The sequence below is a fragment of the Drosophila elegans genome, unplaced genomic scaffold, assembly GCF_018152505.1.
Source record: "Drosophila elegans isolate 14027-0461.03 unplaced genomic scaffold, ASM1815250v1 contig_433, whole genome shotgun sequence".
In the NCBI taxonomy this organism is placed as follows: Eukaryota; Metazoa; Arthropoda; class Insecta; order Diptera; family Drosophilidae; genus Drosophila; species Drosophila elegans.
Window position 1 is genome coordinate 677644 of NW_024545820.1, and position 144179 is coordinate 821822.

The 144179-nt window shown below is 34.8% G+C and overlaps 2 protein-coding genes and 2 long non-coding RNA genes across 10 annotated transcripts; 2 read left to right on the top strand and 2 right to left on the bottom strand.

Annotated features, from left to right (window-relative positions):
• Positions 1-6585: 6585 nt before the first annotated feature.
• On the bottom strand, positions 6586-47164 carry LOC108140348 (guanine nucleotide-binding protein subunit alpha homolog). Of its 2 annotated transcripts, none has more exons than XM_041708914.1 (6): positions 46346-47164; positions 8186-8324; positions 7922-8127; positions 7727-7858; positions 7532-7635; positions 6586-7475 (listed from the first exon to the last, which is right to left on the bottom strand). In XM_041708914.1, exons 1-6 carry the CDS (start codon positions 46718-46720, stop codon positions 7115-7117), a joined length of 1317 nt encoding a protein of 438 aa, XP_041564848.1. In that variant the 5' UTR covers positions 46721-47164; the 3' UTR covers positions 6586-7114. The 2 variants fall into 2 exon arrangements, with proteins under 2 accessions (XP_041564848.1, XP_041564847.1); XM_041708913.1 differs by having other exon boundaries at positions 7532-7671; positions 46346-47162.
• Positions 47165-48359: 1195 nt separating this feature from the next.
• LOC121467499 lies at positions 48360-56829 on the bottom strand. Of its 4 annotated transcripts, XR_005977553.1 has the most exons (4): positions 56716-56829; positions 55059-55293; positions 52422-52479; positions 50820-51045 (listed from the first exon to the last, which is right to left on the bottom strand). It is a non-coding gene; the product is annotated as an uncharacterized LOC121467499 (long non-coding RNA). The 4 variants fall into 4 exon arrangements; XR_005977555.1 differs by lacking the exons at positions 50820-51045; positions 52422-52479 and adding an exon at positions 48360-48745; XR_005977554.1 differs by lacking the exon at positions 52422-52479 and having other exon boundaries at positions 50822-51045; positions 56716-56828.
• A 124-nt stretch (positions 56830-56953) lies between these two features.
• Positions 56954-57347, top strand: LOC108150692. The gene is made up of 2 exons (XR_001774683.2): positions 56954-57039; positions 57120-57347. It is a non-coding gene; the product is annotated as an uncharacterized LOC108150692 (long non-coding RNA).
• A 255-nt stretch (positions 57348-57602) lies between these two features.
• Positions 57603-90268, top strand: LOC108140323 (protein FAM210B, mitochondrial). 3 transcript variants are annotated; one of them, XM_041708915.1, is made up of 4 exons: positions 57607-57784; positions 74060-74530; positions 89610-89838; positions 89943-90268. In XM_041708915.1, the coding sequence occupies exons 1-4, from the start codon at positions 57703-57705 to the stop codon at positions 90154-90156; spliced, it is 996 nt and encodes a 331-aa protein (XP_041564849.1). In that variant the 5' UTR covers positions 57607-57702; the 3' UTR covers positions 90157-90268. The 3 variants fall into 3 exon arrangements, with proteins under 3 accessions (XP_041564850.1, XP_041564849.1, XP_041564851.1); XM_041708916.1 differs by lacking the exons at positions 89610-89838; positions 89943-90268 and adding an exon at positions 74588-74866 and having other exon boundaries at positions 57603-57784; XM_041708917.1 differs by lacking the exon at positions 74060-74530.
• Positions 90269-144179: the final 53911 nt, after the last annotated feature.

Sequence of the window (144179 nt, forward strand, 5' to 3'; positions counted from 1 at the left end):
GCATGTGGGAGATTTAAGGCCGAGCGCCGCTTCCTTGAAGCATTAAGATCCGTTTCTAATTCTGAACAAAGGGAAATATCGGTATGTTCAACTCACAACCACCTAACGTATACGTGGCATAATTTGGGATGACCCATTAAAATCTTATTACTTTGCATTTAGTGCTATTTAAGTCCAATAGACTTATAGAACAACATGTTTGAAAAGCATTAGGGTTCGTTTGTTAATCTGAACAGAGGGAAATAACGCTATGTTCCAGGCATAACTTGACGTCATCTGCGTACATAAGGACACGCGACTTTGTCAAAACTAGAGGCAGATCGTTAACTAATAGTGTAAAAAGAAGCGGGTCCAGGTGACTCCCTTGTGGGACGTCTGAAGTAATGGGTTTTTTACGGATAAATAAACCAAATTCCTTGTAAAACAGATTTCGGGAAAAGTCAAGATAAGTTAGGATGTGTAGTGGAAAAAAAGCTATAGCTTAAAAAAAATGGGAGTAAATTTATGTATTCACGAATAATTTACGGTTAAAAAACAGCAAATTCAGAGTTAAACAAATTTTGGAAATATATATAACTGCACATCACAGGATCTGGAATTATATATGGTCGCGGCTCCATGCAAGCGGATCTGTGCGCTGGGTTGCTACATCCGAACTCCCCACCCCCGCAAACAAAGAATCTGGTCCCCAACACGGACGGGGTAGGAGGCGAATCCTCCGCGTTGAAGAGAGATAGGGACACGCCTAGCCCGATTAAACGGACCCATCCCTCCTAAGAAGGCCAAATCGCCGCACCGCGATGTCACGAAACTGGGGGAAATTCTGGACGACATACTTGGGAAAGTTATAGACCAGAAAGTTCAGAGCATCAACCAGGCGATGAAGAACGCGATCATCCAACAGCTCGGCGGAAAGGCCTTAGCTGTTTACAAGGAGGGACGGATGCAAGTTTTCAAACCGTGCCGGGCCACAAACCTAAAATAGGTTCAGAACTGCCCCAACGACAGAGCCTTCACATTGCAAGGTCCTTTGTATCATTAGCCGCAACAGGGATGAGAATGTGGAGAAAGTCAGGAGAACGGCCTAATGCTAGAGCTCAAAGAGTCACGCCCCAGACCATTTTCGTAATTCACGACCTGGTCGAACTGGTAACGCGGAAAAAGCTAACTGACGCGCTTGTCGACCAGGCAGCGCTGCCCGCGGTATCCAAGTAGCAATATGCTCGCTTAGAAGCAAGACCTACAGAAGCAAAGAGTGCTTCAGATGCGGCGAAGAACGCCATAAAATAAAACGCCGCCGAATGCGGAGCGGAGTAACATCAACCAAAAAGGCATGTAAGTGATTCAGCTGAATTTGAATCACTGCACGACAGCGCAAGACCTGCCGTCCCAAATATTGTAGGAGCGCGGCGTGGACATCGCTGTACTTAGCGATTAGCCGCCGACCGCACGCGGCACCCAGATGACCGATATACTTGCTGGAGACTGTTTCGTGAGAGCTTATACTGGAGGCTGGTGGGTGTACAGCGTTTACCTCGCCCCGAGCTTGTCGCTTTCCACATTTAATGACACTGTCGATCTCCTCGCCACTGATGCCAGAGGTAAATTTCCCTCGTTGATCGCAGACTACTTTAACGCTTGGGCCGTAGACTGGGGCAGTGAAAGAACTATCGCCAGAGGCAGGGCTTGGCGGTTTGCAGCAGACGCGCCCGTCGTCTCGTCCCGCGCAGACTCGAAGAAGCTGGATGTGCAAGCTTTCGCGGAGCATATGGAACAGCTACAGCCCAACGGATGAGCCGACCAGAGCGCAGACGCTTCTATGCAGCAAATCCAAGCCTCTTGCGTTAGATGCATGCCTTCCGAGAAGCAGCTTACTGGTGGAACGGTTCTACAGTTGAGGCCAGAACGCTCAAGGCTCAACGCCTCTACCAACGCTCGCGCGAAACTTCTTGGAAAGACGGATCACGTATCAGTCCTGCCCAAAAATCCTAACGATGGCTATACAAGAAAAGTTGTTTCCTGGAATTGTGCGATTCTGCTGACCCGACCCATGGGGTAACGCCTACAAATAAGCCGCTCTCGCTATGGAACGTGATGTATGTATTTCTTTTCGCTCTGCCAGGGAGGACCGAGGTAGTGGGCTTTGCGGATGACATTGCCGTGATCGTGGAAAAGAAGCTCGAACAGGCCGGTGACCGGAGAATTGAGGTAATCAGCGCATAGCTAGCCAACGCTGGGCTGGTCTAAAAGTCTAGAATCCACCCATAGACTAGCCGCCCTGCGCATCTGCATTACTTTTAGAACGCTGTCGGATTAGACTGCCAATGAAACCGCTGGGATCCCACCCTTGAAGCTCTTGGCCGCTAAACAGGCTGCGATCAGTGGGCTTCTTCATAGCCAGAACCGCAATGCCTTGGAGAAGGAGGATTGGCCTCGTGGCAGTCACAGTGAGACCCCAAAACTGTCTGGGTGGAAAGAAAGCACAGGCAAATCAACTTCCTCCTCACGCAACTTCTTAGCAGACATAGGTTCGACTATGAAAGCAGTGGCGACTGCACATAGTGCGGAACATGCAGTCTTCGCATGTGGGAGATTTAAGGCCGAGCGCCGCTTCCTTGAAGCATTAAGATCCGTTTCTAATTCTGAACAAAGGGAAATATCGGTATGTTCAACTCACAACCACCTAACGTATACGTGGCATAATTTGGGATGACCCATTAAAATCTTATTACTTTGCATTTAGTGCTATTTAAGTCCAATAGACTTATAGAACAACATGTTTGAAAAGCATTAGGGTTCGTTTGTTAATCTGAACAGAGGGAAATAACGCTATGTTCCAGGCATAACTTGACGTCATCTGCGTACATAAGGACACGCGACTTTGTCAAAACTAGAGGCAGATCGTTAACTAAGAGTGTAAAAAGAAGCGGGTCCAGGTGACTCCCTTGTGGGACGTCTGAAGTAACTTGGATTATTTTAGAGATGGGGCTTTTAAAGAGATTTCGTTGTGTCCTACCACTTAGATTACACAAAATCCATGTTAGAAGATCATTTCAAAGCCCTAATAAGTCTAACATCCATACACGAAGAGAGTGATTTACACAATCAAACGCTTTACTAAAGTCAGAGTAAGAAACGTCAGTCTGAAGGATATTTCTGAAACCATTTATAGCGAAAGACGTTAGTTCCAAGAGACAAAAGACTGCGCTGGGAGTGGCTCTTTAACGGTATTTCCCATTTCCGTTGCACTATTCTTTTTTTCTAAGATCGTACTCTTTCACAAATATACCCTCGGCCGGAAACTGGCTTAGCACAGGGTTGGAAAATGCGCACAAGGAATACCACTCGTACAAGATGATACATTCCTGGCATGAGAAAATGTAAACTGTTCGGCCTTTAAATTATTAACTTTGACTTTGTTACGGATATAAACCATAATTCCTAGTGATGAAAATTCTGGGGCATGAAATAAAAATGTATTTTAATTCTGGTACCTGAACACACGTAACCTTTTTTGGTACCACACATGTGACAGTTTACCAGAGTCGCACTGTAATCCGGACGTTAAGTCAACATGAGGTGTTGGGGTCACTAATTTATTTTTTGGGACAAAGCGGATGTCCCTGGCGAAAGGGTATTTCTATGGTAAATCGTTTTCTGTAAAACAGATTTCGGGAAAAGTCAAGATAAGTTAGGATGTGTAGTGGAAAAAAAGCTATAGCTTAAAAAAAATGGGAGTAAATTTATGTATTCACCAATAATTTACGGTTAAAAAGCAGCAAATTCAGAGTTAAACAAATTTTGGAAAATTCAAGTTTAGTAGGGTGTTCGGCTAACTTGAAGTCAACTTATCAAAACAACTTGTTTTTCTAAAATAAAACTTAAATTAAGAGCGAAAAAGTAACGGCAAATTCCCAGTTAAAAACACTTTAGAAAAGTTAAAGTTTAGTAGGGTGTTCTTGTTATCAAATTAGCAGAACATCTTAAAACTAAAAAAAAAATTGAGCGGGAAATTTTTTTTCAATAAAATTAAAAAAAAGTTTTAATTTTGAAAGTTGTTTTGCTAGCTAGCAAAGTTTACACCGATCGCAGTGGATAAGTGCAAAATCCAGCTGACTCCTGCCGCAGATCACTGGACGAAAGAGTGAGAGAGCCAGAATCGGCGACTCACATTCTGCTGGCAATGCGGCAAGATAGGAGTCAGAACGGAGCAGTGCTGTTTGGGAAGCACCCAACGACCCCAGCATCCGAGGGGCGGCCTGGGATCGTAAGGTGCTGCCTCTCGAAAAGCATATGTGTGCCTTGAGATACCCCAACGGTTGGTGCTCGTTGATATGTGCTAGGCGTTGGTTAAGCCGAGCTAAGGAGTCCTTGCATGGAGTCTGCGATAAAGGTGGCTAGGCGATAAGGCAGAGCTTAGTTCTACCTGCTAGGCGATAAACCTTGCCGACCAAATCCAGACCGAAGTTTGCGAGCCTGCGATAAAGGTGGCTGGGCGATAAGTCAGAACTTAGTTCTACCTACTAGGCGATACACCTTGCCGGCCCCAACAAAAATTTTCGCATAACATCCAAAGTTTCGGTGTGCCATCACGATCTCGGACACCAGCAGCCAGTCAAAGAGGTTCAACGCCGCAGAAGACAACGACGAGGAGCAGCAGGAGCAGTATATTTAAGGAGACAAAAAAAAACACCACGAACCCAAAAACCCTTGCGTATTCTTTGGGTTGAAGGCAATAGCATAATGTAAATTTGGTGAAAAGAACCCACAATCTCTCTGAGCTAGCCGCACGTACCGAGTCAAATATATAAAATCAGGTCGTTACAATATCGCAATTTATAAATACACATATATAGACAAAAATATTTTGGTATGGTGAAAGAATAATGCTAGCAATTTATCATAAAAAGTTTCTGTGCTTACCCGTATCTGTGCTTACCCGTAAATGGATACGATTCTGTAAATCGTGTTATGAAAAGCATAATTTTTTTTTTTTACATAATATACAAGCTTTCGATTTAAAATTTGAACTCAGCTTTTCAACCAACTATTTGAATCTACGAAAAAGCTCTGAATATTAAAAAAAAATATTAAATAAATATATCATATCTGTTTATACATTTTTTTTAATATTCTTCGGGATATAGCAATAGTTTATACGGACCATTATATAATATAGCTCCCATAAGAACAATCTGAAGAATATATTTAACTAAATTGAATAAACTATTAAATTTAATTATCTGATAGTTTAAACGCATATTGTGTTATAAACTTGTATTTAAAGACTAAGTTTTAGAAATCTAATCTCCGGGAGCTCCTTTTAAAAAATGCGTTTTGCTGTGACCTCATATCTTTGGACTGGATCCTCCGAAATTAAAAAATTAAAGAGATGTCGTTAAAGTATTGTCTAATCAAGTCATTAATCGAAGGAGTAAGAAAAATAAAGTTTTTTGAAAAAATGGCGATTTTTCAAACAAAAAAATTGATTTTTGAGCCAAATTTCGGTCTTAAAATAAAATAAAGAAAAAATATTTTTTTTTAAATTTCTAACTATATATAACCCCTTTAGAGCGATGTAACTGGACCATAAAAGGGCCCCACCTTCCCAAGGGAAGCAGTATTAGGAGATCTAATGTTGAAGAGCGCGATGCACGAAGAGCGACCACAGTTCCAATATGCTGGCAGTGAAACAAATTCCGCGCAAAGGCGTTACTTTTTGTTGTAGTGACAGATGTAAGGAACTGCTGATTTCAAATGCCCAGCAGCGCCATGGCGAGAGGGGGAGGGGAAGAGCGGTTGTGAGTCTACTTCGCCAGCATTAAAGCGTATGCCGCACAAAAGGGAAATCGAAGTCATCTGTGGACGTTGTTGCTGCAATTTCATATACCGAAGAGCCAGCTCCAGCTGTAATCCAACTTCGGCAGTAGTATGCTAAGAACACTACAGTCAAGTTTTGTTGTTGTGCTGTAGTTTGAAGAAGAGCCGTTCGCAGATGCTGGGACTCAAGAAGAAGAAGATTGGTTAGGCTTGGACTTTGTGAAGGCCCAGCTAAATCCGACAGAATTATATCTGCGTTTGCCTTTTTTTAATGCACAAACCTTTTGACCTTCACTGAAAACGACCAAAAAACATTTTGGAAAACAAATTTGAAGTTCACGTACTTTAAATATTCAACACCCTTTGGATGGCGAGGATAAAAGTTAATATTTTTATTTGGCTGAGCAAAATCCTTTTGTTGGGGGAACGCCTCCAGACATTTGGAATTAAGGCTATGATATGAGCGCTTCAGATTTTCCATTTTGGCATCCATTTCATCAATTTTGGAATGCGAATCATTCGCTACCACACAACTGTCGCAATGCCACAAAATATTCGGCGAGTTTATAAGAAGTTTAACCGCCTCTGCCTGTACGTCAACACAAGCGATATGAAAGGCGCGATGGCAAAACGAGAATCAGCGCCAGATCAGCGAAGCGACATTGAAAGCTAGATGACGACTGACTTTTTCCAAAGCTTCAAGGGTATATAAACGTCGGCAGGTTTGATCTGCATACCATGTCATATCAGTTTAAAGTCAATGTATTTGATTGCATGTTTAAAAACCCAAACGTTTTTTTGGGTTAGTTTATATAAGCATATGGCGGCAAAGTCTGTTTCCTTACAGAGTCCGAAAGCTTAATTTATTTATGTATATACAGTTGTGATATATTACTAGTGGCATACTAAATCTTAATTTTAAAAGTAACAATATTATTTAATACAAACTGAGTTACTGAGTAATCAAACCATTTTAAAGAGTTAACAACAATTAGCGCCTTCATCTAAAATAAAGGCTCCTGCATCTGGCACTATCATTTCTTTAGTGGATATGTATATTACAGAAATCATATATTACATGTTAAGAGATTGAAAATTAAGCATTAAAATTACGTTGCTGAATTCATCGCTTCGCCTTAAAAAATTATGTGCGGATTGCCTTGGAGCTGTGGATAGTACCAGTCTCAGGACTGCTGTATTTATTGTTTGAAGGCTATATCTGGCACTTTCACTTTTTAAATGGGTTTATATAAAACCAGGAATCATATATCCTATAAAGTTTTTGGAGGGGATTCTACTGCAACATAAGAGCGTTCAAATTACGCTGCAGTATAGTGTCCTTTACCGAATTAAACACGACATTGATGTTGCGCGTATCAATGGCAGTGGTAAAATGGTGGTAGATCCTACTGGAGTTGTTACTGCGACGAACATTCATAAACATTTGTAGTATGAAGTTCTGGACATCTAAAACTGAGTGTGGATTTCCAATAAATTGCGGAAAGTACCAGCGAATGTCAGTCTCAGGATTGCAAACTTTCTGTTCAAGCAAGTCGGTTTTGTTTAGAAATAAAATAATTGATATTCCTTTGAACGTGTTGTTGTTGACAATGGTGTCGAAAATATTTTTTGATTCTTCCAGACGATTGGTTTTCCTGCAACGGTAACTTTTTTACTTAACCTTTTTGTCAAGTATTGGTAATTAATTTACCTGTCTTCCGCAAGCACTTGATCAAACTCCGAACTAGATACTAGAAATATAATTGACGTAACGGAGCTATCAAAACATCTTGTCCATTTTTGTCGCTGAGTCCTCTGTCCACCCACATCAACGAATACAAATGGAATGTTCTATAAGTCACCGAGCTTTAATTGATAATATCATGGTTTTATTTAATTTGCTCACCTGTACTTTTACGCAAAACTCATATACCCCTTTGGTTGCCTTTCTGCATAGCAATATATCCTTATGTGTGGGCTCATAATCTGGTTTAGCCAGCCGTTCAATTTCGTCCAAAAAATAGCTAACAGAATCGCTCTGATAAACAAAATAGTCCAAAATTAAAACATAATGCCACTTTGCGCACTAGGGCTAGCTTACAATTTGAAATTCACGTCTTCTCTCAAAAGCTCTCCTAATACCGCGATCCTGCCACAGGCGGCGTATTTGTGGTGCATATTCCATAAACCTATGGGACTCAATTGCATTGCTTTCCATTAGTTTAGCATCGTTGGCATCGAGTTCTCGTCCGTCACTTCCCCACGAAATATCCAGCTTTTCACGAGCGTCCAACAAAACTTGCATACCTTTAACGTTAGTTTAATAAGACAAAATAATAAAGGTACATGAAAAATGGCGACTTACCTCTTATCACATTTTGATATATTATATCCTGATACTCGCGGACCAGATCATATTCAAAACTTACGCCATGAATGATTCGCATTTGTTTGAGGAAAGTTGACTTGCCAGATTCCCCAGCGCCTAGGAGCAGTAGTTTCACCTAAAATCAAAAAGCCCGTTGGAACCAAAGATACATTTTTATTATTGTACAATGAAAGGAAAGCCATGAATAGCTACACATTTTCTGTGCCCTTCTAGAATGCGGGTAGCGCAAAAGGATTTGTTTATAGGCTTTTTTTTCGTCACCATGACATGCTAAAATAAACTTTGGCAAGATTAAATTTACTTTCGGCTCTTGAAAAAGCGGAAAAGTTAAGTGTTGAGTTTGTGTTTTGATAACATCTAGGCCAAGGTAATTGCGTGCCTAAAACCAGATAGCCAAAATGCCAAAATAAAAATTAACCGCATTTGAACTCCTGCTACCCCAAAGAGAAATATCCATCCTCCGGTGTCGAAGGAACTTTCTGCCACAAAATGCTGCAGTCCTTATCGAGCTCAAAAGAAGAGTAAGAAGAGAGTACACTAAACACACTAAACAACACATAAAAAAGTTTTCAAATCGCCGCAGCAAGGTTTTTCCGAAAAACAAGCAAGATCCTTTTGACCAAATTTGACCACAGGCGCAAATGCATTGACCAACTCCCAATGGAAGCTTACGAATCCTTAAAAAAAAACATATCATCCCAAAGGCAGAAATCCGACGGAAGGATGGGGTGGCTCTAGTCAGCAGAAGGCAGATATTTTTGCTGATAACCCAGGACAGGCTCAAGCCGTTAAGCATCACTATTAAAGCAGTGTTATTTATAGTGCTGCTGTTTAATAGCTTTATAGCAAGCATTTGACAGCGTTTGGCATGATGGTCTACTCAGCAAGCTACAAATCCTTTTGACGCTGCATTTATTTATCCTAGTACAAAGCTTTTTATCCAATAAAAAATTCAGTGTAGTTTTAAATAAACAAAAATAGTCAAAACGTACGTATTGTACTCAGTGTTATGCTTAAATATTATTTCAAAGAGCTGCTGCAATAGGATCGTAAGCAGAGGAGAAATAATAATAATTGCCGAAAGGGAGAAAAGTTTAGGAATATCACACGATCGCCGCTGACGTACCCCAAGGCAGTGTGCTTGCCCCGACTCTGTATTCGCTACATACTTTTGATATGCCGGACTCCTAGAGCTGTTCAAAAGTAGACGACGTATGCTGACGACACTGCAGTAGTGGTAAGAAGTACAAGCATAGATATCGCAACCATAGGTCTACAGGAGTACGTGACGCTTTGAGAAGTGGATTAAAGAATGGAACATTGGAATCAACGGTAGAAAGTATGCTTGTGTCACATTCGCCACAAGACCAATGAACTGCATAGGAATATCTCTGCAATAAGACATGAAGCATTCTAGTAATACATGGGGGTTATCCTAGGCAGCAAGCTCACTTTACAGAGTCACACCAATACGCTTAAACATTCAATGCTTCCAAAGGCTGCAAAAATGTCTTGGTTTCCTTCGTCAAAAAACAATCTCTCAATCGCCAATAAAGTTCGCATTTACAAGTCCATTTTAAGCCTTATTTAGAGTGATGCGTTACAAGTCTACGGCATTAAGGCTAAGACTAATTTCAACAAAATTAGAGTAGCACAAATTAAGATAGTAAAAAAACTGTGTATTGTTCCGTGGTGTGTACATGAAAACAAAATATTTAGAAAGAGACCTTAAAATCCCTTAGATTTTCGATGTTTGTCGGACGCATGCAGTTACATCAAGCGTATTGGCACTCGCCCTAATATCCTGACAAAAAGACTGACCTTTAAATAAAAAATGTTGCAACTAAAACTGGGTATTAATTATATTTTACACAATTAAGTTAAGGCACAACAAAATTATCCTAGAAAGACGCTAATGCAAGCCACACGCAATGGGTAAGTACAAACAAAAAAGAAAAGGCGCCAGTTACATTTTGATTACCTCTTTTCAGTCAAATGTATTAACCTGCAACGAAGGTAATGATGTAAAGGTTAATATTAAGGTAAAGGACCTGATCATTATCACTTTACCACCACTTTGGGGTCTGAAGAGTCGGGGGTGACCACTCTTTCCCCGACTACCGATGAATAGAATTCACGATAGATACACTGACAAATAACCAATCTAGGGAAAATCATTTGGGTGTATTACAGACGACGGGTATAAGCTGAACAAACAAACAGGAGGCGAAATATATTCCCCTGAGTTAGACATCAGATCCTCCTTTTGTCTGCTAGACCATTGTAGTGTACTACAGGCGAGGTCATGGCAACACAGGTCGCCAAAAATCTGGATCCAACACTATTTCAAAACTACCTTAATAACAATCTCTGAGTGCCGCAAATCTCTTAACGAGATGGTCAATCATCTCAGAAGTCACCGGTCACCGCGACATTGTAGTCAATTGCGTAGTTGACGAACTGGCAAGACAAGGCACGACCGCTGATATCCTTTTCGAGAAGGCTTTCTGTTAGCAGATGGCATTCAATCCCCTCCTGCAAGCCAATAAAGTTAACTTCAAATGAACAAGGGCACTCATATAGTGCACCAGGAGGGACATTCCATCCTAATCGGCGCAATCATAGGGGCACAGGCAATCATGCGCGAAGCCTATTTTATGTTTAAAGAACATTATTGCTGAATGTGGTTAATAATTACGTATTTGACTTTTAACAAATTATTTTGAATCGATCGATTCTAGCATTCAGAATCTTTGCAAATTCACCGTCTCTATTGTGGTTTACGAACGAATTTAAGGGGGTGTTCTGGTCTAGAAGGCAGAATTTTAGGCATTTTTTAGAGTAAGATAAAAAAGGAATCAAAAACATTTTTAATATACAGTTTTTTATATGATTTTTTTTATAAAGCTGGCCATATGGGAGCAGCTTATATTGAATGATTTCCTTCCAATCCCACCAAACACACAGCAAAACGTTTCTGACCGTCAATCCCGGGTTGGCCACTGTTTGGGACGACTCACCGGCCTTCAACCGGAAGGTGAGGGTGTTGCACGCACTTAGCTTCTGGTATTGACTATGTAGTTCGACAGATGGCGCCACCTAAACTTCGATTGTTTTGTAAGTGGAATACTTAGCTTAAAGTTTGTTGGCTAAGTAACGGGTATCTTATAGTCGGGGAACTCGACTATAGTGCTTTTTCTTGTTATACCTTTGCAGAAATTATTAAATTTATTAAAGTATATGTCGTAACATCGAGTTCCTCAATGATTTCTGGGGCGTTGCGAGCCGTGCGCTTTCTCGGCTGTGACATTTAGTAACCTTTCAGTACCGCACCTCGATCGTGACTGCCTGATCTATCAATCAGAGCTCCCTTTTATACACCAAATTGGTCAACATACTCTTGTTCACATACTTTGCCAAATACCATATGGCCATCTATTTTACTCGTACCACGTCACACCGAGACTGCACATAACAGAAATCCGTTAGACTCAACGCAACACTTACACACAGAAACTCATATAAAGAAAGGAATGCGAAGGGAAGAATAAAAAAGCAACGAGTGGCATTCATAACAAATTCTAAGTAAAAGTGAATTTCCAAGTAAGTCATCATTTCATGTTAATTCTTATTTTAATAGCGTAATACCACGAAAACAAAACTAAAGATCCGACATATACATATCCTTGGTCAGCGTCACCAGGAGAGTCGATCTAGCCATGTCCGTCTGTCCGTCCGTTTATACGCAAACTGTATGTTTAAATCGGTCATATCTGTCGGTAAACACACAAATTTTAAAAATCGAACCTTAATTTTAGAAGTTATTGGAATTTTTTTTTGGTTTTGACGTCGCTGTATATTTGAAAAACGGCGTTTGAAATCAAAATCTTAATTTTTTACTTACGAACAAGCTTAATTGGCAAGTTTAGTATCACCGTGCAACAGTCTTAATAATTGGTGCGACTAAAAAGTTCTAATAAATCTCGGTGTGCTGAACCGATTTCGAGATAAATGATCTCAAAGAGCCAAAATTTACGATTTTACGGGTACTTTGATTCTGGATACTTTTTTCTTTACTGCCTGAACCTATAATCATTTTGCTATACTACAACTATTTGGCTAGGATCCTCATACCCAAAACAGTCGACATATTTTTTTAAAATTTTATATTTGACAAAGAATGCAAACACATTAAATGACGCGTTTAATTTTTCAAGTGACAATAAAAGTTTGGAGTAAGCGCACGACTTTCCGAAGCTGTTTAACCAGAACTATAACTCGGCTCCAATTAAAATGTTAGCACAATATTCTAGAGTATGTATAGACTCAAATAAGACAACAAAAAAACTAACTAAAAAAAATTAAAGCTGATTACGGACCATTATTCAGGCTACAGTATGGGGTTCCAAAAAAAAAAAAACACAATTTTCAGTCAATTATTATTTTACCCAAAGCGAAGTCACGCGGTTGACTATCGAAAACAATCAATAGCTTAAGAAATATGTAGGGTACTACAAGTTCGATTTTGTTTATTATTACGGGAATTACAAAGTTTTGTGAGGAGTTGAATAACTCCCCACAAGTTAAGAAGCAAGCAGAGTAAGCGCATGCAAGCAGTGGCCTACCAGTTACCAGTTACGCGGCGAATTCGCCCGTAGTAACGGTAGTGCGGCGAGAGAGAGTGGTGCACTGAGCACCAGACAAGGACAAGGAGAGTCCGAGAGGGACAGCAATAGAAGAGAGCGGCGGAGGGCCGTGGGCAGAAGGAAGTAACGGGGCGGCACCGGACTTTGGACCCAGATGTTGGTGCCGTGCGCAGAGGGCGAAAGGTCGAACGGTAAAAACGTGGACTTTGGACCAGGAGGCAAGGAGACGCCGATAACTAGCGGTAAATGGAGGCCTATATAAACCGGCCGAGCGCAGGAAGCTGGATCAGACGATTTCTGCAAATTCAACAAGTAACAGTTATCAAGTGAACCAGTAACCAGTGCGGAGTCATCAAGCTAAAGTCTCCGAATTGAGACACAGGTAGCTGAGGTCCTTACGGCATCACACGGCTAAGTCCAGGCGCTTTGTCACAACTTCTGTCGCGATTTGAGCTTGGCATCCCACCCGGCGTGTCCGACAAAGTGAACAAATAGTGTTCTTCGACGAAGAACCGTGGGCTCTGAAGGAAAGCTGTCTAGAACTAGCTACCTGTCTACAAGGACTGCATTGGCGAACTCCGGCGTATGCCTGATCGTCCTGCAGGAACTGTACAAGGTCCTGGTGCGACTAGCCCGGAAGGACGCGGGTTTGTTCAGCTGGTGTCTCGAAAGGCGTATGCGTTGAGAGCCCAGCGGTTAACCGCTAGAGTCCCACAACGGCAGCTTACCGAGTCGCCAACAAGGAGCGGAGCCGGTCGAGATACCTGGAGGCAGAACAAGGACAGCAAGGACCCCAGGACGACGTACAACGAGCGTCGCGCGAGCAGCATATACTTCGAATTTTTAAGCCTGCGGCAGAGAGGGTAGGGTGCCTGTTCACCATAGTCTGGGAACGGTGACGCATCCCTAATTCCTGTGACCCCGCCGAGCCAAGGGCAGCAGAAGACATCGCAAGCGAAACCGGCGAGGGAGACACCACTTCCGGCGATGGAGACACCGCTTCGCAGCCAGCACGATCTAGAGAGACGTTCGACGTGGGAAGGAGACGACGGCAGAACATAGTTCTACATTATCAATACACCACCCCGGCCGAGGGTCAAGTCGGCGAATAAAAGATCACTGTGTACTCCCAATCTTTCTGTGCGTTTTCACTGATCAACAGGGCGGTCACGTATATATAAATTTGGTGGGACGAACACTTACATCTTTTGAGCTAGCCGCACGACATTCGTAGCGAGCGGATAAACAAAAAAAATCAGTTCGTTACATCTGGGGCCCAACGTGATTGTCCTGACAGTAAAAATACAGCATTAAACAGAAATGGGGAAAAATTGGATCTATCTCCTCAAGAAAGAGGATTTCCCAAAGGTGGCAGCCAAGCTTGGCAGCATCCTGGATGGCAGGTCGGACGACATGCGAAAAACCTTTTCAGAGTATGTTACGAAAACACAAAACGACCCAGGAATGGCGGAAATTTGGGCTGAGCTGGAGGAAATATACGACAAACCAGTCTCAAGCAGCAAGTTGCAAGTCCCAGACGCTGAACAGCTCATAGCTATCATGGGCGTGGAGAGCATGAATCCCTTTAACCCCTTGCAAAATTAAAAGCTGATTACGGACCATTATTCAGGCTAAAGTATGAGGTTCAAAAAAAAAAAACCCAATTTTCAGTCAATTATTATTTTACCTAAAGCAAAATCACGCGGTTGACTATCGATAACAATCAATAGCTTAAGAAATATGTAGGGTACTACAAGTTCGATTTTGTTCATTATTACGGGAATTACAAAGTTTCAAATTAAACAGAACAAATATTTGGGTTTTACGACATTTGCATTACTTCGTCATTCGACCTTCTTTGTCAATCACTCGGCATCAACTGAACTTGGTGCGATATCTTGGCGTGGAAATTAGGTAGAAGAGAGTGATGGATATATAGATCATATTGATGGAGAAGGATGGAGAGTGGTTTCTGATGATGATGAAATTATTCCCTTCGTTGTGAAATCGAATCGTTCAATATATCCCCATCCCTCAATTGGCCATCCTGAATCTTCATTCGCCCCTGAATGAACTCCATTGTGGTTATTTTCGGTCCCTCCTGGTTGCCTTCTTTCTGTACCTCATAACGCCCATAATTAAGATTTTTGTTTATTTTATACGGACATAAAAATTCGGTGTCCTTTTAATAGCATAGTTGCTATTCTCCTACAGCATAATCAGTTTCAACCTTTCTTTTCTCAATAAAGTTCTTTCGGTTCTCTTGCTGCACTTTCTCAATATTTTCCTGAGCTTTGTCAAATATTTCTTCTCGCTCATTAAAAGTTCTCGCTCTTCAAAAAGTTTTCTTAAATCAGTGTTTTTCTTTCGTATTTCTAATCCAGTCAAGATTTTAAACGAACTATACTTGTTAGTTTGAGGTGCAGTGCTCTTTATTTTCTGTTGAATTTACTGGGTTTTTTTTGGCACATTTTGCTCAACATCGGTATAACAATTTTGTTGCATCTAGGCATGTCTGTAATGATGTGAAGTAGTAGTTCCTTCGCGGCAGCAATTCTACTTGAATGCAGTTACCCTGTTAATAGAAACTATTCGGCGAGACTTACCAAAGATGCTGCTTGCTTCTCCAGCTTTTCTAGAACTTCTTCGAATCCCGTCGATTTCGATAAAGTTGGATAAAGCCATACAAATTTGGAAAATCAATCCACGACCGTCAGAATGGTTTTGTATTTCTTCTGCGTATCGGTCAGAGTTCCAACGCGGTCCATATGATAGGTTCCAAGAGGTTCTAGAGCCTTGTCTATGGGACTGGAGCCTTGACTTGGCTTGGACTCAATGATCAGATGTTCATCAGTTCGTAAACTGCGTCTTTGTAAAGGATAGTATTCTTCAAAAAGAAGTCTTCTTATATGTCATTGCTGATCAATACAGATTTTACAATCTTAATCCAGTTGTCATTGTTTTGTGCCTCTTATAATCGTGACTTTGTGGAATCTGCGATCAAAAGCATGACAATCGGGTTAGTGCATCCACGTGCCTCATCTTGGAAGAGCAGGAAGAGCAGGTAGACTCCACTTTTTCAACGCGTTTACGATCGCTAGAACCTCTAGTTCGTAAGAACTGTATTTTTCTTCTCATACTTGCTTGCATCTTTATGCACTTCAGTTTTTGCCGGCCAATCGAACACTTTGAGTACTGGTGCTGATGCTAGCAGTTGCTTCAGATAGTTGAAGGAAACTAAACCTTCCTCAGCCAACGTTAAATTCCTGTCCCTTCCCTTTTTTATTAGTTTTCTCTCAGAAAATCGGTCAATCGGCATAATCTTTGATAAATGTATGACGTCAGACACAAGTACGATAACACTTCAAAGCTTTTTTGCTTTGGGGAATTGGATATTTTAATTTTCTAGTTAGTTGGTGCTATGATTCCGTTCTCAATGGTGTAACCTAGGAAATCGATTTTGCTCATCAAAACTTGTGTTTTTTTTCTATTGATGCGTAGTTCTGCCTTCGACACTACTTTTAAAACTTTTTCAACGTCTGCAGTCCCTCAGTTTCGTCCTTACTTGGCACGATTATATCGTCCATATAAACTACGATCATTTGACTTTAAATGAAATCCCTCAACGTAGCGGTAAGATATCGGCAGAATACAGCAGGAGAGTTTAAGATGCCAAATGGTACATGCGTAAATTCGTACTGTCCGTTATGCGTCACGAATGCTGTAAACTTCCTGGATTATTCGTCAATCGGTACATAATGCTTTTGTGCAACAAGTACAGCTGGTGATGCGTACTCTGAAGAGCTTGGTACAATAATTCCCTCTGCCAGCCATTCTTGCACTTATTTCTCAATAAAACATTTGTTCTCATAAGAGGTTCGTCTTGGGCGTTAATAAACTAAAATGTCGTCTTCCAATAAAATTTTCATATTCACTGGTCTGTCAATTGATTTTTCTGGCTTATAGCCTGAAACAAGCTGCTCTATCTTTAGCTTTTGATTCTTGTCCATGTGAGACAAGTAAGCTTCCCAAAAAGAAGTTTCTTCGACGATTTTTTGACACACATACGCTTAATTATCCGTTCTCATCAAACACAAATCGCATCTTGAGTCAATCATGGCAACAAACGCCACGTCAATAACTTTCGGCATCTTGTAAATTAAACCTTTCGCAGCTTTAGCTTCTAGCAGATTAGCAGACTCGTTCCTAGCAGAATATTTTGTGTTCTTCTCATCACTGTGCTTCGAAATGGGTCCTTTCTTGTTGCAGTTATAGCAAACTAGTTCGCCTTTGCAATCTTTTTCGATGTGGCCCTTACTATTACATTTGAATGACTTTCTTTAAAAATTACCTGTCGGCCAGCTATTTCCTTATTAAAACTTTCTTTATATATTCTTTACCCTACATCTTCTCGTAAACATAAATTTCGTGCTAGAGTTCCCTAACGGATACAGTCATGCCTTATCTACTTTGCTGTCTGCCTTATCTACTGACATCTTCAAAATATGAAACTAAACTTTTCTTAAGCGTAATCTGCTTGCTTATCTCCATTAAACTATAGAGAAATTCAATGCATGTCACTTTTAGCTGCTTCTGCCTCTGCCGCAAAATCTTATAAACTTATAAACTATAGAGAAATTCAATGCATGTCACTTTAAGCTGCTTCTGCCTCTGCCGCAAAATCTTATATACTTCCGTCGAACAAAACTATTTCCCAAAATCTTGCTTCAATGCTTGGTCCTACCCCTAACTCCTGTAAGGCTTGGCTGCTTTAATCAGAAGCTGTTTAGCATTAATAAATGTCTGCAAGTTATCCCAGCGCACCGTAACAGCAACATCCTCGAATTCAGACAGCCACTGATTGACGTCCTCTTTTTTGGAGCCCCAAAACGAAGAAACACTGTCTTGATAATCGCTTAAAGTTAGTTAGGTGCATTCGTTTCTTGGTAGTTTGATGAACAACTGACGCTTACAGAACTTTCATCCGCACCGCCACCCACATCCAGCCCAGAATAATCGAACAGCCGATCCTGTAAAACACTCTATTTTCCATACTTTTCCAATCGTCGTCGTTTATTTTACAAACTCCTGACTCTGGCTGCCAAAATTGCCAGATCAAGATCAATCCTACGCCTTCGTTGCAAGGATCACTTCGCTTCGTCCTCTCACAGGTAATTGCTTAATTCGTTTTCACCTGAGATTACCTCATCAGAAAAATTTCACAAGCTCTGCAATAAATCGTCGTCGAAATTTTTGTCGGTTTGCTTTTTTTCTCTATTTAGTTTGTTGATTTCATCATCTTTTTGTGGTTGCGTTGCATGTCAATTTCGGCAAACGCACACTCTCAAATACATATTATGGTTTTAATTACGCGTCCAACGAACCTCGGTCATCTAAATCCCATACTCCGTTTAAAAAATATTCAATAAACATGAGTTTCACAGCATTTATGAAATAAAAACTTTTGCCCTTCTCTTGGTTTGTTTGTATGTGAGTTTGTTTGCGAGTATTAATATTAGGTTGTCAAAAAAGTCTTGCGGTATTTTTATTGAATTTTCAATTGTTCATAAAATTGGTTACAATAATGCGATTCAAGTCAAATATGTTCGATGACGCGTTCCCAACGAGATGCCAACTTCATAATGCCCCTCTCATAGCTCGCTTCCCTATTGGCAAAAAACTCGGAGAGTCAATTTTCCCAGGACCAGGCCAACTTCAGACTACCAAGCGCGTTCGCCATGGACAGAAACAATTAGTGCGAGATCCGGACTATACGGTGGATGCAAAAGAACCTCCCATCCGAGCTCCCGGAGCTTCTGGCGCGTCGCTAAAGATGTGTGTGGCCTCCGTCTGGGTCGTTTCACCGTTTTTCGACCACGACCGTTTGCGCCTTACGTTATCGTAAGTGACCCACTTTTAATCGCCAGACACCATACGCTTCAAAATCGGGTCGATTTTTTTGCGATTTACGCTCAAAGATGTTTTTTTGCGTCAATTCGTGTGGCACCCATACATCGAGCTTCTTAGTGACTTCAAGCTTCTTCCAATTGTTTATAACAGTTTAATGACTCATGCCCAGCTCTTGACCGATGCTACGGCTGCTACTATGCCGGTCTCTTTCGACCAATTCAGCGATTTTATCCCAATTTTCGACGACAGGCCTTCCGGAGCGTGGCGCATCTTCGACCACCTCTACACAACACCGAAATCTTCGAAACCATCGTAGTGCGGTGGAAATGGAAACTGTATCGTGCCCATAAACTGCACAAATTTTATTGGCGGCTTGAAATGCCTTTTTGCCTTTATCGTAGTAGTACTGTAGAATATGGCGTATTTTCTCTTTATTTTGCTCCATGATTGCCACGCTATAACTCACGAACGACTTAAAAGAAAAGACAATCAATCACACACTTGTTAGCGCGTGAGCTTTCCAAAAAGGTATAGTATGACCTGATGCGACGAATAAAACAAGAACTACGCGCTTTCAGCGCCAACTAGCGAAAATACCGCAAGTAAAGTTATGATGACTTTCAGATTAATTAAAGCAGTTATACGATATCGTTCATTTGATTTTAATAAAATTAAAAGAGTCATTCTGAATTAATAAACTGTCCGAAAGAATTTAAAAAAAATTATAAAAAAAGGGAGAAACTAACAATTTTTTCTGTACTTCTTTTTAATATTGTGGTTGTTTCCTTTGCAGCTATATTATATAGTCGTCCGATTTTAATCAAATTTAAACAGTAATTCTAAAACAATAAACCAGTAATTTATATTGGAGAACTAAACAGTCTCAGTCTCTCAGCTTTCATTGCGAGAAGACGCGTTTTTCATTTCATTATGACCTCATTTACGTGCTCTGAGTGCAATGTTGCAGTTACGCATGCGCAACTTCGCGGTTTTAAGGCGGTTCGATGTTCATCGCTTTGTCATCGCATTTTCCACTTTCTTGTGTTAATGTGCCTGAAGAGGCAATAAAATTGCTAACTATTATGCCGAATCTGTTATGGCAATGTGATAGCTGCGTAGTGAGCAATGATTCGCACTCAAAAACAGACTAAATCATTGAAGAACTTCGTGAACTTAAAAGCCTATACTTGCACTTAAATACAAAGTTTCAAATCGCTTTTCCTGAATCTGTGGATGCCCCGGCTAATGTTAACACCAACAAGCGGAAGAAGGAAAAAGTTGCCAAAAAAATAAAAACAATCGTAACAACAAGAAACATATTATTGGTTCGGCGCTCGCTTGTGATCAACTTGCAGTATCGCCCAGCAAAAGATTTTTGCATATTGGCAAATTCGCTGTAAACACAAAGCCAGAGGCGCTGTGCAAGTTTGTTTCTGACAAGTTAAAAGTAAATTCTGACAGCATAAGCTTGGAGTCCCGGAGCAGTATTATCAGACTGTCTTCAGCGGTGATTTCTGCCCACAATCAGTTAAGGTGAGCTGATTCATCCACAGGGAGTGAGAGCGCTTGGAATTTACTGTGATGGATACATTGGATGGAGAACCATTGCGTACATCTACCCCTGCTAAGCTTCCATCAAAAAACCCCCAGTAATCGACGTCACTGGCTCTGACCTCATTATTGGTTCACTTTCGTGCATCATTTATAACTGCAGTTCTCAACTTCATCACCAACAATAAATGCATAAGCTGGTGCTTAGGCCGCTCGCCCTCTACATCGTTCTTTCGAATCAAGGCGCGCAGCCGCATCTGTTTTTAGATCAACAACAATACGGCGCTCTCTTCGGAGTTTCTCAACATCATGCAGCTTCATACACTCAGTCGCTCTTGACGGCTGTTTTTTCTGATGTACCCAATGCATATGATATAAGCGCGCTCCTCATATTGGCGCTCTATCCATCTCCTGCTGCCTCGCTGCTTGGCTTTACTCGTGGATGGCTGAGCGATTGCGTTGAATTATCACTCTCTTCGCACCCATATTTGCAACAACAACAAAATCGGATGACTTTGCCCTTTTTTTTTGCAGCTCCTTACTTAAAAAGAGTCCGCTTCTATACAGCGCTCTCTTCCAAGTTGCACTCCCTTCACCTCCCGCTGCATCGCCGCTTCGGCCGACGTTTGGATGGCTAACTGCTGTTTTTGGAGTTCTGCTCATTTCCTCATGGTTGCCAACGGGGGATTTTAAAATCTTATGATGAGCTTTCTGCATTGCGCTCCCAAGGGCACTCATCGACTCTGGAAGTATCTGCAAGTTGGTGTTCTACGATTGTGCGAATGGATAGCAACTATAACCTTCGTAATGATAATCTTCCACTACCAACACGTATCCGGATTGGAATATTGCGTACGGCTCTGAATGGCTTTTTTTGACTTGCGAGGCAAAGGCCGCATGTGGATTTTACGATACCATTTCATGACTTCCGTTATGAAACTATGGCAACAGTTTCTGAGAATTCATCAGTCAAAAGAATTGGAACTAATTGCCTTAAAATTTATTTTCAAAACTTATCTGGAATGAGACCTAAAACTCAGTCCGTCTTCATGAGCACTTTCAACAGTGGTTATGACATAATAATATTGGTTGAAACCTGGCTGAACCCCAACTTCAACTCCAATGAGTTCTTCGATACTAATTTATTCCATGTCTATCGTAAGGATAGAGACTTCAGCAGAATGAAGTGCGAGAGAGGTGGAGGCGTCATCGTGGCTGTCCGCCGTACCTTCTCGTGCTGCGCAGCTGTACTTTCAAACGAGGACTCTCTTCATGACCAGTTGGCTGTTGAGGTATCTGGATTGTCTGGGAAGACTGTAATAGTTGCTTCTTATATTCCCTCTGGAAGTGACTTCACGCTTTATCAGGCGCACATGAATAACATTGCCAGCCTACATGCCAGCATAGATGACTCTGTTGGTCTCGTTGTGACAGAAGATTTTAATTTGGTCATGTGATCCGCAATCCCATGCTATGGTGCCTGGCAATGTACACCAGCCACATGATATTATTGTTTTCGATGATTGTTATAGTATGGGCCTCACCCAAATAAATTATGTCTTTAATGATTTGCATAGGCTACTAGATTTAATATTCATCAATTCTATTGTTCATTCCTCGGTAAGCCTTGCTGAATTTAGTATTTCCAGTTGTGATGTTCATCATAAGCCCTTATGCTTTAATATTGAATTTTATAATTTCTTACCAGTTGTTAACTTTATTCCTATGTCTAATTTTGATCATGCCAGCTTGGTTGCCGTAAGTGATTGCCTCACGTCTATGGATTGGGTTTCCTTGCTATCAAATGCTTGCATTGAGACCAATTACAATATCTTTCTTGTCGCTTTAAAAAATATTCTTGACAGCACTTGTTCAACCAAGGTACGGGATTCCTATAGGCTTCCTTGGTATACAAAAGGTATACAGAAATATAAAAATCTAAGAAATAAGTTCTACAAACGGTTCATTAGATGGGGTAATCCTTTGGCTCGTGATAGATATACACAACATAAGCGGGAATTTGAGTTTCTTAATAAATTTCTATATAATCAATACATTTCCGACATTAAAAATAGCTTAAAATCAAATCCAAATGTTCTGGCGTTTTATTAATTCAAAGAAATCTTACTCTTCCATGCCGTCAACTGTGTCATACAACAATATTACCGCTAATTCTGGGACAAATATTGCAAACTTATTTGCTTCCTTTTTTCGGCCAATTTTGAGCCTGCTTGTGACTGAAATGACCAACAAATTCTAAATAACATTCCAGAAATTTGTAATATTGGTTCCCTTCAAATTAATGATGAGTACATTTCTGAAGCTATTTCGCAATTTGACGACTCCATTAAGCATGATATTGATTGAGTTTCTTCATTTTTTCTTAAAAAATTTTATCACAGTCTTCTTTAACCCCTTAAGATGATCTACTCGTCTTCACTACTTCAGGGTAAATTTATTTCTAGGTGGAAAATTGCCAAAATTCTACCGGTTCATAAAGGCAGAAGCAAGTCTGAGGTTTCTAATTACAGGCCGATTGCTAAAATAAGCAATATTGCAAAGCTATTCGAGAGAATTATAGTTAAAAATTATCCTTCCTGATACGTATATAATGACCCTTATCAGCGCGGGTTCTTGCCTGGTAGTTCTACTACATCGAATTTAGCTATTTTCGCGGAACATTGCATACAAGCCTTTGAGTAACATCCCCAAGTCGACACAGTTTTTGATAAGGTTTCTCACTCTGCCTTGCAAGCCAAACTTTTTAAGCTTGGTATTCACGGCTCTTTTCTAAATTGGATCTCTTCTTATTTGGCAAACCGATCCTATCATGTTGAAGTCAGCGAGTTTGTTTCTAACCTCTTTGAAGCTACCTCTGGTGTTCCTCAAGGCAGTTTTCTTGGTCCTTTGCTTTTCGTTATTTTCATTAATGATATTTGTTTCTGCATTCAATCTTCATGCCAGTGAAATCCTTAAATGACAGTTATTTGCTACAATCGGACTTGAACAAAATCATTTTATGGTGTATTCAGAACAATTTACCTCTCAACCTAAATAAATGTTATGTTGTTCGCTATAGTAAATGTATCTTAAATATTCTTTCAGTATATTTTGTTCATATCAATAGAATTGAGAGGCTGCAGAAAAAGTACATAAAATTTGCACTTCAGCCGTTAAGCTTTTCGGAACCTTTGCCAGCTTACTCTAGCCAATGTTGCCTACTGCATACCTGCAGTCTAGAAGATCGCCGTTCGATAGCGAGCTTGCTCTTTATCAATGATGTTATAATTGGTAATATAGATAGTCCATTCATATTAAGCTCAATTAAATTCAATATCCCTGCCAGGAGTCTCCGTACCATCATCCCATTTTTTGAAAGTGCTGCGAGGACTAACTATGCGCGTAATGAGCCAATCTTAAGAACTTTAAGACTTTTTAACTCTTTGCCATTAAGTATTCGATTGGTTTGGGGATCCAAGAAGGATGTGCTTAGGCAATTACTTAGGGAATATTTTTTAATTAATACTTAGTTTTAAGTTAAGTTAGCTGATAGCCAGAAAAGGATTTATCCATTGGCGAATAAATTAATAAATATTTATAAATATTTATAAACAATATTAAAGCTATATGGGAGATATTTGATATAGTCGTCCAATCCGGCTCGTTCCGACTTATATACGACCAGTAATAGAAAGACAACTTTTAGATTTGAGACTGAGAGACAAGTTTGCGTAGAAATGGACAGAAGAATGGACAGTCGGATAGACAGATAAATAGACGGGCATGGCTAGATCGACTCTTCTATTGATACAAATTAAGAATATATATACCTTATACGGTAGAAATTGTGCAAAATTCAAGTTCAAGCAGAAGCTTAAAAACTGACTGCAGAAATAGTCAGAAATTAGAACTATCTAGCTAATGACAAAAGTGAACTGCTTTGTAAATTAACACACTGCTTTAGGTAATTATAATACTTAAGCCCACCAAAAAAAAGCGCAACACCGCGTTTAAATCGAATCAAAGTTTTCTTTGTATATTCTGACGAGAATAAATAACTTGTCAAAATAACCAGCTAAATTGGTGCCCACGACAATCTTAAAGACTTTAAACTTGATTTTGTAATCTTTTTCACATAAACGATAAAAATCAAGAAAATCCGAGCACTTCATTACGACTTACGAAACTTATAAATAAGACGCCTTCTTTTCCAAGAGGACGAGCCTTCAGGTTCGCCCAACGCTATGCCGGACACCGATCCAGATGTAGCAGCCCAGACCCAAGATCTTTAGCAGCAACTTGAAGCACTTAGGGCAAGCGCGCCTGCAAACAGAGATGAGACGCCGTCGAGCACACACACACGTAGAAGCATACATTTGCCAAAATTGGCTGGATCTTGTGATCTTTCACCTGGAGGAGGACGGACCCCGGAGCGAGAAAATTTTCTTTACTATGTTTCTGGCCGAGAAACTATTTGTCCTCTTCTCACAGTATGGGAAGAAACAGATTTGGACAAGCTTGCCAAAATTGCAGATAGTATGCTGGAGGCAGTAATCACAAACGCTACTTTTGCTATCGACATGCCCATGTATCCGAAAAATTTCGTTCTCTTTCGCAAAAAGCTAACATATTGCAAAAGGAAGTAAAACGCCTTCAGTTTCAAGGGCATTCAAGCAACTCATCGCGTGGAAAGTTTCAGACTAATAACTCTGATCAGATTTCTGGACCGCAAGAGGTTCTCTGTTATAATCACCGGTAATTTGACGATAGAGCTCGAAAGTGTTTCTTACCATGTGCCCTCTCCTCGTCGTTAAAATAAAAAAGCGGTCCCCCAAAACGCTGGTCAGCGGCAGCCAGAATGTTACTAGCGAGACCATTCAGATAGTTCTTTCGGAGCAGTGCATGCACGTAATCGATCGCACATCCCACATCTTTACTTGGCCGTTTATATCGCCGACGTGCACACTGTCATTATTGGGGCAGCCTTTTTATCCAAGTTTCATCTTCTCATCGATCTAAAGAACCAACGATTAATCGACTCGGTCACTGGCCTCTCTACACCCACATGCCTGGCACAGACGAAGCAAATATCCGTTTCCGCAGTTCAAGTTAATGAATGTGACAAGGCCAACCATTAAGGCAACCAGACAACACAATATCGAAACACACGGAACACCAGCTGCGGATAGGCCACGAAGGAAATTAATTTGCTTATCGAACAAGGCATATCCGACCTTTAGGAAGTCATTGGTCCACTGCCAAAAAATAATGTCCGAAATGACGTCGGCTTGCGTGCATGCGGAGATAACCGTAAGCTAAATTCAGTTAAGGTACCAGATCGCTATCCCATCTCTCATATTAATGATTTTACTGAGCAACTGCATGGGAAGAATGTTTTTTTAACACTCGATTCGGTAAAAGCTTACTACAAAAATTCCTATGGCTGAAAGCGACATTATAACAAGAAAGGAAGCAAGCTTCAGCAAACCGAAGTGTATGATATATATCCTAGCAGCAATTGCAAAAACTAAATATTCTTGAAAACAATTAAATTATGCTTTACTTGCGTATATATTTAAAAACATTGAAGCTATGCTGATTTGCAGCTCAATTATTCGATAGTTCCAATGGCAGCTATATGATATCGTTTTCCGATTTCAATAAAATTAAAAGCGAAATTCTAAAGTGTCAAATTATTAATAAGTCAAAAAGAATTAAAAAAAAAAAAAATTAGAATATAAAAAAGTTACATAAACAAGAAAGGAAGCAAACTTCGGCAAGCCGAAGTTCATATTCCCTTGCAGCTATTGCAAGAATTAAATATTTTTTAAAACATTAAAATTATGACTTACTTGCGTTTATGTCTAAAAACATTGAAGCTATTATTAGATATTTATTTTATATATTTTATTGTTTCTATGGGAGCTATAAGATATAGTCGTCCGATTTTGATGAAATTTAAACCGTAATTCTGAAATATTTAAACATTACTATTTGTCGAAGAACTAAAAGAAAAATTAAGAAACAGCAAAATTATAATTTTATTTTATTTATTTTTCCGATTGTTCCTATGGGAGCTATATGATATAGTTGTCCGATTTCGATAAAATTTAAACCGTAATTCTGAAATATTAGTCTTAGTCTTGCGGTATTTTATTTAGTTGGCGCTGAAAGCGCGTAGTTCTTGTTTTATTCGTCACATCAGTTCATACTATACCTTTTTGGAAAGCTCATTTCACGCGCTTTGATGATTGATTGTCTTTTCTTTTAAGTCGTTTGTGAGTTATAGCGTCGCAATAAAATAAAGAGAAAATATGGCATATTCTAAAGTACTACGACGATAAAGGCAAAAATGCATCTAAAGCCGCCAATTAACTTTGTGCAGTTTATGGGCCCGATACAGTTTTCATTTCCTCCGCACAACGATGTTTTCAAAGTTCAACGCTCCGGAAGGCCTGTCATCGAAAATTGCGATAAAACTGCTGAATTGGTCGAAAGAGACCGGCATAGTAGCAGCCGTAGCATCGGTCAAGAGCTGGGCATGAGTCATCAAACCGTTATAAACCATTTGAAGAAGCTTGGAATCACTAAGAAGCTCGATGTATGGGTGCCACACGAATTGACGCAAAAAAACCTCTTTGTCCGTATCGACACGTTTTTGAAACGTATGGTGACTGGCGATGGAAAGTGGGTCACTTACGATAATAAGTGGAATAATCCACTATGAGCTGCTCCCCTATGGCCAGGCCAGACACATCTTTAGTGACGCGCCAGAAGCTCCAAGAGCTCGGATGGGAGGTTCTTTTGCATCCACCGTATAGTCCGGATTTCGCACCAAGTGATTACCACCTGTTTCTGTCCATGGAGAACTCGCTTGGTAGTCTGTAGATGCCCACAAGAGAGTCCTGTGAAAATTGGCTCTCCGAGTTTTTTGCCAATAGGGAAGCGAGCTTCTATGAGAGGGTCATTAAGAAGTTGGGATCTCGTTATTATTGTAAACAATTTTATGAACAATTGAAAATTCAATAAAAATACCGCAAAACTTTTTTGACAACCTAATATTTAACCATTGCTATATGGCGAAGAACTAAACAAAAAATGTAAAAACAGCAAAGTTATAAATTTTTAAAATTTTTTTTTTTCGATTGTTCCTATGGGAGCTATATGCTATAGTCGGCGGATCCGCCTCGTTCCGACTTATATACTACCTGCAATAGGAAGACAACTTTTGGGAAAGTTTCATGCAGATAGCTTTAAACTGAGAGACTAGTTTGCGTAGAAATGGACGGACAGACGGACATGGCTAGATCGACTCTCCTAGTGATGCTGATCAAGAATATATATACTTTATAGGGTCGGAGATGTCTCCTTCACTGCGTTGCAAACTTCTGACTGAAATTATAATACCCTCTGCAAGGGTATAAAAAAAGCTGTTCGGACTCATTGATCGAATTAAAAAAAAAAACCCAAACATTCCAGAGTTTCATGGACAACCTATTCCGTATCATGGGTTTTTTTAATTATAATATCGAAATGACCTTACATAATCGTAAGTACTTTTTCTCAGCTACACTATCAACACACATGGCATTAAACCACCGTCCAAACGTTTAGATGTCAACCTCAATTATGCACGTCCTGATACTATCAACCAACTGGGTCGTTTTTTAGGCTTCATAAATTACTATCGAAGATGTTGAGCCCGATCATCACACGTACAAGCATCAACGTAAAATAAATGGAGCTCATTACAGCATTTTAAACTTGCAAAAAAAAAGTGTAGCAGATGCTGCGCTTTTGTCTTTTCCTGCACCAAAATCGGAACTTCAGTTGGTTTGTGACGCTTCGGAAGTTCAATAGCACTGAAAAAATGACTCTAAATACGATCGAGTACTGCTTGCCATATTCGACGATGGAAGAATCTTTGTTATTAAAACTGATCATAAACCGCTTGTTTACGCAATTCAGCAGCGACGAGAAAAATAATCTTCCCGTCAAATACGTATATTCACAGTTTGTCTCATCCGATTGACCGATTCACGCAATGGCCAGAAGCGGTACCGCTATCAAACATTACCGCTGAAACAATAGCCAGTGCGTTCTGGACTCAATGGGCTTTTCGGTTTGGATCTCTCAAAAAGATTACCACAGATCAAGGTATGCAATTTGAATCTGCAGTTTTTAAGCAACTTGCAAATCTCATTGGATGTAACCACATACACAATACGGCCTACCATCCACAGTCAAACGGACTCATAGAAAAGTGGATCAGATCTTTTAAATCATCCTTAATGTGTAACATTGGAACTCATTGGCCACAGTTACTACCAACCGAGCTGCTTGGACTTCGCACTTGCTTCAAGGAGGACAAAAAAGCATCCAACACTCATTCGACTTCTAAACGAATTTGGTGCTGAATCAACGGAAAAGAATTTTCAGTATCAGTTAACTCCCTCAAGCGTTTGCATTTTTGCAAAAGATGACCAGCATTTGCATGGATGAAACCCTGATACATCACTAAACTCCAGAATCCTGTCGCCTGTCTTTTGAGTGGGTGGAAACCGGTGAAAGCCGGCCGAAGCGTCCGAAAGCACAAATATCAGCGGTTAAGGCGTCCGTATTTTGGGATGCGTATAGACATGAAAAGAAATTATAATTTTGCTGTTTTCTAATTTTTTTTTAGTTTTATTTTAGTAATGGTTAAATATTTCAGAATTACGGTTAAAATTTCATTAAATCGGACGACTATAACTTATAGAATTTAATTATGATGGCATTCTAGGAAAAATCACATTAAATGATACAGTGAGTATAACTTAACATTACTTTTAATTGACAACTAATTTCTAACTTTTTCCTAGAGATGCAATGAAAGAAGATGGACTTTGTAGCCGACGCTACATAACGTTGGTGCGAGCAGCTTTTAAAGCCAACAAAGATCGAATCGCTAAAAAAAAAAAAGTTAGACGAAAAACCTAAACAATGAAAAATAAAAATGCTTTCCGCCGTTGATGATTTAAACAAAGAAAATAATAATTTAAATAATGATATAGATACTAATAAATAATAATGTAAATAATTACAGACATAGTAATGGAAGAACTTTTAGATAACACTTTGAAAAAACTAGGACAGAAACCTAAACTCCTAACAAAGTACGTTAATGATTTATTCGCAGTAGTAAAATAAGTTGAAATACAAATCATATTAAACGCTTTTAATTCTTTTAATAAAAATATAATATGATAAATAAATTCACACTGGAACAGTAAGACGATTTGAAGCTAGCATATTTGGACTCGATGCTTCACAGACATGGTAACATTTTAAAACTAAAGCGGTATGAAAAGACAACAGCATCAGGACAAATAATTAATTTAAATTCAAGACACCATAAAACAATAATCATCAATACAGCAGTTAGTTGTATACAACGGATGCTAACCATCTCTGCCCAATATTTCATAAAGAAACCAAAGAAGAGATAAGACTGATGATGTCACAGTAACATTAAAGAAAAACAAAAATGTTCGGAACCCACGAAATTTATGTCTATATCATATATACCAAGATTATCGGAACGCCTAAGAATTATGAATTTTACAACAAGGAAAAGGTAAAATTAGCCCATAAACCTAACACCCTACGACAAATGTTCAACAAAACGAAATCCAAAATTCAAATGTAAGACAAAAACAATGTGATATATAAAATTCCGTGCAATGGAGACAAAAATGACAAATGTGAAAGCATATATGTAGGGACAACCAAATCTAAACTTAAAACTAGATTATCACAACACAAATTGGATTTAAAAAATTTTTAATCAGCACACAAAAAACAGCATTTATGGCCCACTATGAGACCAGCGGCCAGTCGCCAAATTTCAATGCAACAAAAATTTTGGAACAAGAAAGACATTTCAATAAGCGCTTTTCCATAGAAATGTTACATATAATCACTAACCATACAACATATAGACTGGTCATTTCATACAACGCATTTGGACACAAAAACTTTTTATCGGGAGGCCCCCGGTGCTCTAAACAGCAGGCCCCTGCACTTCCTGCGCATTCGGGTTTTTTGCTCTCTCATTCTTATTCTCATTTTTATGCTCGCGTACTCATGCACGAGTTCAGTCGTTCAGTCGCAGAGAGGCGCTTTTTGAAGAAGGCTGCTCTACGCTTGAATTCGTTTTTGTATGTATGCGTGATCATGCATTCTTATACACGAGAGCATGTGTGCGTTTCATTTCGGCGCATCAAGAATATTTTGTCTTTTGTCACTTTTCAAACTTGGTACCCTAGGAATATGGGCGTATTTACTATTGGGTTATGATAAAAATATGAAAATTATATGTTATAACATATTTTTTTAATATTTCAGCATACATTTTATTTATGTTTACAAATGCAGTAAACATACCAGATCAGTGGTAGCCGTAAAATGTTTTACATATATGTATGTATTCGAATTTATAGAAATCAGTCCACTGAGTAGGAACAGGGCATATCGCAGTCGTGTCACTTGAAACACCGACTGCTCTTCAGTGGTTGAGAAAACTTCAAACTAAATCAGCTCTCGTCGATGTTTTGCGAGCGGTTGCTACCTGCATTCCCTACCGACGATTGCTTTTAAGGGGGGCGGGCTTTTAGGACACTTGTTTTAAATGTTATGTTTAGTGATGTTTCGTTGATTTATTTTTTAATGATTCGCAGTGTTATTTTAATTGTCTTTAAACAAGTAATAAAAAATAAAATCCTTTTTACATTTTTTTAAAGGTAAATGGAACAAATATAAAAATCCAAATTTTTTAATGATAATAATTTGTTTTAATGATAATAATTTTAGATTTTAATTGTACCAATATCTTGGATTATAACGAATTGTCTTGGCGGTATCAGTAAGTTTGGTAACTTTTTGTTTCAATTTTTTAATGATAATAATTTGTTTTAATGATAATATTTTTAGATTTTAATTGTACCAATATCTTGGATTATAACGAATTGTCTTGGCACCCTACCCTCTCTGCCGCAGGCTTAAAAATTCGAAGTATATGCTGCTCGCGCGACGCTTGTTGTTCGTCGTCCTGGGTGTCCTCGTTGTCCTTGCTCTGCCTCCGGATGTCTCGACTGGCCCCGCTCCTTGTTGGCGTCACCGTTCCCAGACTAGGGTGAACAGGCACTGTGCTCTCAAGGCGTACGCCTTTCGCAACCGCAGCCTCCTGTCCCTTGCTCTGCCCCGGCCGGTCGAACCGGACGTCGGCTCAGTTGCTACTTGACGGTTCAGGCGTACGCCGGAAGCCGCCAACGCAGTCCCTGGGTCAAACGCCAGGTTCTAGACGAACGCTTCCACCCTACCCTCTCTGCCGCAGGTTTAAGAATTTGAAGTATGGGCTGCTCGCTCGACGCTCGTTTTCGTCGTCCTGGGGTACTCGTTGTCCTTGTTCTGCCTCCAGCTATCTCGACCAGCTCCGCTCCTTGTTGGCGACTCGGTAAGCTGCCGTTCTGGGACTCTAGTGGTGAACTGCTGTGCTCTTAACGCATACGCCTTTCGAGACACTAGCTGAACAACACGCGTCCTTCCGGGCTAGTCGCACCAGGACCTTGTACAGTTCTTCATTTAGTTGCCAAGTAATTTGGTCCCCTGTGAACCCGGTTTTCAATTATATCTTTCATTTCATATTGCCGGCTCAGCATTTTATGTGTGTAATTTTATTTTTTTTTTATTTTTATTTTGTGGCCTTTTGTGTATTTTTTGTATTTATTATAAAATTTGATCCTAACGCTACAAGTTTGGAACTTACAAGTTAATGCGCTAGTCACTAAGAGTTGCAAATATTTTAATGTTACATGATACTTAAAACTAATTAAAAAAAAAAAAACAAACCTAAGTTTGTTTACGACCTATGTACATACGTAGTATTATTTTTGAGGTGTGTGAATAATTTAATCTTGAATTGCGTGGCACTGCTAATATTTTTAAGATGGCAAGGGAGCTGATTCCATGGTCGAATAGCATTATTTAAAAATTGTCTTTCGGATGTCAGTGATCTAGGTCTTTATACAACATATAGTTTTAACTTGACACAAAAAAAAGGGGAAGGCCCCAGTTTTTTTTTTTTTTTTTTTTATGTATTAATTAAAGGGAGGTGAGGTGGGGATTTATGAATTTTTATTTTAGGGTAAAAAATATTTTTTTTTTTTTTTATTTTTAAAAAAAAATTATAATTTTAAAAAAAAGTTTTATATTTCAGTATTTTATTTTTGTTTACAAATTTATGACTATTTACTAAAGGATGTAAGATGCAGTTTTTCGAAAAAATACCAAGGTTCTTTTTGGAATATAATTTTTTTTTGCAGAAAAATTAAGATTCGCTTCTTTATGCATTCATTTAGTAAGATAGCAAATATTTTCTGTGAAGGTTGAATATATACCTGGCTATGCAATTAAATAATACTTTAATTTTGTTTTTACTGATAGTGTCACAGGTTGAAAAAACTTCTATACCATAAAATTGCGCTGGAACAATGCACGTTTTGGCTATTAGTAAACTGTGGGCATATGATCATTCCAGGTAGGTGTGAAACCTAAGCTGTTTCAACGTACTCAAGTGGCGTGATATTTATACTCAGGGGCTGCAAATTATTAAAAACTTTATTTCTTTTATTTATGGGAAGACATTTTGATATCGGTGGGTTGAGCCCAAGTCCATTTACACGAGCAAGTTCTCTGTTGCAAACATCTATACACTGATTTATTCTGTTTAATGGATGACTCACTTACATTTGGACATCATCAGCATACAAGTGTACATTACATTCAGATAACGCATTGGGTAGGTCATTAACATTAAAGGTAAACAATAAGGGACCAAGCACAGACCCTTGAGGTACACCACGATTAACATTTTCATATGAGGACGAAACGCTAGACAGTACAACAGATTGACGACGATTTTGTAGGTACGAAGACAGAAGTTTGACAGAAGTTTTAGAAAACATAAACATATTACGTAGTTTTGCACAAAGGACAGTATGGTTTACTGTATCGAAGGCCTTACTATAGTCCAGTAAAACTAAGAGTGTAACATTGTTTTCGTCTATTTGTTCCCTTATGTCGTCTGCAATTTTTAAAATAGCTGAGGTACAGCTTCTGTTTTTCCTAAAACCAGACTGATTATTAGTAAGCATTGCATTGTCGGACATAAATTTATTAATTTGATCGGTCATGAGATGCACAAATACCTTTGATAGGTCTGGTAAAATGGAGATGGGTCTGTACTCATTATTTGATTTAGGAATCGGAATTATTTTTGCCGCTTTCCAACAGTCCGGATAAGTAGATTTTGTCAGTACAGTATTAAAGGTATCGGTTATGTATGGCAGGATATTGGCAGCAGAAATTTGGGGTTTATGTTGTCAGACCTAGTGGCGTCACTCTTAATTCTTAGTATACTTTGAAGGACATCACACTGATTAACACACAAAAACCTAAATCTCATATCACAGACAGTTTCAGGTACAAATAGTGGGTTCAGATATTTATTTTCAGTGATTTCAGGTACTGTGCAGCTTAAGAACTTTTTATTAAGTTCATTTACATTTATGTCTTGTTCAAGTCTTGGTATAACTTTGCATATTCCCATTTTAATTATTTTACATGTCTGAGCAGTGGAAGATGCGTTGTTGAATTTATGGGAATAGAAATTTGTCTTGGCGGTGTCAGTAAGTTTGGTCACTTTTTTTCTCAATGACTTGAACACCGCGTAAGCTTGAGGTGTCCTGTACCTTCTCCATTTATTGTACGCCCCGTCACGCTGTAATAATGCGACTTTTATGTTTTGATCGAACGTTGTTCTCTTATTTCGGTCTAATTTATCGTCACGTAATTGCACTGGAATTACTATTGCTGTATAATTATACTCTTATGTCCAAAAAACTTAAAAAAACATTGTGTAGTGTAATTTCTTAAAAAAAAATATATTTTTCGGTCATTTTTTTGTAAATGAATATGTAAAAACGGCCCTAAAGCTACTGTCTCGTGATATATGTTATTGAAAACCAATCACCCCTCCTTACCGTTTTTTTAAAACTACAGTTAGTTTTTTGACAACATTGCGCGAGGTTGTGAAATTTCAGATAGTAGAATAATCTTTATTTATTCTAATTATACAGGATTATATTCGTTAATAAATGAAATGATGTGAAGAAACTGGTACCCATTGGTGCTCCTGAGTAAAAGTCCCATTCAAATGTTCCGTCAGCAAAGGGTTCCGTGATATAGCTAAGAATAAGAAAAACCTATATATTTGAAGTAACCTAATTTTTTTTGCTATTAATTTTTTAATGTTCAATTTGCGTCTCGAGGACAAACTTTAAAAATCACTGACCTTAACCCAGATGGGAGCAGCGAATCCCCCGTGGCCTTATGACTCGCTGCTGACCTAAAGCTGGTGGGAGAGCGGGTCGCGAGAGTGGAAGCTGAGGTGGCCGTGATACGATCCGAAAGGAACTAGATGAAGAAGAATAGGGGAGATAGAAGCCAAACTTTCATCTCAGCAAATGGCAACTCAGGCCTGCGAATTACGCATGCACGGAAGTCCATTCCTAGAGGGTAAAAATCTAAAGATCCTCTACAACAAACTCTGTTTTTCGATGCAGCTCACTCCGCCGCCCAAATTTACCGAAATTTTCCGGGCCAGAAAAACACAAATTGCTCCTGTGGACCCGGTGGTCATTATAAGCATGGAAAACTTCAACAAAAAAATTACACCATTACGTTGCATCGGAGCTTACCGGTGCACTGCTAAACAACAACCTAGCGTACAGCGGATGGGGTTTGATTCCAAAGCTGTTTCTATATTAATGAGCAGCTTTTAAGAGAGAACTATATAATATTTAAAAAGGCCATGAAGCTTAAAAAGCAAAAAACAGTCTTTACTCGCAGAGGCCATGTGCATGTCCGCTGCAGTGATAATATGATTTATCGCATCGAGCGCATGGATGAGCTTTCAGCGCTGTCTTGTGATCTGGGCGTACAAACACAAACCGCTTTTCCCCTCTCTTCATAATCTACAGCGCCTACAGCATCTGCTGCTTCATCTGAATCGCATAATAAGGCTGTGCTCTTAATAGTGAGAGCTTTCGCCCCTAAAATGATATTTTTATAATTTTTATATTGTCCTTAGTTTTAAAGGTTGTTAATTGTCAAAAGTTTGAAACTTTCTCTTTGTCTCTTGAAGTCCTCATTTTTAATAAAGCGCGCTTCCCAGTAAGTCCTCAATATGTTCGACCAGACTGAAATAGATAGTTCCATAGCTGCGAGTTTAATTAGAATCCTAGTTAAGCACAAAATGGTATTAAGATCGTCCATATTAATGCACAGAGCCTTATGACGGAAATTGATGAATTTAGATACTTGTTTGTTCAGTCTAACGTTAATGTTATTTGCGTGTCCGGAACTTGGTTCTTGTCCGATTTTTGTGATCTGTTTATTGTGTGTGATGGTTATGTTGTTTATCGTGCAGATCGGTTTAGTCATGCTGGTGGTGTCGCTATTTATGTAAACAAAAAATTGAATTGGACCCAATAGATAGCGAAATTGAATATTTACAACCTTCTGGTAAAGATCTTTCTTCGAAAGCATTGTATGCATATATGCATTGGATGCATCTACCGGCCGAATCGTAACATTGACTATGCACCCTTCATAAATGTTTTGTCTGAAATATCTGTTGACTATACGGACGTTTTTATTACTGGGAACCTGAATAGCAATATCTTAAGAGAAAGACATCTGCTCAATAGTTTCGAATCAATTGGCTTGTCCTCAGTTAATTTACAAACTCCGGCATATTTTACCAATACCTTACACTTCTTGACCTTTTCTTTGGTTATGTCCCAAGTAAGATTTTATTCTATGACCAAGACTCTGTTCTCTTAGCATGACCTTATCTTTCTGACGTATGCATATTACAATAAGTGGAAGCAATATAAAACAAAATTTAGACAAAAATTATAATGTCCGAAAGATCATTAGATCTGCAAAGTGTGATTTTTATGGTTCCAAATTTCAAAATCTAGGAATTAAAAAAACGTGGCGTGAACTTAATAATATTAGAATTGTTAAAAGCAAGCGGTTTTCCCAACACCTAGTTTACGTCAATGATCTGAACAGGAAGTTTGTGCAATTTGATGTACCTGAAGTGATAATAGATTTAGTTTTATGTACATTAGCCAACGATATGTCCTTGAATGATTTCTTAAGGTAAAGTCAAACGCTGAAGGCCTGGACGCATCAGCACAAAATTAATTAAATTGTTGTTTCCTTTAGTTCTTACCCATGTTACACACACTATGAATATAGCAATAACCACATCCACCTTACCCTCCGCATGAAAGTACGCGAAAATTGTCCATATACCGTCAAAGTTAGTTCAAACTTATATCCTTCTTTTTTTATCGAATTATTTTAAAAATATTCTGGCGGCACAGATACAACCTTTTATGGGCACCAACTTCATGCTTAGTGATAAGTATAGGCATAGTATTTTATGCACCAAGCTAAGAAACCTTTTCAATTTATCGGTCTCTGCAGTCATGCTCTTGAGGTCGTATCTGACAGGTAGACAACAAGCAGTCGCGTCTGGGTCGTTTACTGCTAGCTTTATTTCGGTGTCCAGAGGTGTTCCCCAGGGATCTGTGTTAGGGCCTTTATTGTTATCCATCTATGTTAATGACTTACCTAATGTTCTGTCCCCTTGTGATGTCCATTTATACGCTGATGATGTGCAGTTCTATGTTAGTAAGCCTCTTTGTCAAGTTAACGATTTTATTAGTAAATAATAACTGGGCCATTGAAAACGGACTATGCCTAAGCCCAAAACGCAACTCCTTAATTTATTAATTGGCAATAGCCCAATCAAATAAGTTGATATATGTTGCCATGTAAACTGGGTATAACCTTTAATAACACCTTAACATGCAGCAAAAATATTTCCAAAGCAGCTGGTCGAACATATGGTCTTCTGAGACAGCTTTTAACTTCTTAGTCGTTCTTGCTAACTCAACTACGAATTATCTTTTGCTTGTAATTCAATTGTCCGTTACGTTTTTAATCTCATACTGACCACACTTCCCATCTAATCAAAAATTTTCTTAACCTTAGCCTTAGACAGTGGATTGACCTTAATTTATTTTCAAAAAATTGTGTGCACCCGTGAACCGTCTTACTTGTTTCAGAAACTTCTTCCAGCTCATTGGCAAAGAACATAAAACTTTATCATCCCTAGTCATAAAACCTTGTGATCGAGGAGGCAATTTTTGATCATTAGCCTAAGGAACGATCTACCTCACGCTCTTAAAACAGTCGGAGCGCGTCTTTGTTTATTTCTAAAATCAAAGAATTTTTGCAGGCTTAAAGATAGTTGCAACTTAACTTATATTATTTTTTTTTTCTCCTAATCTTAAAAATACTATATTATTCAATTTTGTTAATATTTAAGTAGTACATATAAATTATTTATTTTACTTAAAATTTTACTCAAACCGTTGTCATTATTGGCTATTATCTTTTGGCTATTGGCTATTATCTTTTTCATTTTCCAACAAGGAACAACACTATAGATGATTTTAACGACTATTAGATACTATTAGATCTCGACGTTCATACAGACGGACAAAAAAACTGGCTAGATTCAGCTTTTGATCCTGATCAAGAATATAAATACTTTGTATGGTCGGAAACGCTTCCTTCTACACTTACATACTTTTCAACGAATTCAATTACAAATATGTTCAGAGACACAGTAATATGTATCTATTAAAGAATTTCGGTTTTAATTTATAAAAAACAAGAAAGGAAGCAAACTTTGGCAAGCCGAAGTTCATATACCCTTGCAGCTATTGCAAGAATTAAATATTTTGCGTATATGTTTAAAAACATTGAAGCTATGATGATTTGCAGCTCAATTATTAGACAGTTATTTTATATATTTTTATTATTTCTATGGGAGCTATATTATATAGTCGTCCGATTTTGATGAAATTCATACCGTAATTCTGAAATATTTAACCATTACTATATGTCGAAAAACTAATAGAAAAATTGAAAAACGGCAAAGTTATAATTTTTTTTGTATTTTTTTTTCAGTTGTTCCTATGGGAGCTATATGATATAGTCGTCTGATTTTGGTGAAATTTAATCCGTAATTCTGAAATATTTAACCATTACTATATGTCGAAGAAATAAAAAAAAAATTAAAAAACGGCAAAGTTATAATTTTTTTTTATTAATTTTTTTGATTGTTCCTATGGGAGCTATATGCTATAGTCGTCCGATCCGGCTCGTTCCGACTTATATACTACCTGCAATAGAAAGACAACTTTTGGGAAAGTTTCATGCAGATAGCTTTAAAACTGAGAGACTAGTTTTCGTAGAAACGGACGGACAGACGGACGGACAGACGGACACAGCTAGATCGACTCTGCCAGTGATCCTGATCAAGAATATATATACTTTATAGGGTCGGAGATGTCTCCTTTACTGCGTTGCAAACTTCTGACTGAAATTATAATACGCATCCATTAGAATTATCAACAATTTTTTTTTTTAGTTGAACAAATTTATTAAAGTTTTAAAACAATTATTTAATTCTTTTTTTATTTGTGTGATTTAGTAGACCGATACACAACATGGCTAGTCTCCTAGTGATGCTGGTGAAGAATATATGTACATTGTCTGTGCCAAAGTAAACATGACTTTTCCAATAGTCAAATTCCTGGTCCATCTTCATGTGAGTAGATTCGTTGGAATGGTAAAACGTTTCACTGAAAGAGGAGTTGTTGCGCCAAAAGTTTGCCGTCGTTGTTGAAGAAATGGAAAAGAGCCAAATGGAAACGCATCAATTGGCGCAACAAGTTTATAGAGATGATTGTCTATCCCGTGGAAGAATTAATGTGTAGTATACGCGTTTTAAAATTGGTTAATATTCACACAGTAATGACGATCCACGTATCAGTCTGGAGAAATTCGTGATTACGCCATAGGGCACTGAAGAAGTGCTTGAATTTCCGAAAATTCAAAAAAAATCATTGTTGCGTTTAATGAAAATGAGAATGTCGTTTTACTCGATCCACCGCATTAGAACGTCCATTTGCTACATCGAAAAGTGTGTGCTCACTTTGAGCCGCACAAACTGACTGGCTGACGACCAAAAATTATTTAGAATTCAACATTGTAGGAAAGGATAAAAACGTCTTGTACAACATTGTTACTAGTAATGATTTCCAAGTTTAAAACAAAACCTAATATTAGTTCTTTTGTACCGACGACGAAAACATACAATCACTTTTGCCGCAATAACTTCGCTTCCAGTGAACCATTCCAACGATTTACCATTCCAACGAATCTTTCACCTCAAGGAGTTTCCCTGTTAGAAATACACTGTTTACTTTGGGACAGCCAGTGTATATACTTTATAGAGTCGGGGATATTTCCTTTACTTCACGTTGCATCCTTAAGACCTAAATTATAACACCTTCTGCAAGGGTATAATGACCACATGAAGTTCCTTGTCTCTCGAAAATAATACAAATATTAAATTGTAATATTATCTTATATTCAAATGATACAAAATGCAAACTTTTTTTATGTAATATATGTACAAAACCCTGCACAAATCAGCTTATTAGTAAGCACTTATACATTTAATAGAAATGTTTACTTTAATTATAAATAAAGCAATCAGAGTGTTTAAATTTTCAAGTCCTAGGGAATTAAGTCAAACTATAATCGAAAAAAAATGGGAGTGAATGAAAGCACTCATACCGAAAATCGTAAGAAAAGCATTTTATTTACTTATTAGACGTGAGTTTCTTCATGAAAATTAGACTTTTTCAAAGAACTGATAGAAAATACGTGGAACTCGATGAACACATAACGATAACAGCGAAGCACATATCCGAAAACGGCAAAATATTTGCGAAACCAAAGGACGTCACATTAAAGTAGAAATACAGTCATATACAAACATCTATAAAAGTTACATTAACAAAGGATCAAAAAAAACTCCTCTTGACAATGTTATAACAAAGGGACGATCGCACCTTCAACTCTAAAAACTTTAGAAAACAAATTTTGTGACATTATTATATTTATTTAAAAAAAAAGAACTTTTATTTATTTATTCAAAATCGAGCCATTATTTTAGCAATTTTAGTGATGTGCATAAAGTTAGCAGTACAACTTTCAAAATCTAAACTTTTTTTTTTACCATAATTTGCCGTTAATTATCCGTAAATTATTCGTGAAAGAAAAAAATTTGCCGCTCAATTTTTTTAAAAGTTATCCAATGTTCTGCTAACGTGATATCAAGTTAGCAGTACACAAAATTAAACTTTAACTTTTCGAAAAATTTCTTTTGCAGGAATTTGCCGTTAATTATCCGTAAATTATTCGTGAAAGAATAAAATTTGCCGCTCGTGTTTTACTATTTTTTTTTTTAAAACAAACCCTGTGTTCTGCTAACTTGATATCAAGTTAACAGTACACAAAACTAAACTTTAACTTTTCGAAAAATTTCTTTTGCAGGAATTTGCCGTTAATTATCCGTAAATTATTCGTGAAAGAATAAAATTTGCCGCTCGTGTTTTAATATTTTTTAAAGCAATAACAAACAAAATTTAACACATGCATACAAATACATATAAAAAACGCGGCCGCCGACATGGCTCTGCCAACGTCGTCGCCCAAGGCGCAGAATTCTAAACACTGTTTAGAGTGGGGGAACGCAGTTTTTTTTACATATATGGACATTAGTAAACTAACTATTTAATTAATCAATTAATTAAAAACCATCAATATTAAAATATGCTCCCATCCACTGTAGACAATGTTTTTCTAAGCTGCAGATTTCGACGTGAGCAGAGCTCTGTCGGCGTCGACGTTTTAAATGAGCGGTCAAACACACACTCATTGACCTGTTCGCACGTCTTTGTGCTAGTAATTTGCACGGCGAAACTTGTCAATATGTGTGTGTATTATCTTTCCGACTGAGCAGATGCAGCGCAGCGGCAGAGGTCGACACGTACATTGTTAACCCGCAGCATGTTATTGAGTGTGTGGCGACCATTGTGTCGTGTTCTGCCGCCGCGCTGATTTAAAACGTCGACGCCGACAGAGCTCTGCTCACGTCGACGTCAAAACGCAAAACTCCCGCGAAATCTGCAGCTTAGAAAAACATTGTCTACAGTGGATGGGAGCATATTTTAATATTGATGGTTTTTAATTAATTGATTAATTAAATAGTTAGTTTACTAATGTCCATATATGTAAAAAAAACTGCGTTCCCCCACTCTAAACAGTGTTTAGAATTCTGCGCCTTGGGCGACGACGTTGGCAGAGCCATGTCGGCGGCCGCGTGTTTTATATGTATTTGTATGCATGTGTTAAATTTTGTTTGTTATTGCTTTAAAAAATATTAAAAAACGAGCGGCAAATTTTATTCTTTCACGAATAATTTACGGATAATTAACGGCAAATTCCTGCAAAAGAAATTTTTCGAAAAGTTAAAGTTTAGTTTTGTGTACTGTTAACTTGATATCAAGTTAGCAGAACACAGGGTTTGTTTTAAAAAAAAAATAGTAAAACACGAGCGGCAAATTTTATTCTTTCACTAATAATTTACGGATAATTAACGGCAAATTCCTGCAAAAGAAATTTTTCGAAAAGTTAAAGTTTAGTTTTGTGTACTGTTAACTTGATATCAAGTTAGCAGAACACAGGGTTTGTTTTAAAAAAAAATAGTAAAACACGAGCGGCAAATTTTATTCTTTCACGAATAATTTACGGATAATTAACGGCAAAGTCCTGCAAAAGAAATTTTTCGAAAAGTTAAAGTTTAATTTTGTGTACTGCTAACTTGATATCACGTTAGCAGAACATTGGATAACTTTTAAAAAAATTGAGCGGCAAATTTTTTTCTTTCACGAATAATTTACGGATAATTAACGGCAAATTATGGTAAAAAAAAAAGTTTAGATTTTGAAAGTTGTACTGCTAACTTTATGCACATATTTTAGTGGTTTTAAGTCCTCTACAGCCGCTCTGCCGCTTGGCAGCTGCTCCGGCGATAATCGCTAGTATAGATAGGACGAACGAACTGTTAGTGGGGGAGGAGTGCTGCAGATTCTCAGTTTCTAGTGTTGGGTATGCAATCCGACAGAATACTTAGTTTGACAACTCTATCAGGCCTGTTCCATTTTTCATTCGGAAGTGAGTTCGGATTTCCCTTTAATATTATCAAAGTTCCCTTGCTTGTTAGCAAATTTCCTAGGAAAATTACTATTTGGGGGGAAAAAACAACTGACTGCCGGTACTGCTCTTAACAAAAGCCTATGATTTGCCTAAGTTTTCCAGGCAAATCTCTGATCATCATTGGTAGCCAAAAATAACAAATTCTACTGACCGGCAAAAGTGTTGAACAACTCGTGTGGAGATCAGCTGTGTTGCCCGAAAAATTTTAAAGATTGTTGGTTTGATTTTAACAATTGCTATTTTTGGCGAATAACGAGTTTAGAAGACAACAGATTTTTGCAATTTTACCGGATTGAATTGGACCCGACCTAGGGCATACCTGGATTGCCCATGTTACCCAGCTTGCGGCAGCTCTTGTATTTTAAATTTTGTGCGTGAATCAGCTGCTTGGCACCAGTGTGGGAACTTTTGACAAGTAGTGTTCGGGACCAAAGTTGCCAAAGATGATGAAATATAATAATGCACAATAAGTACATTAAATTGATTACCCATCAAAACAAAAACACTTTAAAGCTTAACCTTGATAATTTACACTTCTAACAATATAAATACAAACCGAAAAGCGCTTTCTAAAAATAAGTCTCAAGAAAATAATAAATTTTTTTTCGTACCAAGACAACCTCGCTTTGATTCTATCAAATTCGTTCGGAAACCAGAACGGATTTGAAAAAATCCAGTAGATTAGAATAGAAGCGATTCTGAGGTGCCATCACAAAATAATTTTTAAAATGTCAAATATCTTACAATTAACAAATCTAGCTTGTTCTGCTCGTTTCCTTCGACTAACAATTTTTAATTGATTTATTCGATCGGTTTTTTCCCTTGAAAATTTGATTTTTGCATGTGTTTTAAAGTGTAACAGCCAAATATTAATTATTAAACGTTGAAAAAAAAATGAAGAAAGGGAGATTACAAAATAATGAACAACCGTCGACGCATCACAGTTTGAGTCACTTTTGGATTGGTACATGATGACAAAGGTGGTACATCAAGAATGTAGTTGCTTTTCGAGTTTGCTTGGCGTTGTTCAAGTCTAGAACTGCACTTATAATCTAGGCCGACATAAGTACCATGTTGCAACTACAAAACGTCTATCATTTCAAACGAAAGGGAAGCAACAGTTAATTAGGAACCAAAGAGAATAATACTTTAGATGGCAACGGAGTAGTCTATCAAATATTTTCGTTCTCTTAACACAGTTCAAAATACTGGGCTTGAGAAATTACTTTCCGAATTTTTATACCAACTAAATTATATCCAATCTAACAACGCTATCGCGTATTATTTCCCAGATTTACAATTTAAAAAGCCAAGAAATTATTGCTGAATTATCAATGACTCGCCCTACCGGATAAGCATCTGTCTCGGTCAAAGTGCATTACATTTGAAATGGAAACTTAATCTGTCGACTTGTAGCAGTTAAATCAATGGATGCACCTGCGACTGGTAGATAAGAATATATTTACCTTTCCTTACTAGTTTTAAAATATACCTTATATCTAGAAGAAATTTTAGGGTAGCATTCTTAAGCCAATGCATAACGTAATAAATTCGACTCAAATGACTCGAAGCGGCAAATTTTTTTCTTTCACGAATAATTTACGGATAAATAACGGCAAATTGTCGATAAGAAAAAAGTTTAAATTTCAAAAGTTGTTCTGTTAACTTTATGCACATGAACTCTATTCAATTTTTTTATCACTTTCACTCTATAACTCGTTTGTTTCTTAAGTTGATATAATCATTTTTAAGCACTTACTTGTTTGTCATTTAAAAGTGAGTAAGCTCGAACTCTAATTTCAACAAATTACTTGTTTGTTAATTCAAGTGCACTCACTTAGTGTGACACACAAAAAAAAAACAACTAAACTAAACAACTAAACTTTTGGACACATTTGAAGACAGGCCAAAGTTGCTAAGTGACCATTTTAGTGTGACCGAATTTTTGCGAGATCACTTAGTCTAAGTAATATTGTATACGTATATCTGCTCCATATTCTTCCCGGCTCTTACAAAATAAGCAAGAAAATAGATCGAGAAAGTTTTGTCGTCTGCACTAAATTCTTAAAATTCCCCTTTTTTTTTGATTTGAGAAACACTGCTCTGAAAACTTCAACTTTAAAAGATGATTCTCAAAGCTGGGTTGACTTAAATCGAATTTTTGAAATTTGAATTTTGGCCCATTTTGTTCATTTGCCGACGTTAAAAATAGTTATTTCGAAAAAATAAAAAATTCTAATGTTTTTCCATCTCTTTAAATTAAAGAATCTAAAACAAAATCGTTTGCTCACCTTTTAAAAGAAATTAATTGATTTAAACACTTTGCAATAAGTTAAAGTGAAGATGATATTTTTCCTTATTCTTTAATGGTTTAAGAACATTACTGCTTTACAAATTTGGTTTATAAAAACATATTTGACCTTTTACTAATTATTTTGTGATTGTGTCTCAGAATCGATTCGATTCTAGACTTCGGCATTTTAGCAATTCCGCCGCCCCTGTTGTAGTATCTAGTAGGAAAAAAAAACAAGTATTTTCTTGGGATCTATGGTAATATAGGCATTTAATCAAAGTAAAATTTAAAATTCTTTTTCTTATTAACGCTTAATTAAATGTTTTATTTGTGCAAAACGTATCTCGTTGGGACCTTTATCATCGCCTTTGGCAACTCTGGTTTTTAAAACTACTTGTGAAAAGTTCACAGCATTGAAACCAGCATTTTCTAGCACTGGCTTAATACGGCATACAAAAATTTTAAAATTTGTATTTGTGGCCGCCAATGCCAGTTCCTCCGATTTTAAGCCCTAAACTAATATACCATTAATTCCATTAGCTGAGGGACACCAGCGGGCAAAAATTTAATTAGCCCTGAGGCAGCGAAACTTTGTCAAGTCAAACGCCTTTGTGTATAGGAGACACCTGCCAGTCAGCAGATTATACTTGGGAACAAAAAGGACTAAAAAAAGGGAAAATTTCCTTTGTAAAAGGAAATTCGAAAATATTATCAAATTCACTTCCGAGTGAAAACCGGAACAGGCCTGTCTGTATTTTTATTTTTTCAAAACTGTAAAATGTGGGGAAACGTGGGCAATCAATTGTCGCTCGAAAAAATATGAAAAGAGTCAACTTTAAGATTTTCAAAACATGTTTGAAGTTTTCATATTTTTAAAACTTGAGGTTTTTAAAAAACTTACAAAAAATTAAAAAAAAATTTTAAAGTTCGATTTCGGTCGATACATCAGGTATTTCAACTTTGACGTCATATTCCAAAGACATGGAAAATTAATCAATGGAATCACTGAAGATATATTTTAGGAGGCTTTTTAAGATTGGAGAAATTGTGAAAAAGCAGAGATTTTAACTTTGACGTCATATTCCAAAGGCCTTAATAATGGTTCAAGCCGGAAACTTTTCTAATGCGGTGGTGTATTAAGAAAGTTTGTCAAAAAAAAAAATAAGGTAACTTTACTTATGTGGGATAGATAATTGAATTTGTCGGCAAACACCTCCGCGAAACCCTTAGCTGATGGAACTATTACTCAGGAGTACTCAATTATGAAGGAAAATTACAAATGGTTCGCGGAATTTTTTTGTCTGTGGACCTGTGTAATTGGCAAGTAAAACGATCGATGATGCCAGGATAAGGCTACATTTCGTAGTTTCAACTGTAACAGGGTCACTGTAATAGGTTGATGTCGCTCCATTGGCTTACCTGCCGTCGAAATGTGTGCCTATCCTTCTCCAGACATTTATCAATCTCCTTGGACTTATAGCGTTGTTCCAATTCCTCAGGCGTGCTACGCAGCCTGATCAGATAGGTGAGAAAGTTTCCGCAGCACTGAAAGCAAGCAAGCCGCGAGGTCTGAAGACGACTGCCCTGGCGACGTAATCGCTCCGCTCCATCCGATATTAGCCCGTCTGTAGCCTTAATTGCTACTTCTGTTCCAGCTACCGATCCCACCCGCGTATGATGTTCTTCCATAAGATGAATAAGGGTGCCACTTAGGGACTCGCTGTTCTCGACGCCGTTTATGGTGTTGATGTTTGTGATGCTGATTCTTCCGTGCGTTAATGTGGTTCCGGACATCGCTGGCTAGCCAACGCGTGAAGATCGCTCTTTCTATACACACACACCGACGCGTGATATTCTCTCTTAACTGATGCACTTTGTTGTTATTTGTTTCAGTGTGTTTGGCCGTAATTGATATATTCGAATCACGGTGCAATCGCTAAAATGAATTTCGACAAGTCGTGAGGGTTTTATTGTTTTGATGCCAACGTCGCTATCTTCAAGAGCCGGAGGGTTTTTATCACTTATTGCGTCTTCTTTCTGCATGGCAACATCTTATAATCGCGAAAGTGCTCTACTTAGCCATTAATATTTTATATTAACTACCGCTAGTGCGAAGATAAGTAAACGTGAACAATGTAAAAATACAATCATTTAAATCACATTTTTAGGTGACAAATACGTTTGTAAATAAATGCCTACACAAACGACTGGGTTGATTTAAAACTAATGGCAGACTTTCGATGTTATCTTAGCCGGTATATGGCGGTTGCAATTGTCTGTCTTTAAAGGCATTCCCTTTAATACCCTTAATATTTGAAAGAATGAAATTAGTGTTCTCATTGCAAGCATCCACAGTCATGGACTAGATGTACTTACGCGAGTTTTCTATCGTTATCGAAATTAACATAGTAGCGCAATACTGCCTGGCTCACCTACCAAACTTGAGTTTATGCGATTAGCGGTTATTAAATGATTTCCCAATGAAAAGTAAAAAAATTGGGATGTCAAAAGTAAAGCTTCCGGAGTATAACTGTAAAGCTTATAATAAATGTATTTATTTATTTAGCACATATGCAGATGTTGTCGAATAGAAAAGGAATTATATAAACTTTTCGCAGATAAAAATTATTGTACAAAACGGATTTACCTGTGAGTTTATAAATAATAGCTTGTTAGCTTTGTCAATGTTCTAGCCTGATTCCATTGCCGCATTAGTGGACCTTATAAATGTGCCTGATTCCATTTGCAAATCAGCATTTAGCTAATGCTACTCCGACAGGTGAATGGAAAGAACAGCTGATCTGGGTTTGTTTACTTTTGAATCGTGGTAAAACCAAAAGAAATGAAGTAAAAATAATAAATATGAGTAAGTTTACGGAACTCCTTAATGCTCAGCAGGACATCCATAATGCGACCGAGGCATTTGCCAACTTGGACGACAAGGAAGGGGAGCTGATAGAGTTGAATAACATTACAATTATGAACACTACCTTTACTATGTCTACCGTTTACCGTGTATCGTCAATAACAATGCATATATGTATGTAAGTTTGCCGTCCCAAATTTTCCAAAATATTCCACCGTCAACTTCTGCTGTTCTTATCTTGTGCTGTTTTACCCAGTATGTATATTTAGTTTATTTTTATTCCATCACTAGATACATACCTGCCATTTCAAATTAATCATTACAAAAATTTTTTTTTTTTTCGGGAACATTGAGAAGAATTTTTCAAAACATTTCACCGTCAACTTCTGCTGTTCTTATCTTGTGCTGTTTGCCCAGTATATTAAGTTTATTTTTTTCCATCACTAAACAACTGTAATTTTAAATTAAAAATCACAAAATTTTTTATTGGGAAACAATGAGAAGACATGAAAATGTGAAACTCAAATTCACACTGCCACAGCCTACCGTCATTGCCTTCTTCTTCCGAGTTGTCAAAACTAAGTGAAATTTAACCACAAATTATTAATATATGGAAAATGAATTGGATGTGGCTATTATTTATTTAAACATTAGTAAAAAATGAAAAATTTAATTTAATTTTGAATGCGGCGCTTCCTTTCCCTCTCCATTCACCATATAAGCAAAAAATAACTATAACGAACAGAAAATAGTACCAAAAATAAAGCATTGTTTTAAAATTACTACATTTTGGTACGCTACTGAATATAAATAATAATAATAATAATAATATAATCCGTTGAAGATATGGTCCATAAGGTTTTGCCGCTCCATAAATTTCCCAGTTAGTTCGCCGCTTACGTTTTGGCGAACCACAGCTGTTCATATCAGCTGAAATCCGAAGGTGGATGTGTCTGTGGAAATCAGAGTTTCACATTTGTTGAAAATTCCAACCGTTTTAAAGGGATGGACTGTGTGGAAAGAAGGCATAAGTCGCTTTCATTACAATCCGAAGGTGTTTTCCCTCACCATATGTGCAAAAAAACCATAACATAGTCTCTTTGCTACTGAAATTACGTCAGCTGTTCGTCAGCTGTTCAATACAAATTCAACTGGTTGAAATTTCCGCATTTCAGCCACCAAGAGACTGCTTAAAATTTTGTTGAATTGCTGAAAAGCTACTTTCCTTCTATAATAAAGATGGTAGTACTGGTTCCAACATGAAAGTAATCACCCAACTTATGCAAATAAAGAAGATAAGACAACCCATAGCGTGTTAATAAATCCAATAATTCGTCTTTCTGCTTGCCCTGGGCATTTTCCACGAATTCAAACCAAAGCTAAGACAAACAAAGTGACGACAATTTGCAAACAGTAGCTTTAAATGAAAAAGCAATTTTAACGGAAAACATTTTGGCTCGTTACCTCAATTGCTAAAAATTTCTGCTGAATTTTAGTCTTTTCTTGAAGTCCCAGAACACCAAAACTTAAAAACTTTTTGGGAAACATCTACCAAAAACTATTGCTACTGAATGTGAAAAATATACAACGAAATAATAACAATAAAACCATATGCAAAAAAAAACTAAAAATAAAAAATCTCAGAAAACATTACGATAAATTGAATAAACAAAACTATGAGGATATTCGAGTGTAAAACTATTTTATATCAGAGCAAAGTAAAATTTTATTAACCTTAGAGATTATTAATTATTCGATTGTTTTGTAAAATGTCGATATAAGATTGGTAATGCCACCTCGATTCAATTAATTGAGCGCTCATTTTAATATTACGGTTTGAAGACTAAAGTTTTCTTAATGTTTCTCATAAACTATCAGCTTTACGCAAAAAAGTCCTTAAACTTGAAATGTGTATATCAACTAGATCTCCTTTTATTGGTTTTACTTTATTTTCTAAGAAATCGGGCTTCTCCTTTTGATTTATTTCTTCCTAAACTGTACCCAAAAATACATGGATTCTGAAAACTGGAAAATGATCGGGAGTTGGGTCTTTTTGGAAATGTTTTCTTAATGTTTAAGTATTACAATTTGTATAAATGGATTTTGGAAATGATTTCTAGCAAGTGCGGCAGATAAAATGCGGTCAATATCATATTGTCGTTCCTCACGTTAGACAGCTAATTTATTGGTGACATGCGTAATTTGCTCGGAAACTCGTTCGAAACACCGATCGCATACAAAAATCACAAAAACCAATTTTAGAAAACATTCGAAAACAAGCGAAACTAATTATTTGATCTCAAACAATCATATATAACATTTTTTTCGCTCACAAACAACCACGCCTGTCGTTGAGAACATATTTGATAAGCTTTGATCTAGAGCTGGGAAACTATCGATGGTGGCCCCATTTGATAATTTCGATGTTTTGGGAGCGAAAATTTGATAATATCGATAATATAGTTTTTTGTACGGTTCTTTATACAAATTAAATTTATAAACAATCTCGAATGCATATTTCATATATTATATATTTTTGGCAATATTACTTAAAACTGCCACTAGCACCACCTCCAATTTTAATTAATCTATTTTGCATTTTTATTAGAATAGCTTAATATTTTATTTATTGCATATTTCCTACCCAAAATTCTGCAACCAAGCCTCTTGCTAAGTGATGTAAAATAATATTCAGCACCATCGATAGCGACAAAACAGCTACCGATGGTGGCTCAGAGCGGTAAAAATTCGGTACTACGATCGTGGCATCGATAGTTTCCCAGCTCTACTTTGATCGGTTGATGCCAAAGAAATGTTCGCTTACAACATTCGCTCACCGATCATACTTTTTGGGTTAAACAAAGAGACTGAATCAAATAGCCTATTAAAACAGGCGACCTTACTGCTTCAGCGACCAAATTCTCTTCAGCATTTTATTTCCTTAAGGGGTGCATGTGGTAGAAAGAGGCAAAACAAATAGCTACAGTTCGCTGTGGCGAGTAATAGGCTTTAAATTCGGTTTTGATTTAGTATATTTTAAGTATTTAAAAGCATTTTTACTTGCTGTTTTGGAATTTTTTGGAGATAGAGATGCATTTTGGCCAAATTATTACCAGATAAGATCAATGATCGGATAAACCAGAAATTGCATGACTTATTGCAGATCTCTGATGCTGACTTATAGCCTATTTAGACGGGCTTCAGCGACCGAATTCCGCTTCAGCGGCTTTTTCTTCCATTACAGATCATTGTGCTAGAAAGAGCCAAAAAAAGTTGCTTCAAGTAGTTGTTGCAAGTAGTAGGTTATAAATTCGGTAGTAGTTCAGTTTTTAAGTAGTTAGATGCCAAGTAACCATGGCTATCTTGGTATTTTTTGGAGATGAATTTTGGCCTAGTCTGCGGTTTTAAGGTAAATATCTTTGAATGTAATTAAATGAAAACATACTTCAGTTTTTTCTAATTGTATTGTATTGTTTTTGTATTATATTAATGTTTGCACATCACCTCAATCGCTTCAGCTCTCTGGGTCTAGCAGATGAACGTCTATAACTTCTCTTATACCCGGATTGCATTTGCGCATTAAAACGCATTTAGCCTAATGCGCATTTATTAATACAGGGAATCCCATAGGCTAAATGCGGTTAAAATTCATTCGTCCCGGACGTTTTTAGAAAAAATACTGGAAAATACCGATATTTAACGATTTCCGTTTGTCCCACCACTACAACAGCTGGTTTTTATATGCAAGGTTGGCGCAATTTTTGATTTCTTTCAGGGATAATATCTATTTAGCATGAAAATAAAAGCAAGCGCAGCAAATCTCGGTAGCAGTACCACAATGCATTACTGCTGGATCTCTGGCAGGAAAAACTCCTACCTATACTTGGATCCCTGATAACATAATGGATGTCCTGCTGAGCATTAAAGATTACCTCAAATTAGCTCATATTCATTACTTTTAAATAATTTCGATTTGATTTGCGACTATTCAAAAGTTAACAAACTTAGATCAGCTGTTCGTGCAAGTCACATGTCAGAATATAATTAGCTAAATGTGCCAGTGGAATCAGGCACATTTAAAAAGTCCACTAATGGGACAATGGGATCTGGCTATAAAACTCTTGATCAGAAGCTTTTGCAATTATGGAGTTGCCATATATTGTATCATCCATCATTAGCAGAAGAAAAACTTTCCACCAATGCACTATGGAATCTGGCTATAAGATTCTTGATCAGAAGCTTTTGCAATTATGGAGTTGCCATATTTTATATCATCCATCAAATGCCAACATCCACTGGATAAATCACTTAGTAAAAACTTTGCACTTGCGAATGTCAAAATTGAAATTCGTTTTGCGTTAATATTAATTTTTTGGCGGGAAAATTGAATTTCTCTTCTGCTTTTGCATCAGCGGGGATCTGTGTGAATGCGTCGTTTCAACTCTTTTAAGCGGTTGTATGCAGACGCTATTTTCATGTCTTGAACAAAGTCGACCCAGTTAACCAAAGAATAATTACTAATAGAGACGCCTTTTGCTATGCCGCTCCCTTTATTGGCTTATCCAGTGACGGCATATATGTATATATAGCATATATCGCGCAATTTGTTTAAAAAAATGTTTGCCTTACTTTTCCATCGTCCATTTCTTCTCCAACCCCTCCTGACTTTCCTCGCCATCCACCGAATCTGTAAAAAAAAAACATAACAAACAGAAAATAAAACCCAACAACTAAACATTCCCTAACAATAATCGTCTGCAGAGCTCTTATTTACTCCTACCTATGAAAAACGTATGCAACTGAATAGAAATACTATGCAACAAAAAAAAAATTGATGATAAAAACTATAAAAAAAATAAAACCAAAACTTAATTTCAAATACCAAAACGTTAATTCACTTCAAATCAAAAAAGAAAGCAAACTTCGGCAAGCCGAAGTTCATATACCCTTGCAGTTATTGCAAGAACTAAATACTTTTGAAAACATTAAAATTGTAATTTACTTGCGTATATGTATGTTGAAAAACAGTGAAGCTATGATGATTTGCAGCTCTATTATTAGATAGTTATTTTATATATTTTTATTATTTCTATGGGAGCTATGTGATATAGTCGTCCGATTTTGATGAAATTTAAACCGTAATTCTGAAATAATTACCCAATAATATATGTCGAAGAACTAAGAAAAAAATTAAAAAACAGCTAAGTTATAATTTTTTTTCATTTTTCTTTTCCGATTATTCCTATGGGAGGTATATGATTAGTCGTGCGATTTTGATGAAATTTAAACCGTAATTCTGAAATATTTAACCATTTCTATATGTCGAAGAACTAAAAATAATATTAAAAAACAGCACTTATATTTTTTTAAATTTATTTTTCCGATTGTTCCTATGGGAGCTGTATGATATAGTCGTCCGATCCGGCTTATATTATACCTGCAATAGGAATACAACTTTTGGGAAAGTTTCATGCAGATAGCTTTAAAACTGACTAGTTTGAGTAGAAACGGACGGACAGACGGACGGACAGACGGACATGGCTAGATCGACTCGCCTAGTGATGCTGATCAAGAATTTATATACTTTATAGGGTTAGAAATGTCTCCTTCACTGCGTTACAAACTTCTGACTGAAATTATAATACCCTCTGCAAGGGTATAAAAAACAAACTAACTAATAGTAAATATAGAAAATAGTTATTAAAAAAGATGTCTGAAGACAGATTTGAGGCCGCGCCATCCTGCTTAATATACGTTTACTATTACCACAACACCACGATCCCACTTAAGAGGGGGTCGACAAGACATGATGTTGGCTTAGATTTGCAGCATCGTGTTCAAAAAACAGTAACACAAACAAAGCGTCAAACAGAGACAACGCACACTATGAAAATCGTTGGTCCACGTCGAAAATCCACGCTGAAAATTTTGCTTGACACTCCGTTGTATAAGCGTTACGCATCTTAGTGTTTGGTAAAGTATTTGGAAAGGGGGGCATGGCTAGATTGACTCTCCTAGTGTTGCTGATCAAGAAAATATATACCTAACAGTTAATATACTTCATACCCTCTGCAAGGGTATAAAAAGGCTACTGTTGGCAATCATTTTGAAAACAATACATCTTTATGCATTGTAATACACGAAACGTTTGCGTATATTCTTGTTCGTGGAAAAACCTGCATTAAATATAAGTTCTTTTTTGGATCGTGTTATCAAATTTTTGACTGGGTGCAGCTGGGTATCTCTGCGTACAGGTCAAAAAATGTTGAAAGTGTCAATTAATACGTATAGCCCAATTAATCCTTAAAAAGTACACACAAAACGCATTTGCGCCAAACTAATTCTTTTTTCCCTTATCGCAAATATGCAAAACTTAGGATTTTAGAGGGGAGGGGTTTAAGGAAAAAAAACGCATATATTTATGATTTTTTTGCGGCGAAATCTATAATGTTATTTTTAAATTGAATTACATATTATTATACCAATTTTTAAGAATGTAGGAAACAATTTTCAAAGAAAAAAAATGAAAAAAAAAAACCGCTGACCGAAAATGTTCGCCTTGAAAAAAAGTTGGCTTGCGGCAAACATCATAACTCGTGACCGGATTATCTGTGTTAATCTATATGCATTTCAAAGCTGATGATTTTTTTTAGGTACCACGGTTATTTTGTTTTCTTTTTTTTTTTGACCACTTTGAAGTGTACAACGCACCTGCAGAACAGCGGACGATCAGTGGCTAAGCAGCGGCAGAGTGGCGGCAGAGAACTTCATAAGTCCCATAACTCCTAAAATAATAGCTCGATTTTGAAAATTTTTGGGTCTACCGATAGATATGACCGAAACGCTCACACAACAATCAACCACCCCAACCTTACATGTCTCAGAGTGACAGTTTATGCTTTCACGATTTGTGGACGTTACAGTGGGCGTGACTCCTTTTTGAAATAGACTTGCCCTGCTTAGGAACTACTAGAATTTTCATACAGACGGTCAGACGAACAGATGGACATGGCTAGATCGACTCGACTATTGATCCTGATCAAGAATATAAATACTTTATATAGTCGGAAACGCTTCCTTCTACCTGTTACATACTTTTCAACAAATGCAATATAGTCTTTTATACTCTTCGTGATATCCTGCTGATTTATGTGAAGAAGTTACGTTCAAATTTTCAAAAGGATCGGTTCAGTAGATTTTGAGTTTTGAAGTTCACGAACTTCAAAAAATACTTTTTTGGAAAAATCGATTTAAAGTTTTTTATACCTGAACATTCTGGTAGCACGGCCTCTCCTTTGAAACGCTGTTCCTCCGTTAGTTTTACTTGGATTGATTTAAAACTTGTTGATCGCCAATAACTGGGAAGCGTTCACCTTCCAAATGCAATTCAGGGATGATTTGTGATGCTTATATTTGTTTCCTTTTGACTTCCTTGATTAAAAGTGCTTTGTCATATCAACAGGGCCGCAGCGAGATAATCAATTAAATCAGCTATATCCAGCTGTGATGTAATAATTTTTAATTTATGGATTTAAATATACTAATAGTTTATATTATTATTATTTTGATTGAAAACAGTCAAAATCATCATTAAAACAAGAAAGGAAGCAAACTTTGACAAGCCGAAGTTCATACACCCTTGCAGCTATTTCAAAAACTAAATATTCTTGAAAACATTATAATTATGATTTACTTGCATATATGTTTAAAAACTTTGAAGCTATGATAATTTGCAGCTTAAATAATCAATAATTTCTATGGCAGCTATATAATATGGTTTTCCGATTTCAATAAAATTAAAAGCTTTATTCTAAACTATCAAATTATTACAAAGTCAAAAAGAATTAAAAAAAAATTACAAAATAGAAAAGTTTAATTTAAAAAAAATGTTTATATATATTATTGTTTGTATGGGAGCTATATGGTATAGACTGTAATTCTGAAATATTTAACCATTACTATATGTCGAAGAACTAAAAAACAAATTAAGAAACAGCAAAGGTATAATTTTTTTTCCTTAATTTTTCCGATTGTTCCTATGGGAACTATATGCTATAGTTGTCCGATCCGGCTCGTTCCGACTTATATACTACTTGCAATAGAAAGGCAACTTTTGGGAAAGTTTCATGCAGATAGCTTTTAAACTGAGAGACTAGTTTGCGTAGAAACGGACGGACAGACGGACATGGCTAGTTCGATAGGGTCGGAAACGTCTCCTTCACTGCGTTGCAAACTTCTGACTGAAATTATAATACCCTCTGCAAGGGTACAAAAAATAATGATGATTTTCCAGTAAGCTGATTTTATCGATACAAGTTTTGTGATGCCACCCCCGTCCAACTAATTGAGCGATTATTTAATATTACATTTTGAAGGCAACAGTTTTCTGCATTTTTCTTGTAAACGGTCAGCTTTACGAAAAAATTTCTCTAAACATGTTATGTGTATTTCAACTTGAGCTTTTATAAGAATTTGGCATAGAGTAATTCCTTATAGAGGCACCATTGCTCTGTCGCTTAGTTCGATTCGAACTTGTTATTTGGCCCCGCGGTGAGTTTCTACAGCTGAACTGCTCGTTCTTATCGTTAAGGGCTGGTGCGGGCAGTGCAGTATGGAATTCACCGCGGGACCGAATTGCAAGTTCGAACCAAAAACTGAAAAGTGGTGTGGAAAATCAAATTTGACCTCGAACATGGCTCTCAGCAGAACTTGGGCAGAGTTCTTACTCTTTGAAATCGGTCTTATCGACCAAAAAATACATGGATACTGAGAATTTGATAATGATTAGGCTTTAAGAATTTTCGGAAGTCCTTTTCAATTGGCCACTGACGGTTCTCGTATTAACGACTGTAAATTAATTTTGCATTGCTGGCGCTTCGGCGTCTTCCATTTTTCCATTATTCAATGTTGTTCTAATTTTCACCTTCATCGCCTTAGTATCGCAAAAGTCCGTCAAAATCCGTCAAATTTGGATGCTGAATTAACTGGCAATTTTCGAAACGACAAGCCTTCGTTAAAGGAGAGAAAAAACTAAAATAAAATATAAAGAGCCTCCGTGTTCCAATTTCCACTATGCCGCAATCGCTGCTAGTTCACTGACGCTATTTTGTCGCACCCTTATTATACCCTTGCAGAGAGTATTATAATTTTAGTGAGAAGTTTGCAACGCAGTGAAGGGGACGTTTCCGACCCTATAGAGGATATATTCTTGATCAGCATCTCGAGAAGAGTTGATCTAGCTATGTCCGTACGTTTTTACGAAAACTGGTCTCTCAGTTTTTAAGCTATCTGCATTAAACTTTTCTAAAAGTTGTTTCTCTCTTGCAGGTATTACATGAGTCGGAACGAGTCGGATCGGACGACATAGCTCCATATGAAAAACCGGGGGAAAAATTATAACTCTTATTTTGTTGTATAGTTCTTAAGGATATAGTTATATGACATAATTATTTTAGAACAACGGTTTAAATTTTATTAAACTCGTACGACTATATCATTTAGCTCTCATGGGAAAAATCGGAATACAAAAAAAAAAATAAATGAACAAAAATTTAACTTTTCTATTTGTTTCTTTGTTTTTATTTCTGTTTACTAATGGTTTAATATTTCAGAATTAAACTTTTATTTTTAAATCTGAAAACGATATATATATATATTCATACATAGCTGCCATCGAAACGGTGTTTTCAATGTTTTTGAACATAATACGCATATAAATGGAAATCTAAAACTTTTAGAGAATATTTAATTTGTGCAATAGCTGCAAGAGTATATAAACTTCGGCTGGCCTTTCTTGTTTCTAAAGTACATTTTGTTGCTTTTTTTGTGGTCACATTGGAGACAGCAGTGGCATTGTGTAAAATTTTTAGCTCATTATCTTGAATATACATATTTGTGCTGATTCATAAAAATGTTTAGCACATTGGGAAAGGCGCCAGCTGTGCTGCAAGGACACTCACCTATTAAATTGTTAAGCCTCAGAAGATGGGCAGGTAAGGCCGACTTTGAACTGAAGGTCACATTTACAGAGAGTATTACGCTTATATCAGCAATTGAAGAATTAATCATAATCACTCAGCGTCATATGTATCTTGCGTACAAGGCAAAAACCTGAACTGAACACATTATGCTTATACCAACGATTTTAATATCACGGGCTTTCCAGGCCCGCCGTTTTCAGTCGGGCGACAAAAACCTTCATTATACCCTTGCAGAGGGTATTATACATAATTAGTCAGAAGTTTCCAACGTAGTGAAGGAGACACTTCCGACCCTATAAGGTATATATATTCTTGATCAGTATCACTAGGAGAGTCGATCTAGCCATGTCCGTCTGTCCGTTCGTCTGTCCGTCCGTTTCTACGCAAACTAGTCTCTCAGTTTAAAAGCTATCTGCATGAAACTTTCCCAAAAGTTGCCTTTCTATTGCAAGTAGTATATAAGTCGGAACGAGCCGGATCGGACAACTAAAGCATATAGTTCCCATAGGAACAATCGGAAAAATGAAGGAAAAAAAATTATACCTTTTTAAGTCCTTCGACATATAGTAATGGTTAAATATTTCAGAATTACAGTCTATACCATATAGCTCCCATAGAAACAATAATATATAAAAACAATTTTTTTTAATTCTTTTTGACTTTGTAATAATTTGATAGTTTAGAATAAAGCTTTTAATTTTATTGAAATCGGAAAACCATATTATATAGCTGCCATAGAAATTATTGATTATTTAAGCTGCAAATTATCATAGCTTCAAAGTTTTTAAACATATATGCAAGTAAATCATAATTATAATGTTTTCAAGAATATTTAGTTTTTGAAATAGCTGCAAGGGTGTATGAACTTCGGCTTGTCAAAGTTTGCTTCCTTTCTTGTTTTAATGATGATTTTGACTGTTTTCAATCAAAATAATAATAATATAAACTATTAGTATATTTAAATCCATAAATTAAAAATTATTACATCACAGCTGGATATAGCTGATTTATTTGATTATCTCGCTGCGGCCCTGTTGATATGACAAAGCACTTTTAATCAAGGAAGTCGAAAGGAAACAAATCACAAATCATCCTTGAATTGCATTTGGAAGGTGAACGCTTCCCAGTTATTGGCGAAATCGTAGGTTTTTATTTTTTTCTGAATCAACAAGTTTTAAATCAATCCAAGTAAAACTAACGGAGGTACAGCGTTTCAAAGGAGAGGCCGTGCTACCAGAATGTTCAGGTATAAAAAACTTTAAATCGATTTTCCCAAAAAAGTATTTTTTGAAGTTCGTGAACTTCAAAACTCAAAATCTACTGAACCGATCCATTTGAAAATTTTAACGTAACTTCTTCACATAAATCAGCAGGATATCACGAAGAGTATAAAAGACTATATTGCATTTGTTGAAAAGTATGTAACAGGTAGAAGGAAGCGTTTCCGACTATATAAAGTATTTATATTCTTGATCAGGATCAATAGTCGAGTCGATCTAGCCATGTCCATCTGTTCGTCTGACCGTCTGTATGAAAATTCTAGTAGTTCCTAAGCAGGGCAAGTCTATTTCAAAAAGGAGCCACGCCCACTGTAACGCCCACAAATCGTGAAAGCATAAACTGTCACTCTGAGACATGTAAGGTTGGGGTGGTTGATTGTTGTGTGAGCGTTTCGGTCATATCTATCGGTAGACCCAAAAATTTTCAAAATCGAGCTATTATTTTAGGAGTTATGGGACTTATGAAGTTCTCTGCCGCCACTCTGCCGCTGCTTAGCCACTGATCGTCCGCTGTTCTGCAGGTGCGTTGTACACTTCAAAGTGGTCAAAAAAAAAAGAAAACAAAATAACCGTGGTACCTAAAAAAAAATCATCAGCTTTGAAATGCATATAGATTAACACAGATAATCCGGTCACGAGTTATGATGTTTGCCGCAAGCCAACTTTTTTTCAAGGCGAACATTTTCGGTCACCGGTTTTTTTTTTCATTTTTTTTCTTTGAAAATTGTTTCCTACATTCTTAAAAATTGGTATAATAATATGTAATTCAATTTAAAAATAACATTATAGATTTCGCCGCAAAAAAATCATAAATATATGCGTTTTTTTTCCTTAAACCCCTCCCCTCCAAAATCCTAAGTTTTGCATATTTGCGATAAGGGAAAAAAGAATTAGTTTGGCGCAAATGCGTTTTGTGTGTACTTTTTAAGGATTAATTGGGCTATACGTATTAATTCACACTTTCAACATTTTTTGACCTGTACGCAGAGATACCCAGCTGCACCCAGTCAAAAATTTGATAACAAGATCCAAAAAAGAACTTATATTTAATGCAGGTTTTTCCACGAACAAGAATATACGCAAACGTTTCGTATGTTACAATGCATAAAGATGTATTATTTTCGAAATGCTTGCCAAAAGTAGTCTTTTTATACCCATACCCTCTGTATGAAGTATATTAACTGTTAGGTATATATTTTCTTGATCAGCAACACTAGGTGGGTCAATCTAGCCATGTCCGCCTGTCCAAAGACTCTACCAAACACTAAGATGCGTAACGCTTATACAACCGAGTGACAAGCAAAATTTTCAGCGTGGATTTTCGTCGTGGACCAACGATTTTCATAGTGTGCGTTGTCTCTGTTTGACGCTTTGTTTGTGTTACTGTTTTTTGAACACGATCCTGCAAATCTAAGCCAACATCATGTCTTGTCGACCCCCTCTTAAGTGGGATCGTGGTGTTGTGGTAATAGTACACGTATATTAAGCAGGATGGCGCGGCCTCAAATCTGTCTTCAGACATCTTTTTTAATAACTATTTTCAATATTTACTAATAGTTAGTTTGTTTTTTATACCCTTGCAGAGGGTATTATAATTTCAGTCAGAAGTTTGCAACGCAGTGAAGGAAACATTTCTGACCCTATAAAGTATATAAATTCTTGTTCAGCATCACTAGGCGAGTCGATCTAGCCATGTCCGTCTGTCCTTCCGTCTGTCCGTCCGTTTCTACGCAAACTAGTCTCTCAATTTTAAAGCTATCTGCATGAAACTTTCCCAAAAGATGTCTTCCTATTGCAAACAGTATTCAGTATTCAGAATTACGGTTTAAATTTCATCAAAATCGGACGACTATATCATATAGCTCCCATAGGAGCAATCGAAAAAATAATTTAAAAAAAAATATAATTTTTCTGTTTTTATACCCTTGCAGAGGGTATTATAATTTCAGGCAGAAGTTTGCAACGCAGTGAAGGAGACATCTCCGACCCTATAAAGTATATATATTCTTGATCAGCATCACTAGTAGAGTCGATCTAGCCATGTCCGTCTGTCCGTCTGTCCGTCTGTCAGTCTGTCCGTCTGTCCGTCCGTTTATATGCAAACTAGTCTCTCAGTTTTAAAGCTTTCTGCATGAAACTTTCCCAAAAGTTGTCTTTCTATTGCAGGTAGTATATAAGTCGGAACGAGCCGGATCGGACGACTATAGCATATAGCTCCCATAGGAACAATCGGAAAAATAAATGAAAAAAAATTATAACTTTGCTGTTTTTTAATTTTTTGTTTAGTTCTTCGACGTTTAGTAATGGTTAAATATTTCCGATTTACGGTTTAAATTTCATCAAAATCGGACGACTATAGCATATAGCTCCCATAGGAACAATCGGAAAAATAAATGAAAAATATTATAACTTTGCTGTTTTTTAATTTTTTTTTAGTCCTTCGACATTTAGAAATGGTTAAATATTTCCGATTTACGGTTTAAATTTCATCAAAATCGGACGACTATAGCATATAGCTCCCATAGGAACAATCGGAAAAATAATTGAAAAAAATTATAACTTTGCTGTTTTTTAATTTTTTTTTTAGTTCTTCGACATATAGCAATGGTTAAATATTTCAGAATTATGGTTTAAATTTCATCAAAATCGGACGACTATATCATATAGCTCCCATACAAATAATAAAAATATATAAAAGAACAATCAAATAATTAAGCTGCAAATCGTCATAGCTTCAATGTTTTTAAACATATACGCAAGTAAATCATAATTTTAATGTTTTCAAAAATATTTAATTCTTGCGATAGCTGCAAGGGTATATGAACTTCGGCTTGCCGAAGTTTGCTTTCTTTCTTGTTTAATATTATTTTTAGTTCTTCGAAATATAGTAATGGTTAAATATTTCAGAATTACGGTTTAAATTTCATCAAAATCGGACGACTATATCATATAGCTCCCATAGAAATAATAAAAATATATAAAATAACTATGTAATAATTGAGCTGCAAATCATCATAGCTTTAAGTTTTTAAACATATACGCAAGTAAATCATAATTTTATTGTTTTTAAAAATATTTAATTCTTGCAATAGCTGCAAGGGTATATGAACTTCGGCTGGCCGAAGTTTGCTTTCTTTCTTGTTTTTTAATTTTGTTTGCCCTTGTGATTTTTTATTTGTTCTTAAAAATTGTATTGCATTTTTTTGGTTGTTTTTTTTATGCTTTTATTTTTATGATTTTATTGTTTTGTTTTTCTTTAAAGATTTTTTTTTTTCAATTTTATGTTTTTTTGTTTGTTTAATTTTAAAGTTTTTTTTGTTTGTTATACCCTTGCAGAGGGTATTATAATTTCAGTCAGAAGTTTGCAACGCAGTGAAGGAGACATCTCCGACCCTATAAAGTATATATATTCTTGATCAGCATCACTAGGCGAGTCGATCTAGCCATGTCCGTCTGTCCGTCTGTCTGTCCGTCTGTCCGTCTGTCCGTCCGTTTATATGCAAACTAGTCTCTCAGTTTTAAAGCTATCTGCATGAAACTTTCCCAAAAGTTGTCTTTCTATTGCAGGTAGTATATAAGTCGGAACGAGCCGGATCGGACGACTATAGCATATAGCTCCCATAGGAACAATCGGAGAAATAAATGAAAAAAATTATAACTTTTCTGTTTTTTAATTTTTTGTTTAGTTCTTCCACATATAGCAATGATTATATATTTCAGAATTATGGTTTAAATTTCATCAAAATCGGACGACTATAGCATATAGCCCCCATAGGAACAATCGGAAAAATAATTGAAAAAAAATTATAACTTTGCTGTTTTTTAATTTTTTGTTTAGTTCTTCGACATTTAGTAATGGTTAAATATTTTCGATTTACGGTTTAAATTTCATCAAAATCGGACGACTATATCATATAGCTCCCATACAAACAATAAAAATATATAAAAGAACAATCAAATAATTAAGCTGCAAATCGTCATAGCTTCAATGTTTTTAAACATATACGCAAGTAAATCATAATTTTAATGTTTTCAAAAATATTTAATTCTTGCGATAGCTGCAAGGGTATATGAACTTCGGCTTGCCGAAGTTTGCGTTCTTTCTTGTTTTTATTTTAATTTATTTTTATTTTTTTTTTACATATTGGAATTTTTACTGAGTTGCTCTTTGTACATTTCAATACTTGTACGAATAAAATGCGGAAAAAAGTTAAATAACAACGTTTTTAGTTTTTAAAGTAGTCTTAACTTTTTCACTTCACTAGCTCTATAACGTGTTAAAAGATTTTTTTTTTTTTAATTTTTTGTAATAAAGAAATTTGTAAATAACCTTCACTGTCGCTCGGGACCAAAAACGGAAGTGGTTTTTTGCGGCAAACCGTTTAATCACCGATTTCAGCGAATTCAAAAGTCAAAATTTTATTACAACTTGTTTAGAATGTTGTATAATAATTTCGCCTCATTCATTGACGGATTGATTGAATCTCAGGGACAGAGACAACTATATGGATACTCCTTGAGACTTTTTTGGTAATTAGTTCACGGCCTTTTTAACGTTAATTTCAAACTTTATTGTTTTGAATGAGCAAAATTTTACTTTTTAAATACAATTTTGGTCATTGATGTATCGGCCCCGGTGGCATATCATCGAATGTTATTTTTTTTACCCAATTCCGTCTAGTATTTTACTATCGGGTACCGGGTTCTGTAAATTTTCTTCATTCATTAATTTTTGGAATCGTCATTCGTTTGCCTTATAGTTAAAAAAAATGAATGAGCCCAACAATGTTGTGTCATAAGCCCATTAGGAATTGTTTGTTTTTGAATTTTTTTAGTCTATGTCAATCGGGACATTTTTTCTTATCTTAAAATATAAAATTTTTTTGTTTTTCTGGTTGTGTAATTTTATAAAAGAATGGCTTTCTTAATATGTTTTCAATAAACAGAAATGTTCAACGTATTTATTTTTAAAAATATGTAACAAAAACAATCTTCAGAATAATATACATGTATTGGAATATTTATTTACAATTATTTAAATAAATTTTTTTATGAATAGGCAGTCGTTGCTTCTTTTAATTCGTGGATTTTGGAAAACTGCCCCTACTCACTCAACTGCTTCATTTCCATGGGAGCCTGCGAAAAAAATTCCATTCAATTGATGCGCATTTCAAGTGACTTACAAAATCAAAAAGGCTGGGTACTATCCATTTACTTTTAAACTGAGACCAGCACCCATCTGCAAACAAATACATTTTAGAAAAGCCTCCACCTGATTCTCTTATCTAATTTAAGAGATTCATCAAAAAATATAAACATCTTATTTATTATGTGTTAGCTTGTCGCTTAGAACAGCAAACGATTTTATAGCTCCTGCATACCAAGCTACACAAGTAAAAATAGGTACTTGGTTATAGCTAAAATGAGCGATCTGGATCTTATTTTGGTTTGACAACCTTTAATTTTCAGCAATTTTCCTTGCTATCAAATGCTTGCATTGAGACCAATTACAATAACTTTCTTGTCGCTTTAAAAAATATTCTTGACAGCACTTGTTCAACCAAGGTACGGGATTCCTATAGGCTTCCTTGGTATACAAAAGGTATCCAGAAATATAAAAATCTAAGAAATAAGTTCTACAAACGGTTCATTAGATGGGATAATCCATTGGCTCGTGATAGATATACACAACATAAGCGGGAATTTGAGTTTCTTAATAAATTTATATATAATCAATACATTTCCGACATTAAAAATAGCTTAAAATCAAATCCAAATGTTCTGGCGTTTTATTAATTCAAAGAAATCTTACTCTTCCATGCCGTCAACTGTGTCATACAACAATATTAACTCTAATTCTGGGACAAATATTGCAAACTTATTTGCTTCCTTTTTTCGGCCAATTTTGAGCCTGCTTGTGACTGAAATGACCAGCAAATTCTAAATAACATTCCAGAAATTTGTAATATTGGTTCCCTTCAAATTAATGATGAGGACATTTCTGAAGCTATTTCGCAATTTGGCGACTCCATTAAGCCTGATATTGATGGAGTTTCTTAATTTTTTCTTAAAAAATTTTATCACAGTCTTCTTTAACCCCTTAAGATGATCTACTCGTCTTCACTACTTCAGGGTAAATTTATTTCTAGGTGGAAAATTGCCAAAATTCTACCGGTTCATAAAGGCAGAAGCAAGTCTGAGGTTTCTAATTACAGGCCGATTGCTAAAATTGCTCGATTGCAAAGCTATTCGAGAGAATTGTAGTCAAAAAATTATCCTTCCTGATACGTATATAATGACCCTAATCAGCGCGGGTTCTTGCCTGGTCGTTCTACTACATCGAATTTAGCAATTTTCGCGGAACATTGCATACAAGCCTTTGAGTAACATCCCCAAGTAGACACAGTTTTTGATAAGGTTTCTCACTCTGCCTTGCAAGCCAAACTTTTTAAGCTTGGTATTCACGGCTCTTTTCTAAATTGGATCTCTTCTTATTTGGCAAACCGATCCTATCATGTTGAAGTCAGCGAGTTTGTTTCTAACCTCTTTGAAGCTACCTCTGGTCTTCCTCAAGGCAGTTTTCTTGGTCCTTTGCTTTTCGTTATTTTCATTAATGATATTTGTTTCTGCATTCAATCTTCATGCCAGTGAAATCCTTAAATGACAGTTATTTGCTACAATCGGACTTGAACAAAATCATTTTATGGTGTATTCAGAACAATTTACCTCTCAACCTATATAAATGTTATGTTGTTCGCTATAGTAAATGTATCTTAAATATTCTTTCAGTATATTTTGTTCATATCAATAGAATTGAGAGGCTGCAGAAAAAGTACATAAAATTTGCACTTCAGCCGTTAAGCTTTTCGGAACCTTTGCCAGCTTACTCTAGCCAATGTTGCCTACTGCATACCTGCAGTCTAAAAGATCGCCGTTCGATAGCGAGCTTGCTCTTTATCAATGATGTTATAATTGGTAATATAGATAGTCCATTCATATTAAGCTCAATTAAATTCAATTTCCCTGCCAGGAGTCTCCGTACCATCATCCCATTTTTTGAAAGTGCTGCGAGGACTAACTATGCGCGTAATAAGCCAATCTTATGAACTTTAAGACTTTTAACTCTTTGCCATTAAGTATTCGATTGATTTGGGGATCCAAGAAGGATGTGCTTAGGCAATTACTTAGGGAATATTTTTTAATTAATACTAAGTTTTAAGTGAAGTTAGCTGATAATCAGATAAGGATTTATCCATTGGCGAATAAATGAATAAATAAATATTTATAAATATTTATAAACAATATTAAAGCTATATGGGAGATATTTGATATAGTCGTCCAATCCGGCTCGTTCCGACTTATATACGACCAGTAATAGAAAGACAACTTTTAGATTTGAGACTAAGAGACAAGTTTGCGTAGAAATGGACAGAAGAATGGACAGACGGATAGACAGATAAATAGACGGGCATGGCTAGATCGACTCTTCTAGTGATACAAATTAGGAATATATATACTTTATACGGTAGAAATTGTGCAAAATTCAAGTTCAAGCAGAAGCTTAAAAACTGACTGCAGAAATAGTCAGAAATTATAACTATCTAGCTAATGACAAAAGTAAACTGCTTTGTAAATTAACACACTGCTTTAGTTAATTATAATACTTAAGCCCACCAAAAAAAAAGCGCAACACCGCGTATAAATCGAATCAAAGATTTCTTTGTATATTCTGACGAGAATAAATGACTTGTCAAAATAACCAGCTAAATTGGTGCCCACGACAATCTTAAAAACTTTAAACTTCGAACCAGCTCCAAAATCAAGAAAATCCGCGCACTTCATTACGACTTACGAAACTTAGAAATAAGACGCCTTATTTTCCAAGAGGACAACGAGCCTTCAGGTTCGCCCAACGCCATGCCGGCCACCGATCCAGATGTAGCAGCCCAGACCCAAGATATTTAGCAGCAACTTGAAGCACTTAGGGCAAGCGCGCCTGCAAACAGAGATGAGACGCCATCAAACACACACACACGTAGAACCATACATTTGCCAAAATTGGCTGGCAGCAGACCACCGGCGACACCGACATGTTCGATCTTGTGATCTTTCACCTGGAGGAGGAGTGGTTACTCGACCATCGACCAAAAAAAAACTACTACGTTTGCAGAAACTTTGGAATCGAAATTCCATCAACTACTACACGGTAGAGGTGCCACCGGTTTAAAGCCTTTTGAAATCCCCCCCCGGAGCGAGAAAATTTTCCTTAATATGTTTCTGCCGAGAAACTATTCGTTCTCTTCTAACAGTCTGGGAAGAAACAGATTTGGACAAGCTTGCCAAAATTGCAGATAGTATGCTGGAGGCAGTAATCACAAACGCTACTTTTGCAATCGACATGCCCATGTATCCGAAAAATTTCGTTCTCTTTCGCAAAAAGCTAACATATTGCAAAAGGAAGTAAAACGCCTTCAGTTTCAAGGGCATTCAAGCAACTCATCGCGTGGAAAGTTTCAGACTAATAACTCTGATCAGATTTCTGGACCGCAAGAGGTTCTCTGTTATAATCACCGGTAATTTGACGATAGAGCTCGAAAGTGTTTCTTACCATGTGCCCTCTCCTCGTCGTTAAAATAAAAAAGCTGTCCCCCAAAACGCTGGTCAGCGGCAGCCAGAGTTACTAGCGAGACCATTCAGATAGTTGTTTCGGAGCAGTGCATGCACTTAATTGATCGCACATCCCACATCTTTACTTGGCCGTTTATATCGCCGACGTGCACACTGTCATTATTGGGGCAGCCTTTTTATCCAAGTTCCATCTTCTCATCGATCTAAAGAACCAACGATTAATCGACTCGGTCACTGGCCTCTCCACACCCACATGCCTGGCACAGACGAAGCAAATATCCGTTTCCACAGTACACAGTACATTCATTAATGTGACAAGGCCAATCATTAATCCATGTGCACACTGTTCGGACTCATTGATCGAATTAAAAAAAAACCCTAGCACTCCAGCGTTTCATGGACAACATATTCCCTGTCATGGGTTTAGTGTAATGCTACATGAACGATATCTTTATAATGTCGAAATGGCCTTGCATAATCGTAAGTAAATTTTCTCAGCTACACTATCAACAAACATGGCATTAACCACCGTCCAAACGTTTATATGTCATCCACAATTATGCACGTCCTGATACTATCAACCAACTGGGTCGTTTTTTAGGCTTCATAAATTACTATCGAAGATGTTCAACCCGATCATCACACGTCTTTTCCTGCATCAAAATCGGAACTTTAGTTGGTTTGTGACGCTTTCGAAGTTCAATAGCACTGAAAAAATGACTCTAAATACGATCGAGTACTGCTTGCCATATTCGAGGTCATATACTTCAAACACCTCGTCGATGGAAGAATCGTTGTTATTAAAACTGATCATAAACCGCTTGTTTACGCAATTCAGCAGCGACCAGAAAACAAATCTTCCCATCAAATACACATTCACAGTTTGTCTCATCCGATTGACCGATTCACGCAATGACCAGAAGCGGTACCGCTATCAAACATTACCGCTGAAACAATAGCCAGTGCGTTCTGGACTCAATGGGCTTTTCGGTTTGGATCTCTCAAAAAGATTACCACAGATCAAGATACGCAATTTGAAACTGCAGTTTTCAAGCAACTTGCAAATCTCATTGGAAGTAACTACATACACACTACGGCCAACCATCCACAGTCAAACGGACTCATACAAAAGTGGCTCAGATCTTTTAAATCATTCCTATTATTCCTATTGGCCATAAGACATATGAAAGGCGAAAACGTGTACAATTTGTAAATCGAGGTTCGATTGGAAGAGTAGTACCGTGGTAGCCCCTAATATCTGGCAACATGACCTACGTGAGAAAGGAGTTGACAACTGTTTTGGTACTTTATCTTCGGGCACACCAATCAACAATGAACCATCAAAGACTGGTTTTATGAGTTTAATTGATGTAGTATGCATACTACACACATTGTGTTTACAATTTTGCAGCAACATATGGATATGAGAAAGCTCTGCTCGAAGTGGGTGCCGCTATTGCTCACACTGGACCAAAAGCAAGAACGCGTCGATGCTTCCGCGAAGTGTTTACGCTTGTTAAAGCGTAATGCAGTAGGACGGGTTTTTTTTCGCCGTTACGTAACCAAGGATGAAACACGGATACATCACTATACTCCAGAATCCTGTCGCCTGTCTTCTGAGTGGTAACCGGTAAAAGCGGACCGAAGCTTCCAAAAGCACAAATATCGGCGGTTAAGGCGTCCGTATTTTGGGATGCGTATGGAATTTTGAACATAGACTACTTAGAGAAAGGTAAAACGATCAACAGCAAATATTATCTAACATTGCTGGATCCACTAGACCGTGCCATCAAGGAAAAATGCCAGCATGTATGGAAAAAAAAATTTACTGTATTCAAAAAATTTTTTTTTTAATTTTATTGAGATTGTTAGCTTGACTTATGTTTTGCCTAACTTGATATTGTCTTTTTACGCGTTTTCTATAAATGATTTTTAGTTTTATTATTAATAATATAATGGCGACAAAAGTCAAGATTTATTACAACGCTAAGGAGCTTTACTAGTGTAACTGTTTTTTTAAATCAACTTTTTGCCTAATTAGCTTACATTTTAGTTTAAAATTTCAAAAATATCCATAAAATATAATATTAAGGCCGAAAAAAACGCATATTTTTAAGATTTTTTTGCCGGTTTTGTTTGATTTTCAAGATAAATTTATTTTTTTTTCATTTTATTGCTTAGTACTCTAATGGCATATGTATGATATAGCTGCGCCTGTTTTATAAATATATATTTCAATGAGTATTAATGCAAATTTGAGTAGAAACATCGATGCAAAGCTCTTTGATGTTCTCAAAATGAAACATCTATGTTGGGTTGATACTTGGAATAGAAAATTTGATAAATAGATGAATGTCCGATGTTTTAACATATTTTCACGGACCGAACACAAGCTCTATTCAAATATTGTATTGAACCATTTATTTGTAGATACCCTATAACAGTGTACCTTACCTTACCTAGGTAAAGATTTTTATTTATCTTATAAATTTGCTATAATGTGTATTTGGGTACTGAAATATTTTTATTCAATTTTGTTTTCAAATTACCTTGATACCTTAATTTCGTATTGTTGAATAAAAAGTAAATAATTACAATGAAAATTAACGAAATTTAATTCCACCGCACATGCTAGATAAAAGATGTTTCTTGTCACATGTGTCTGCTACAACATATACACAAAATCCCAATTCGTGAAGAACAAAACGATTAAATTAAAAAAAAAATGGTTTTAAAAAAAGGTTTTTATCTTTTTTGTACCTTTTACCTTACCTAGATACATAACAAATTTTTTTTTCTTTAGCTTACCTAAGTACTTATTTTCACAAATACCTTGTACCTTACCTAGATCCAAAAAACAAGTACCTTTCCCAACACTTATCGCTTATAACAGCAAACGACTTTGTAGCTCCTGGCAACCAAGGAAAAATAGTTACTTAGCGATAACTAAATTGAGCACTCTGGATTTCATTTTGGTTTGTCAACCTAATATATTCAGCAGAATCTATCTGAATGGCTAATTCAACAGTTTTTAAGTTTGCTTTGATTTTCTCACAATACTCTAGTTGAGTTCTTTTCACAAAAAAATATTTTATAAAGGAAGTCAATTTTGTTTCCAAAATCTGTAACAAATTAAAAAAAGTTGAATTGGTATTGGTCAAAGTTAATTGTTTATCAATTTTCCGCCAATGCTGCCAGTTTACTTCGTCTTCCATATTTTTCCAATATGCTAAAAGAATATACTCATTTTTTAAGTCTTTTATGCACTTGTTCCAATTTCTTGTCATGCAATTTTCAATATAAATATTGCAGCAAACAGATTTTAGGAAATTAAGGTATAATTTCAGCGCAGCTTTCCAATAAATATCCGAAGTTCGCATGGTATATACAAACACACATATTGAAGACATTTTAATTATTACAAAATTATTTATTTGTTATTCGGAAAGTCCTTCTTGGAAAGCTGGGACGCCTCAGACAATGGTCGTATCCAGCAGAACAACATGATCACTGATCCCCGATGGATTTCTTACGAAAGTTCTGCTGAACGCGTTTGATAACTGATCATCTTCCATCATGATCGCCAAAAAAGAAGCGTAAAAATAGTAAGCTACTTTTTCTTGATACATGATACATATCTGCTAGCCTATATCAATGGTATATATATCGAGAAGAATAGCCAGAAAATTCAGAATGTAAACAAAACAAAATTAAAAAACAAACAAAACAAGCAAAAATGTATTAATTAATATGCGTAATGTATCATAAGCATTCAGCAGAACAAGCCGAACCGTAATCAGTGATCATGTTGTTCTGGTGAATACGCCCAATGTCATCATCATGAAGCGTTTAGCAAAATTTTTATCAGACAATATTGTGTTCTTTATTCCCGAAGATTGCACACGTATACTATCGTTAAAATAAAACTGTTTAATAGGCAAAGCTAAACATTTTGTAATTGTTTGAATACCCTTCTTTTTATTTTTAATTTTTTCAATGGGCGGAACATAATTGGAGTGCAAAGTTTTTATTAGTACTATTTTTTTCCCAAACCTTTTTTTAAAGGCTTTTCCCATTGTTTCTGTCTGCATTTATAAGGCGCAATTCCGCGAGCTTATTTCTCTTGCATATGCGCTCAAAACGTTTTCTATCTAAAATCATTTCAGCATTTCCTTCAGCAAATTTTGTTGTCCTTTGCCTTGCCATTTCATGTCTTTTCATATTTTTTAATTAATTGCTTTTTAATTTTTCTTTATCCTCCTTTAATTTATTTCTCCACCGTTTGCATTTGTTTTTATTTTTTTCGCCGTCACTCATCTAAATTAAAAATAAAAGAATGTATTTACTTTTCCACAATCAAATTACAAAAATTTTCTTTTTGAAAACGTTTCTTTTTCTGCTCGGGACCATCTTTTCTGATCAATTAATCTGACAACTATATTTACATTTGAAATAAAAAAACTGGGTCTTTTTCGTGTTCCAAAAATCTGTTTGAGCTCCAAATTTGATAGTGTTGCTGTGATGGGTATCGACGCAATAGTCAGAAGATAAGTTCTCCTATGTCGCTCGGGTCATTGGACAATACAATAATGTAGAGCAAAAATGTGCCGTTATTCGCAATCGCAAACTGACTTTGGCTTTTTTTTGTTTAATTCTTTACACCTTAACAGATATTATGGACAGATCAGTATCAAAACAAAACAAGCGATCGATTTATACAAAATCGTAAAGCTTCGCAATATTCAGTATCTGTAACAGGATATGAAAATACCATATATTTTTTTGAAATAATTAAATATCATTCCTTTTCTTGAGAAACATTTTTAAAACTAGTCTGTTCGATAACTTTAAATTTTTTTTTGTCGTGGTTGACATTCTTGTGGAAATGCCCATATATGTTTATTTTGGTTATAAATTAGCATTCCTTAGCACAGAAATAATAATAACTCAAAGTATTAAATTCAAAAAAATCAACAATCGGAATATTAAAAGAAATATATGGGAAAATATATGATACATCTCTGATTAAAAGTTGTTTTTCTTCAAATTCTTTTGGACATAGTAATGGTTAAATACTTGTAGTTCAAAATAAAGCTTTTAATTTTTTTAAAATCGGAAATATAGCTGCCATACGAATGTAAAGTTTACCACCAACATACCATTTGAGCCAATATTATAATTTAATTTAACTTGTGCTATTATTATTTATAAAAATCGGTATTTCACCATTTGCGTCAGAAGATTATTATTCAAAATTTGTATTCTTTTACATGCGGTATACAATATTATTGTATCTGCAATGTGCTTTAAGTCTTTGAACAGCCTTATTCAGGCTACCACAAAAAAAAAAAGTGCTCAAGAAATAATTAAAATAATAAATTTCTTTAAATATTGATTGATATCAATAATCAACTGCAGTTAACCGCCAAAATAAATTCAATGTTTCATATGCGTACTAAACAGCGCACTCTCATCATTAATCATTAATGCTGTAACAGCAGCCATGACAATTAAATTAGATTAGATTTTGTTGGTTTGTAATGTAACCGTGTAGATAACACTGAATTTACCGAACAACACCATCAAGGAATAATTGACTGAAAATCTGAATTTTTGAATTTGAACTTGAGTACTGGGCCATAAGATGTATTCCAAAGATTTACGGCATGCTTACTTTGAAAATTACTGTTGAAATGAAAAACCAAAGCATTCTGTGTGGAAAAATAACCGTAAGAGAAGTGAATATTTAAACTATTATTAAATTTAAATAGTTGATATCGTCGTTGGATGTGTGAAGCCACTGATTTATAGTGTGCGTGCTGTAGAATTGTTAAAATATCGATGGTGTCTAAATCATTAAAGTCACAGTATACATATGTACATATATTAAAAAATAAAGCCTTTAAGATTATTGGAGATTATTAAGACCTCACAAAAATCCCAAAGGCGACTGGATTTCCATAGTATTCAAAAAATATAGTATAAAAAAGTTTTCGATAAAAAACTGTTTTTATTAAAACTTGTAAAAAACGCGTATTATTGTATTTTTCATTATTAAGGTATTTTCTTAAATACTAAATCACGAATTTCCGTTTACTGAGGGAACGACTAAACATTGTCCCCTCCAGTCAAGTGGTAGTTGCAGTGCTGAAATTTCTGCCAGTTGAATTTGTATGTAAATCAGTTCAACGATTCAGTCGCTTAGTGAAACCCTAAAACGTCCATAGTCAAACCATTGAAATTAAAGAGAGTACAGTCGATGTTTTGACAGTTCTACTTTTGTGACCGCTGATGTATAGTAATGTAAGGCGCTGCGTAATTATTGAGCACTGTTAAATGGCGTACCAGTATTAATTTAATTTTGTGTTCATACATATAGCTTTTCAACAATTTCACTTGAGTGTAACAATGGATAATTACATAGAAGCGGCACCAATTCCTATCCCTATTAATGTGGACGCTGCTGAAACAACTCGATTCTCCCCTCTACGTTCACGTGATATCTCGTCCACTGTGATTCCGGTACAAGCGTTAATCTCAAGCATCGACATCACCACTGACAACAGTTTCAGTGCAGTCTTTTCGAACGATTTTCAAGATGCTCATGTACAATCCTACGATTGCATTGGACTAATTAGCCTCAACTCAGCGATGCAAAGCAATGTACCAACGCCGTTCGGAGGATTCAACAAGTTTTCACATCTTAATATGCCCGGCGGACAGTGGTCACAGGAATATAAGTTTATATCACAAAATATTCAAAATTCTCACTACAGTGCTCTTCGCGAAAATTCAAGAGCGGATTGGGCGACCTACGATCAAAATGCCATTGTTGGAAGTATTGGCCAAGGTGAGATGCTCAACTGCTGGGTGAACTTAACTGAAAAAATTTATTTCTAATTTTCAGCGATAATAGAAATCTTAGCCAATTTTCTTAATGTCGTCAAAAATCTTCATACAGCCTCCAGGGTCCTATTGAGTTAGCTACCGATTGCCCAAAGCGATAAGAAAAAAAATTATTCAAGAAAAGCTGTTTCACCATCACTAGGAGAATACTACATAGCAGTTTTCAGTTTGATTGGTTTTGTATAATAAAGGGCACTTCTTTGTTTTGAAGAAATTGGACATAATATTAGGGGTGGTTGCTAAAAAATTTCAAATAATAAATACATGGGATTTTGAAATATAAATACGATTTTTTTCATTTTTTTGTTGATACAAAATGTAAATTGTAAATATTTTCTGATAATTCCGCTACCGACCATAAGCAAGCCCTCAATACACATTTGAGCAACATTTCGTGACAAGTTCTCTGACCGTCAGCCTGAATAACTGAGACAAAGGAGTGCGAGCATTTTATATGTTCTGTGCCGACCATTGTATTAAAAGGGGTAACTTTCGTAGTTTGGAAGATTTTGAGTTGAAATTCCGCAAATGTATTCTGAAAACATATGCATCTCTCCAAGGTTTTTCTAAACGAAACTCCCCTTAAAATATTTATTTTATCCTTGCAGAGGGTATTATAATTTCAGTCAGTAGTTTGCAACGCAGTGAAGAAGTCGTTTCCGACCCTACAGTGTATATATATTCTTGATCAGCATCACTAGGAGAGTCGATCTAGCCATGTCCGTCTGTCCGTCCGTTTCTACGCAAACTAGTCCCTCACTTTAAAAGCTATCTGCATGAAACTTTCGCAAAAGTTGTCTTTCTTGCAGGTAGTATATTAGTCGGAACGCGCCGGATCGGACGACTCTAGCATATAGCTCCCATAGGAACAATCGGAAAAATAAATGAAAAAAAAATTATAGTTTTTCTGTTTTTTTAAAATTTTTTTTTTAGTTCCCTGACATATAGTAAGTCACTGGGTGGGTAAGTCATTACGACGGAGACGTGACTGATTGCTCAACCTTGTTAGACCTCTCGCCAAGTGGTTAGGGAGCAAAGATAGCTTGGTAAAGTACTTTTCCTTCTGTTCAGCGATCACTTCTTTGACTGGAAGAATGTTTAAGTCACGAAGTATGTTTTGTTGTGATTGTTCTGAAGATCTTCGACTGAGCTCGCTGGACTATATCAATATTGCTATTGCTGGCATTCCCCCATAACTGGGAGCCGTACATCCATATAGGTTTTAGTACCGAGTTGTATAGCAGGACTTTATATTTAAGGCTACGGGGAGACCGAGCGTTGGTAAGCCAATGAAGGCTGCTGGCTTTTAGCTTTAGATGTGTTCTTTTGGCTTCAATGTGCCGGCGCCATGTGAGTCATCTGTCGAGGTGTACTCCAAGATACTCCAAGAATAGCTGTAACATCAGCAAACGTAGATGTTGTTAGTCGTATGCTTGTCAGGATGTCTGCTGTGTAGAGAACATATAGTGTTGGCCCAAGCACGCTGCATTGAAGAACTCCAGCTCCAATAGTGAAATCGTCAATTATAGCAGTGTTGCACCTCACAGCAAATTTTCTGTCGTTAAGGTAAGACTCTTAAAGCTTGTGGGTGTTGAAGGGGAACATTGTCTTGATCTTTTACATTAGACCTTCTTCCAAACTCCGAAATCCAAATTTCTGATGGTATCCGGTTGACCTGCTCAATTGTTCCGTGCTTTTCACGGAACCCAAGTTGATATGATGGGATTCCTTCCTGGATTTCTTTTTCCATCTCACTGGAAAGTGGGCAAGTTTTGCGATGGCATTGAAAAGCTGGGTGATAGTGCAAACGGCGCAATATGGGAGCTCTGTTATGAGGTCGCAGCCCGGGAATTTTTTCGGATTCAGCTGATTTTTGATGATGCTAACGATTTCGTTTGGGCTAAACTCAATTGGCTCATGTTGAAGCTGGGCTATCCATAGTGAGTGCTTTGTAGATGTTGACAATTGCTCTTTGTAGCGGCGCTGGACATATGCTTCTTCTTGTTGTAAAGGCATATCTGAAGCTTTGTATAGCAGATGGCGATCTGGGGAATTGCTACTCTCGACGTAAGCGTCGCTTTTCGAGGACGACCTGTTCGATTTGTAAATTTGACTTCTTTTGATTGCATTGGGTAGTTGGTTTTGGTTTTTGGTTTTCTGTGAAGTCAGTTTAAACGATTGTTCCAATGTTCCTGGATGTCGGAGTAAAATAAACAGGACAGGCGAGTGATCAGATGAAAGATCTCGAAGGCATTCGGCGCTTATCAGATTTTTAGGAATAGTTTTGGTGATCGCAAAGTCTATTGAGTCGGGCAGTTTCTTTGGGTCTGCCGGCTAGTATGTTGGTGTACCAGAAGAAACATAGTCGAGCTTGTGCTTGGCTTTTATAATTGCATTGTAGAGCTGTTTTCCTTATGGAGTCACAAGTCGAGAAACCCAGTGTGTGTGCTTGGTATTGTAGTCTCCTGCTGCTATTAAGTAATCTCCTAGTGAGTTGAAAAACTGCATAAACTCATCTTCAGCTATAGTGAAGCGGGGGGGCAGTATATGGCGGCTAGGTTAAGTTGGTTGCCTGTATTTAGTTGAATATTTAAAGATGTGGCCTGTGGGTAGTTTTTAGCAAATTTGTTATAATAGTGGCGTTTAACACGGCTTCTGATTAGAATTCCAGTCCCACCATGTGCTTTACCATCTGGATGATTTGTTCCGTAGAATGAATAGCCTCGTAGTTGAAAATTGTATTTGTTTGTGAGGTGTGTTTCTGAAAGCAGCATTATGTCGATATGAGCTAACTAAAGTTTATGCTGTGAAACGCCGTTAGCGTTCCACGTAGATATCCGTAGGGAATTCATTATTTGGATTGTTGTGAAATCAGCATTTGAATCAATAAATTTTGGTTTCGCATTAAATCTTGCATAGTTGTGCGCATAAACGACATAAACTCCATAAGGCTTTATGGAAAGCTGCATATCATAGCTTCAAAATTGCATTTTGGCTGCTTCGGCGATTGATGCTGCTAAGCCGTGTTCAGTTCTTAATATGCTGAATGCAAAAATTAACTTTTTTAAAGCGCTTGCGAATGTCACATTTTTGTCAGAGTTTATGGGTCCTAGTAAGGATCTGGCTGCAGTCGAGAAGAAGACTACAGGGTTTGTTCTGGAAGCTGTCAACTGTTTATTTTGGGATGCGACTTTTTAGCTTTTTATAAACTGGGCAAACTCTGTAGTTAGCAGTGTGGTTGCCAGTCATGAAGCCACAAGCTACACACACCGGGCGCAGTTTACAGTATGACCTTGTATGGCCATATTCTTGGCAGTTCGCACATTGTACCGGACCATTGTGTTTGTGCGGTTTCTCTACTGCAATTTTGCGGTGCAGCAGGAACTTTCTTTAGGGTCTTATTTTCTGGTGCGAGCTCTACCTTAAGCTCTATTCATACGACTTGCAGCCCCTTGCTGTTTTTTAGCTGATACGTGTAAAAGTTCTTTTCATTCTCGGTAAGGTATTTCGATATTACTCTGTAATTATCATTTGAACTTTGGGTTCTGTTTTGTCTTATTAATAATTTTTGACAGTTCAGAAATATACTTTTAATTTTATTAAATTCGGCAAACGATATCATATAGCTGCCATAGGAACTATCGAATAATTAAGCTGCAAATCATCATATCTTAAATGTTTTTAGACATATACGCAAGTAAATGATAATTTTAATGTTTTCAAGAATATTTAATTTTCGCAATAGCTGCAAAGGTAAAAAAACTTTGGCTTGCCGAAGATTGCTTCTTTCTTGTTTATTAATAGTTTTACAGTTCCGAATACGATATCATATAGCTTCCATAGGAACTATCAAATAATTGAGCTGCAAATCATCACGGCCTCAAATAAAAACTCTAAAACCCTCCTTGTAAAAAAAAACTCTAGCCACTTTCAAGGACCGAGAAAAGAATTTTAAAATAAGCCGTAATATCTTATTTGATATTGCACATGCTGATGTCTTGAAAATAATAAAAATAGTGAAAGACAAACTATTTTTGAATAAACAAAAAAAACCAGGACAAACAGGATATTTAGCTTGTGCAGACAAAAATTTACGGAGAAAGAGCTTGGCACAGACGATTGAAGGAAGAGGAAAGGCATGTAAAGCAAAGAGAGCTATTGGCTTTTGCATCTACTTCTATACCAAGCAACTTATAGTATTCGGAAGATCCTGAACTGGTTTTGCTAGACGTTGCTTGCTCTGAAAAAGTATAAAATCATGATATCGTTTACGATTTTAATATTGGACTGTCAAATTATTAATTAATCAAAAAAAATTTCTAAAAAAAATTACAAAATAATAAGTTAAATTAAAAACAAAATTTGTTTTAATATTTTTATTGTTTCCCTGGGAGCTAAATGATTTTGATAAAATTTAAACCATAATTCTGAAATATTTAACCATTACTAAACAAAATTAAACAAAAGAACTAAATAAAATTAAAATTAATTAAAAACAATAAAGAAAGCAAACTTCGGCAAGCCGAAGTTCATATACCCTTGCAGCTATTGCAAGAATTAAATACTTTTGAAAACATTAAAATTATGATTTAATTGCGTATATGTTGAAAACCATTAAAGCTATGATGATTTGCAGCTCAAATATTAAATAGTTATTTTATATATTTTTATTATTTCTATGGGAGCTATGTGATATAGTCGTCCGATTTTGATGAAATTTAAACCGTAATTCTGAAATAATTACTCAATACTATATGTCAAAGAACTAAGAAAAAAATTAAAAAACACCTAAGTTATAATTTTTGTTCATTTTTTTCCGATTGTTCCTATGGGAGCTATATGATATAGTCGTCCGATTTTGATGAAATTTAAACCGTAATTCTGAAATAATTAACCAATACTATATGTCGAAGAACTAAGAAAAAAATTAAGATATAGCAAAGTTATATTTTTATTTTATTTATTTTTCCGATTGTTCCTATGGGAGCTATATGCTATAGTCGTCCGATCCGGCTCTTTTTGACTTATAGGTATACTACCTGCAATAGAAAGACAACTTTTGGGAAAGTTTCACGCAGGTAGCTTTAAAACTGAGAGACTAGTTTGCGTAGAAACGGACGGACAGACGGACGGACAGACGGACACGGCTAGATCGACTCTGCCAGTGATCCTGATCAAGAATATATATACTTTATAGGGTCAGAAATGTCTCCTTTACTGCGTTACAAACTTCTGACTGAAATTATAATACCCTCTGCAAGGGTATAAAAAACAAACTAACTAATAGTAAATATAGAAAATAGTTATTAAAAAAGATGTCTGAAGACAGATTTGAGGCCGCGCCATCCTGCTTAATATACGTGTACTATTACCACAACACCACGATCCCACTTAAGAGGGGGTCGACAAGACATGATGTTGGCTTAGATTTGCAGCATCGTGTTCAAAAAACAGTAACACAAACAAAGCGTCAAACAGAGACAACGCACACTATGAAAATCGTTGGTCCACGTCGAAAATCCACGCTGAAAATTTTGCTTGACACTCCGTTGTATAAGCGTTACGCATCTTAGTGTTTGGTAAAGTATTTGGAAAGGGGGACATGGCTAGATTGACTCTCCTAGTGTTGCTGATCAAGAAAATATATACCTAACAGTTAATATACTTCATACCCTCTGCAAGGGTATAAAAAGGCTACTGTTGGCAAGCATTTTGAAAATAATACATCTTTATGCATTGTAATAGACGAAACGTTTGCGTATATTCTTGTTCGTGGAAAAACCTGCATTAAATATAAGTTCTTTTTTGGATCGTGTTATCAAATTTTTGACTGGGTGCAGCTGGGTATCTCTGCGTACAGGTCAAAAAATGTTGAAAGTGTCAATTAATGCGTATAGCCCAATTAATCCTTAAAAAGTACACACAAAACGCATTTGCGCCAAACTAATTCTTTTTTCCCTTATCGCAAATATGCAAAACTTAGGATTTTAGAGGGGAGGGGTTTAAGGAAAAAAACGCAGATATTTATGATTTTTTTGCGGCGAAATCTATAATGTTATTTTTAAATTGAATTACATATTATTATACCAATTTTTAAGAATGTAGAAAACAATTTTCAAAGAAAAAAAATGAAAAAAAAACCGGTGACCGAAAATGTTCGCCTTGAAAAAAAGTTGGCTTGCGGCAAACATCATAACTCGTGACCGGATTATTTGTGTTAATCTATATGCATTTCAAAGCTGATGATTTTTTTTAGGTACCACGGTTATTTTGTTTTCTTTTTTCTTTTGACCACTTTGAAGTGTACAACGCACCTGCAGAACAGCGGACGATCAGTGGCTAAGCAGCGGCAGAGTGGCGGCAGAGAACTTCATAAGTCCCATAACTCCTAAAATAATAGCTCGATTTTGAATTTTTGGGTCTACCGATAGATATGACCGAAACGCTCACACAACAATCAACCACCACAACCTAACATGTCTCAGAGTGACAGTTTATGCTTTCACGATTTGTGGGCGTTACAGTGGGCGTGGCTCCTTTTTGAAATAGACTTGCCCTGCTTAGGAACTACTAGAATTTTCATACAGACGGTCAGACGAACAGATGGACATGGCTAGATCGACTCGACTATTGATCCTGATCAAGAATATAAATACTTTATATAGTCGGAAACGCTTCCTTCTACCTGTTACATACTTTTCAACAAATGCAATATAGTCTTTTATACTCTTCGTGATATCCTGCTGATTTATGTGAAGAAGTTACGTTCAAATTTTCAAAAGGATCGGTTCAGTAGATTTTGAGTTTTGAAGTTCACGAACTTCAAAAAATACTTTTTTGGGAAAATCGATTTAAAGTTTTTATACCTGAACATTCTGGTGGCACGGCCTCTCCTTTGAAACGCTGTACCTCCGTTAGTTTTACTTGGATTGATTTAAAACTTGTTGATTCAGAAAAAAATAAAAACCTACGATTTCGCCAATAACTGGGAAGCGTTCACCTTCCAAATGCAATTCAAGGATGATTTGTGATTTGTTTCCTTTCGACTTCCTTGATTAAAAGTGCTTTGTCATATCAACAGGGCCGCAGCGAGATAATCAAATAAATCAGCTATATCCAGCTGTGATGTAATAATTTTTAATTTATGGATTTAAATATACTAATAGTTTATATTATTATTATTTTGATTGAAAACAGTCAAAATTATCATTAAAACAAGAAAGGAAGCAAACTTTGACAAGCCGAAGTTCATACACCCTTGCAGCTATTTCAAAAACTAAATATTCTTGAAAACATTATAATTATGATTTACTTGCATATATGTTTAAAAACTTTGAAGCTATGATAATTTGCAGCTTAAATAATCAATAATTTCTATGGCAGCTATATAATATGGTTTTCCGATTTCAATAAAATTAAAAGCTTTATTCTAAACTATCAAATTATTACAAAGTCAAAAAGAATTAAAAAAAAATTACAAAATAGAAAAGTTTAATTTAAAAAAAATGTTTATATATATTATTGTTTGTATGGGAGCTATATGGTATAGACTGTAATTCTGAAATATTTAACCATTACTATATGTCGAAGGACTTAAAAACAAATTAAGAAACAGCAAAATATTTAACCATTACTATATTTTGAAGAACTAACAAAAAAATTTAAAAACACCAAAGTTATAATTTTTTTAAATTTATTTTTCCGATTGTTCCTATGGGAGCTATATGCTATAGTCGTCCGATCCGGCTCGTTCCGACTTATATACTACCTGCAACAGAAAGACAACTTTTGGGAAAGTTTCATGCAGATAGCTTTAAAACTGAGAGACTAGTTTGCGTAGAAACGGACGGACGGACAGACGGACGGACGGACGGACAGACGGACGGACAGACGGACAGACAGACGGACATGGCTAGATCGACTCGCCTAGTGATGCTGATCAAGAATATATATACTTTATAGGGTCGGAGATGTCTCCTTCACTGCGTTGCAAACTTCTGACTGAAATTATAATACCCTCTGCAAGGGTATAAAAATTTTGAGCAATAGCTCTTCATAAGAAAGCTTAGAAAAAGTTATAGTAGGCCTAACATATGTGGTTCCCCAGACACCGGGACACTGGCTTGTGGGCACGCATGTAAGAAGGCTTTTGCACATGCTGCATGGAGTCTATATACCCAGCCATAAGATTGAAGCACATAGGAAGTCTCCTCCTGGTCAATCTCTCATGAAAGCAAAAATTAGCAGCTATCACTCGATCAAGGGGCGTTATTTTCTAAGACAATGAAAGTTGGTGAAAAAGGAGATTCGCCAAGCTGAGGAGGTGTGCAACCAAAGCATCTGGACAGCGTTGGGCTTATACTAGCCCCGCAGAAAACCGAGGCTTTTTTTTTGCAGCAGCGGAAAGATGGTCGAGGTCGCTACGATTCGCACGGTCCAATAAAATCCATAAATCCAAAATCAAAAAATACGTCAGCGCGAAAGTCACTACAGCAAAACGAGCCGTCGTACATACGAGTATTAGGAGGAAGCACGTACAGGTCTCAGCGTCCACGGCTGCTTATGACAGTAAATCCGAACGTTCGACCGCGACACAAGTGGAGAATGCACGTGGTGCGCTAGCGGCGCGATTGAGACGGCTGATCACCCTGTGTTAGATTTCGGCAAGTTTACCCAAAGGCGCCAACTCCTGGAAGAGGCTTTTAACAGGAAGAATCAATGTTAAAACCCTTACGCCGCTCATGCTTCAAAGCGAGGCCAACTAGAAATCTAACTCTAGTTTTAAAGAATATATATTTTTTGCAATAGCTTCAAGGGTATAAAAACTTCGGCTTACCAAAGTTTCTTTTCTTTCTTGCATTTTTTTTTGTATTCGTTAAACCCTGCTCACTTTTGTAAGTTGCTCAGTTTTTTATGAGTGAACAAACGTACCCACTTTGATCACTGACTTGTTTAGTTGCTCACTTCTTTAGTTGTTCGCTTATTCAGTTGCTCAGTTGTTCATTAGCTCACTTGCTCAGTTGCTAACTTACTTACATTGTTCAGCTGTTCAGTGGCTCAGTTGATTAAGTTTGCTCACAAGTTTCACTAGCTGACAAATTTTTATTTATTGCTCTGTTGGTCTACCTGCAGTCTGATTGGCCTATGTTAACTTCCCTCTTAAAATGACTTATTGTTTGTGGAGCTAAAAAAACTTTATTTTGTTTAATTAGGAAACGACACAAAAATTTGAAGTTCTTACCTTTGCATCTACATGTTGTTAAAGGAACATAAGGTTTTCCACCTTATTTATATTTAAAAGAGATCCCCTGTTTTCGCAAGGAAAAGATGTTGCTAGCAAAAATAATCGATGTAAAGCAATGTTATAAAATCGAGGATAAACATGTTTCCTATACTGCCACCAGATCAGGTAATTCTCCTTTATGTTAAAGCATTCCTCTTCAAGATATTTAGTAACCTTTCTTATGGTAGCTGCCTTCTCATTGGATAGCTTAGAAACCTCTTTGAAAATGTTTTTGTATTGCTCCCAAATGTCATTTAGCCAGTTTCATTTTTTATTAAGTTATCATGACTTTTAAGTACTACTTGCTCACTAAGCTTATACTTAATAATTTTTGATTTTAACGACTCTACAGCTGCTTCATAAAAAATTTTCGAATGAAAAAACGGCCTTCAAAGCAAGGATCCAGAACTGTGCTTTCTGCATAGGGATCATTTTTCTCCAGTTTTTTAAATCTGTTGGCCATTTCGGTTTGCAGGTCATACACAACCATTGCAACCAAAAAATTTGTGAAAGACATTTTTTCCATTTTTTATGTAACATTCTTTTTACAAGATATTTCTAGTGAAATAGCAGTAACACGCAAGCAGTGACGCTGGACTGCCGTTTATACTTGACAGTCGTGCTTCTCTGCGACTGAACAGCTGTTCTTTGTTTTAATCTAATTTCATTTTTCCTTGTAGTGTTATATTGTTATGGAACGACACCCACATTTTAATTAACAAAATTGTTTTTAAAAAACACATACAAATTTTAAGGCCTTTATTGCGTTCTTTTTTGGTGCTTATTGTTTTGGTTACTTTTTTTATAGTGACCTGGTGACACATCCTTATCTAGAACCAAGTATGGTTTAAGAATAAGGCAGTCATGGCTGCCTCTTTCAATGTCCCCAGACGCTTAAACATTTAAGATGTCGAAGTTTGACAAATTAATTTAACTTTGAGTCTCATTTAATTTTTTGAGACCAACTGTGCTGCGATTAAAATAATTCACGATTACTTTGATAGCTTAACGCGTATCTACTAGTTTATTTTAACCCATTATACTTATACACATACTTAAAGTTAGGATGGGTAAAGCAAGGTAAATGACACCAGTGTCCAAGCTTAACTGCTCCCACTATAGCGGCGTTATACTACATCTTCAATACACCAATCAGTAGAAACTTTGTTGAGAAACAAGGTGAGCTGTTACCGCCATATAACTCTCATTGTCGCTGAAGAAATAGCTTATTTTATATTACCTCACACTTGGCCTTTAGATCACCGACGCGTCGGTTTGTTTTAACTATCCTTAGTCTAAGGGTACAACATCCAGTCTCTGGTGCACTTTCGAAAAAAGGTTGTTTGCGTTGATTAGCATTGGGCATCACAGGCTCATCTAAAAAATAAAGATTATTTTACGTTTGAGAAGTACTATAATGTTTACTGGCTATACCTTAATAAATCTTGAAACTAAGCATAAAAAAGGATAGAAATGTTCAGTTAAAGAATTACAAACTAAAAATTTTTGACAAAAAAAATTTTATTTAGTCGAATGTTTATTAAATTTTATGTGTTGAAGGTGCGACCGTTACAACTTTTTTACCTCGTTAAGAGGTGTTTTTGTTTGATATAAGAAGTTTTTGTTTGAAATATTGTCAAAGTACCCCAAAATTGTGAACATGGTTTTCACAAAAAAAAAACGTTTTCCTATATATCAGTACTAATTTTTTTTTTTAAAACTACTTTTGGCAAGACTTTAAAGCTCAACTGACAAGACCCTTGCAACTATTCCAAAAATTAAAATTTTTTACGACATCAATATTTTCATTTTTATGCTGTTATGTTTTACAATCAGCTATTTGATATTGTGGTCTGACTTAAATAAAATTTGAACCGTAATTCTGAAACAACCCTGCAGTTCCAATCCCTAAAGATTCCCTAAGTAATCCCCCGGGCGCCGCCAAGAATTCCTTAAGAATCCCGGGGAATTCTCCATACAAAACGGAAATGAATTTGTATGAAGCAGGCCTTTCCGGCGAGTAATTCGAAGATTGGGAGGAATCCAGAAGGAATTGCTCGGGAATTCCTTGGTAATTCCTGAGGAATTTCGAAATAAATCCGTGGGACTTTTTGATCGAATTCCCCCCGGAATCTCTCAGGAATATGGAACTTACTACGTAGGCAAATTTGCAAGGAATTCCTGAGGAAAATACTAAAAAGTCCCCATGAATTTCTGGGGAAAATTGCAATGAATTCCTCCGGAAATCCTAATGAAAATCCCTGGGAATTTCTTGGGAATTCCTGGGGAAAACTGCATGCAATCCTTGCCGAATTCCTAAGGAAAATCTTCAGGAATTCCTGAGGAACAGTCAAGGAAATTCTCTCAGGAATCCTAACGGAAATCATAGTAAAAAAACATCTGAAATTCAATTTATAAACATTTATTAAAATTATTGTTTTAATATATATTGTTTTAAATATAGGATAATGCGTGCGCAAGGGCCTTTTCAGCCGGCAGCTGGCCTCCCAACGCAGGTATGCTGTCTGTAAACAAAACAGATATGTATATTAGAATAAAATAAAAAATCTGATACATTTTACTCAATTATACATACCGACTATAACTTAAAAAAATCCTGGAAAGCCCTTAAGGGCCTTTCTTCCATTCACGCCGTCTATATTAAAGTCGCAAAGACTTTAATAGACTTAGGCAAATTATTTCGCCTAAGAATTGCGTTGATGGTCTCAATCTGTAGAAAAAACACAGAGTTAATTGCACACTCATCTTCTTCATCTTCTTACATAGGCGGTTTTAGTAGACAAGCATATTTTAACTTCTAACGCAATCAGCTCCTCCTCACTTTCGATCGGGAAGGAATTAGGTACCTCTGCATCATCGGACTTTCCCTTAAGGAAAATCTGCAGCATGGTCGTCAGCTAATACGTTTTTGCTGCGCTTAGACACTGTATTTCAAATGTGCAAATATATTTATTTATATATTGTTTATTTATTTAAATGTATGCACTTACCTGATTAATTAATACTTGCCTAAAATTTTCACTTTTAAAAACACTTCCTCACTCTGTTGCAGTCGAATTCAAGTGCAAAGGGAATGGGGAGAACGAAAAACGAAACCGAAATTTCTGCCTGACGCGTGCCAGGGTATATCCGTCCATAACAATGCCTTGTAGTTAAAATCACATAAGGCAGATAATCAAATATTAACATTTTGGCGTATATTGCAACTTTACAATAACTTCCAAAATGTTATATCATCCTAAAAATTAATAAATATACTAGCGCTTCTAAAAAAGGGTATTCAAAAGTCTACACAGTTCCTTTTGTTCTTGACATTTTGATTTTTTTCTCAGTTTTCTCTCCGTCCAACCCTCTCCCTTTTTCAGTCGCTGCTCCGAATTACTTCGAAATAAACAACAACAAAAAAGTTCGAACTTCGGCAGTGGCAGAAGTGCCGACAGAATTTTGTCAGCCTGCTTTGTTTTGAACTTCGCTAGATGAAGCCCATGTGATTTGTTTTTGTTTTTCGAACATGCCGGTCAGGAAAAGGCAGGGAAGGGAATTTCAGAACTACAGGGAATAAAACAGTACTTTGTAGCGAAGTATATTCAAATCAACTGAAAACCAGCCAAATAATAACTGTTTCATATTTTTCCCCGCTTGTTCAGATATGATATAGTCGTCCGATCCGGCTCGTTTCAACTTCTACTTATAGTTTTAAAACTGATGGGTTAGTTTGCCTAAAAACGAGTGGATATACAATCGGACACGGCAAGATCGACTCTCGTAATGTTGCTGTTTGGGTAAGGAATGTTCCCTTCTGACTGATATTATAGTACCATTTGTAAGGATATAAAAATTAACGAGAAAGTTATCAGGGTCTATAGAACATTAAAATTTGAATAACTTCGTTGTTTTTAAGATATTTGTTTACATCTTGCTCATTTATTTTGCCAAGTATATGATTTTAAATTAAGATTAGTTTTAAATTAAAATTTTAAGCAATAATTCATATTTTACAATTATTTAATGAAAATGTTTCTTCCTTTAACCTGAAACCATTTTTTATAGCATTTGCCGTAGTAGCCGTTTTCGTTGCTTAATAACTTTCTTAAACATTCATTCATTGTTATAAACCAAAAGTTGAGAAATAATAAGGGCTATAAACGTAAAAAATTAAACAAAAATCGACTCTCAATTTTTTTAAAAATTTGCAAAAAAGTAAAAAAAAAATAAATATTAAATAATTTTTAATGTATTTTATTAAGACCTATTATGTTAGGGCTTCGTGATTAGCATTTGACAATACCTTTTTAATGTCATATTTCACTTGTCTAAAGCTTTACTTGTTTAGAAGTAAAAGCCGTGCAAAGATTAGCTGGTTTTTCAAAAAGTCTTGAAACAAACTTTTTGTAATGACCTGCCCAGCACAAAAAAATATTCCACTATTCTAAAACAAGTCCTTAAAATTTGTTGAAATTGAAAAACGATGAAGAAAACTTTTTGTATTTTTTAATATACAAAAAAAGTAGTTTTTTAATAACTTTTGAACGGATTTTCTGTCATTCGTCGCGTATGTTGAATTAATTTTTAACTGTTCTAAAAAAGTGTAACAGTTTACCATCCCAAGCTCAGGAACTCAATTTAAATCAATTTTCCTCAACCAATCAATTTTCTTAAAGTCTTGGTATGCAATTCTTCTTCATTTAGCGATCGGACCATCACAGCAGATTTTCAATTCTGCGGCTATATAAAAATAGTCTACATCTACTTTCGTCCATAGTGATATGGTTCTATCTCTAACAACTACCAAAACCGCAAAACATCGAGAACAGCTCATAGACTGCCGAACTGGGCAAAATTTATAAAATTAAAATAGAGATATCCTTAGTGTGCTGGCTTTTCAAATTGATTTTAAAAATAAAAGTATCCTGTTCTAATTTTTAGATAAAAAATATCATTTTGTGTCAATTTTTATAAAAAAATTTTTAACCAGTTTTTTTTTTATTTGGGAACGGATTTAGTTGGATGAGGTGGGGTGATATGATCTGTTTGATGGATACCCTATCTGCGTCATATAGAAAGGTTAATGCAAAAAGGGAATGGTTTAGTTTAGCGGCGGCCTATAACCCAAAATCGCTAGATTGTTTTTACTTGTAGAGTAAAAGGTTATTTTTATATTGAAAAGTGGGTAGCTAGAGAATTGCTGCTGATTTAGTAAATCCTACGCTGAGCAGGATTCAAAACCGTGCCACGCTCGCTCTAACGCTAATAAATCAAGAAATTGTTCTTAGACACGTACCTCTTTTAGGCAATAAATGTTTATTCGGTGCTTATAGATCGACAAACCATTATTTTATATTACTATTATTTGAAAAACGGAGTTTGTGCATGAAGGTCAACATTACTATGAACGCTCGCAAATAATAACAAACTAATTTTCACGGCGAAACGTTGGTGTTCCGAAGGCGGATATTTGACTGGACCGCTATTTCTTCACATTCACACGGAGAACTTTAAAATTCGATTACAACAGAACCGTGGCCGACCTCCACGAAAATTCTAAACAAATCGCGGTACATGGGGGTTAACTATTTCGTGGTATAGTCCGCTATACTGGACAGTTACCGCACAGCTGAAATGATATAGTGCTTATTAAGATAAAAAATAACCAGAAAAATGTTTTTTCAGAAAGCGAACTGAAATATAAATAAAACGGTTTTACTCTACATACTTGCAGAAGGTTTCCTCTCGCGACGAAGATATTGTACCCAATCAACGTCTCGATCCACCGTCACAGCTAATTCATCCTCATCGAAATCGGTTTCCACAGACACACCTGTAGGTGTAAAACTGAGTTCAAAGGAGCAACTAAAGCGGGCTTTTAAGGAATATGGAGTTTCCATTGTGGCCTTCCACGTAGGAATATCGATGATTTCGCTTGTGTGTTCTTATGTACTCATATCTAGGTAAGGTGCTTAAAAAGCTCATTTTCATCTTTCTGACTACATTATAATCAACAAGCAAAACTATAATTTTCATTTAACTATTTTTACGCTATTTTTTCTTTCAGTGGAGTAAACTTGGTTCCCGTTCTGGAATATCTTGGAATAGGGTCACCTGCAATAGCGGAAAAAGTTGCCACAGGGAGCACCTTTGTTGTTGCCTACGCCGTACACAAAGTATTTGCACCTGCAAGAATTACCATCACGTTGGGTGCCATACCGTTTTTAATACGATATTTAAGATCGAAAGGATTCCAAATGCCTAAAAGCAAAAACCCTTAGCCATCATATTATTGTTATCAAAATTATATATGTATAATGCTATATATCAATCCTTCATGAAATACTTGGTTTATTAATAAAATGGTTAATTGGTTCCGTTTCATTTTCAAAATGTTCTCTTGAACTTTAAAGGGTCTATGCTGAAACCCCGTTGTCAGATTAAAAATTAGCCTAATGAAATGTATTAGTGTAATAATGGGGTATGCCCGTACTTTTCATGCTGAAAATTTTGTTAAGCTATGAAGTGTTGAGGTGGGAAATAGAAAATTCCAAATAATCTAATCTGATCGGTACGCTTCGGTCTATTTTGGGAGCAATAAGTTCAGGAGAGACGAATACTAGCCATAAAACTTTATTTTTATTTATTTATTTAATTTGCATCCTAGCACTACGAGTAATTAAACTCTTAGTTTAATGTGATAGTCACTTGGTGTTATGATACGTAGTTACAATATTCTTATTCCAAATTACAATTTGCGTTAAAATTGAGTTAAGTTAGAAAGAGTTTGTGGTAAAGTGTGCTGTTAGGCAAAATTTGTATGTTTGGGCGCTTTTTATTGATTTTATGGGGTGATTCCAGAGACGAGCAGAATTTACAAAAAAGTGATTTGCTGAACTGGACAACTTGGTCTGGTTTACAATTAGATTATTAGTTCTTTGAGAAAACAGGTACGACGGTTCCCTAGTTACAGACTTAAAATCCAAATTTTAAATTTTATTTGCGAATTCAGAAACATGGTCACGGGGTCTCAGCTTAAATACATATCGTGCGATGTTATTAAATGCTACATTCATTTTTCAAAAGCTAGTAGCATCATAACTACCAAAAACTTCTACGTCATGCAAAAGAGATGGAGTCAGATAGGTCTTTGCGACTAATAATCTAATTTCAGTAGGAAGATACATTGAGTATTCTTAAAAGACCGTACGTTTTCCCTACTGCTCTGTTTATTTGGTAGTTCCAGTTATTGTTGAATGTGAAGCCCAGGTTAGTTGCGTTGTCGACATAGGGAAGTGTCGTGTGTTTAATTCGAACAGGTTGTACATCCTCTGTTTTAATTTTCTTCTTGTAAATCATGATGCATTTTGTCTTCTTGGGATTTAAGGATAGACCATTAGCACTTGCCCACTGACTAATGCTTTGAAGGTCAGAGTTACAAACACGGACACAGTCATTAATACGACAAAGAGCACTACTAACGTAATTAAATTAAATAAGTTCGTCAATTTAAGGCCGAGAATTGCATGGTTTACAGTATCGAACGCTTTGCTAAAATCAAGAAGTGTTAAGAGTGTTATAGATTTTTTTTCCTGATATCCTCTGAAATCTTTATTATGGCTGATTGTACATTGTACATTAAATTGTTTTGCTGGAGAAATTGTTTTGTCTGGGATGCCAATATTTGCTCAAAAGCTTTAGAGAGATATGAAAGAATTGCTATAGGCCTATATTTAATACTAGTTTCGCGTTCAACTTGTGTGACTGCTGTAGGATTCGGCTGATTTATTTGCGATAATAACTTGTGTAAAAAATGCGACGACGAAAGGAAGTGGTTTCGATGGAGTTCATATGATCACTTAATTTAATATTCCAATAATTTCTCTTAGAACCTAACTTATGCTAAGGTGGCGTGAGACGGGGTGAGTGCGCAAGATCGAAGGGACGAAAGCTTTATTGGCTCCAGCACTCGCCCTACAACTAGTGACTTCAATTTAAATAAAAGCGCCAAGTGCGCAAACACCGCCCTCTCTGAAGGGACGACTTCCTGCAGTCCAGAACGGGCAACAGGGCCAGTCGGTGGACTGCTCGCCGATACTTCCCCTCCACGGCCTATCCTCAACTGCTGGGGCGGAAGGTTGCTTTCGGCGACGACGGCGAGCGCTCCCACGACGGTGTTTGGCTCCCCCTGGTGCCACTTGGACCGCTGCTGGAGGCTGGAGATGTACTCCCGGGACCATCGCTGCCAAAACCTATGCCTGAGAGACGAGACACCTCGCCATCGTCGCAAGCAGGACAGGCTGATCTGGTCCGGGAGCGCCGCTGATGGTGGGGCCAGAAGAGGGCCGCCGATGCCCGGGGTCAGGGCTTCGACGTCGTTAGGGTCGCTGCTTAGAGCTCCGAGGGGCCTGGAGTTGAGCACGGCCTCTACGCTGGTGAGGAGAGTTCCGAGCTCCTCCGCGGTCAAGAGGTCTTGGCCAATCGTCCGAAGGAGCAGGTGCTTTGCAGACTTCACACCTGCCTCCCATAGTCCGCCGAAGTGTGGTGCTCTGGGCGGTATGAACGCAAACTCGCATCCTTCTTTTGATGCGAATGTTTTAATACCGCCCCCTGCTCCTCCAGACGGGCTTGGAACTCCCTCTTGTGCCGATCTACGCCGACAAAGTTGGTGGCGTTGTCGCACCCCACTTCTCCGGAATCCCGCGACGACTCACGAACCTTTGAAATGCCAAGAAGAACGCATCAGTGGTTAGGTCAGTCACTAATTCTAAGTGGACCGCTTTGGACGCGAAACAGACGAAGAAGGCCACGTGCGACTTGTACGGTGGCTTACCACGGATACGATACGTTGTGTTGAAGGGACCACAACGCCACAAATATTGAACGGGCGGAGAGCTCAAAGTCTGTCTGCTGGCAAGTTACCCATAATTTGCGTTAAGAGTTTTGGCTTGCAACGAAAGCAGCGCATGCACGACCGAACTCTTCGTCAGCAGACTTCTTGAGCATTAACTAGCCATATTTTTTAGCGCAGACGACTTACAAGAGCCAGCCAGCGTGACAATTCGTAACGTGCAGGTATGACATATAAGATCTGACGAACTGTGAGCTTTTAGACAGCAACAACGGAAATTTGGCTTCGTACGGGATAGGAGCATTCAATAACTGACCCCCAACTCGTAGCAATGTCGAGGAACATCAATCGAGTTTATTTTCCTGAAAGAAAGGGTCCAACTTTTAAATATTCCTTGCTACCGGTTTATTTTCCGAATTTTTCTTATGTCGTCCCTGAATTCGTGAAATTGGATATCTTCATCAATTTATTCAAAAACGAAATCTAGTTCTCTTGGCGAAATAAGTTTTTTAAAGGGATTTGACACCTTTCTGCATCTTTGAATAAACGGAAAACCCACACGAACACTCTCAGAAGCTTCAGGTGCGACGAAAAGGACTCTATTTTCTGAAACAAATAACTTGGCTCTGTGCTGACTACGACATCGACACTACATCAGCCGGCAGTTCGAAATGTCTATTTACAGGCCAATTATTTTCTGAGACTAGCAAGAACGAAGGACCCCCGAACCAAATGGACGTTGTAAGCTCCTGTAAGTCACTTCCTCGGGACACTATGTGTGCTGGGTTGACTTTCGTGGGAACGTGTCTCCAAATTGCTTTCTCCACCCCTCCTGAATTTCTGCAACCCGGTTCGTAACAAAAACCGACAACGACGACGGATGGGTTTTGATTCAGTGTATAGAGTCTTGGAGTCTGTCCACAGGAAATAATTTTCAATGGGACTATTAGGCAATGGCCTGACACTATTTTGGAGATCTGCTAAAAGGTGAGCTGCACACAGCTCAAGGCGAGGCAATGTTTTCGTCTTGAAGAGAGCTACTTTCGATTTGGCGGTCAATAAACACACTTTCAATCTTTCGGCAGTTTCAGTACGAACGTAGATGCACGCTCCATACGCTCTCATGAAAGTGTCAGCGAAACCATGTATTTGAATCGAGACTTGTGGATCTGTGTGAACGAATCGCGATACATTTATTTTCGGTGGTTGCAGAAGCGTCGCGTTTAACGTCTCCCACAATGTAAGCAACTTTATCGATAGCGATTCGTCCGAATTTAATTTTCGAAGCCGCAGTTCATGCAACAACATCTTTGCCTTTATGACCAAAGGGGACAAGTGGGTCGAGCAGTCACCGATAAATTATTTAGCTTTGTCGCGCGAATATCCAGGAAAGAGTCATCCAACCGAAATTAAAAGTTATCCTTGACGGTAACCAAACCACGCCAATGGTCTTTGTTACGTCTTAGTCTGCCATAAGTAGCATTACAGCGCTATCAGATGCGGAAAACCACTCTGCCAATTCAAAACCTGCCTCTTGCAAGACCTGAGAACCTTCGTCTTAAAGTCGTTGGAGGCCCTGAACGCATCCGGCGCCAGTCAACAAACCGTTACCCTAAAAATCATTCTGAATAACCTTAGCGGCTTTTGGATGAGTTGCTTGCGCCAGTTCTCCTAGCCGCATTAAACACCAAATCGCCAAAAAGGGTGCTGGCGAAGTTTCATATGTAACTGTGTTCAACTTAAAGATTTTCAGGGACTCAGAAGGATCTCGTCTCCATACTATGAGCTGGAAGTTACGATCAGCTTTGTCCACCATCACTTGGCGATACATCTTTTTGACGTCGGCCGCAAGGGCAAACTTATGCAATCTAAACCGAAGCAGAGTCGAGTACAGCTCCTCTTGGATAGTTGGGCCTACAATCAAGATGTCAGTACGCCACGATGCATAAAAAACTGCTCTCAACTTAGTTGAAGTACTCTGTGGCCGTAGAACGCATTGGTCCGGAATGAAATAGGGCGGAGTATTCAGAATTTTGTCATTGGTGGAGGACATGTGGCCACGGGGTCTCAGCTTAAATACATATCGTGCGATGTTATTAAATGCTACATTCATTTTTCAAAAGCTAGTAGCATCATAACTACCAAAAACTTCTACGTCATGCAAAAGAGATGGAGTCAGATAGGTCTTTGCGACTTATAATCTTATTTCAGTAGGAAGATACATTGAGTATTCTTAAAAGACCGTACGTTTTCCCTACTGCTCTGTTTATTTGGTAGTTCCAGTTATTGTTGAATGTTAAGCCCAGGTTAGTTGCGTTGTCGACATAGGGAAGTGTCGTGTGTTTAATTCGAACAGGTTGTACATCCTCTGTTTTAATTTTCTTCTTGTAAATCATGATGCATTTTGTCTTCTTGGGATTTAAGGATAGACCATTAGCACTTGCCCACTGACTAATGCTTTGAAGGTCAGAGTTACAAACACGGACACAGTCATTAATACGACAAAGAGCACTACTAACGTAATTAAATTAAATAAGTTCGTCAATTTAAGGCCGAGAATTGCATGGTTTACAGTATCGAACGCTTTGCTAAAATCAAGAAGTGTTAAGAGTGTTATATTATCTGTGGTCCGGAATGAAATAGGGCGGAGTATTCAGAATTTTGTCATTGGTGGAGGACATGTGGCCCATTGAAACATATTCCTCCATGAATTCAAGATACATCTTCTTCAGCGCAGGGTCCTTTGACAATTTCCTTTCTAGCGACAAAAATCTACGTTTCGCAACTTCGTATGATGAAGCAATAGTATTTGGGTCAAATTTGAACGGCAACCGATCTGAAAATCTACCGGATGACAATCGTTGAGTATTATTCTCAAAGTGTTGTTGCCTTTGGCTGCCAGTTTCCACAGACCAAAATTTCTACAGGGTTGTGTCAATTAACTCCAACGCTTCTTCCTGGCAGCTGAGATGTAGCATTTTTTCAGCCTTTACTTTATTATTAGAGTCAACTTTTCCTGACACTATCCAGCCGAGAACTGTCTTTTGTAAGATGGGAAGTTCAGGCCCTTGCTTTATCTGGTCAATAGATAAAAGTTCAAAGAACGTATCTGACCCGATAAGCATATATATATTTTTTGGGCAAAGAAAAAGAATGGATCTGCCAACAGAACGTTTTCGGGCACCCTCCACCCGCTGGTGTTCACCGTTTGATGATAACCAGAAATATTTTTCAGGATCCAAATATCGGACGAAAACTGGCTGTACCCTACTCGCGACTTCACAATCGTGTGTATTTTTGTGTGGCTTGGGCATTAGTCCCACCAATGCCTTGCAAGCTCATGCACACGTTCTATCTTTTAATTTTGAGCCTGCGAGCGAGCTCATTGGTCACAAAGTTTTTTCGTGAACCAGGGTCGAGCAACGCTCGTGCTAATACAAGCTTGCCACTTTTGGTTGGAACGCTCACAACAGCAGTTGCAAGAATGACTCGATCCTATGCAGTCGCATGAAAAACATGCGAAGTGGATGGAGTCTCCTGCATGATCGTGGGCTGAGAAGGGGGTGGCATCGCAAGATATAGCAACGTGTGATGTGATACTCTACATCTTTTCGATTTGCATTTTCATATTGTGTGACCCTTTCTTAAGCAGGGTGCATAAGGGTGCACTTTTAGCGAAATCGAATTTTTGCTGAACGGTTAGGACTGCGAAGGAAGTGCAATTTCCAACCTGATGTTTAGCTCAGTTGCAATACACGCATTGAACAGAGTCGTTTCTGTCAACGACAAACGAAAAACTTCTATTTCTATTCTTCTTAGGGTTAGATTGGGTCTGCTGAACAGTATTGAGCTTGGAAGCCTCTTCCCCTACCATATGTTGGTATTGCCTGTTGAGGGCCGACTCACATTCGCACCAAAGTGGAAACGAAGTATAATCTTTCCATTTTCTTTCAGTTCCTGCATAGACCTTGCTCATAACCAGATGTATTAAAATAGCATTAGCACAAGGCTAAATTTAAATTTGGAGTGTTTTCCGTTAAACGTTGGAAGAGCGACGCTCTCCAGGCGGCATTGAGGTGGGCGATTTGCCGGCGGAACGGATTTCTCGATGTTACTTATTATTATTTTATTATTAATCGACACTCAAGCTCAATCGAATTCACAGGTTAATAATTTTCATGCAAATATCTCGTAAGTGTTTAAGCTCTTCCTTATCGTTGGTATCGAACCAACGAGTAATATACCGAACGCCCGTAGTGTAGGGGAGATAAGTGCCGAGAGAAAAAAATATAAATATAATATTTTTTAAATCAACCCTGTGACAGTAATTTGCAGTACGCACGCACTGTAGTTGAGCTAACACTGAAGCTCAAGCGTACCGAAAAAACGAACAAACGTTTAGTTGACCGAAAATTGCACTGCTGCAGCGATAGAGAACGAACGCGGTTAGCGGCTCCAATCCTAGGCAAATGCTAACGGAGAATGATACACTGACCGATAACTAATGTATAAGCCTTATGCCGAAAGACGCGGGAAAATTATGAAAAGTGCGGGAAAATCGCCACATATTAACTTTCAGCTTTTAGCACTTTATACTTGGTTGGCCGGTTCGACAATTGCAACTTCCTATTTTTAATCCATATTCCAGCGGCTTGGGCAATAACAAAATGAACTGCAGACCAGTTCCAACGACGAAATTTATTTCGGAAGTTTAAGCATGGTAACTTTTTAGCCGAACCGACACGAATAATTTGCTTTAGTTTGTTTAGTAATTGTTTTAATTTTTCAACGAAAAAAATTGGTAAAAAATCTAAAAAAATCCCAAAAATGCAATGCGTAAATCGATCCACCAGGTGGTATCACTCATCGATCAGAAGAAATCACTTGGCCAGAGGAAAAGCCAACCCTATCTAAGTCGATGAGACAATAGTCTACAGTCGTCTTAGGGTTGAAAATCTGCCGATTATCATCGGTGAAGTGAAAAACTCGAAGCTATAGATGCCAAGATGTAGGAATCTTTTGTAATTGTGCACAGGGCACAGACACAGGAAGTGTTATGTGGTTTTCTCCTCGTCTATCTGCTTGCAGTTACGGCAGTACGCTCACTTATTCTTGCCGCATTTCGGCCGCTATACAGACCCAGCAGTGTCTCTGCACATCAACTTGCATGTTCAGCCTATCAAATTGGGGCCACGTCGCATACCCTTTACCATAATGCAAGGAGATTTACAAACTATGCGAACAAGTCATTTTGCAACCAGTGGATTGGGCTACCCCATTAGACGACATTAAAATGTCGGATTCCGAATAGACGCTTTGGGCATACGTCCATCAAGTGATAAAGTCAAGGCTATCTCTGAAGCCCTAGCTCCAAAATATAAGAAGCAGCTGCCGGCGTTCTTGGGATTACTAAACTTTTACCACATACTCTTGCCACATAAGGCAACTATAGCGGAACCCTTACAACGCCTACTCGAAAAAAAACGCACACTGGAATTGGCAGAAGGAGCACGACATGGCTTTCTGCAAGTTAAAACTGCTCGTGACATCCGACGACCAGTTAGTACACTACGGTCCAAGTTCACCAATAGTACTCGGACACAGTCCAAAGACCATAACATTCTACTCCCGAACGCTTTATAAAGCAGCACCGTGCCCCTCTAGGATATTCGCAACATCGAAAGGCATCAGGATCAAATCCGTCGTCGCTGACTAGCAAATAATGACTTCGTTCCGGACGGAGATCAACCTAAACCGCCAAACGGAATTCTATGATTCCTCATCTGGGTGTTAAGGGGTGTTTTTTATGTAGAGTATATATATTCTTGATCAGGATCAAAAGAGTCGATCTAGCCATGTCTGTCTGTATGAACGCCGAGTAACTCAGTAACTATAAAAGCAAGAGATTTGGGAAATCGTGAAAGAGACATGCTAGAAAGAAGCTGTTGGTTTCTGTTTGTGTGTTTCAGTTATATCTATAGGTAGACACAAATGCTCCAAATCGAGCTATTATTTTAGAAGTTGCTTTGTATATGTCATATTTGTAGTGAATAGTCGTTAGTTAAAGTCGCTTAATACCTTTAAGTTAAGTTCTTTATTTGTTTTTTATTTTTAAGGGTAAAACATTAAATAATTAATGTCAGCCACGACACAAAAAATGTAAAGTTATCGAACAGACTTGTTTTAAAAATATTTCTCAAGGGAAGAAATGATATATAATTATTTCAATAAAGTATATGGTCCATTCATATTCTGTTGTTCTGTTGCAATAAATTGAATTACGTTTTTGTATAAATCTACTGCTTGTTTTGTTTTGATACACGTTCTTAAAGGGAGACATTATGAGAAACCTTATCTCTCCTTAATTTCTGTTAATTGAATTAATAAAAAGCAAAGGGCAGCTTGCGATTGCTAATAACGGTAAATTTTGGATTTACATTATTGTCTTGTCCAATATCCCGAGTGACATTTGAGAATATATCTTCTTATCATTGCGTCGATATCCATCTCAGCAACACCATAAAATTTGAAGCTCAAAAAAAATAGAAAGAAATATTTAAAAACTTTAAATTAAAAATATGGATAGACTTAAAATGGCAAGGCAATAGAAAAACAAATTTGCTGAAGGAAATGCTGAAATGATTTTAGAGAGAAAACGCTCTGAGCGCATACGAAAGAGATCTCAAAGATATAAGCTCGCGGAATTGCGAAATTCCAATGAATCCCAAATCGCGCCTTAGAAATGCAGACAAACAATGGGAAAAGCCATACAAAAAATAGAAAATGCATTGACAAAAGATATTGGAATACAAATAATACTAATAAAAACTTTGCATTCCAAATATGTACCGCCCATGGAAAAAATTAAAAATAAATGGTATGGGTATTCAAACAATTACAGAAAATGTAGCTCTGTCTATTAAACAGTTTTATTTTAACGATAGTATACGTGTGCACTCTTCGGGAATAAAGAACACAATATTGTCTGATAAAAATTTTGCTAAACGCTTCATGATGATGACATTGGGCGTATTCACCAGAACAACATGATCACTGATTACGGTTCGGCTTGTTCTGCTGATCGCTTATGATACATTACGCATATTAACTTATACATTTTTGCTTGTTTTGTTTGTTTTTTAATTTTGTTTTGTTTACATTCTGAATTTTCTGGCTATTCTTCTCGATATATATACCATTGATATAGGCTAGCAGATATGTATCATGTATCAAGAAAAAGTAGCTTACTATTTTTACGCTTCTTTTTTGCCGATCATGATGGAAGATGATCAGTTATCAAACGCGTTTAGCCGAACTATCGTAAGAAATCCAGTGATCATGTTGTTCTGCTGGATACGACCATTGTCTGAGGCGTCCCAGCTTTCCAAGAAGGGCTTTCCGCATAACAAATTAATAATTTTGTAATAAATAAAATGCCTTAAATATGTGTGTTTGTATGTATCATGCGAACTTCGGATATTTATTGGAAAGCTGCGCTGAAATTATACCTTCATTTCCTAAAATCTGTTTGCTGCAATATTTATAATGAAAATTGGAAAAAGTGCATAAAAGACTAAAAAAATGAGTATATTCTTTTAGCATACTTTTTTTTAATTTAATCGTTTTGTTCTTCACGAATTGGGATTTTGTGTATATGTTGTAGCAAACACATGTGACAAGAAACATCTTTTATCTAGCATGTGCGGTGGAATTAACTTTTCGTTAATTTTCATTGTAATTTTTTATTTTCTTTTAACATATGTGGGTAAACAATACGAAATTAAGGTATCAAGGTAATTTGAAAACAAAATTGAATAAAAATATTTCAGTACCCAAATACACATTATAGCAAATTTTTAAGATAAATAAAAATCTTTACCTAGGTAAGGTAAGGTACACTGTTTATAGGGTATCTGCGAGGGTTACAAATAAATGGTTCAATACAATATTTGAAAAGAGCTTGTGCTCAGTCCGTGAAAATATGTTAAAACATCGGACATACATCTTTTTATACAATTTTCTATTCCAAGTATCAACCCAACATAGATGTTTCATTTTGAGAACATCAAAGAGCTTTCATCGATGTTTCTACTCAAATTTGCATTAATACTCATTGAAATATATATTTATAAAACAGGCGCAGCTATATCATACATATGCCATTAGAGAACTAAGCAATAAAATGAAAAAAAAATAAATTTATCTTGAAATCAAACAAAGCCGGCAAAAAATCTTAAAAATATACGTTTTTTTCGGCCATAATATTATATTTTATGGATATTTTTGAAATTGTAAACTAAATTGTAAACTAATTAGGCAAAAAGTTGATTTAAAAAAACAGTTACACTAGTAAAGCTCCATATCGTTGTAATAAATCTTGACTTTTGTCGTCATTATATTATTAATAATAAAACTAAAAATCATTTATAGAAAACGCATAAAAAGACAATATCAAGTTAGGCAAAACATAAGTCAAGCTAACAATCTCAATAAAATTAAAAAAAAAATTTTTGAATACAGTAAATTTTTTTTTTCCATACATGCTGGCATTTTTCCTTGATGGCACGGTCCAGTGGATCCAGCAATGTTAGATAATATTTGCTGTTGATCGTTTTACCTTTCTCTAAGTAGTCTATGTTCAAAATTCCATACGCATCCCAAAATACGGACGTCTTAACCGCCGATATTTGTGCTTTCGGACGCTTCGGTCCGCTTTTACCGGTTACCACCCACTCAGAAGACAGGCGACAGGATTCTGGAGTATAGTAATGTATCCGTGTTTCATCCTTGGTTACGTAACGGCGAAAAAAAACCCGTCCTACTGCATTACGCTTTAACAAGCGTAAACACTTCGCGGAAGCATCGACGCGTTCTTGCTTTTGGTCCAGTGTGAGCAATAGCGGCACCCACTTCGAGCAGAGCTTTCTCATATCCATATGTTGCTGCAAAATTGTAAACATAATGTGTGTAGTATGCATACTACATCAATTAAACTCATAAAACCAGTCTTTGATGGTTCATTGTTGATTGGTGAACCCGAAGATAAAGTACCAAAACAGTTGTCAACTCCTTTCTCACGTAGGTCATGTTGCCAGATATTAGGGGCTACCACGGTACTACTCTTCCAATCGAACCTCGATTTACAAATTGTACACGTTTTCGCCTTTCATATGTCTTATGGCCAATAGGAATAATAGGAATGATTTAAAAGATCTGAGCCACTTTTGTATGAGTCCGTTTGACTGTGGATGGTTGGCCGTAGTGTGTATGTAGTTACTTCCAATGAGATTTGCAAGTTGCTTGAAAACTGCAGTTTCAAATTGCGTATCTTGATCTGTGGTAATCTTTTTGAGAGATACAAACCGAAAAGCCCATTGAGTCCAGAACGCACTGGCTATTGTTTCAGCGGTAATGTTTGATAGTGGTACCGCTTCTGGTCATTGCGTGAATCGGTCAATCGGATGAGTCAAACTGTGAATAAATGTATTTGATGGGAAGATTTGTTTTCTTGTCGCTGCTGATTTGCGTAAACAAGCGTTTTATGATTAGTTTTAATAACAACGATTCTTCCATCGACGAGGTGTTTGAAGTATATGGCCTCTAATATGGCAAGCAGTACTCGAGAGTCATTTAGAGAGTCATTTTTTCAGTGCTATTGAACTTTCGAAGCGTCACAAACCAACTGAAGTTCCGATTTTGATGCAGGAAAAGACGTGTGATGATCGGGTTGAACATCTTCGATAGTAATTTGTGAAGCCTAAAAAACGACCCAGTTGGTTGATAGTATCAGGACGTGCATAATTGTGGATGACATCTAAACGTTTGGACGGTGGCTCAATGCCATGTCTGTTGATAGTGGAGCTGAGAAAATTTACTTACGATTATGCAAGGCCATTTCGACATTATGAGGATATCGTTCATGTAGCATTACACAAAACCCATGACACGGAATATGTTGTCCATGAAACGCTGGAATGCTAGGGTTTTTTTTTTAATTCGATCAATGAGTCCGAACAGTGTGCACATGGATTAATGATTGGCCTTGTCACATTCATTAACTTGTACTGTGGAAACGGATATTTGCTTCGTCTGTGCCAGGCATGTGGGTGTGGAGAGGCCAGTGACCGAGTCGATTAATCGTTGGTTCTTTAGATCGATGAGAAGATGGAACTTGGATAAAAAGGCTGCTCCAATTATGACAGTGTGCACGTAGGCGGTAATAAACGGCCAAGTAAAGTTTTGAAGGAGATGCAAGTTCAGTTGGGTGACGTACTATCCGAAGGTGTGAATGAACGTCTGGTTTCCTGCATACATTGTCAAATCGCTTTGAGTGGTTTTTTGTTTAGCCAACTTGCGTTGTATAACGGATACCACAGATCCTAAATCGATGACGAATCGGATGTGGGATGTGCGATCGATTACGTGCAGGCACTGCTCCGAAACAACTATCTGAATGGTCTCGCTGGTAACATTCTGGCTGCCGCTGACCAGCGTTTTGGGCGACAGCCTTTTTATTTTAACGACGAGGAGAGGGCACATGGTGAGAAACACTTTCGAGCTCTGTCGTCAAAATACCGGTAATAATAACACAGAACCTCTTGCGGTCCACGCGATGAGCTGCTTGAACGCTCTTGAAACTGAAGGCGTTTTACTTCCTTTTGCAATATGTTAGCTTTTTGCGAAAGAGAACGAAATTTTTCGGATTCAAGGGCCTGCCGAAAGCAAAAGTAGCATTTGTGATTACTGCCTCCAGCATACTATCTGCAATTTTGACAAGCTTGTCCAAATCTGTTTCGGCTTGTTGGCCGGGATTTCAAAAGGCTTTAAACCGGTGGCACCTCTACCGTGTAGTAGTTGGCGGAATTTCGATTCCAAAGTTTCTGCAAACGTAGTTTTTTTTTGGTCGATGGTCGAGTAACCACTGCCAACGCTACGTCCTCCTCCAGGTGAAAGATCACAAGATCGAACATGTCGGTGTCGCCGGTGGTCTGCTGCTAGCCAACTTTGGCAAATGTATGGTTCTACGTGTGTGTGTGTTCGACGGCATCTCATCTCTGTTTGCAGACGCGCTTGCCCTAAGTGCTTCAAGTTGCTGCTAAAGATCTTGGGTCTGGGCTGCTACATCTGGATCGGTGGCCGGCATGGCGTTGGGCGAACCTGAAGGCTCGTTGTCCTCTTGTAAAATAAGGCGTGTTATTTCTAAGTTTCGTAAGTCGTAATGAAGCGCGCGGATTTTCTTGATTTACGTTTATGTGAAAAAGATTACAAAATCAAGAAAACTTGGAGCTGGTTCGAAGTTTAAAGTCTTTAAGATTGTCGTGGGCACCAATTTAGCTGGTTATTTTGACAAGTCATTTTTTCTCGTCAGAATATACAAAGAAAACTTTGATTCGATTTATACGCGGTGTTGCGCTTTTTTTTTTGGTGGGCTTAAGTATTATAATTAACTAAAGCAGTGTGTTAATTTACAAAGCAGTTCACTTTTGTCATTAGCTAGATAGTTCTAACTTCTGACTATTTCTGCAGTCAGTTTTTAAGCTTCTGCTTGAACTTGAATTTTGCACAATTTCTACCGTATAAAGTATATATATTCTTAATTTGTATCACTAGAAGAGTCGATCTAGCCATGCCCGTCTATTTATCTGTCTATCCGTCTGTCCATTCTTCTGTCCATTTCTACGCAAACTTGTCTCTCAGTCTCAAATCTAAAAGTTGTCTTTCTATTACTGGTCGTATATAAGTCGGAACGAGCCGGATTGGACGACTATATCAAATATCTCCCATATAGCTTTTATATTGTTTATAAATATTTATAAATATTTATTTATTCATTTATTCGCCAATGGATAAATCCTTATCTGGCTATCAGCTAACTTAACTTAAAGCTAAGTATTAATTAAAAAATATTCCCTAAGTAATTGCCTAACCACATCCTTCTTGGATCCCCAAACCAATCGAATACTTAATGGCAAAGATTTAAAAAGTCTTAAAGTTCTTCTTACGCTTATGGCTTATTACGCGCATAGTTAGTCCTCGCAGCACTTTCAAAAAATGGGATGATGATACGGAGACTCCTGGCAGGGATATTAAATTTAATTGAGCTTAATATGAATGGACTATCTATATTACCAATTATAACATCATTGATAAAGAGCAAGCTCGCTATCGAACGGCGATCTTTTAGACTGCAGGTATGCAGTAGGCAACATTGACTAGAGTAAGCTGGCAAAGGTTCCGAAAAGCTTAACGGCTGAAGTGCAAATTTTATGTACTTTTTCTGCAGCCTCTCAATTCTATTGATATGAACAAAACTTGACGGGTTCCAAATAACGGAAGCATATTCCACTCTTGAACGCACAAATGCTGAGAACACTGTCAGTCGTGAGTATGGGTCCTTAAAAAGTATAGTGTTTCTTTTGACAAATCCGAACATTGCATATGCCTTCGGCAGAACATGGTTTATATAGTTAATAAACAAAAATTTACTGGCGAAGAGGACCCAAAGATCCATAATCTCAGTAAGTGCAGAGAGTGAATGGTTATTGATAACATATGTGGAAAGAATATTTAAGATACATTTACTATAGCGAACAACATAACATTTATTTAGGTTGAGAGGTAAATTGTTCTGAATACACCATAAAAGGATTTTGTTCAAGTCCGATTGTAGCAAATAACTGTCATTTAAGGAATTCACTGTATATTTTAAGGTTATCCGCATAAAGAAGATACTTAGCAGATTGAATGCAGAAACAAATATCATTAATGAAAATAACGAAAAGCAAAGGACCAAGAAAACTGCCTTGAGGAAGACCAGAGGTAGCTTCAAAGAGGTTAGAAACAAACTCGCTGACTTCAACATGATAGGATCGGTTTGCCAAATAAGAAGAGATCCAATTTAGAAAAGAGCCGTGAATACCAAGCTTAAAAAGTTTGGCTTGCAAGGCAGAGTGTGAAACCTTATCAAAAGCCTTGGCGAAATCAGTATAAGCTGTGTCCACTTGGGAATGTTACTCAAAGGCTTGTATGCAATGTTTTGCGAAAATAGCTAAATTCGAGGTAGTAGAACGACCAGGCAAGAACCCGCGCTGATTATGGTCATAATATACGTATCAGGAAGGATAATTTTTTAACTACAATTCTCTCGAATAGCTTTGCAATATTGCTTATTTTAGCAATCGGCATGTAATTAGAAACCTCAGACTTGCTTCCGTTTTTATGAACCGGTAGAAGTTGTGAAGACGAGAAGATCATCTTAAGGGGTTGAAGAGGACTGTGATAAAAATTTTTAAGAAAAAATGAAGAAACTCCATCAATATCAGGCTTAATGGAGTCGTCAAATTGCGAAATAGCTTCAGAAATGTCCTCATCATTAATTTGAAGGGAACCAATATTACAAATTTCTGGAATGTTATTTAGAATTTGCTGGTCATTTCAGTCACAAGCAGGCTCAAAATTGGCCGAAAAAAGGGAAGCAAATAAGTTTGCAATATTTGTCCCAGTTGACGGCATGGAAGAGTAAGATTTCTTTGAATTAATAAAACGCCAGAACATTCGGATTTGACTTTAAGATATTTTCAATGTCGGAAATGTATTGATTATATAAAAATTTATTAAGAAACTCAAATTCCCGCTTATGTTGTGTATATCTATCACGAGCCAATGGATTACCCCATCTAATGAACCGTTTGTAGAACTTATTTCTTTGATTTTTTTATTTCTGGATACCTTTTGTATACCAAGGAAGCCTATAGGAATCCCGTACCTTGGTTGAACAAGTGCTGTCAAGAATATTTTTTAAAGCGACAAGAAAGTTATTGTAATTGGTCTCAATGCAAGCATTTGATAGCAAGGAAACCCAATCCATAGACGTGAGGCAATCACTTACGGCAACCAAGCTGGCATGATCAAAATTAGACATAGGAATAAAGTTAACAACTGGTAAGAAATTATAAAATTCAATATTAAAGCATAAGGGCTTATGATGAACATCACAACTAGAAATACTAAATTCAGCAAGGCTTACCGAGGAATGAACAATAGAATTGATGAATATTAAATCTAGTAGCCTATGCAATCATTAAAGATATAATTTATCTGGGTGAGGCCCATACTATAACAATCATCGATAACAATAATATCATGTGTCTGGTGTACATTGCCAGGCACCATAGCATGGGATTGCGGATCACATGACCATACAACAGATCCCAAATTAAAATCTTCTGTCACAACGAGATCAACAGAGTCATCTATGCTGGCATGTAGGCTGGCAATGTTATTCATGTGCGCCTGATAAAGCGTGAAGTCACTTCCAGAGGGAATATAAGAAGCAACTATTACAGTCTTCCCAGACAATCCAGATACCTCAACAGCCAACTGGTCTAGACGAGAGTCCTCGTTTGAAAGTACAGCTGCGCAGCACGAGAAGGTACGGCGGACAGCCACGATGACGCCTCCACCTCTTTCGCACTTCATTCTGCTGAAGTCTCTATCCTTGCGATAGACACGGAATAAATTAGTATCGAAGAACTCATTGGAGTTGAAGTTGGGGTTGTGCCAGGTTTCAACCAATATTATTATGTCATAACCACTGTTGGAAGTGCTCATGAAGACGGACTGAGTTTTAGTTCTCATTCCAGATAAGTTTTGAAAATAAATTTTAAGGCAATTAGTTCCAATTCTTTTGACTGATGAATTCTCAGAAACTGTTGCCATAGTTTCATAACGGAAGTCATGAAATGGTATCGTAAAATCCACATGCGGCCTATGCCTCGCAAGTCAAAAAAAGCCATTCAGAGCCGTACGCAATATTCCAATCCGTGATCTTGATCTGGCAATTTTGGCAGCCAGAGTCAGGAGTTTGTAAAATAAACGACGATTGGAAAAGTATGGAAAAAAAAGTGTTTTACAGGATCGGCTGTTCGATCATTCTGGGCTGGATGTGGGTGGCGGTGCGGATGAAAGTTCTGTAAGCGTCAGTTGTTCATCAAACTACCAAGAAACGAATGCACCTAACTAACTTTAAGCGATTTTCAAGACAGTGTTTCTTCGTTTTGGGGTTCCAAAAAAGAGGACGTCAATCAGTGGCTGTCTGAATTCGAGGTTGTTGCTGTTACGGTGCGCTGGGATAACTTTCAGACATTTATTAATGCTAAACAGCTTCTGATTAAAGCAGCCAAGCCTTACAGGAGTTAGGGGTAGGACCAAGCATTGAAGCAAGATTTTGGGAAATAGTTTTGTTCGACGGAAGTATATAAGATTTTGCGGCAGAGGCAGAAGCAGCTAAAAGTGACATGCATTGAATTTCTCTATAGTTTATAAGTTTATAAGATTTTGCGGCAGAGGCAGAAGCAGCTAAAAGTGACATGCATTGAATTTCTCTATAGTTTAATGGAGATAAGCAAGCAGATTACGCTTAAGGAAAGTTTAGTTTCATATTTTGAAGATGTCAGTAGATAAGACAGACAGCAAAGTAGATAAGGCATGACTGTATCCGTTAGGGAACTCTATCACGAAATTTATGTTTACGAGAAGATGTAGGGTAAAGAATATATAAAGGAAAGTTTTAATAAGGAAATAGCAGGCCGACAGGTAATTTTTAAAGAAAGTCATTCAAATGTAATAGTAAGGGCCACATCGAAAAAGATTGCAAAGGCGAACTAGTTTGCTATAACTGCAACAAGAAAGGACCCATTTCGAAGCACAGTGATGAGAAGAACACAAAATATTCTGCTAGGAACGAGTCTGCTAATCTGCTAGAAGCTAAAGCTGCGAAAGGTTTAATTTACAAGATTCCGAAAGTTATTGACGTGGCGTTTGTTGCCATGATTGACTCAAGATGCGATTTGTGTTTGATGAGAACGGATAATTAAGCGTATGTGTGTCAAAAAATCGTCGAAGAAACTTCTTTTTGGGAAGCTTACTTGTCTTTTGACAAGAATCAAAAGCTAAAGATAGAGCAGCTTATTTCAGGCTATAAGCCAGAAAAATCAATTGACAGACCAGTGAATATGAAAATTTTATTGGAAGACGACATTTTAGTTTATTAACGCCCAAGACGAACCTCTTATGAGAACAAATGTTTTATTGAGAAATAAGTGCAAGAATGGCTGGCAGAGGGAATTATTGTACCAAGCTCTTCAGAGTACGCATCACCAGCTGTACTTGTTGCACAAAAACATTATGTACCGATTGACGAATAATCCAGGAAGTTTACAGCATTCGTGACGCATAACGGACAGTACGAATTTACGCATGTACCATTTGGCATCTTAAACTCTCCTGCTGTATTCTGCCGATATCTTACCGCTACGTTGAGGGATTTCATTTAAAGTCAAATGATCGTAGTTTATGTGGAAAAAGTTTTAAAAGTAGCGTCGAAGGCAGAACTACGCATCACAAGTTTTGATGAGCAAAATCGATTTCCTAGGTTACACCATTGAGAACGGAATCATAGCACCAACTAACTAGAAAATTAAAATATCCAATTCCCCAAAGCAAAAAAGCTTTGAAGTGTTACTTGTGTCTGACGTCACACATTTATCAAAGATTATGCCGATTGACCGATTTTCTGAGAGAGAAAAATAATAAAAAAGGACGACAGGAATTTAACGTTGGCTGAGGAAGGTTTAGTTTCCTTTAACTATCTGAAGCAACTGCTAGCATCAGCACCAGTACTCAAAGTGTTCGATTGGCCGGCAAAAACTGAAGTGCATAAAGATGCAAGCAAGTATGAGAAGAAAAATACAGTTCTTACGAACTAGAGGTTCTAGCGATCGTAAACGCGTTGAAAAAGTGGAGTCTACCTGCTCTTCCTGCTCTTCCAAGATGAGGCACGTGGATGCACTAACCCGATTGTCATGCTTTGGATCGCAGATTCCACAAAGTCACGATTATAAGAGGCACAAAACTATGACAACTGGATTAAGATTGTGAAATCTGTATTGATCAGCAATGACATATAAGAAGACTTCTTTTTGAAGAATGCTATCCTTTACAAAGACATCTGATCATTGAGTCCAAGCCAAGAAAGAAGGAGGTATTACTCAGTCCCATAGACAAGGCTCAAGAACCTCTTGGAACCTATCATATGGTCCACGTTGGAACTCTGACTGATACGCAGAAGAAATATAACACCATTCTGACGGTCGTGGATTGATTTTCCAAATTTGTATGGATTTATCCAACTTTATCCAAATCGACGGGATCCGAAGAAGTTTTAGAAAAGCTCGAGAAGCAAGCAGTATCTTTAATAACCCTCGCCGAATAGTTACTGACAGGGTAACTGCATTCAAGGAGACCTGCTGCCGCGAAGGAACTACTACTTCACTTCACCACAGGCATGACTAGATGCAACAAATTTGTTATACCGATGTTGAGCAAGATGTGCCAAAAAAACCCAGTAAATTCAACAGTTAATAAACAGCACTGCACCTCAAACTACCAAGTATAGTCCGTTTAAAATTTTGATTAGAAATACGAAATAAAAACGCTGATTTAAGAAAACTTTTTGAAGACTTAGGTATAGAAGAGATAAGTAATGAGCGAGCAGAAATATTTGACAAAGCTCAGGAAAATATTGAGAAAGTGCAGCAAGAGAACCGAAAGAACTTTAATGAGAAAAGGACACAGAATTTTTATGTCCGTATAAAATAAATAAATAACTTAATATTGGGCGTTATGAGGTACAAAAAGAAGGCAACCAGGAGGGACCGAAAATAACCACAATGGAGTTCATTGAAGAATGAAGATTCAGGATGGCCAATTGAGGGATGGGAATATATTGAAAGATTAGATTTCACAACGAAGGGAACAATTTCATCATCATCGCAATTCACTCTCCATCCTTCTCCATCAATATGATCTATATCACTCTCTTCTACCCAAATTCCACGCCAAGATATCGCGCCAAGTTTACTTGATGCCGAATGATTGACAAAGAAGGTCGAATGTCGAAGTAATGCAAATGTCTTAAAACCCAAATATTTGTTCAGTTTAATTTAAAACTGTAACGAACTGATTTTCTTTGTTTATCCGCTCGCTACAAATGTCGTGCGGCTAGCTCAGAAGATGTTAGTGTTCGTCCCACCAAATTTATATATACGTGACCGCCCTGTTGATCAGTGAAAACGCACAGAAATATTGGGAGTACACAGTGATCTTTTATTCGCCGACTTGACCCTCGGCCGTGGTGGTGTATTGACAATGTAGGGCTATGTTCTGCCGTCGTCTCCTTCACACGTCGAACGTCTCTCTGGATCGTGCTGGCTGCAAAGCGGTGTCTCCCTCGCCAAGAGTGGTGTCTCCCTCGCCGGTTTCGCTTGCGATGTCTTCTGCTGCCCTTGGCTCGGCGGGGTCACAGGGATTAGGGATGCGTCACCGTTCCCAGACTAGGGTGAACAGGCACCCTACCCTCTCCGCCGCAGGCTTAAGAATTCGAAGTATATGCTGCTCGCGCGACGCTCGTTGTTCGTCGTCCTGGGGTCCTTGCTGTTCTTGTTCTGCCTGCAGGTATCTCGACCGGCTCCGCTCCTTGTTGGCGACTCGGTAAGCTGCCGTTCTGGGTCTCTAGCGGTGGACCGCTGTGCTCTCAAAGACACCAGCTGAACAAACGCGCGTCCATCCGGGCTAGTCGCACCAGGACCTTGTACAGTTCCTGCAGGACGGTCAGGCATACGCCGGAGTTCGCCAATGCAGGTAGCTAGTTCTAGACAACTTTCCTTCAGAGCCCACTGTTCTTCGTCGAAGGATACTATTTGTTCACTTTGTCGGACACTCCGGTAGGGATGCCAAGCTCAAATCGCGACTGAAGTTGTGACAAAGCGCCTGGACTTAGCCGTGTGATGCCGTAAGGACCTCAGCTACCTGTGTCTCAATTCGGAGACTTTAGCTTGATAACTCCGCACGGCTTTACTTGCTCCTTCACGTTGTTTCACTTATTACTGGTTCACTTGATGACTGTTACTTGTTGACTTTGCAGAAATCGACTGATCCAGCTTCCTGCGCTCGGCCGGTTTACCGCTAGTTATCGGCGTCTCCTTGCCTCCTGGTCCAAAGGCCACGATTTTACCCTTCGACCTTTCGCCCTCTGCGCACGGCACCAACATTAGGGTCCAAAGTCCGGTGCCGCCCCGTTACTTCCTTCTGCCCACCGCCCTTCGCCGCTCTCTTCTATTGCTGTCACTCTCGGACTCTCCTTGTCCTTGTCTGGTGGTCAGTGCACCACTCTCTTTCGCTGCACTACCGTTACTACGTGCGAATTCGCCGCGTAACTGGTAACTGGTAGGCCACTGCTTGCATGCGCTTACTCTGCTTGCTTCTTAACTTGTGGGGAGTTATTCAACTCCTCACATTCTCCCCTTACTTCGGGAATGAAAAAGAGACTCGTTGTTCTCTCTGCCTTGGTATACTCCACATTCTGACATCCTTCCCTCGACGTGTCCTCTCCTCGTACTTGTCCTCGTTTGCTTGTAGTCTTCCAATCGACTAGCTCTTCCAGATGGTTCCCACGACGCTCACAGCTCCTTCTTGAGTTCCACACCGCCGATCCTCCTTCCAGATTTTGAAACTACCGCCCCAGACGTTTCCCCCGTAGACTTTAAATTCCCGCCCAGACGTTTCCCTTGTAGACTTTTGAATTCCCGCCCCAGATGTTTCCCCCGATGACTTTCTCGATCTCGATCTCCGCAATTTGTCCTCTCGGTCGGAAGGTCACTCTACGTCGTGCCGATCGGTCTCCAGTTGTTATCGATGTTATCAATATTCTCCAGAGTGACTCTCCGTTGTATGGTCACTCTCCGCCAAACCGATCGGTCTTCAGCTGCTATTGGTTCCGTGACCCAAGGTGGCGCTGCCACCCGGTGTTATCGATGTTCCACAGCGTGACTCCTTATGCCGATATTTCCAGTATTTTGTGCCCACCGATCGACACTATCGTCTAGTGCCAATCGACCGCCATGAATCGAAGTGCCCCCATCCTTTGTTTATAGTGACTTCGCACAATGCTATGGTAAGCGCATTTTCCTATCTATTTCATGTTTACTTATTTTCTTTTCCCCCAAAGCTTGGCCCAGGATTGCAGAGTTGACCTCTCCTGCCTTTGGGGCCGGGGTCAATGACCCTGTTCGGCTCATCGCTTTTTTGCGTCGTTCTGCATATAGTTGGCAAGTGGTTTGTTTCCCTGCGACCCCGGTTTTCATTTATATCTCTCATTTCAGATTGCCGGATCATCCGTAGTGCATTTCATATGTCTGTATTTTCCTTTTTTTTTTTTTAATTGTGGCCGTTTATGTGTGTGCGCGTCATTTTCGTGTTTTTCCGGCTTGGCATGCTAATTAATTTAACTGCGGCCGTTTATGTGTGTGCGCAGTATTTTCGTGTTTTTCCGGCTTGGCATGCTACGGTAGAACTCTCGAGCTGTACCGTCTCCCCTCTTTCCTCGGGAAACAAAGATCTGGTCGTGGTCTTCCTCGATTCGTACAGAGTCTGCCGACGCTACGGATTGTTGTTGGCCTGCGGTCTTTTCGGTTTCTTGTCCTGTACATCACCTTATTCTTCGCGGCGTATTAACGGATGACTCTGGCTTCATGCCCGACGCAGAATCTGTTTGCCTTGTTGTTCTATATAAACTCTGGTACTTGTGACCGACGATATAGTCCGCCCTTTTTGTCGTTGAATGCTCGTGTCTTCCTGCGGTCTATATAGACTCTGGCTTATGCCCGACGCTATAGTCTGTACTTTTTGTCGTTGCATGCTCGTGCTATCCTGCGGTCTATATAGACTCTGACTTATGCCCGACGATATAGTCCGCCCTTTTTGTCGTTGAATGCTCGTGTCTTCCTGCGGTCTATATAGACTCTGGCTTATGCCCGACGCTATAGTCTGTACTTTTTGTCGTTGCATGCTCGTGCTATCCTGCGGTCTATATAGACTCTGACTTATGCCCGACGCTATAGTCCGCACTTTTTGTCGTTGCATGCCCGTGTTGTCCTTGCTTGTCTGTACCGAGGTCTTGTGTTTGTTGCTTAAGATCACTGACGTGGACGGTTCGTTCTTTTTGTGTATCCTTGTGGCGGATTCTACAAATGACTGGTGAGACGAAGTCTATTACCGTGTACGGTCCGTCACATCTCGGCGCTAGCTTTGCCGCGAAACCCTCGGCTGCCTTTGACATATTATGGTCCTTCGCCCAGACCGTGTCCCCTCTTATTGGATTCCATTGCCTCCTTCGTAGATTGTAATGCCTGGCTTGGTCCTGAGCAGCTTTCTCCATGTTCCGGCGCACAATTTCGAAGATCTCCTTCATCTTATTGGCCTTATCCTCAGGCGTTTCCGTCTGCTTTCCTGTGCCGATGGTTTCCCTGTCGTACAGGGCGCTGGGCAGTCGAGGCTCTCGAGCCTGCGTGAGGAAACACGGGAAGTACCCTGTCGATTCCGACGTACTTGAGTTTACCGCTAGCATAATCTCCGACCACTTCTCGTCCCAATTTCTCTGGTTCTGTCCCGCAAACTGCGCTATCATGGTTTTAACTGTTCGGTTTGCTCTTTCCGTCGGATTATCCTGCGGTGAAAATGGTGCTGTGAATTGTTGCCTAATGCCCATTTCGCTGAGGAATTTTTTGAATGCGCGGCTGGCAAACTGAACTCCATTGTCCGTTATTACCACCTTCGGGACTCCGAACCTAGCGATGACTCTTTCGCCTTTTGAAGTGTTTCTGCCGTTGCTGCTCGCAGTGGCACCAATTCTGTCCACTTTGAGAACCTATCTATCAGCACTAGCAGCATCTGGTTGCCATGCTTCGACCTGGGCAAAGGTCCCACAAAGTCTGCACATACCGTTGCCCATGGTTCTTCGGGTATTTGCGTCAGCATTTTCCCGGCTGCCTGCATCTGGTTGGGCTTGTACTTGAGGCATGTCTCGCATTTCCGTACGTGTGCTCGGGCGTCCCTATGCAGTCCTGGCCAGTAATATCGAGCCGCCAGCCTTGCAATCGTTTTCTGACTTCCCACGTGTCCAGCAGCTGGTGAGTCGTGATTCTCCTTCAGGACTGTTTCCCTCAGCCCCCGTGGGACACAGAGCTTCCATGCTGCCACGTCTTCGCTGCCTGCTCTGTGCGGGATATGCCTGTACAACGCGTCTCCCTCCATGATGTAGTCCGGAAACTTCTGTGGCTACGCCCAAGTATTGACTCAGCTCCCGGATGGTTGTGGGTGGTTCCAGCTCGGCTATGGCTGCTACTTTTTCGGGATCAGTGATTCCTTGGTTCGTAACGCGGTGTCCCAGGTATAGCAGTTCGCTTCTGAAGAAATGACATTTTTCGGGATTTATCTTGAGGTTTGCCTGTTTAAGGCGTTGGAAAACTTCTCTCAGGTTCCTTCTGTGTTCTTCCAGTGTGCGTCCGATCACGATGATGACGTCTTGGTATGCAAACACGTGTGGTGACATCTCCGGTCCAATAACCTGGTCCAGTGCTCTCTGGAAAGTCGCCGAGGCGGAGTGTAAGCCAAATGGCATTACTTTCCACTGGAAAAGCCATTTTCCTGGCACTGTGAATGCCGTGAATGGCCTGCTATTTTCTTCCAAAGGGATTTGCCAGTATCCATCTTTCAAATCTAGACTGCTTATGTATCTCGCCTCCCTCAACTGGTCCAATATGTAATTTATCCTTGGCATCGGATAAGCATCTTTGATGGATTTGGCATTGATCTGTCTAAAGTCGACACAAAGCCTCCAATGACCTGTCTTTTTTCTTCACCATAACAATCGGGGAGCTGTACGGACTTCTCGAGTGTTCTATGCATCCCTTCTCCAGCAACTCGTCGACTTTCGCATTGATTTCCCCTTGAACCTTTGGATTTTTCGGGTAGTATCTCTGTTTGATTGGTTTGTCGTCCTTCATGGTGATTCGGTGCTCGGCTATGTTGGATGTTCCATTCATTGTTCAAAATTCCGCGAGCTCCTGCTCTAGGAATTTTTCAACATCGCATTCTTCAGAGGTGGTTTGCAGCACTGCCACGGACAATTTCTCCTCGAGCCATCCGTTGTGTCTTCTCCTGTCTGGGATCACCACTGTATGTCCAGCACACTTAATTTCGGCACCGTCTCCTATGAGGAGTCCTAGCACCAAGTCTACCACTCCCGGTAGGATCAGCAGGCTCATGGGCAATCGCTTATTGCCGAACTCGATCTCTACCTCGAGCTGTATGCTTATTCCGCTGCCCCTGCCATCTGCCAACCTAACTTGCTTTCTCGTCCTCGTAATCTTTCCGTCAGCAGCCAGTATATCCGCCAGCTCCTCGCTTATAAAGCTTGCTGTTGCCCCGGTGTCGATTGTGGCTTTGTGTGAGGTTCCTCCAATCGTTACCGCTGCGGATAACTGCTGCCCTTCTTCGATCAATTTGCCAGTTAGTTTGGAGAGACAACAACTTGCGACCCCTGCTCACCTCTCTGCGGGATCGCTGGCCATTTCCCGATCTCTGGCAGCACTCTACGCTCCTAACACCCACCTTGCCGCAAGTCCAGCAGAAAGCAGCCTCTGGTTTTGGCATCCTCTTGCCCAATGTCCGTGACCGCCACACTGTGTACATGCTTCGTGTGGGTTCACGATGTGTGTCTGTGACCTGTGGGCTCTTGGTGCTGCGCTCTGGTGGTTGTAGGTGTTTGGAGTCCATTGGCTCGGTCCGTCGATGGGTGCTTGGTGTCCGCCTTCTTCTTCGCACCTTTTACACGTGACTTGCTGTTTCTCGAGTTCTTCATACTCGTCAGCCAGCACCATTAAAAACTCTAGATCGTCTATCTTATACGTCCTCAGGGAAATCCTCACATCAGGCGTGCAGTTTTCCTTTATCAGCTCGAGAGTTTCCTTTAGAGAGTAGCCGAGTGGTCTCATCAAGGTCAGCATGTCGACCATATAGTATTTGAACGACTCTCCGAAACCCTGTTTTCTTTGTTTGACTTGATCTGCGAGCTTTGAGAAGAATCCTCTTGGCAGGAAATAATTTTGGAAACTGTCGCTGAACTCTCCCCATGTCCTCCCGTGTTTATTGTTTGAAATAAACCACTTTAGGGCCTTGCCTTGCAGCAATTTTGGCATGGCTCGGGGAATGAGGTTCAGGTTCAAACCGTATGTGTTTGCTGACCATTCCACTTGTTTACAGAAACTCTAGTGGTTTCTCCGTGCCGTCAAACTTGAACGACCATTCCCTGACTTGCTTTGCGACTTTTGCGTAGTCTGGTGCGCTAGGCCTTTGCTGTTCTGGTCTTCTTTCTTGACTTGGGCCCCTGGATCTTCCTGCCTCCTTCATGCTATCCACGCCCAGGCTAGCTATGAGCTATTCGGCGTCTGGGACTTGCAACTTGCCGCTTGAACCTGGTTTGTCGTATATTTCCTCCAGCTCAGCCCAATTTTCCGCCATTCCTGGGTCGTTTTGTGTTTTCGTAACATACTCTGCAATGGCTTTTTGCATGTCGTCCGACCTGCCCTCCAGGATGATGCCAAGCTTAGCTGCCACCTTTGGGAAATCCTCTTTCTTGAGGAGATAGATCCAATTTTTCCCCATTTCTGTTTATTGCTGTATTTTCACTGTCAAGACAATCACGTTGGGTGCCAGATGTAACGAACTGATTTTCTTTATTATCTGCTCGCTACGAATGTCGTGCGGCTAGCTCAGAAGATGTAAGTGTTCGTCCCACCAAATTTATATATACGTGAACGCCCTGTTGCTCAGTGCACAGAAAGATTGGGAGTATACAGTGATCTTTTATTCGCCGACTTGACCCTCGGCCTGGATAGTATATTGATAATGTAGAACTATGTTCTGCCGTCGTCTCCTTCCCACGTCGAACGTCTCGATGGATCGTGTTGGCTGCGAAGCGGTGTCTCCCTTGCCGGTTTCGCTTGCGATGTCTTCTGCTACCTTTGGCTCGGCGGGGTTACAGGGATTAGGGATGCGTCACCGTTCCTAGACTAGGGAACGCAGCCGCAGCCTCCTGTCCCTTGCTCTGTCAACCTCCAAATAGAGGTCTTGTTTCCTTGATGACTCCGCACGGCTTTATTTGCTCCTTCACGTTGTTTCACTGGTTACTGGCTCACTTGTTGACTGTTATTTGTTGACTTGGTAGAAATCGACTGATCCAGCTTCCTGCACTCGGCCGGTTTATATAGGTCTCCATTTACCGCTAGTTATCGGCGTCTCCTTGCCTCTTGGTCCAAAGTCCACGGTTTTACCGTTCGACCTATCGACCTCTGCGCACGGCACCAATATCAGGGTCCAAAGTCCGGTGCCGTCCCGTTACTTCCTTCTGCACACGTCCCTTCGCCGCTCTCTTCTATTGCTGTCCCTCTCGGACTCTGCCTTCCCTTGTCTGGTGCTCAGTGCACCACTCTCTCTCGCCGTACTACCGTTACTACGGGAGAATTCGCCACTGCTTGCATGCGCTTACTCTGCTTGCTTCTTAAATTGTGGAAAGTTATTCAACTTCTCACAAGAAAATAAGAAATAAAGAAATAAAGAAATAACGAAATAAAGAAATAAAGAAATAAAGAAATAAAGAAATAAAGAAATAAAGAAATAAAGAAATAAAGAAATAAAGAAATAAAGAAATAAAGAAATAAAGAAATAAAGAAATAAAGAAATAAAGAAATAAAGAAATAAAGAAATAAAGAAATAAAGAAATAAAGAAATAAAGAAATAAAGAAATAAAGAAATAAAGAAATAAAGAAATAAAGAAATAAAGAAATAAAGAAATAAAGAAATAAAGAAATAAAGAAATAAAGAAATAAAGAAATAAAAGAAATAAAGAAATAAAGAAATAAAGAAATAAAGAAATAAAGAAATAAAGAAATAAAGAAATAAAGAAATAAAGAAATAAAGAAATAAAGAAATAAAGAAATAAAGAAATAAAGAAATAAAGAAATAAAGAAATAAAGAAATAAAGAAATAAAGAAATAAAGAAATAAAGAAATAAAGAAATAAAGAAATAAAGAAATAAAGAAATAAAGAAATAAAGAAATAAAGAAATAAAATAAAGAAATAAAGAAATAAAGAAATAAAGAAATAAAGAAATAAAGAAATAAAGAAATAAAGAAATAAAGAAATAAAGAAATAAAGAAATAAAGAAATAAAGAAATAAAGAAATAAAGAAATAAAGAAATAAAGAAATAAAGAAATAAAGAAATAAAGAAATAAAGAAATAAAGAAATAAAGAAATAAAGAAATAAAGAAATAAAGAAATAAAGAAATAAAGAAATAAAGAAATAAAGAAATAAAGAAATAAAAATAAAGAAATAAAGAAATAAAGAAATAAAGAAATAAAGAAATAAAGAAATAAAGAAATAAAGAAATAAAGAAATAAAGAAATAAAGAAATAAAGAAATAAAGAAATAAAGAAATAAAGAAATAAAGAAATAAAGAAATAAAGAAATAAAGAAATAAAGAAATAAAGAAATAAAGAAATAAAGAAATAAAGAAATAAAGAAATAAAGAAATAAAGAAATAAAGAAATAAAGAAATAAAGAAATAAAGAAATAAAGAAATAAAGAAATAAAGAAATAAAGAAATAAAGAAATAAAGAAATAAAGAAATAAAGAAATAAAGAAATAAAGAAATAAAGAAATAAAGAAATAAAGAAATAAAGAAATAAAGAAATAAAGAAATAAAGAAATAAAGAAATAAAGAAATAAAGAAATAAAGAAATAAAGAAATAAAGAAATAAAGAAATAAAGAAATAAAGAAATAAAGAAATAAAGAAATAAAGAAATAAAGAAATAAAGAAATAAAGAAATAAAGAAATAAAGAAATAAAGAAAATAAAGAAATAAAGAAATAAAGTAAAAATAAAGAAATAAAGAAATAAAGAAATAAAGAAATAAAGAAATAAAGAAATAAAGAAATAAAGAAATAAAGAAATAAAGAAATAAAGAAATAAAGAAATAAAGAAATAAAGAAATAAAGAAATAAAGAAATAAAGAAATAAAGAAATAAAGAAATAAAGAAATAAAGAAATAAAGAAATAAAGAAATAAAGAAATAAAGAAATAAAGAAATAAAAGAAATAAAGAAATAAAGAAATAAAGAAATAAAGAAATAAAGAAATAAAGAAATAAAGAAATAAAGAAATAAAGAAATAAAGAAATAAAGAAATAAAGAAATAAAGAAATAAAGAAATAAAGAAATAAAGAAATAAAGAAATAAAGAAATAAAGAAAAGAAATAAAGAAATAAAGAAATAAAGAAATAAAGAAATAAAGAAATAAAGAAATAAAGAAATAAAGAAATAAAGAAATAAAGAAATAAAAGAAATAAAGAAATAAAGAAATAAAGAAATAAAGAAATAAAGAAATAAGAAAAGAAATAAAGAAATAAAGAAATAAAGAAATAAAGAAATAAAGAAATAAAGAAATAAAGAAATAAAAGAAATAAAAAAGAAATAAAGAAATAAAGAAATAAAGAAATAAAGAAATAAAGAAATAAAGAAATAAAGAAATAAAGAAATAAAGAAATAAAGAAATAAAGAAATAAAGAAATAAAGAAATAAAGAAATAAAGAAATAAAGAAATAAAGAAATAAAGAAATAAAGAAATAAAGAAATAAAGAAATAAAGAAATAAAGAAATAAAGAAATAAAGAAATAAAGAAATAAAGAAATAAAGAAATAAAAAGAAATAAAGAAATAAAGAAATAAAATAAAGAAATAAAGAAATAAAGAAATAAAAAATAAAAAAGAAATAAAGAAATAAAGAAATAAAAGAAATAAAGAAATAATAAAGAAATAAAGAAATAAAGAAATAAAGAAATAAAGAAATAAAAATAAAGAAATAAAAGAAATAAAGAAATAAAGAAATAAAAAATAAAGAAATAAAGAAATAAAGAAATAAAGAAATAAAAGAAATAAAGAAATAAAGAAATAAGAAATAAAGAAATAAAGAAATAAAGAAATAAAGAAAAAGAAATAAAGAAATAAAGAAATAAAGAAATAAAGAAATAAAAGAAATAAAGAAATAAAGAAATAAAGAAATAAATAAATAATATTTCTTTATTTCTTTATTTCTTTATTTCTTTATTTCTTTATTTCTTTATTTCTTTTATTTCTTTATTTCTTATTTCTTTATTTCTTTATTTCTTTATTTCTTTATTTCTTTTTATTTCTTTATTTCTTTATTTCTTTATTTCTTTTATTTCTTTTTATTTTATTTCTTTATTTCTTTATTTCTTTATTTCTTTTATTTCTTTATTTCTTTATTTCTTTATTTCTTTATTTCTTTTTATTTCTTTATTTCTTTATTTCTTTATTTCTTTTATTTCTTTATTTCTTTTATTTCTTTATTTCTTTTTTTTATTTCTTTATTTCTTTATTTCTTTATTTCTTTATTTTTTATTTATTTCTTTATTTCTTTATTTCTTTATTTCTTTATTTCTTTTATTTCTTTATTTCTTTATTTCTTTATTTCTTTATTTTTTTTATTTCTTTATTTCTTTATTTCTTTATTTCTTTATTTCTTTTATTTCTTTATTTCTTTATTTCTTTATTTCTTTATTTCTTTATTTCTTTATTTCTTTATTTCTTTATTTCTTTTATTTCTTTATTTCTTTATTTCTTTATTTCTTTATTTTTATTTCTTTTATTTCTTTATTTCTTTATTTCTTTATTTCTTTATTTCTTTATTTCTTTATTTCTTTATTTCTTTATTTCTTTATTTCTTTATTTCTTTATTTCTTTATTTCTTTATTTCTTTATTTCTTTATTTTTATTTCTTTATTTCTTTATTTCTTTATTTCTTTATTTCTTTATTTCTTTATTTCTTTTATTTCTTTATTTCTTTATTTCTTTATTTCTTTTATTTCTTTATTTCTTTATTTCTTTATTTTTATTTCTTTATTTCTTTATTTCTTTATTTCTTTATTTCTTTATTTCTTTATTTCTTTATTTCTTTATTTCTTTATTTCTTTATTTCTTTTATTTCTTTATTTCTTTATTTCTTTATTTCTTTATTTCTTTATTTCTTTTATTTCTTTATTTCTTTATTTCTTTATTTCTTTATTTCTTTATTTCTTTATTTCTTTATTTTTATTTTTATTTCTTTATTTCTTTATTTCTTTATTTCTTTATTTCTTTATTTCTTTATTTCTTTATTTCTTTATTTCTTTATTTCTTTATTATTTTTATTTCTTTATTTCTTTTATTTCTTTATTTCTTTATTTCTTTATTTCTTTTATTTCTTTATTTCTTTATTTTTATTTCTTTATTTCTTTATTTCTTTATTTCTTTATTTCTTTATTTCTTTATTTCTTTTATTTCTTTATTTCTTTATTTCGTTATTTCTTTATTTCTTTATTTCTTATTTTCTTGTGAGAAGTTGAATAACTTTCCACAATTTAAGAAGCAAGCAGAGTAAGCGCATGCAAGCAGTGGCGAATTCTCCCGTAGTAACGGTAGTACGGCGAGAGAGAGTGGTGCACTGAGCACCAGACAAGGGAAGGCAGAGTCCGAGAGGGACAGCAATAGAAGAGAGCGGCGAAGGGACGTGTGCAGAAGGAAGTAACGGGACGGCACCGGACTTTGGACCCTGATATTGGTGCCGTGCGCAGAGGTCGATAGGTCGAACGGTAAAACCGTGGACTTTGGACCAAGAGGCAAGGAGACGCCGATAACTAGCGGTAAATGGAGACCTATATAAACCGGCCGAGTGCAGGAAGCTGGATCAGTCGATTTCTACCAAGTCAACAAATAACAGTCAACAAGTGAGCCAGTAACCAGTGAAACAACGTGAAGGAGCAAATAAAGCCGTGCGGAGTCATCAAGGAAACAAGACCTCTATTTGGAGGTTGACAGAGCAAGGGACAGGAGGCTGCGGCTGCGTTCCCTAGTCTAGGAACGGTGACGCATCCCTAATCCCTGTAACCCCGCCGAGCCAAAGGTAGCAGAAGACATCGCAAGCGAAACCGGCAAGGGAGACACCGCTTCGCAGCCAACACGATCCATCGAGACGTTCGACGTGGGAAGGAGACGACGGCAGAACATAGTTCTACATTATCAATATACTATCCAGGCCGAGGGTCAAGTCGGCGAATAAAAGATCACTGTATACTCCCAATCTTTCTGTGCACTGAGCAACAGGGCGTTCACGTATATATAAATTTGGTGGGACGAACACTTACATCTTCTGAGCTAGCCGCACGACATTCGTAGCGAGCAGATAATAAAGAAAATCAGTTCGTTACATCTGGCACTCAACGTGATTGTCTTGACAGTGAAAATACAGCAATAAACAGAAATGGGGAAAAATTGGATCTATCTCCTCAAGAAAGAGGATTTCCCAAAGGTGGCAGCTAAGCTTGGCATCATCCTGGAGGGCAGGTCGGACGACATGCAAAAAGCCATTGCAGAGTATGTTACGAAAACACAAAACGACCCAGGAATGGCGGAAAATTGGGCTGAGCTGGAGGAAATATACGACAAACCAGGTTCAAGCGGCAAGTTGCAAGTCCCAGACGCCGAATAGCTCATAGCTAGCCTGGGCGTGGATAGCATGAAGGAGGCAGGAAGATCCAGGGGCCCAAGTCAAGAAAGAAGACCAGAACAGCAAAGGCCTAGCGCACCAGACTACGCAAAAGTCGCAAAGCAAGTCAGGGAATGGTCGTTCAAGTTTGACGGCACGGAGAAACCACTAGAGTTTCTGTAAACAAGTGGAATGGTCAGCAAACACATACGGTTTGAACCTGAACCTCATTCCCCGAGCCATGCCAAAATTGCTGCAAGGCAAGGCCCTAAAGTGGTTTATTTCAAACAATAAACACGGGAGGACATGGGGAGAGTTCAGCGACAGTTTCCAAAATTATTTCCTGCCAAGAGGATTCTTCTCAAAGCTCGCAGATCAAGTCAAACAAAGAAAACAGGGTTTCGGAGAGTCGTTCAAATACTATATGGTCGACATGCTGACCTTGATGAGACCACTCGGCTACTCTCTAAAGGAAACTCTCGAGCTGATAAAGGAAAACTGCACGCCTGATGTGAGGATTTCCCTGAGGACGTATAAGATAGACGATCTAGAGTTTTTAATGGTGCTGGCTGACGAGTATGAAGAACTCGAGAAACAGCAAGTCACGTGTAAAAGGTGCGAAGAAGAAGGCGGACACCAAGCACCCATCGACGGACCGAGCCAATGGACTCCAAACACCTACAACCACCAGAGCGCAGCACCAAGAGCCCACAGGTCACAGACACACATCGTGAACCCACACGAAGCATGTACACAGTGTGGCGGTCACGGACATTGGGCAAGAGGATGCCAAAACCAGAGGCTGCTTTCTGCTGGACTTGCGGCAAGGTGGGTGTTAGGAGCGTAGAGTGCTGCCAGAGATCGGGAAATGGCCAGCGATCCCGCAGAGAGGTGAGCAGGGGTCGCAAGTTGTTGTCTCTCCAAACTAACTGGCAAATTGATCGAAGAAGGGCAGCAGTTATCCGCAGCGGTAACGATTGGAGGAACCTCACACAAAGCCACAATCGACACCGGGGCAACAGCAAGCTTTATAAGCGAGGAGCTGGCGGATATACTGGCTGCTGACGGAAAGATTACGAGGACGAGAAAGCAAGTTAGGTTGGCAGATGGCAGGGGCAGCGGAATAAAGCATACAGCTCGAGGTAGAGATCGAGTTCGGCAATAAGCGATTGCCCATGAGCCTGCTGATCCTACCGGGAGTGGTAGACTTGGTGCTAGGACTCCTCATAGGAGACGGTGCCGAAATTAAGTGTGCTGGACATACAGTGGTGATCCCAGACAGGAGAAGACACAACGGATGGCTCGAGGAGAAATTGTCCGTGGCAGTGCTGCAAACCACCTCTGAAGAATGCGATGTTGAAAAATTCCTAGAGCAGGAGCTCGCGGAATTTTGAACAATGAATGGAACATCCAACATAGCCGAGCACCGAATCACCATGAAGGACGACAAACCAATCAAACAGAGATACTACCCGAAAAATCCAAAGGTTCAAGGGGAAATCAATGCGAAAGTCGACGAGTTGCTGGAGAAGGGATGCATAGAACACTCGAGAAGTCCGTACAGCTCCCCGATTGTTATGGTGAAGAAAAAGACAGGTCATTGGAGGCTTTGTGTCGACTTTAGACAGATCAATGCCAAATCCATCAAAGATGCTTATCCGATGCCAAGGATAAATTACATATTGGACCAGTTGAGGGAGGCGAGATACATAAGCAGTCTAGATTTGAAAGATGGATACTGGCAAATCCCTTTGGAAGAAAATAGCAGGCCATTCACGGCATTCACAGTGCCAGGAAAATGGCTTTTCCAGTGGAAAGTAATGCCATTTGGCTTACACTCCGCCCTCGGCGACTTTCCAGAGAGCACTGGACCAGGTTATTGGACCGGAGATGTCACCACACGTGTTTGCATACCAAGACGTCATCATCGTGATCGGACGCACACTGGAAGAACACAGAAGGAACCTGAGAGAAGTTTTCCAACGCCTTAAACAGGCAAACCTCAAGATAAATCCCGAAAAATGTCATTTCTTCAGAAGCGAACTGCTATACCTGGGACACCGCGTTACGAACCAAGGAATCACTGATCCCGAAAAAGTAGCAGCCATAGCCGAGCTGGAACCACCCACAACCATCCGGGAGCTGAGTCAATACTTGGGCGTAGCCACAGAAGTTTCCGGACTACATCATGGAGGGAGACGCGTTGTACAGGCATATCCCGCACAGAGCAGGCAGCGAAGACGTGGCAGCATGGAAGCTCTGTGTCCCACGGGGGCTGAGGGAAACAGTCCTGAAGGAGAATCACGACTCACCAGCTGCTGGACACGTGGGAAGTCAGAAAACGATTGCAAGGCTGGCGGCTCGATATTACTGGCCAGGACTGCATAGGGACGCCTGAGCACACGTACGGAAATGCGAGACATGCCTCAAGTACAAGCCCAACCAGATGCAGGCAGCCGGGAAAATGCTGACGCAAATACCCGAAGAACCATGGGCAACGGTATGTGCAGACTTTGTGGGACCTTTGCCCAGGTCGAAGCATGGCAACCAGATGCTGCTAGTGCTGATAGATAGGTTCTCAAAGTGGACAGAATTGGTGCCACTGCGAGCAGCAACGGCAGAAACACTTCAAAAGGCGAAAGAGTCATCGCTAGGTTCGGAGTCCCGAAGGTGGTAATAACGGACAATGGAGTTCAGTTTGCCAGCCGCGCATTCAAAAAATTCCTCAGCGAAATGGGCATTAGGCAACAATTCACAGCACCATTTTCACCGCAGGATAATCCGACGGAAAGAGCAAACCGAACAGTTAAAACCATGATAGCGCAGTTTGCGGGACAGAACCAGAGAAATTGGGACGAGAAGTGGTCGGAGATTATGCTAGCGGTAAACTCAAGTACGTCGGAATCGACAGGGTACTTCCCGTGTTTCCTCACGCAGGCTCGAGAGCCTCGACTGCCCAGCGCCCTGTACGACAGGGAAACCATCGGCACAGGGAAAGCAGACGGAAACGCCTGAGGATAAGGCCAATAAGATGAAGGAGATCTTCGAAATTGTGCGCCGGAACATGGAGAAAGCTGCTCAGGACCAAGCCAGGCATTACAATCTACGAAGGAGGCAATGGAATCCAATAAGAGGGGACACGGTCTGGGCGAAGGACCATAATATGTCAAAGGCAGCCGAGGGTTTCGCGGCAAAGCTAGCGCCGAGATGTGACGGACCGTACACGGTAATAGACTTCGTCTCACCAGTCATTTGTAGAATCCGCCACAAGGATACACAAAAGAACGAACCGTCCACGTCAGTGATCTTAAGCAACAAACACAAGACCTCGGTACAGACAAGCAAGGACAACACGGGCATGCAACGACAAAAAGTGCGGACTATAGCGTCGGGCATAAGTCAGAGTCTATATAGACCGCAGGATAGCACGAGCATGCAACGACAAAAGTACAGACTATAGCGTCGGGCATAAGCCAGAGTCTATATAGACCGCAGGAAGACACGAGCATTCAACGACAAAAGGGCGGACTATATCGTCGGGCATAAGTCAGAGTCTTATAGACCGCAGGATAGCACGAGCATGCAACGACAAAAAGTACAGACTATAGCGTCGGGCATAAGCCAGAGTCTATATAGACCGCAGGAAGACACGAGCATTCAACGACAAAAAGGGCGGACTATATCGTTGGTCACAAGTACCAGAGTCTATATAGAACAACAAGGCAAACAGATTCTGCGTCGGGCATGAAGCCAGAGTCATCCGTTAATACGCCGCGAAGAATAAGGTGATGTACAGGACAAGAAACCGAAAAGACCGCAGGCCAACAACAATCCGTAGCGTCGGCAGACTCTGTACGAATCGAGGAAGACCACGACCAGATCTTTGTTTCCCGAGGAAAGAGGGGAGACGGTACAGCTCGAGAGTTCTACCGTAGCATGCCAAGCCGGAAAAACCACGAAAATACTGCGCACACATAAACGGCCGCAGTTAAATTAATTAGCATGCCAAGCCGGAAAAACACGAAAATGACGCGCACACACATAAACGGCCACAATTAAAAAAAAAAAAAGGAAAATACAGACATATGAAATGCACTACGGATGATCCGGCAATCTGAAATGAGAGATATAAATGAAAACCGGGGTCGCAGGGAAACAAACCACTTGCCAACTATATGCAGAACGACGCAAAAAAGCGATGAGCCGAACAGGGTCATTGACCCCGGCCCCAAAGGCAGGAGAGGTCAACTCTGCAATCCTGGGCCAAGCTTTGGGGGAAAAGAAAATAAGTAAACATGAAATAGATAGGAAAATGCGCTTACCAGAATGCGCTTAAAGAAATAAAGAAATAAAGAAATAAAGAAATAAAGAAATAAAGAAATAAAGAAATAAAGAAATAAAGAAATAAAGAAATAAAGAAATAAAGAAATAAAGAAATAAAGAAATAAAGAAATAAAGAAATAAAGAAATAAAAAAAAATAAAGAAATAAAGAAATAAAGAAATAAAGAAATAAAGAAATAAAGAAATAAAGAAATAAAGAAATAAAGAAATAAAGAAATAAAGAAATAAAGAAATAAAGAAATAAAGAAATAAAGAAATAAAGAAATAAAGAAATAAAGAAATAAAGAAATAAAGAAATAAAAAAAAGAAATAAAGAAATAAAGAAATAAAAAAGAAATAAAGAAATAAAGAAATAAAGAAATAAAGAAATAAAGAAATAAAGAAATAAAGAAATAAAGAAATAAAGAAATAAAGAAATAAAGAAATAAAGAAATAAAGAAATAAAGAAATAAAGAAATAAAGAAATAAAAGAAATAAAGAAATAAAGAAATAAAGAAATAAAGAAATAAAGAAATAAAGAAATAAAGAAATAAAGAAATAAAGAAATAAAGAAATAAAAAATAAAGAAATAAAGAAATAAAGAAATAAAGAAATAAAGAAATAAAGAAATAAAGAAATAAAGAAATAAAGAAATAAAGAAATAAAGAAATAAAGAAATAAAGAAATAAAGAAATAAAGAAATAAAGAAATAAAGAAATAAAGAAATAAAGAAATAAAGAAATAAAGAAATAAAGAAATAAAGAAATAAAAGAAATAAAGAAATAAAGAAATAAAGAAATAAAGAAATAAAGAAATAAAGAAATAAAGAAATAAAGAAATAAAGAAATAAAGAAATAAAGAAATAAAGAAATAAAGAAATAAAGAAATAAAGAAATAAAGAAATAAAGAAATAAAGAAATAAAGAAATAAAGAAATAAAGAAATAAAGAAATAAAGAAATAAAGGAAATAAAGAATAAAAATAAAAATAAAGAAATAAAGAAATAAAGAAATAAAGAAATAAAGAAATAAAGAAATAAAGAAATAAAGAAATAAAGAAATAAAGAAATAAAGAAATAAAGAAATAAAGAAATAAAGAAATAAAAGAAATAAAGAAATAAAGAAATAAAGAAATAAAGAAATAAAGAAATAAAGAAATAAAGAAATAAAGAAATAAAGAAATAAAGAAATAAAGAAATAAAGAAATAAAGAAATAAAGAAATAAAGAAATAAAGAAATAAAGAAATAAAGGAAATAAAGAAATAAAGAAATAAAGAAATAAAGAAATAAAGAAATAAAGAAATAAAGAAATAAAGAAATAAAGAAATAAAGAAATAAAGAAATAAAGAAATAAAGAAATAAAGAAATAAAGAAATAAAAAAAAAGAAATAAAGAAATAAAGAAATAAAGAAATAAAGAAATAAAGAAATAAAGAAATAAAGAAATAAAGAAATAAAGAAATAAAGAAATAAAGAAATAAAGAAATAAAGAAATAAAGAAATAAAAATAAAGAAATAAAGAAATAAAGAAATAAAGAAATAAAGAAATAAAGAAATAAAGAAATAAAGAAATAAAGAAATAAAAAATAAAGAAATAAAGAAATAAAGAAATAAAGAAATAAAGAAATAAAGAAATAAAGAAATAAAGAAATAAAGAAATAAAGAAATAAAGAAATAAAGAAATAAAGAAATAAAGAAAAAAGAAATAAAGAAATAAAGAAATAAAGAAATAAAGAAATAAAGAAATAAAGAAATAAAGAAATAAAGAAATAAAGAAATAAAAAAAAAATAAAGAAATAAAGAAATAAAGAAATAAAGAAATAAAGAAATAAAGAAATAAAGAAATAAAAGAAATAAAGAAATAAAGAAATAAAGAAATAAAGAAATAAAGAAATAAAGAAATAAAGAAATAAAGAAATAAAGAAATAAAGAAATAAAGAAATAAAGAAATAAAGAAATAAAGAAATAAAGAAATAAAAAATAAAGAAATAAAGAAATAAAGAAATAAAGAAATAAAGAAATAAAGAAATAAAGAAATAAAGAAATAAAGAAATAAAGAAATAAAGAAATAAAGAAATAAAGAAATAAAGAAATAAAGAAATAAAGAAATAAAGAAATAAAGAAATAAAGAAATAAAGAAATAAAGAAATAAAGAAATAAAGAAAATAAAGAAATAAAGAAATAAAGAAATAAAGAAATAAAGAAATAAAGAAATAAAGAAATAAAAGAAATAAAGAAATAAAGAAATAAAGAAATAAAGAAATAAAGAAATAAAGGAAATAAAGAAATAAAGAAATAAAGAAATAAAGAAATAAAGAAATAAAGAAATAAAGAAATAAAGAAAATAAAGAAATAAAGAAATAAAGAAATAAAGAAATAAAGAAATAAAGAAATAAAGAAATAAAGAAATAAAAAAGAAATAAAGAAAAAAAAAAAAAAGAAATAAAGAAATAAAGAAATAAAGAAATAAAGAAATAAAGAAATAAAGAAATAAAGAAATAAAGAAATAAAGAAATAAAGAAATAAAGAAATAAAGAAAATAAAGAAATAAAGAAATAAAGAAATAAAGAAATAAAGAAATAAAGAAATAAAGAAATAAAGAAATAAAGAAATAAAGAAATAAAGAAATAAAGAAATAAAGAAATAAAGAAATAAAGAAATAAAGAAACAAAGAAATAAAGAAATAAAGAAATAAAGAAATAAAGAAATAAAGAAATAAAGAAATAAAGAAATAAGAAATAAAGAAATAAAGAAATAAAGAAATAAAGAAATAAAGAAATAAAGAAATAAAGAAATAAAGAAATAAAGAAATAAAAATAAAAAGAAATAAAGAAATAAAGAAATAAAGAAATAAAGAAATAAAGAAATAAAGAAATAAAGAAATAAAGAAATAAAGAAATAAAGAAATAAAGAAATAAAGAAATAAAGAAATAAAGAAATAAAGAAATAAAGAAATAAAGAAATAAAGAAATAAAGAAATAAAGAAATAAAGAAATAAAGAAATAAAGAAATAAAGAAATAAAGAAATAAAGAAATAAAGAAATAAAGAAATAAAGAAATAAAAGAAATAAAGAAATAAAGAAATAAAGAAATAAAGAAAATAAAGAAATAAAGAAATAAAGAAATAAAGAAATAAAGAAATAAAGAAATAAAGAAATAAAGAAATAAAGAAATAAAGAAATAAAGAAATAAAGAAATAAAGAAATAAAGAAATAAAGAAATAAAGAAATAAAGAAATAAAGAAAATAAAGAAATAAAGAACAAAGAAAAAAAAAATAAAATAAAATAAAACAAATAAAATAAAGAAATAAAGAAATAAAGAAATAAAGAAATAAAGAAATAAAGAAATAAAGAAAAAAAGAAATAAAGAAATAAAGAAATAAAGAAATAAAAGAAATAAAGAAATAAAGAAATAAAGAAATAAAGAAATAAAGAAATAAAGAGAAATAAAGAATAAAAGAAATAAAGAAATAAAGAAATAAAGAAATAAAGAAATAAAGAAAATAAAGAAACAAAGAAAAAATAAAATAAGAAATAAAGAAATAAAGAAATAAAGAAATAAAGAAATAAAGAAAATAAAGAAATAAAAGAAATAAAGAAATAAAAGAAATAAAGAAATAAAGAAATAAAGAAATAAAGAAATAAAGAAATAAAGAAATAAAGAAATAAAGAAATAAAGAAATAAAGAAATAAAGAAATAAAGAAATAAAGAAATAAAGAAATAAAGAAATAAAAAAAAAAGAAATAAAGAAATAAAGAAATAAAGAAATAAAGAAATAAAAAATAAAGAAATAAAGAAATAAAGAAATAAAGAAATAAAGAAATAAAGAAATAAAGAAATAAAAAATAAAGAAATAAAGAAATAAAAGAAATAAAGAAATAAAGAAATAAAGAAATAAAGAAATAAAGAAATAAAGAAAAATAAAGAAATAAAAGAAATAAAGAAATAAAGAAATAAAGAAATAAAGAAATAAAATGAAATAAAATAAAAAATAAAGAAATAAAAGAAATAAAGAAATAAAGAAATAAAGAAATAAAAAGAAATAAAAAGAAATAAAGAAATAAAGAATAAAGAAATAAAGAAATAAAAATAAGAAATAAAGAAATAAAGAAATAAAGAAATAAAGAAATAAAGAAATAAAGAAATAAAGAAATAAAAAAATAAAGAAATAAAGAAATAAAGAAATAAAGAAATAAAGAAATAAAGAAATAAAAAATAAAAAATAAAGAAATAAAGAAATAAAGAAATAAAGAAATAAAGAAATAAAGAAATAAAGAAATAAAGAAATAAAGAAATAAAGAAATAAAAGAAATAAAGAAATAAAGAAATAAAAATAAGAAATAAAGAAATAAAGAAATAAAGAAATAAAGAAATAAAGAAATAAAGAAATAAAGAAATAAAGAAATAAAAGAAATAAAGAAATAAAGAAATAAAGAAATAAAGAAATAAAGAAATAAAGAAATAAAGAAATAAAGAAATAGAATAAAAAGAAATAAAGAACAAAGAAAATAAAGAAACAAAGAAATAAAATGAAACAAAGAAACAAAGAAATAAAGAAATAAAGAAATAAAGGAAATAAAATAAAGAAATAAAATGAAATAAAGAAATAAAGAAATAAAGAAATAAAGAAATAAAGAAATAAAGAAATAAGAAATAAAGAAATAAAGAAATAAAGAAATAAAGAAATAAAGAAATAAAGAATAAAGAAAAAAAGAAATAAAGAAATAAAGAAATAAAGGAAATAAAGAAATAAAAGAAATAAAGAAATAAAGAAAAAAGAAACAAAGAATAAAAAGAAAATAAAGAAACAAAGAAATAAAGAAATAAAGAAATAAAGAAATAAAGAAATGAAGCAAATAAAGAAATAAAGAAATAAAAGAAATAAAGAAGAAATAAAGAAATGAAAGAAAATAAAATAAAATAAAGAAATAAAGAAATAAAGAAATAAAGAAATAAAGAAATAAAGAAATAAAGAAATAAAGAAATAAAGCAAGAATAAAATGAAACAAAGAAAATAAAGAAATAAAGAAATAAAGAAATAAAGAAATAAAGAAATAAAGAAATAAAGAAAATAAAGAAATAAAGAAATTAAAGAAATAAAGAAATAAAGAAATAAAAGAAATAAAGAAATAAAGAAATAAAGAAATAAAGAAATAAAGAAAATAAAGAAATAAAGAACTAAAGAAAATAAAGAAATAAAGAAATAAAGGAAATAAAGAAATAAAGAAATAAAGAAATAAAGAAATAAAGAAATAAAGAAATAAAGAAATAAAGAAATAAAGAAATAAAGAAATAAAGAAATAAAGAAATAAAGAAATAAAATAAAGAAATAAAGAAATAAAGAAATAAAGAAATAAAGAAATAAAGAAATAAAGAAATAAAGAAATAAAGAAAAAAGAAATAAAGAAATAAAGAACAAAGAAATAAAGAAATAAAGAAAAAAGAAATAAAGAAATAAAGAAATAAAGAAATAAAGAAATGAAAGAAATAAATGAAATAAAGAAATAAAGAAAATAAAGACAATAAAATAAAGAAATAAAGAAATAAAGAAATAAAGAAATGAAATAAAGAAATAAAGAAATAAAGAAATAAAGAAATAAAATAAAAGAAATAAAGAAATAAAAGAATAAAAAAGAAAAAAAAATAAAGAAATAAAGAAATAAAGAACAAAGAAATAAAGAAATAAAGAAGAAAGAATAAAGAAATAAAGAAATAAAGAAATAAAGAAATAAAGAAATAAAGAAATAAAAGAAATCAAAGAATCAAGAAATAAAGAAATAAAGAAATAAAGAACAAAAATAAAGAATAAAGAAATAAAGAATAAAGAAATAAAGAATAAAAATAAAAGAAATAAAGAAATAAAGAAATAAAGAAATAAAGAAATAAAGAAGAAAGAAATAAAGAAATAAAGAAATAAAGAAATAAAGAAATAAAGAAATAAAAGAACAAAGAAATAAAGAAACAAAGAAATAAAGAAATAAAGAAATAAAGAAATAAAGAAATAAAGAAATAAAGAAAATAAAGAAAAATAAAGAAATAAAGAAATAAAGAAATAACGAAAAAAAAGAAAGAAAGAAAATAAAGAAAACAAAGAAATAAAGAAATAAAGAAATAAAGAAAAAAAAGAACAAAGAAACAAAGAAAAAGAAACAAAGAAATAAAGAAATAAAGAAACAAAGAAATAAAGAAATAAAGAAATAAAGAAATAAAAGAAATAAAGAAACAAAGAAATAAAGAAATAAAGAAATAAAGAAATAAAGAAATAAAGAAATAAAGAAATAAAGAAATAAAGAAATAAAGAAATAAAGAAATAAAGAAATAAAGAAATAAAGAAATAAAGAAATAAAGAAATAAAGAAATAAAGAAATAAAGAAATAAAGAAATAAAGAACAAAAAGAAATAAAGAAATAAAGAAATAAAGAAATAAAGAAATAAAGAAATAAAGAAATAAAGAAATAAAGAAATAAAGAAATAAAAGAAACAAAGAAATAAAGAAATAAAGAAATAAAGAAATAAAGAAATAAAGAAATAAAGAAATAAAGAAATAAAGAAATAAAGAAATAAAGAAATAAAGAAATAAAGAATAAAGAAATAAAGAAAATAAAGAAATAAAGAAATAAAGAAATAAAGAAATAAAGAAATAAAGAAATAAAGAAATAAAGAAATAAAGAAATAAAGAAATAAAGAAATAAAGAAATAAAGAAATAAAGAAATAAAAGAAATAAAGAAATAAAGAAATAAAGAAATTAAAGAACAAAGAAATAAAGAAAATAAAGAAATAAAGAAATAAAGAAATAAAGAAATAAAGAAATAAAGAAATAAAGAAATAAAGAAAGAAAGAAATAAAGAAATAAAGAAAGAAAGAAATAAAGAATAAAGAAATAAAGAAATAAAGAAATAAAGAACAAAGAAATAAAGAAATAAAGAAATAAAGAAATAAAGAAATAAAGAAATAAAGAAAAAAGAATAAAGAAAAAAAGAAATAAAGAATAAAGAAATAAAGAAATAAAGAAATAAAGAAATAAAGAAATAAAGAAATAAAGAAATAAAGAATTAAAGAAATAAAGAACAAAGAAATAAAGAAATAAAGAAAGGAAATAAAGAATAAAGAATATAAAGAAATAAAGGAAATAAAAAAATAAAATAAAGAACAAAGAATAAAGAAATAAAGAAATAAAGAAACAAAGAAATAAAATACAAAGGAATAAAGAAATAAAGAAATAAAGAAATAAAGAAATAAAGAAATAAAGAAATAAAGAAATAAAGAAATAAAGAAAGAGTAAAGAAATAAAGAAATAAAGAAATAAAGAAATAAAGAAATAAAGAAATAAAGAAATAAAGAAATAAAGAAATAAAGAAATAAAGAAATAAAGAAATAAAGAAATAAAGAAATCAAGAAATAAAGAAATAAAGAAATAAAGAAATAAAGAAATAAAGAAATAAAGAAATAAAGAAATAAAGAAATAAAGAAATAAAGAAATAAAGAAATAAAGAAATAAAGAAATAAAGAAATAAAGAAATAAAGAAATGAAAGAAATAAAGAAATGAAAAGAAATAAAGAAACAAAGAAATAAAGAAATAAAAGAAATAAAGAAATAAAGAAATAAAGAAATAAAGAAATAAAGAAATAAAGAAATAAAGAAATAAGAGAAATAAAGAAATAAAGAAAATAAAGAAATAAAGAAATAAAGAAATAGAAGAAATAAAGAAATAAAGAAATAAAGAAATAAAGAAATAAAGAAATAAATGAAATAAAGAAATAAAGAAATAAAGAAATAAAGAAATAAAGAAATAAAGAAATAAAGAAATAAAGAAATAAAGAAATAAAGAAATAAAGAAATAAAGAAATAAAGAAACAAAGAAATAAAGAAATAAAGAAATAAAGAAATAAAGAAATAAAGAAATAAAGAAATAAAGAAATAAAGAAATAAAGAAATAAAGAAATAAAGAAATAAAGGAAATAAAGAAATAAAGAAATAAATGAAATAAAGAAATGAAGAAATAAAGAATAAAGAAATAAAGAAATAAAGAAATAAAGAAATAAAGAAATAAAGAAATAAAGAAATAAAGAAATAAAGAAATAAAGAAATAAAGAAATAACAGAAATAAAAGAAATAAAGAAATCAAGAAATAAAGAAATAAATGAAATAAAGAAATAAAGAAATAAAGAAATAAAGAAATAAAGAAATAAAGAAATAAAGAAATAAAGAAAATAAAGAAATAAAGAAATAAAGAAATAAAAGAAATAAAGAAATAAAGAAATAAAGAAATAAAGAAAAATAAAGAATAAAGAAATAAAGAATAAAGAAATAAAGAAATAAAGAAATAAAGAAATAAAGAAATAAAGAAATAAAGAAATAAAGAAATAAAGAAATAAAGAAATAAAGAAATAAAGAAATAAAGAAATAAAGAAATAAAGAAATAAAGAAATAAAGCAATAAAGAAATAAAGAAATAAAGAAATAAAGAAATAAAGAAATAAAGAAATAAAGAAATAAAGAAATAAAGAAATAAAGAAATAAAGAAATAAAGAAATAAAGAAATAAAGAAATAAAGAAATAAAGAAATAAAGAAATAAAGAAATAAAGAAATAAAGAAGTAAAGAAATAAAGAAATAAAGAAATAAAGAAATAAAGAAATAAAGAAATAAAGAAATAAAGAAATAAAGAAATAAAGAAATAAAGAAATAAAGAAATGAAGAAATAAAGAAATAAAGAAATAAAGAAATAAAAGAAATAAAGAAATAAAGAAATAAAGAAATAAAGAATAAAGAAATAAAGAAAATAAAGAAATAAAGAAATAAAGAAAAACAAAGAAATAAAGAAATAAAGAAATGTTAGAAATAAAGAAAATAAAGAATAAAGAAATAAAGAAATAAAGAAAGTAAAGAAAGAAAATAAAGAAATAAAGAAAATAAAGAAATAGAAATAAATAAAGCAACAAAGAAATAAAGAAATAAAGAATAAGAAATAAAGAAATAAAAGAAATAAAAATAAAGAAATAAAGAAATAAAGAAACAAAGAAATAAAGAAATAAAAGAAATAAAGAAATAAAGAAATAATAAACAAAGAAAAAAGAAATAAAAGAAATAACAAAAAATAAAAAATAAAGAAATAAAGAAATAAAGAAATAAAGAAATAAAGAAATAAAAAAAAAACAAAGAAACAAAGAAACAAAGAAATAAAGAAATAAAGAAATAAAGAACAAAGAAAAGAAAAAAGAAATAAAGAAATAAAGAAAATAAAGAAATAAAGAAATAAAGAAATAAAGAAATAAAGAAATGAAGAAATAAAGAAATAAAGAAATAAGAAATAAAGAAATAAAAGAATAAAGAAATAAAGAAACAAAGAAATAAAGAAATAAGAAATTAAAGAAATAAAGAAATAAAGAAATAAAGAAATAAAGAAATAAAGAAATAAAGAAAAGAAATAAAGAAATAAAGAAATAAAGAAATAAAGAAATAAAGAAATAAAGAAATAAAGAAATAAAGAAATAAAGAAATAAAGAAATAAAGAAATAAAGAAATAAAGAAATGAAGAAAATAAAGAAATAAAGAAATAAAGAAATAAAGAAATAAAGAAATAAAGAAATAAAGAAATAAAGAAATAAAGAAATAAAGAAATAAAGAAATAAAGAAATAAAGAAATAAAGAAAGAAAACAAAGAAATAAAGAAAAAGAAATAAAGAAATAAAGAAATAAAGAAATAAAGAAATAAAGAAATAAAGAAATAAAGAAATAAAGAAATAAGGAAATAAAGAAATAAAGAAATAAAGAAATAAAGAAATAAAGAAATAAAGAAATAAAGAAATAAAGAAATAAAGAAATAAAGAAATAAAGAAATAAAGAAATAAAGAAATAAAGAAAAAAAGAAATAAAGGAACAAAAGAAACAAAGAAATAAAGAAAAAAGAAATAAAGAATAAAGAAATAAAGAACAAAGAAATAAAGAAATAAAGAAATAAAGAAATAAAGAAATAAAGAAATAAAGAAATAAAGAAATAAAGAAATAAAGAAATAAAGAAATAAAGAAATAAAGAAATAAAGAAATAAAGAAATAAAGAAATAAAGAAATAAAGAAATAAAGAAATAAAGAAATAAAGAAATAAAGAAATAAAGAAATAAAGAAATAAAGAAATAAAGAAATAAAGAAATAAAGAAATAAAGTAATAAAGAAATAAAGAAATAAAGAAATAAAGAAATAAAGAAATAAAGAAATAAAGAAATAAAGAAATAAAGAAATAAAGAAATAAAGAAATAAAGTAAAGAAATGAAAGGAAATAAAGAAATAAAGAAATAAAGAAATAAGAAATAAAGAAATAAAGAAACACAAGAAATAAAGAAATAAAGAAATAAAAGAAATAAAGAAAATAAAGAAATAAAGAAACAAAGAAATAAAGGAAATAAAGAAATAAAGAAACAAAGAAATAAAGAAATAAAGAAATAAAGAAATAAAGAAATAAAGAAATAAAGAAATAAAGAAATAAAGAAATAAAGAAATAAAGAAATAAAGAAATAAAGAAATAAAGAAATAAAGAAATAAAGAAATAAAGAAATAAAGAAATAAAGAAATAAAGAAATAAAGAAATAAAGAAATAAAGAAATAAAGAAACAAAGAAATAAGAAATAAAGAAATAAAGAAATAAAGAAATAAAGAAAATAAAGAAAGAAAGAAATAAAGAAATAAAGAAATAAAGAAATAAAGAAATAAAGAAATAAAGAAATAAAGAAATAAAGAAATAAAGAAATAAAGAAATAAAGAAATAAAGAAATAAAGAAATAAAGAAATAAAGAAATAAAGAAATAAAGAAATAAAGAAATAAAGAAATAAAGAAATAAAGAAATAAAGAAATAAAGAATAAAGAAATAAAGAAATAAAGAAATAAAGAAATAAAGAAATAAAGAAATAAAGAAATAAAGAAATAAAGAAATAAAGAATAAAGAAATAAAGAAATAAAGAAATAAAGAAATAAAGAAAATAAAGAAATAAAGAAATAAAGAAATAAAGAAATAAAGAAATAAAGAAATAAAGAAATAAAGAAATAAAGAAATAAAGAAATAAATGAAAATAAAGAAATAAAGAAATAAAGAAATAAAGAAATAAAGAAAATAAAGAAATAAAGAAATAAAGAAATAAAGAAATAAAGAAATAAAGAAATAAAGAAATAAAGAAATAAAGAAATAAAGAAATAAAGAAATAAAGAAATAAAGAAATAAAGAAAAAAGAAATAAAGAAATAAAGAACAAAGAAATAAAGAAATAAAGAAATAAAGAAATAAAGAAATAAAGAAACAAAGAAATAAAGAACAAAGAAATAAAGAAACAAAGAACAAAAACAAAGAACAAAGAAAAAAGAAATAAAGAACATAAAGAAATAAAGAAATAAAGAAATGAAAGAAATAAAGAAATAAAGAAATAAAGAAATAAAGAAATAAAGAAATAAAGAAATAAAGAAATAAAGAAATAAAGAATAAAGAAATAAAGAAATAAAGAAATAAAGAAATAAAAGAAACAAAGAAAAATGAAATAAAGAAAAAAGAAATAAAGAAATAAAGAAACAAAGAAATAAAGAATAAAGAAATGAAAGAATAAAGAACAAAGAAATAAAGAAAAAAAGAAACAAAGAATAAAGAAATAAAGAGAATAAAGAAATAAAGAACAATGAAATAAAGAAATAAAGAAATGAAAGAAATAAAGAAATAAAATAAAAGAATAAAGAAATAAAGAAATAAAAAAAATAAAGAAATAAAGAAATAAAGAAATAAAGAAATAAAGAAATAAAGAAATAAAGAAATAAAGAAATAAAGAAATAAAGAATACAGAAATAAAGAAATAAAGAAATAAAGAAATAGAAATAAAGAAATAAAAGAAATAAAAGAAATAAAGAAATAAAGAAATAAAGAAATGAAAGAAATAAAGAAATAAAGAAATAAAGAAACAAAGAAATAAAGAATTAATGAATCAAAGATAAAGAAAAAAAAAGAAATAAAGAAATAAAGAAATGAAGTAAACAAAGAAATAAAGAAATAAAAAGAAATAAAGAAATAAAGAAATAAAGAAATAAAGAAATAAAGAAATAAAAGAAATAAAGAAATAAAGAAATAAAGAAATAAAGAAATATAAGAAATAAAGAAATAAAGAAAAAGAAATAAAGAAATAAAGAAACAAAGAAATAAAGAAACAAAGAAAAAAAAGAAATAAAGAACAAAGAAACAAAGAAATAAAGAAACAAAGAAAAAAACAAATAAAGAAATAAAGAAATAAAGAAATAAAGAAATAAAGAAATAAAGAAATAAAGAAATAAAGAAATAAAGAAATAAAGAAATAAAGAAATAAAGAAAATAAAAAGAAATAAAGAAATAAAGGAAATAAAGAAATAAAGAAATAAAGAAATAAAGAAATAAAGAAATAAAGAAATAAAGAAATAAAGAAATGTTAGAAATAAAGAAATAAAGAAATAAAGAAATAAAGAAATAAAGAAATAAAGAAATAAAGAAATAAAGAAATGAAAGAAATAAAGAAATAAAGAAATAAAGGAATAAAGAAATAAAGAAATAAAGAAATAAAGAAATAAAGAAATAAAGAAATAAAGAAATAAAGAAATAAAGAAATAAAGAAATAAAGAAATAAAAAAATAAAGAAATAAAGAAATAAAGAAATAAAGAAATAAAGAAATAAAGAAATAAAGAAATAAAGAAATAAAGAAATAGAAAGAAATAAAGAAATAAAGAAATGAAAGAAATAAAGGAATAAAGAAATAAGAAATAAAGAAATAAAGAAATAAAGAAATAAAGAAATAAAGAAATAAAAGAAATGAAGAAATAAAGAAATAAAGAAATAAATGAAATAAAAAATAAAGAAATAAAGAAATAAAGAAATGAAAGAAATAAAGAAATAAAGAAATAAAGAAATAAAGAAATAAAGAAATAAAGAAATAAAGAAATAAAGAAATAAAGAAATAAAGAAATAAAGAAATAAAGAAATAAAGAAATAAAGAAATAAAGAAATAATGAAATAAAGAAATAAAGAAATAAAGAAATAAAGAAATAAAGAAATAAAGAAATAAAGAAATAAAGAAATAAAGAAATAAAGAAATAAAGAAATAAAGAAATAAAGAAATAAAGAAATAAAGAAATAAAGAAATAAAGAAATGAAAGAAATAAAAGAAATAAAGAAATAAATGAAATAAAGAAATAAAGAAATGAAAGAAATAAAAAGAAATAAAGAAATAAAGAAATAAAGAAATAAAGAAATAAAGAAACAAAGAAACAAAGAAATAAAGAAATAAAATGAAGAGAAAGAAAGAAATAAAGAAATAAAGAAATAAAGAAATAAAGAAATAAAGAAAGAAAGAAATAAAGAAATAAAGAAATAAAGAAAAAAAGAAATAAAGAAATAAAGAAATAAAGAAAAAGAAATAAAGAAATGAAATGAAATAAAGAAATAAAGAAATAAAGAAATAAAGAAATAAAAGGAAATAAAGAAATAAAGAAATAAAGAAAAGAAAGAAATGAAGAAATAAAGAAATAAAGAAATAAAGAAATAAAGAAATAAAGAAATAAAGAAATAAAGAAATAAAGAAACAAAGAAATAAAGTAAATGAAGAAATCAAAGAAATAAAGAAATAAAGAAAAAAAGAAACAAAGAAATAAAAGAAATAAAGAAATAAAGAAATAAAGAAATAAAGAAATAAAGAAATAAAGAAATAAAGAAATAAAGAAATAAAGAAATAAAGAAATAAAGAAAGAAAGAAATAAAGAAATAAAGAAATAAAGAAATAAAGAAATAAAGAAATAAAGAAATAAAGAAATAAAGAAATAAAGAAATAAAGAAATAAAGAAATAAAGAAATAAAGAAATAAAGAAATAAAGAAATAAAGAAATAAAGAAATAAAGAAATAGAGAAATAAAGAAATAAAGAAATAAAGAAATAAAGAAATAAAGAAATAAAGAAATAAAGAAATAAAGAAATAAAGAAATAAAGAAATAAAGAAATAAAGAAATAAAGAAATAAAGAAATAAAGAAATAAAGAAATGAAGAAATAAATGAAATAAAGAAATAAAAAGAAATAAAGAAATAAAGAATAAAGAAATAAAGAAATAAAGAAATAAAGAAATAAAGAAAGAAAAAAGAAATAAAGAAACAAATAAATAAAGAAATAAAGAAATAAAGAAAAAAAGAAATAAAGAAATAAAGAAATAAAGAAATAAAGAAATAAAGAAATAAAGAAATAAAGAAATAAAGAAATAAAAGAAACAAAGAAATAAAGAACAAGAAATAAAGAAATAAAGAAATAAAGAACAAAGAAATAAAGAAATAAAGAAATAAAGAAATAAAGAAATAAAGAAATCAAAGAAAAAAAGAAAATAAAGAAATAAAGTGAAATAAAGAAATAAAGAAATAAAAGAATAAAGAAATAAAGAAATAAAATAGAAATAAAGAAATAAATAAAGAAAGAAATAAAGAAATAAAGAAATAAAGAAATATGAAATAAAGAAATAAAGAAATAAATAAAAAAAATAAATAAAGAAATAAATAATAAAATAAAGAAATAAAGAAAATAAAGAAATAAAGAAATAAAGAAATAAAGAATCAGAAAGAATAAATGAAATAAAAAACAAAGAAATAAGAAATAAAGAAACAAAGAAATAAAGAAAAAGAAATAAAGAAATAAAGAAATAAAGAAATAAAGAAATAAAAATGAAATAAAAGAAATAAAGAAATAAAGAAATAAAAGGAAATAAAAGAAACAAAGAAATAAAGAAACAAAGAAATAAAGAAATAAAGAAATAAAGAAATAAAGAAATAAAGAAATAAAGAAATAAAGAAATAAAGAAATAAAGAAATAAAGAAATAAAGAAATAAAGAAATAAAGAAATAAAGAAATGAAAGAAATAAAGAAATAAAGAAATAAAGAAATAAAGAAATAAAGAAATAAAGAAATAAAGAAATAAAGAAATAAAGAAATAAAGAAATAAAAGAAATAAAGTAAGAAAAGAAATAAAGAAATAAAGAAATAAAGAAATAAAGAAATAAAGAAATAAAGAAATAAAGAAATAAAGAAATAAAGAAATAAAGAAATAAAGAAATAAAGAAATAAAGAAATAAAGAAATAAAGAAATAAAGAAATAAAGAAATAAAGAAATAAATAAATAAAGAAATAAAGAAATAAAGAAATAAAGAAATAAAGAAATAAAGAAATAAAGAAATAAAGAAATAAAGAAATAAAGAAATAAAGAAATAAAGAAATAAAGAAATAAAGAAATAAAGAAATAAAGAAATAAAGAAATAAAGAAATGAAGAAATAAAGAAATAAAGAAATAAAGAAATAAAGAAATAAAGAAATAAAGAAATAAAGAAATAAAGAAATAAAGAAATAAAGAAATAAAGAAATAAAGAAATAAAGAAATAAAGAAATAAAGAAATAAAGAAATAAAGAAATAAAGAAATAAAGAAATAAAGAAATAAAGAAATAAAGAAATAAAGAAATAAAGAAATAAAGAAATAAAGAAATAAAGAAATAAAGAAATAAAAAAAATAAAGAAATAAAGAAACAAAGAAACAAAGAAACAAAGAAATAAAGAAATAAAGAAATAAAGAAATAAAGAAATAAAGAAATAAAGAAATAAAGAAATAAAGAAATAAAGAAATAAAGAAATAAAGAAATAAAGAAATAAAGAAATAAAGAAATAAAGAAATAAAGAAATAAAGAAATAAAGAAATAAAGAAACAAAGAAACAAAGAAACAAAGAAACAAAAACAAAGAAATAAAGAAATAAAGAAATAAAGAAATAAAGAAATAAAGAAATAAAGAAATAAAGAAATAAAGAAATAAAGAAATAAAGAAATAAAGAAATCAAAGAAATAAAGAAATAAAGAAATAAAGAAATAAAGAAATAAAGAAATAAAGAAATAAAGAAATAAAGAAATAAAGAAATAAAGAAATAAAGAAATAAAGAACAAAGAAACAAAGAAATAAAGAAATAAAGAAATAAAGAAATAAAGAAACAAAGAAATAAAGAAATAAAGAAATAAAGAAATAAAGAAATAAAGAAATAAAGAAATAAAGAAATAAAGAAATAAAGAAATAAAGAAATAAAGAAATAAAGAAATAAAGAAATAAAGAAATAAAGAAACAAAGAAATAAAGAAATAAAGAAATAAAAGAAATAAAGAAATAAAGAAATAAAGAAATAAAGAAATAAAGAAATAAAGAAATAAAGAAATAAAGAAATAAAGAAATAAAGAAATAAAGAAATAAAGAAATAAAGAAATAAAGAAACAAAGAAATAAAAGAAAAAAGAAATGAAGAAATAAAGAAAAAAAAAGAAATAAAGAAATAAAGAAATAAAGAAATAAAGAATAAAGAAATAAAGAAATAAAGAAATAAAGAAATAAAAAATAAAGAAATAAAGAATAAAATAAAGAAATAAAAAGAATAAAGAAATAAAGAAATAAAGAAATAAAAAGAAATAAAGAAATAAAGAAATAAAATGAAACAAAGAAATAAAGAAAATAAAGAAATAAAGAAATAAAAGAAAAAAAAAAATAAAGAAATAAAGAAATAAAGAAATAAAGAAATAAAAGAAATAAAGAAATAAAGAAATAAAGAAATAAAGAAATAAAGAAACAAAGAAATAAAG

Bases quoted from the DNA above. Each gene is read 5' to 3' on its own strand.
- LOC108140348 (XM_041708913.1), bottom strand. From the start codon at position 46,720: ATGTCCGGAACCACATTAACGCACGGAAGAATCAGCATCACAAACATC. The intron at 8,325-46,345 runs GTAAGCCAATGG...TTTTGATTTTAG, and splicing joins GGCACACATTTCGACGGCAG to GTGAAACTACTGCTCCTAGG. The intron at 7,476-7,531 runs GTAAATTAATTA...TTACCGTTGCAG, and splicing joins CAAGTGCTTGCGGAAGACAG to GAAAACCAATCGTCTGGAAG.
- LOC108140323 (XM_041708915.1), top strand. From the start codon at position 57,703: ATGTTTAGCACATTGGGAAAGGCGCCAGCTGTGCTGCAAGGACACTCA. The intron at 74,531-89,609 runs GTGAGATGCTCA...ACATACTTGCAG, and splicing joins TGTTGGAAGTATTGGCCAAG to AAGGTTTCCTCTCGCGACGA. The intron at 89,839-89,942 runs GTAAGGTGCTTA...TTTTTCTTTCAG, and splicing joins TCTTATGTACTCATATCTAG to TGGAGTAAACTTGGTTCCCG.